General features: G+C 41.5%; 1 protein-coding gene across 1 annotated transcript; it reads right to left on the bottom strand.

Annotated features, from left to right (window-relative positions):
* Positions 1-42,186: 42,186 nt before the first annotated feature.
* On the bottom strand, positions 42,187-128,709 carry JPH2 (junctophilin 2). Its single transcript, XM_060772175.2, has 6 exons — positions 127,731-128,709; positions 112,963-113,746; positions 59,737-59,855; positions 48,457-49,331; positions 46,717-46,814; positions 42,187-45,577 (listed from the first exon to the last, which is right to left on the bottom strand). Exons 1-5 carry the CDS (start codon positions 128,107-128,109, stop codon positions 46,734-46,736), a joined length of 2,238 nt encoding a protein of 745 aa, XP_060628158.2. The 5' UTR covers positions 128,110-128,709; the 3' UTR covers positions 42,187-45,577; positions 46,717-46,733.
* Positions 128,710-129,180: the final 471 nt, after the last annotated feature.

Genomic DNA, 129,180 nt, shown 5'->3' with positions numbered 1-129,180 from the left:
TTAGCAGGGACTATGACATCATCTGCCATCCCCTTTGGACTCCTTTGAACCATTGCAATTTAGCTACAATTGTCACAACAATTCGAGTGGAAATAGATTTTTTCTAGCAATGATATATTATTGTGAGCTGATAGTGTAGAAATCCAAAGTATTTTTGGATGGCTTTAGATCTGTTCCTAGTAGCAATGAAAACTTCTAGAAAATGTTTTGGAACAACACAACTACCCACACCTTTGCAATCTCTGTGGGGTGTGTTGCCAAACAAACTGTCCTGTTGAGTGCCTGAGGTTCACATTTGCCATTACACCACTGCTGATGGTAACACCATTTCTGTGTAAGGAAAGAATCATGTCTCAACAGTAAGCACACTGAATAAGTCTGGGGTGGGTGACTTCTGTTTTCTCTTACTGTTAACCAAATGATGGCCCAGCAGTAAAAGCAGAATTTGTAATTTTATTCGGAGGAAACAACTTGGATGAAAAAGACTGATGCCTTACAGATAACAGATGGCTTTTTAGAGAAAGAATCATAAGAATTAAAATATACTTGAACAAAGAAAAACACATCTTTTCTCCCAGGAGTTTTCTTAGGCATGCATTTGAGGGAAGAATTTTGAATGAGTCAGAGAAGAAAAACAGTACAAAAATTATTATCTGCAATTCCCATTTATATAGGGACATCTGTCATGGTTCAGGATGTTTGGGAAGGATTTGTGTTAGTGCCATTTGCAGGACTTGTTTTCTATTTCCCTCAAATATTGGAGAAAGCAAAGGAAGTCATCAGTACGGGAACAAAAAGAGAAAGAGAAATCCACAACCAAGTGTAGACAACTTTTGTCTTCGTCCACATATATCAATGGTCCATAACTATCCTCATCCATCACCCCTGGCTATACTGGCTGGGACTAAGAGGAGTTGGAATTCAACAATACCTAGAAGTTCATAGGTTGATAAATCAGGTATGATTCTGGGGGAAGTTCCACATAGGACTTTAACCTGTGCAACTGAGTTTCTTAAGTTCAATTGCACCCAGGTTGAAGTCCAGACACCTCCCTTCAACACCTGTGCTTTCCTGGAGGGCTGGCATCCAGATGCTCAGAGCACCCAGACACAAAATAAATTATTTATTATTTATTTATTTATTTATTAGATGCACTTATTGACCGCCATTCTCAGCCCTTACGGGCGACTCATGGCGGTGTACAGTACACATAAAAAGACATAAAAAGACAGTTACAGAGGCCAGTATCAACAACATATGACTATACAACAAATACAAACTACATAAAAATCCGATTCGTCTCTTAGTAGAATCATAGCCAGTCTCATTTTCCTTGTACCATTCCAGTTCTCATTACCGTAATGTTGTTGCTTAGCACTTAATTAAATGCCCTCTCGAACAGCCAGGTCTTAAGGCTTTTTCGAAAGGACATGAGGGAGGGCGCCTGTCTGATGTGTGCCGGGAGAGTGTGCCACAGCCGGGGGGCCACCACCGAGAAGGCCCTCTCCCTCGTCCCCGCCAGCCGTGCCTGTGATGCAGGCGGGATCGAGAGAAGGGCCTCCCCAGACGATCTCAAGGTCCTCGTGGGCTCGTAGGCCAAGATGCGGTCAGAAAGGTATTTTGGGCCGGAACCGTTTAGGGCTTTGTAGGCCAAGACCAGCACCTTAAATTGGGTCCGGTAGCAAATCGGCAGCCAGTGGAGCTGGGACAACAAGGGCGTTGTGTGCTCCCTGCTACCCGCTCCAGTTAGTAACATGGCTGCCGCACGCTGGACCAGCTGAAGCTTCCGGGCCGTCTTCAAGGGCAGCCCCACGTAGAGAGCGTTGCAGTAATCCAGGCGGGATGTGACAAGAGCGTGTACCACCATGGCCAAGTCAGACTTCCCGAGATACGGGCGCAGCTGGCGCACGAGCCTAAGCTGTGCAAATGCTCCCCTGGTCACCGCTGAAACCTGGGGATCCAGGCTCAACGATGAGTCCAGGGTCACACCCAGACTGCGAACCTGCGCCTTCAAGGGGAGTGCGACCCCGTCCAGCACAGGCTGTAACCCTATATCCCGTTCGGCCTTGCGACTGACCAGGAGTACCTCTGTCTTGTCTGGATTTAGTTTCAGTTTGTTCGCCCTCATCCAGACCGTTACAGCGGCCAGGCACCGGTTCAGGACCTCGACAGCCTCCTTAGTAGCAGGTGGGAAGGAGTGACAGAGTTGGACATCATCTGCGTACAGATGACACCGCACCCCGAAACTCCGGATGATCTCACCCAGCGGCTTCATGTAGATGTTAAACAGCATGGGGGACAGTATGGAACCCTGTGGCACCCCACAAGTCAAAGGTTGTGGTGCGGAACAGGAGTCCCCCAATGACACCTTCTGGGTGCGACCCTCCAGAAATGACCGAAGCCACCGCAAAGCAATGCCTCCAAGACCCATTTCTGCAAGGCGCCCCAGAAGGATACCGTGGTCGACGGTATCGAAGGCCGCTGAGAGGTCCAGGAGCACCAACAGGGACACACTCCCCCTGTCTAGCTCCCGGCGCAGATCATCCACTAAGGCGACCAAGACCGTCTCGGTACCATGCCCCGGTCTGAAGCCAGACTGTGCCGGATCCAGATAATCCGTGTCTCTCAAGAATACCTGGAGTTGTGAGGCCACCACGCTTTCCATGACTTTGCCCAAAAAGGGGAGATTGGAAACAGGCCGAAAGTTGTCCAATTTAGTGGGGTCCAGTGATGGCTTCTTCAACAGCGGCTTTATAATAGCCTGTTTTAGGCTCGCTGGAATCTTGCCTTCCCGAAGGGAGGCATTCACCACCACTGTTACCCACTCGGCCAATCCCCCTCTGGCCTCTCTCAGAAGCCAGGATGGGCAGGGGTCTAGGATGGACGTGGTGGGCCTCATTCCTCCAAGTATCTTGTCCACATCCTCGGGTTTCACAAACTGAAAAGAATCCAACAAAATAGGACAAGCAGGTGCTCTCGTTACATCCACAGAGTCTGCATCTAACGCGGCGTCCAGCCCAGAACGGATCAAGGCGACTTTGTCTGCGAAGAACCGAGCAAATGCTTCACAGCGCGCGACCGAATTGTCAGGGCTCCCACCTGCAGAGGCGGGAGTTAAAAGACCTCTGACAATCCGAAACAGCTCCGCCGGACGGTTCTTTGCAGACGCAATAGTGGCCGCAAAGAAAGTTTTCTTTGCGGTCTTTATTGCCGCGGCATATGCCCTAAGAAAGGACACAAACCGTGCTCGGTTTGACTCGCTCGGTTCCGAACGCCACACGCTCTCTAGTTCCCTCTTCCTTCGCTTCATAGCTGCCAGCTCCTCAGTAAACCAAGGGGCTGGTTTAGCTCGGCTACTTGAGAGGGGACGTTCCGGAGCAATCATGTCAATAGCCCTGGTCATCTCCCCATTCCAGAGAGCCACCAAGGCTTCGACATGGTCACCTACCGAGGTGGCGGGAAAATCCCCAAGAGCCGTCAGGAAGCCATTCGGATCCATCAGTCTCCTGGGGCGGACCATCTTAATGGGTCCTCCACCTTTGCAGAGGTTAGGGGGCGCAGTGAGCCTAAATCTGATCAGGAAGTGGTCGGTCCATGGCAACGGAGAGATGGACAACTCCTCCACACCGCCACCCTGTTCCCATCCCTGACAGAAAACCAAATCCAATGTGTGTCCAGCACAGTGGGTGGGGCCAGATATTTGTTGGGACAGCCCCATGGTTGCCATGGCAGACATGAAGTCCTGAGCCGCGCCTGTGAGGGTCGTCTCGGCATGGACGTTGAAGTCTCCCAGCACAAGAAGCCGTTGAGACTTCAATGCCAGGCTCGAGACCACCCCCGCTAGCTCAGGTAGGGAGACTGTAGTGCAGCGAGGTGGACGGTACACTACTAGAATCCCTATACTGTCCCGGTCACCCACCCTCAGGTAGACGCTTTAGAAATTTGCGGTCTGCGGGATGGGGCACCTGGTCAGATGGATGGAGTCCCTATAGACCACTGCGACCCCGCCTCCCCGCCCTCCGGATCTAGGTTGGTGCTGCACGGAGAAACCCGGAGGACAAAGCTGGGTCAGATTTACTCCTCCAGCTTCATCCAACCAGGTCTCCGTGATGCACGCCAGATCTGCCCGTTCGTCCAGGATTAAGTCCTGGATCCAGGTCGTTTTTCCATTGACAGATCTGGCGTTCAACAGCACCACCTTCAGACCGGAGGGTCCGCTCACCTGGTTACACCAATTTACCTTAGGAGACCGATTTGGAACTTTGATTATAGATAAGTGGTCCGAATTTGGCCGAATTTGAGGTCTCCTTTTCCCGCATCTCCTCCTTCCCACCACGACCTCTATGGGGGGCCCTCGGCTAGTGGAACACCTCCCCTCCTCCATGCCGCTATTTCTGGCTAGGGTCTTAATCACACTTTCACCAGCTGTTTGGGATGTTGGCGTTTTATCTTGCCAATTGTGCTGGCCTTCTTCATCCCCCCTCCTCCCCTCATTGTTTCCCACAGGTTCCAGCCCACTACCTCCCCTGCCCCTTCCACCAGATAATAGTGACAGAGACAGTAAGCATAGGAGGGTGGGGGACCACATGGATGGAAATGGACACTTCGGTAGATGAAGGGTACCGGAGGCAAGCGTTAGCCGCGAAATAGGATGGTCCTTGAATACTAGAGTCTTAAAGTGCAAAGTGCAAGGTAAATTCCGCGGCTACTGAGTAATTCTTAAGGTGCAAGGTTTTTAAAGTGCAACAGGATATTAAAGTGCAACAGCCTCAACAGAAAATATTTGGCCCTCTATACTACTAAAGTGCGGCAGGAGGAGTTGGGAGGGGTGAAGTGCCACAGTTGGTAAAGTGCAAACAGTTGGCTACGGAACAGGCGCCACTAAGCGCTATATTATGGTCTTATTACCACATTAGCAGCAGAGGTAGGACGGATTATACCGTGCAATGTTTGCAAAATATACACAGTGGTCAGGAGACTGGCAGTTAGTAAAGTGCTATGATTCAGACGTAAATAGCTGACGTTTGATGTAAATTAGCGGATGGACCTCCGGAGGTGGTCGACACGGTGGCAGTCAGCTCAGATGGGGGGGGCTGCCGCTTGGCCGGTGGTGAGGGCCAGATGGAAGGCAGTAGGGCCCGGGCAGAATAGGCAAAAGGTGGAAAGCCTAGTTGGCCCAGCGGCCGAGGGAGACAAACAAGTCCAGATGGTTAGGCTGTGGCCCAGCAGCTTGCTCCGATGGAAAAGCTTCTCTTCCTCCCCCAGGGAGGCAGGAGGGAAGGGGCAGCACGGAGGAGCCTTGCAGCTTGGTGGACGCCGCGGCTGGATCTCGTTCCCTTCTCTTCCTCCCCCAGAGAGGCAAGAGGGAGGGGCAGCACGGAGGAGCCCCGCAGCTCGGTGGACGCCGCTGCTGGGTCTCGTTCCCTTCTCTTCCTCCCCCAGAGAGGCAAGAGGGAGGGGCAGCACGGAGGAGCCTTGCAGCTTGGTGGACGCCGCTGCTGGGTCTCGTTCCCCCCTCCTCCTCCCCCAGAGAGGCAAGAGGGAGGGGCAGCACGGAGGAGCCCCGCAGCTCGGTGGACGCCGCTGCTGGGTCTCGTTCCCTTCTCTTCCTCCCCCAGAGAGGCAAGAGGGAGGGGCAGCACGGAGGAGCCCCGCAGCTCGGTGGACGCCGCTGCTGGGTCTCGTTCCCTTTTCTTCCTCCCCCAGAGAGGCAAGAGGGAGGGGCAGCACGGAGGAGCCCCGCAGCTCGGTGGACGCCGCTGCTGGGTCTCGTTCCCTTCTCTTCCTCCCCCAGAGAGACAAAATAAACCCCCACAGAAAAGACTTTAAAAAAGAAAATAACTTACCCAGCTGCCATTCCCCCTTTTCGGAAGCTGTCCTAGTGTTTCGAGATGAGGCGCCAGGAGAAGGGGAGCCCAGGAGTGGTTTTCCTCCTCACCCTTTCTCCTGGTGCATCATTTCTATGCACCAGGATAGCTCAGGAGAAGGGGAAATGGAGGCCAGGTAAGTTATGTTCTTTTAGAGACTTTCCTGGGAGTTTTGGGGAGAGGGTGGGGCTGTCTCGGGTTTGTTGGGCTCCAGCAGCCCAAGAAACTCCAGACAGCTGTGTGGATGGAAACTGGAAGTCGCATGGCTCGATCCCCGGTTCTCATCTACACAGTGCCCACAGGTGGAAAGATCCAGATCTTCTGAAATGCCCGGGTATTTCCAGCTTCCAAATTACTTCAGCACAAAGCAAGGTTTTCCTTGCTTTATGCTGAAGTAATTCGTTTTTACCTGAGGCATTTTTGGATGTCCCAGGGGAAAACACGGTAGGACACACACTTTAGTTGCTGTCTGATGTGCCCTGATTCACCATATAATAATAATGCAAATTCATTTTCAGTCATTGGCTTAATGACTGGATTAATTTTCTTCTAGATGTTGCTCTGTAAACTCAACGTTCTTTACAATTCGGCTATTTTTGCTGGACTTCCAGGCCAACAACATCTGAAAGGCTCCTCATATATACATTAGTTAGACAAAACAGCATCAATTATTATATTTATTCATATAATTCAACTCCTCCCCCAACCTCCACTTGTAATTGCTGTGAAACCAGTGGATATAGGAGCCTAAAGTTCTGAGCCATCATTCTAGTATTATAGAAATGAGGCACATTTCAAATGGGTATATGGTCATGACTCAATGCATATCTCCTGGCTCAAGCATGGCAATCCTTCACATCTACTGCTGACCCAATTGCCATTCCTTCACTCAGTCCCACTCTCCTTTATTCATCGAACCACAGAGTTTTAGAATTTGAAGAGGCCACAGGGGAAATTTGGTGCCACTCCCTGCCATGCAGAAATATACAATTAGAGCATTCCTAAAATATGTCCACCCAACCTCTTTTTATAGGCATGTTTTGTTTTTCGACTTCCAAAGATGGAGAGTCCACTATGCTTCAAGACAATCTAGTCCATTGTTTGTTTGTTTTAAAGTAATTTTTATTAGGTTTTTATAAAGTGATACAGCGTAGAGAGAGAAAGAGAAAAAAGGGAAAAAAGAAGAAGAGGAAAAAAAACTGCAGAAGTTCCCTCCACCCCTACTCCCTTCGTGCCCGTGGTTTGACTTCCCAACGTCCTCTGAGCATATCGTAGAGAAGAGAGGAGGGTGGATTCCTCTATTCTTATTTCCAACTTTTGTTATTTCTTCCATCTTTTTCCCAGCATAGTCTCTGTCATAGGCCTTCCTTATGTGCTGGTCCAGTGTATCAGTAATGGAAAACCTCTTTTTGTAATAAAGTCCTTGAGTCCTGACCAGTGACAATCTAGTCCATTGTTAAACTGCTTTTATGGTGAACAACAACAACAACTTCCTAATCTTTATGTGGAATCTCTTTTCCTATAATTTGAATCAATTGGTATTCTGGTCTCTGGAGCAGCAGCAAACATGCTTGCTCCGTTTTCTACGTAGCATCCATTCCAATATTTAGAATAGCTACAATATCACCGCTTAGTCTTCTCTAGACTAAATATCTACAGTTTCTTAAATCATTCCTCATAAGTCTTGGTTTCCAGATCTTTGACCATCTTGATGCCTGTCCTATGTGTCTGGTTTTTGCTAGTGGAGCAGATTGTTTTAAAAAGGAATTAAACTGGTTTGACCTCAATAGACAAAAATATCACACTATTTGAAAAGGGCTAGAAAATGTGCATTTTCAGTCAATAGGTTGGGAGAATAACAGTTCAGAGATACATATCCTGTATTTTCACAAACACATACACCAAATTGTAAGGAATGAACAGACCTGCTCATATGAGAGTGAGGGCATTCCTGCTTTAGCTCAAGCCAAGAGAATGACAGCATGATGAACAATTTCTATTCAAAAGGCAAGACATGGAGTCAAGTTAACTGCATCAAACATCATTCATGCATACTTCTAGCATGATAGCTACTATGATGAAGGAGCATTAGCATCACATGAAAGATAAACTACATTTTTCTTATAAGAATCTCATAAGAGACAGGAAAGCTTTCTAAAGAATCTAAACTGCCATATAATGCAGTTTCTGAATGCCGATTAACTGCATTGAACTGGATGAAATCTGCATTCTGAAACTGCATTATCTGTGGGTGTAGATCTAGCCTAAGCTATGCTATTACAGGAAAAGGACAAAGTTAGTTTGACAATATGTTCATGGGAATATGTTCTTTGACTTTGTGTGGATATGTGAAACCAAAGATAATAGTGAACCCTTTTGAAACGAAGGACTTCTGGCCCAAGAATGCCATAGTCATGCCGAGGAGCCTAGAAAATGCCAAAGTATGACATATTTTGTCAGATGCATATGAATCAAACCATGGATGTTGATCCCATATATATATGGGGGGGGGGGGGTCATGCTGTACTTTTGGAGCAGTGAAAGTAAAAAAAGGAGGTGGAAAGAAGAGGTGGAGTGAGCACTAAAAATATCAATCTAAGAGAGGTTAGATGGATAAGGCATGAGAGAGTTTTAGATCATTGAAACACTCAACCTTTTCACTGATGCTATCTCTAAGACACATTTAAGCTTTTAAACACCAAGAATTTCCAACAGATTAAACATCCAGCTCTGCCTTCAGTACAGAGAGATATGAGGTGTGTGTATGTGTGTGTCTATAGTAGGGAGCAGAGACCACTTCGAAGGTCAAATGCACAGCAGGTGTACATCAAACAGGCTGGAAATCTGCACTACACAGAGGTAAGTTTGAGAAATAGATGTCATTCTGTATTGAGCAAAAAAGCAAACCAGAAACAGCTCTTTAAATAAGACAATATGTAGAGAATACCAAACCCATTTCATTTTTTAAAAAAATGTTGCATATTCAAATCTAGGGGATGCTCCTTTTCTTATGACAACTGATGGTTGTCTGGGGAAGCAAAAGGAGGGGTTAGTGGTGTGTAAAGAATTCAGTTTCCCAAGCTTTTTGTGGGTTTTGTATAGCCTGCAATTGCCAAATTCTCCTGATGATCCTCACTTTGATTAATAGTTGTGGATACATCTGAAAATTTACAAATGAGTGTAAGGCACTCACATGTTTTTGTGGAGCCTTTGTGCCGGCAGGAATCCGGTGAGCATGGTGAGCTCCTGTCTGTCAGCACAAGTATGGAGCAAATAGATTAGGGGGTCCTTGCATAACAAAAAAAAAATCAATATGTATGCAACTTCCCTCACCCTCTCTCTGTTTGTTTGTTTTTTTCAACAACCATTTGAATAACTAAGTCTGAACTAGCAGTCTACTACATTTTGAAACACATAACCTTCTCATCCTTAACATTGCTCCAGGCTGAACCTGAGGACCCAACATTTTTATTTTTCAATTTAAAATTAGTTGGGTTTTTTTTAAAAAAATCCCTATGCAGTTTAGTTCAATGCCAAATTCATTGTTTGAGTCTTTTTCACTATTTTCCCTCAGTCTCCAGCCTTTTGTCTCATATTTTCCTCCCCTTGCTCTGTATTTTAACACTCAAGTGACATAATTCTTCTGCCTTTTCAGTCTGGTAAAGCCTTCTGTGTATGTGCTCATTTTGTAGCAATGTTTTATTCATGCCAAAACCTTTCCCTTTTTTACTGTTATAAAGACAGTTGAGTATTTCAGATGGGGGGGGGGGGAGGGAGTCCAACATAGCATACATTAACGTTAATAGGAAAACCCCAGCCTTGCTGAGCAGGTGTTAAGTTATTTTGAGCATTTTAAGAGAAAAAAATCAGTGTGCTCTGTGAGGCTTGATTTCTTAACTCTTATAAACATCAGGGTGTTGTGTGGTTTCCTAGGCTATATGGCTGTGTGTTAGCAGCATTTTCTCCTGACATTTTACTTGCATCTGTGGCTGGCAGCTTCAGATCCTATGAGATGGCAGCCATAGATGCAGGTGAAATGTCAAAAGAAACCAGCCAGGCTTTGAAGCTGCAAGGTCATTCAATGCTAATCAAGGTGGCCAATTGCATCACTCACACTTGCCTCTGGCAGACAAGAGTTCTTTCTCCCACCCTGGATATCCCATAGATATATAAACCTCACTTGCCTAGTTTCCACCTGACCTCACAACCTTTGAGGATGCCTGCCATAGATGGGGGTGAAATGTCAGGAGAGAATACTTCTGGAACATGGCCATACAGCCCAGAAAACTCACAGCAATCCAGTGATTCTGGCCATGAAAGCCTTCGACAGCATAAAATCCTATATTTTTGTAAGCTTTATTTATATGACAGCAGCATAAGACAGGGATCAAATAAAACAATGAGTGGGCAACGTTTCAAATTTACCAGGTTTTATCGTTTATTTTCCATTTAAAGCTAAAGTAAAGGAACTAGGCACCTTCCTTGTGCATTTAAAAATGTTCGATACTTACATTTAAAAATCTGGGTCAAGAATCTATCTTACACTCTATATTTCATAACTTGCATGTTTGTAGTGATGCTGAAGAAATGTAATGAAGCCCAGTTGGCATATTGCAATAGTGTTTATCTGAACATCAGCAAGAGTGCACTAATATGCACTGGGCACTTCTGATGTGATTGGGCCTTTCTGATAACCATTGGGCCCTTCTGATGTGCATAGGGTAATTCATGTTATGCTCCCTCCCTTTCTATCAGGGGGCCAGATGAGCATTGGAGCATCGCTACCAATTTCGCATCAGGACATGGAACAGCGGCCATTCCACTGGCTATCATTAAACAATGGAGACCCACAAATAGTAATGGCACAGATACCATTGGGTGAATATAATAATAATAATAATAAGAAGAAGAAGAAGAAGAAGAAGAAGAAGAAGAAGAATGTTATTAATGTGTTGTCGAAGACTTTCATGGCCGGAATCACTGGGTTGCAGTGAGTTTTCCGGGCTGTATGGCCATGTTCCAGAAGCATTATCTCCTGACATTTTGCCCACATCTATAGCAGGCATCCTCAGAGGTTGTGAAGTCCTTTGTGAGGCTGTGAGGTTGTGAAGTTATTTGTTACCCGCCTCTCCTCATAGCTCGAGGGGGTATAACATAATTAAAACACAGATAAAACATCAAACCATTAAAATATGTATATTGAAAGGACAAAGTTAAAGCCTGAATGTTCATCAGATTTAAAGCCACTGCTCCCCTGACTTGACAGAAAAGGAAACTATGAAACTGTTAAATCCACACACAAATATACATGGTCATTTACAAAGGCTAAGTACCAAGCAGAATGCAAGCCATTATATTTAAAACGTGAAGGTTAAAAGGGGACATGATTGCCATGTTTAATTGCTTGAAAATATGTCATATAGAAGATGGGGGAAGCTTGTTTTCTACTATTCCGGAGAAGAAGAGGAAGAAGAAGAGGAGGAGGAGGAGGAAGAGGAAGAGGAAGAGGAAGAGGAAGGTAAAGGTTTCCCCTAGTTGTGTCTAACTGGGAGGTGGTGTTCATCTCTATTTCTAAGCCAAAGAACCTCCAAGATCATGTGGCTGGCATGACTGCATGGAGCGCCATTACCTTCCTGCCAAAGTGGCACCTATTGATCTACTCACATTTGCATGTTTTCAAACTGCTAGGGTGGCAGAGGCTGGGGCTAACAGCAGGAGCTCATGCCGCTCCCCGGATTCGAACCACCGACCTTTTGGTCAGCAAGTTCAGCAGCTCATAGGTTTAACCCACGGTGCCATCAGATGCTCCCTTACAAGCTAATCCTTATTATCTGCCTCTCCTGATGTCTCAAGGTGGGGTACAACATCATCAAAAACATATGAACATAAAATATATACGGAGGTTGAGAAAGGACAGGATATAAAAATCCTAAATAAATAAATAAATAAATAATATACAATAAATTACATTGATAAAACACAAAAATATAAAAAAAACTCGCACCAAACAAAGATACAAAACTGACATATAGTAGCAACTGAAAGTGTATCAAAACTTATGATTGAAAGTTAACTGGGTAGGTCTGCTAGAAGAGATGGGGCTTCAATTTCTTTTTAAATTCCAAAAACTCGCTTAGCTGTGGGATCTCTTCCAGCCGGTCATGCCACAGTTTAAGGCATAAAACAATGGATTCAAACTTTGGAAAAAAAGATATTCATTCTAAATTGCGCTGGTACGGCTGTACCAGGAGCTCCAACTTATTTTCCTTTCTATTGAGTGTTCGCATGTATTCCAAAGTTCCATGCATTTTGCAATAAGGTGGCTTCCCTTGGTTTGCAATAATATGGCCAATGACCCATCAATTATCATTATGTTCTTTAGTTCTGCCCCTTTTTCTGGGTTAAGGAGGGGAAAAGGGGACCTCTAGTTCAGTTCACACAGAGAAGCCTTTCGTACAGGACGTGAATCAGTTCCACCTGTAGAAAGCTTCATTTTTTACAGCTTTGCTGGGGGGATCCAGTCCCACAACTCTACAGAGAACTACAGCATAGCTTTTGTTGGGGAATTTAGTTCCACAACTCTACAGCCAGCTCTTTGCTGGAGAAATACAGCTCCATGGTTTTACAGCCAGTCTTCGCTGGGAATGGAAAGCCTTCTTTCCTCTTGGAAATCTACTAAAGGACTCTATTTGGTAAGGACCACTTGCGGCAGCCATAAAGCAATTTGGACCGGGTGTAGGGGCCCACACCAGCAGAGCTTAAGTCAGATTGTCCAGGGAGGGGTCAAGGATTTCCCTTGTAGAAGGAAGAAACAGTTTATGAAGAAAATTGCCTGTCCCTCGTGGACAAGATTTAAGCAAGCCACCAGTTGAGTCAAAGCCTTGAAGTATTTGTTTCATTTATTGATGATTTAAGCAACAATAAAAACTTTGTTGAACTTTCTAAGTCTTTAAAATAACTTTGTATGGGTAAATCCGAAAGGCCACTCAGCCGAGGCACCCCCGGTGTCCTGCTGGTAATATAGAAAATACGTCCTGTCTACAGACTCTTTCACAGGCCCAGCGTGTGACAGCACATAAATATTTGGAATAACTTTTTGTTTGATAGTGGATACACTGCCTCAGGGTGTGGTGAAGTCTCCATCTCTGGAAGTTTTACAGAGACTCTGTGGGGAGTGCTTTGATCATGTATTCTTGCATGGTAGAATGGGATTAGACTGGCTGGCCTTTGTGATCTCTTCGAACTCTATGATTTCATGTGCTTTCAGAAACCTGATTAGGAAGTAGTTCTCAAAGTTCAGAAAAACCTTGTAACAAATATTGAATATTCATTGCTAAATTCTAGAAACTGAAAATATGGGAGACCCTGTATAAAGGAATTAGAGGGATATCTCAGGCAGGGTGGACACCACGATCACACCTCTGCCCTTAGATATATTAGCGTGGAACTAAAGGCTGAGCCTAAGTGACCGAAGCACTTGGTAAAAATAGCTGCCGCCACCTCAGAATTGCCGGCCTGAGGAACCTAAAGGGTGTGATTGTATTTTAAATTGAAGGATGTTTGAGCTCTTGAACTTCAATGGCTGACTGGAGATTAAAAGATGTGTTGAGAGAATGATTTTAGGGGGAAACGAATGGATTGAGGCGAACACCAGTTGAAAGTAAACTAATAAAGAGTTTATTTTAACTTGAGAATAACAACAACTCGTTGGAATGAGTGGTACAAAATCTTGATGCAGTTGCAGTAACTTGGTTGCTTAAACACACACAGTTCTCCTGACAGAATAACTTTTATATCTGAGAATCTCTTTAAACCACTGTTCTACTATTAGACACAGTATTCCCTGGGATACAGACCCAAGACAAAATGGCAATAAGGTATCTGTGAAACCTTTACAAGGCTCACTAAGGCACAACCCTCCTTTACTAGTTCTTCTAACTCAGTAAAGCTCTGGCTTCCTGCCTTCCCCTTATTCCAAAACCTTAGAGATTCTCTAAAAGTTCTCTCATTTCTGTCAGTTCCCTGCTCTAAAAATCCAACTCTCTCTGTCTAACTCCCAGACTCTTCTCCTCCTGTCAGATGAGACAGCTCCCTTTCCCTCCATCCAGCTGACTCCATCCCTGATTGTTACACCCAATCAGGAGTCAGCCTGACTCCTCCTCCTTCTCTGTACAACAGCCAGGAGGCCAAACACTGCTATGCAGGCTTCGGCCTAGCCGACTAAAAGGTAGTTTTATTACACCCTGCTATCCAAATGCCCTTGTTTAAGTAAAATGACAGAGGAGTTGACTGACAAATTGAAATAAAAGAATGCACAAAAAAGTATAGGCTTACTACAAAAACTTCAATTCATGAGTATACTAAAGCTATTAAATATAAGAAGAATTAGGGAAGGCAAACACTTGCAGTACACTGACAAACAAGAAGTTTCTTTTTCTAGCATGTCAGACCTCTCGTCATAAGTTTTTCTCATTGTACCCTTGGGCGACAGCTGCAGATTTAATAACTCTTTACAGTCTGAAATGTTATGTAATGATATCATTGAAAGTAGGCTATAAATCAAGCCTGCATCTCATTTTCAAAGACGGTTTGCTCTTCAAGGCATCAAATCATAAAGCTGTATCTCAGTGCTTCTAACGATACATAGTCTGCAGAAAAGATGTGGATGGTGCAATTCTATACCTTTTTTAAAAAATTTGAAGTAATCCCCCAAAAGCCGAATAAGAGAACAAGGGAACATAAAGGACCTGAGAGAGATTTCTGAAATCCTTACTAACTTATGAATGTAGGAATGACATGAAAACATGAGGCTCATATTGAAACTTTTTTTGGATGTGTGATTTTAATTGTTCTTGTTTGCTTGCTTGTTTTAGAATGTTGATGTTATATACAAAGCAACTTTGGATGCAAAAAAAGAGAGAAACAGGAAAATAGTGTAAATTGCCTTGGGAATTCAGAACACTCATTTGAAGTTGTGTTTGAGGAGACTAACACTGAATTATTTTCATTTTACCTATGACTGTGATTTGTATTTTCATTTACTTTGAATGTATTTGTAGGTAGTACAATAACTTTATCAAAAAAGAAGATTACAGCCTAATGTTTTTAATAAACTGAGAGCCAAAAAGAAGTGTTTGAGCTAGCAAGCAGTGCATGCTTATACTCACCATTAGCTGGTTTGCATGTTACTCTATAGCAGCGTTTCTCAACCTTGGGGTCAGGACCCCTCAAAGGGGGGGGGGGTGCAAGAGGGTGTCAGAGGGGTCACCAAAGACCATCAGAAAACACAGTATTTTCTGTTGGTCATGGGGGTTCTGTGTGGGAAGTTTGGCCCAATTCTATTCTTGGTGGGGTTCAGAATGCTCTTTAATTGTAAGTTAACTATAAATCCCAGCAACTACAACTTCCAAATGTCAAGGTCTATTTCCCCCAAACTATATTAGTGTTTACATTTGGGTATATTGAGTATTCGTGCCAAGTTTGGTCCATCATTGTTTGAGTTCACAGAGCTCTCTGGATGTAGGTGAACTACAACTCCAAAATTCTTCCAGTATTTTCTGTTGGTCATGGGAATTTGCTGTGCCAAGATTGGTTCAATTCCATCACTGGAGGAGTTCAGAATTTTCTTTGATTGTAGATTAGCTATAAATCGCAGCAACCACAACTCCCAAAGGACAAAAATCAATCCCCTCCCCCAACCCTACCAGTACTCAAATTTGGGCATGTCAGGTATTTGTACTAAATTTGATCCAGTGAATAAAAATACATCCTGCATATCAGATATTTACATCATAATTCATAACAGTAGCAAAATTATAGTTATGAAGTAGCAACAAAAATATTGTTATGGTTGGGGGTCACCAAAACATGAGGAACTGTGTCAAGGGGGGTAGCAGTATTAGAAAGCTTGGGAACCACTGCTCTATAGTTAGGTACAGTATGTGTTTATGATCTCTTCTTGCTTGTTGAATGTTTTTCCACAGCCACCATTCCTACATCATTCCAACCTTTAGCCATTTTTATTCTCTTCTCTCTCTCTGTCTCCTCCATTAGACCATATGGTTTATTACAAACAAGAAACTTGCAAATCAAGTTATATGTTTTACACAATAGGTTTGTTTTTCTTTCTGTGCTAAATCTTGTGGGAGTATGCATGGGGTTGGTAGTTGTTCAGCCTCTGGCTGTTCAATTTGATTAATCTGCATTAGAGATACAACAGAAGATCTACTCCGTATGTATGCAGCACAAAGCCCTATTCTTTCCCCTTTCTTCCACCCACAACATTGCTTCACTCTCCACGAATTAGTTCAGAGTGGAAATCAGTGGGCAAGGTAAATTATTGCACACTTATCAAAGATTTGAAGGAGTAGAAACCGGCTGTGAAGCACTTTTTGTCTACCAGACCCCCTGCCACCATTATATTACTGTAATTAGTCAATAACTGTTTGCTTATTTTGAAGTTCCTGTTCTGAAAGATCTCCTGGAGCTTCTCAGTCAGGTCATACATCTTGTCACCTTTCACTTCCAGGTTGGAGCACTTAAAATTATTTCTCAGCATATATATTCCAATTAAAATTGCTGGCTGCTTCAAAAAATATGTTTAACCAAAGGGCTTTTCAAGTTTTTCTCCAACAAAATGACTCTAATTAAAGCAATGAGGCAATTAAACATATTGTTGCTTTGATGGTTCAAAGTTACTCAGTTAGTGGGAAGTTTAAAAGTTATATTTTGGGGTCACTTTCCTTATGAAGTGGAAATACAAGAATCGTAGAATCACAGAGTTGGAAGAGACCTCATGGGCCATCCAGTCTAACACCTTGCCAAGAAGCAGAAAATTTCAAAGAGTGCAGTTCATGTTAAAAATCAGAACTTGGAAGTGTTACATTTTGGATATCAACTCTCAAACTCCTTGGTCATTCCTGGAGGTTCTAGAAGCAGTTGTTCAATAAAGTCATATTCCCAAGTGATGAGGAGTATGAAAGCAGTATATATTCCACAAGCAGATAAATTAGTATACAAAGCAGAAAGTGAGCAACATTCAGCCCACCACAAAACCATGTCACAAAGCCTAGCTGAGGAAATAAAGCAAACTTTGGGGTTTATTGCAAAAGGCAAGAAAACTCTAATTAAGCAGTTGGCTGTTCCTATTGCATGATGACATGCATCACCTACCTTGGTGTGATGAGTCCATTCTGATTTTGTGATGGCATGACTGTAACAAGTTTATTGAAGTATAGAAGAAGCTTAATGGTTTCAATGTTTCTTAACTCCTAGAGGCACATTTCTTTGGTGGTTACATTTATAACATTTCATAAAACAACTCTTAAGAGGACTGTTCCTTCCACTAGACAAGTTTTAAACTTATTTTCCTTCAAAATGTGTTTCTTTCCTTAACAGATCACTTCAGATACTAGCTTCCTTGTGTTATTTCTGTTGCAGTAAAGATGCTTACTGGGTTTCTCTCCCCCACGTTTTGCTCATACACTAATCTAAAAAAGTCAGCTTGACCTATCTAAACCTCACAGGCTAAAAGCTTAAACCTTCCTGGTTCTCAACACGGTAGAACCAGCCTTTCCCTGTAGTTCTCTAACTACAGACTGCTTCCATGATTCTCAACACTGTAGAACCAGCTTTTCCTGCAGTTCTCAGACTACAGACTGTTTCCCTGATTCTCAACACTATAAAACCAGCCTTTCCTGCAGTTCTCAGACTACAGACTGACTGTTTTAAAATGGCTGCCCTGCCAAGTGGCAGTTGGCTCCTCCCCTTTTCCATGGCAACCCAGCTCAGAGTGAGCTGAGCTGGCTACCATCCCCCCAGTTATGTTATTTTAAATAAATACCCATTTTAAATACCTATCTATAATTATACATAACTGTTGGTTAAAATTCACACTTCACCACATCTGCAGTCATTTCCCAGTAATCAGGCATGTCAGGAACAGGCAGCTGGAGAGACCCCTTGATGTCATGGCACATCTACTTGTCTCTATGCATCTTGTGAATGAGAGATTGACTTCACAATGCACCAAATTGTAGGACCCCTCAATTTTTTTAGCTGAGATACCATCAAATTGAAAAAACAGATTTGTGAAATCATATTTGATCATTAATCACAGTGAACATGAACCCCCAATAGTTATAAGGCTGTAAAGTCCAACATAGGAACTTGTAACTGCCAAACAGAATGACCGCTCATAATATTGCCATATATAATGTTTATCAATGCAAAATAAAGTGTGTCAATATTATTATTATTATTATTATTATTATTATTATTATTATTATTTACACTATTTCTATCCTGTCCATATCTGCCCAAAGGCGACACAATAGCATTTAATTGTCCAGTATTTTGTAGCATGGACAAAAAGCATAAAGAATAGCACTAAGATAATGTAAATTTTAAGCCACAATCCAAGTCTATGAGTTTCCTCTATTTTGAGAAAAAAAAGAATAAGAAATGCCAAAGCCACATAGATAATGCATTTCAACAACTTAGTCAGGATCAAACAGGACATTTTTAATTTTCTTGATCTTCTTTTTTTAAAAAAAAAAAAGCTAGGGGGGCATTTCAGACCATGAGTAATGCAGCCAAGCTTCCTGTGCACTTGATTATAAAGGTAAATAGGACAGGGAAGGGGCAGGAACTGTCTGGGACTTGTATTGGAACAAACCCCAACTGCAGTGCAACTGAGGGTGTGGCATCCTTGGTGAAGAAACTGATACCATCAGTTATTTAAAAGAAATGTTTATCTCAAGTGGACAGCGCTGGGGGATTTGCTACACTTCTCAGCCTCAGAAATAGATCAGATTATTAGGACAGCTGCTCGCCCAGCAGTGCACTCCTCTTACCAAATGCCTCCTCCTGCATTCCAGCCTACAGCAGGACCCTTTTATAGGAACTGATTTGTCAGCTCCACACATTTGGAAGGGGGTTTACTTCATGCCTCTCACATATATACATAAATGTATGTCCCCTTGAGTTCACGGAGCACAGAGACACAATTACATAAATAGCAACTAGGAGGAATCTGGGGTTCACTGGAGCTGCATGTCCCACGGAGAGCTGTCTTTTCATTGCACTGTTTTGTGTTCTATTTAATCAAAGTTGGGAAAGCAAAGTTGGAGAGCCTTATTGAGTGAATGCAAATGTTTCCTCTTCCATTAGTCCCTTCAGTGCACTACTTTAAAAACAACACTATGGAGATAGATTAGAAGATTGCATCAGGCTTCTTTTTTAAAAAAAAGTAAAACATGAAGGACAGAGAAGATATCTTCAGCACTACAGTCTTACCGGCAATGTTATACGCATTCAAAATGTGGGCAACAACAAAGTTAGAGGAGGAAAAACTGGTGGTGACTCAGAGAGCAATGGAAAGATGTATGTGTGGCATGACAATAAGATATAAAGTCAGCAATAAAGAGCTGCACCAAAAAACTGGGGTATGTAACATGGTCAATGAAATCCGTGAGACAAAAATAAGATGGGCAGGGCATATAGTACAAAAAAATACAACCGATGGACATGTCGACTCATGAACTGGATATACCAAGACACCACAAGTGGCCCTTGGGCTGACCTAGCACTTGATGGGACAAACCCATGGTTAAGATATTCAGCCAGAAATGGGGGAAATAAGCACAGGATCATATATTTTTGCAAACGGTAGATTTGTGTGAAGCCCAAAGGAGTGGATCGATGACAAATTAGATAGGATAGAATACATGATTAGCTAACTAAGGTTCAGCTTTAGAGAATTATATATAGGGCATAACCCGGGGAGAAGGCAAATTTCTTCTAACATCAACATCATCCTTAAATACAAAGGACCTCAACACATTGACGTCCTTGATGAGGGGGACAGCGGGGCAAATCATGGAGAAGCAGAGCGAATCTGTTGCCCAGCACCCCATATTGCCCGCATAACCCACTTGCCCACCACACACTTGAAAGAGTGCCTTTCTGGCATGTGCATGCACTCTCCAATTATTTCCTATCTGAACACGAGTAATCTCCCATGTTCAGATTTCCCCCTCTTACTATACTTCGCTGACACAGCTGGCATGGAGCCTTGAGACCAAAACTGTAGAAAATGTGGAATGATGTACAGTGGGCCCTTAGTACCTGTTGGTTTTGATTTCAAGATCTTCTCCCTCCTCATTAATATCAAAATGCATGGATGCTCTGGTTCCATTATATAAAGTGGCATAGAAAAATGATATCCCTTATAAAATATTTTCAAGCTGTGGATAGTTGAATCCATGAATACAGAATCCTTGGATATGGAAGGCTGACTCTATTGACCTATTGCACTCAGGAAGTGGGTGCTTTCCATTGGCACAGAGGTTTCAATATAATCTGATTTAAATAGTTATTCCAAGTGGGCAAGATTAAGTTTAATGTTTACTTACATATAGCTTGTAGAAGCCTAGCACTGTTTCTGAGGGGCCAAGGTTTGGTGCAGCTAGAGCATTGGCACACCATGGGTAAAGCAGTTGTCATGCTAAGCCTTTCATGAAACCTACATAAGGACGATCTATGGTGTCATCTGTCTCCTTGACCCAGTATCCACTCCTAAAGCAGTATCCTTTTCTTTTTTGCAATGTTCAAATTGCTCTTCCTTTAGTCCACTTTTATGAGTTACAAGAATCGAATCCTCTTTGTTTATATGTGTCTTTGAGTCTCCTGTAAACTTGTAATGCTTTAGTAATTTCTGTGATTTAATGCCAGAATAGCTTCACTTTCCATGTCCCACGCAGGGCTCTATTGATGAATCCATCTATATATTTATGTTCAGAAAGAGAGATAGATTGATATATTGGTCTGCTGCATTCCATGGCAAAACCAAAGAGATAAAAACGGGATATAACTAAGTATAATAATAACAATAACAATAATAATAACAATAATGATAATAATAATAATAATAATAATTTGTAATATATAATACAGTAAGATTTCTTTTGAGAGGAGTTGAAAAGCAAAAAAGGGATTAAAGTTTTCTAGTAGGCTTTTGAAACACTTTAATCCGCTGCTGTGAAGCTCAAAAAAATCTGATCAAAAGCACTAAAAGATATTTGCTCTGTGGGATAACTGCATCCATACTTCTTCAAAACAAGTAAGTGAATCAATGTTTAAAGTATTGAATTTGTGAAACAACTGTGTGTAGTTTATATTTAGATTTAATTTTGGCACCCAAACCTACAATTCAAAGCAGTTATTGCTGGCCTGTGTAAGGCCCCTTCTACACTGCCCTATATCCCAGGATCTGACACCAGATTATTTGTTTTGAACTGGATTATTTTTATTTATTTATTTACTTACTTACTTTGCTTATGTACCGCTGTTCTCAGCCCGAAGGCGACTCACAGCAGTTTACACACAATAAAAACAGCAATAATTCAATGCACATATAACAATTGACCACTTAATACATTATCCACTTAATAAACAACAAGCAATTACACTAAACCATTATTACAATAACCAGCCCAATCATCTCATCTTCAAAGCGTAGTCCAGGTTCGTCGTCCATTGTTCCATTCCTATGTTCAATTACCAATATTGCACTAGATTACTCAAACGCCTGCACAAACATCCAGGTCTTCAACTTTTTTCGGAATGCCATGAGAGATGGTGCCAGCCTAATGTCCATGAGAGATGGTGCCAGCCTAATGTCCGATTATAGAAGGCTACACTACCAGATAATCTGGGATCAGATCTTGGGATATAGGGCAGTGTAGATCCAGCCTAAGAGACACTTTCCAGATTCTGTCCAAAACAGAGAGTGTTTCTAATAAATCTCACCTACAACATGTTTCTGAAGGCAATTAAACTAAATGGACTGCACTGCAAGGCTATTGTTGGCTTGGAACAGTTTCTCCTCATGTAGATGTTCAATGTATTGTCAAAGGCTTTCATGTCTGAAATCACTGGGTTGTTGTGAGTTTTCCCAGCTATATGGCCATGTTCCAGAAGCATTCTCTTCTGCTGTTTCACCCACAGCTATGGCAGGCATCCTCAGAGGTTGTGAGGTCTGTTGAAAACTAGGAAATACAGCATATTATTTATTGGGGCTTGATGAGAACCTTTTGCTTCCAAAAGGGCTCCGCAACTGAAAAAAAATTGAGAACCCCTGAGCTAGCATAACACCCAGTTGTATTAGCTTTAAATCTGCAAGAGGATTCAAGCCTTAGTAATAATAAGTGGATGATATAAATACTAAATAAAGAGGTTATAGGCCCCCATATAGGCCCCCATCATCCATTTTTCTCTTACAGAAAAAAATAGAAACTTGCCTCTTTCCCAAGCACATCATTAGTGAATGCTGGCTTTGCATGATTGCATTGTATAATTAAGATCTTTAATTAATATCTTCACAGGAATGATCAGTATCTTGTCCTGCTTACCCTGATCCTGCACAATTCTGAAAACTTTGCACACTCTTATTCAAGGAAAAAAAGAGGATGCACCCAACCGGGTCTCTGGTACACTATATATGAGAGCCCTAATTCTCCTGCACAGTTTGCAATTAAACTTTGTTCAAGTTTAACATGGAGCATGTTAATAGAAAACCAATAAACAAAGGAGACAGCATATTTTCATCTATTGCTATTAATCACCCAGATTTTTGATTGGTCAGATTTTGGAATGACATTTATCCTCACACCAACACTGGGTGGCAGGACACTATCAGTCAAGTAAATAAAGAACACTATTCCCCAAGTTGCCAAACTGAGAAAACTCATGAAGAAAAGGGAATCATATGGACATTTACACATGGTTGGACTTCAACCTTATCATCCTTCATTATTAGCTATACTTCCTAACTAACTAAGATTCCTGGGACGTGGCAGTTTGTCAGACTGCTTCATGAAACCCACTCCTGCTTTTGTTGTTGTTGTTCATTCGTTCAGTCGTCTCCGACTCTTCGTGACCTCATGGACCAGCCTACGCCAGAGCTCCCTGTCGGCCGTCACCACCCCCAGCTCCCTCAAGGTCAGTCCAGTCACTTCAAGGATGCCATCCATCCATCTTGCCCTTGGTCGGCCCCTCTTCCTTTTGCCTTCCACTTTCCCTGCTTTTAGGGGTGCATAAAAAGAAGAATTTTATCTGATGTTGCTTTCCCCACCATTGTCACTTGAAGATAGGGAATAAAGTAACAAAACCCCATAATATGTTTTCTCTAACTGTATCATAATATCAGGTCATAAAAGAAAGATAGGGAATGTGAGTGGTAGTTCCATTGTATCTGTAGTTTCAGGTAACTGTGTGTCTCACAAACAAAATATATTAAGACATTTGTATCCACAGAATACACCATATTTACTTGAATCTTTTGCACCATGAAATCCAATGCACACCTCATTTTTCAAAACCCTGAAACAAAAAAGGTATTTGCTGGTAAATGTAACACGTAGCAACAAAAAGTGCAATCTTTATGATTTGTTCCAAAAAGGTGTGCATTACATTTGCTATGCACTTAGAATTCCTTCTTTAAAATTAAAAATAGTGAGACAACCAAATCTTCCATCAATGGAAAGTACCACCAGAGAATCAGTTAACCCTTGATGGGAAGATGAAAAGGAAAGGAAACTGGAGGAAACTGAAAGGAGGGAAGATGGAAAGGGGGAAAAGGAGGATGAGAAGGAAGAAAGGAGAAGATGAGTAGAGGACAGAAAGAAGGTAAGAAAGGAGGAAGGAAGGAAAAGGAAGAGGTGGGAGGAAGAAGGAAGGAAAAGATGAAAAGAAAGAAAAAGAAGGAAAGAGGAAGAAAGAAAAGGATGAGAGAGGAAAAGAAAAAAGAAGGATAAGAAGGAAAGAAGGCAGTAAGGGAAGAAAAGAAAGTGAGATGGAGGGATGGAAAGAGGATAAGAAATAAATAGGAAAGAGAAAAAGGAAGAGGGAGAGATGGATGAAATGAGGAGAGGAGGGGGTGAAGAAAGAAAAGGAAGATAGAGGGAAGGATGGAAGGAAGAGGAAAAGAAGGAAATGAAGGAAAGGAAAGGAAAGGAGGGAAAGGTGAAAAGGACAAAGAAAGGTTAAAAAGGGTGGGTGGTCTCACATATGGACAAGACAGGCAACGGGAGCATGCACCAGACTCCCTGACTACTCCAAGACAACAACACCTTCACTGTCAGCAGGCACAGTTATTCTCTAATTACTTAGTCAGATGCAGTCCCAAAAGTTAACACAGGAATCAGTTCAATGGAGAATTAAAGCAATAGAATACTTCAATGTCCGTTTCCACAAGCTTAATAACAGATTGGCTCACCAAATGTCCAAAAGTGGATGAAGGACATCCAATCCCAAATAGGGAAACAAGTCGTCCAGGAATACCTGGCCACTCTAAATCAATTCAAGTCCCCAGGGCCAGATCAACTACATCCAAGTGTATTGAAGGAACTAGGAGAAGTCATTTTGGAACTACTGGCAATTATCTTTGAGAGTACTTGGAGAATAGGATAAGTCCAAGCAGATTGAAGATAGGGTCCCTTGTATCCACAGATACAACAAAACACCAAATTAGCTGACTTCTGGTTACAGCATACTATAGCATGCATTGCAGGAACCAGTGATTCCTTCAGATGTATTCTCTCTAGGAATTTCTCCAAAGTGACTCTCAGGTAACTTCTGGGGGAAGCATGCCATAGAATCCTTTGGAAGACTTAGCAAATTCCTAGAAAGACAATTTCTCCTTGGGCACAGGTATGTGAAACTGTGAATATGATTTATGGCGATTCCATAGATCTTATTTTAATTATTACTTGCATGCAAAAAAAATGAGCAACAACCAGTCTTGCTCCACTACCACCATTAGAAACACATTCACATCCCTTTAACATTGGTATCTGTATAAAACAAATGAAATAGGTTTACATACAAATGATAAAGGTGTCAAAATATCTCATCATGGCAGACCCTGTAGCATGTGTTCTTCAGACATGAAAGAACAAGAGAAACAGCTGCCTATAAAATAAATGGCAAACATACTAATTACAGGAAGTGGTAAACTAAACACTTAGAGAGATACATGCTAGCAATTACTGAGAACAGGCATCTTAAAGCTATTACCCCTAACATGATCTTGTTTTAGCCCAGGTGCTCATTTCAACTTTGTGAGGAAATGCAGGGGTCACCTTCCAGCAAGAGGGAAAGATTAATGCATGGTGTCATTCCAACCAGTTTGGACATTTCTTTCTTCACCAGACTTTCAAAGGCAGTTTAGTTCAATGCACGATGACTCAAACACTTCCCAAACTGCAGACTCAACCTGAGTCCTTTATGATAACTTACCAGGTTTTCAAATAACCTCTTAACCTCAATTTCTGGTTGCTGATAGAAGATAATATCAGACAAAACTCACAAGAGAACAAAGAACTAGTTCTGGCATGTGCTTCCTTTTAATGATACATTCTTTATTTATGAACATAGTAAGCTGCCTTATGTCCAGCTCTCAATGCTGAGTGTTCCCTTGAGACATTTTGATGATGATCAAAAGAACTCATCATCTAATGGATTTCTGTGTAGCAAAGGTAGATAGAAGAGCTTCACCTTTGTCAAAATATTTTCCCCATTTTTCTCCTTTTAGCAATTGTTGTTGAAATTGCTCTAAACCTGAAGACATTTTTAGCATCCTCATCAAAGAGTTGTTTCATCCCCTGTGAAACAAGTAGGAACTTGCAATGACCTAATGGATGTCATCTTATTCTTAGACTTCTCAAAGCTTCTTCTGGTTCTGGCATTACAGCAGAGACAATTTCCCCCCAACAAGTTGTCTCAATGTCAAGGAAAATATCATTGGCTTACTTTCCATTTGTCAGACATTAAATGTATAGGAGTAAGGCTTACACAGAAACTGACAATCCCAACTAAGGAAAGAAGAATTCAGACAAAACAATTGCTTGCACTCTCAAAACCATATTCACTCTAAAAATTCTTACTTGGATGTTATGACATGTATTTTTCACATATCAAGAAAACATGGTAGACTCATTGTTCATGATCGATAGTTTGCTGGACTCATATGTGCATTTAATACAGAGTGCCTTCAAAATCAGAAAGCTACTGATAGTCCAAGTGTTGCTCTAGGACTCCAGGCAATCAGTATCCAAATGCATTCATAGCCATGAAAAACATTGGGTGATGTAGGCAAAGTCACACTTTATCGGCATCAGAACTAATACGAACAGGTAAACTCCATGCTAGGATTGACTTAAGGGTGCTATATGTCAAAAATGACTTGAAGAGAACACAACAGCAACAACTACTTGAAACACACAAATGAACATTAACTTCTCAGAGTATATTACATGTTTGGGCTACAAATTGAAGCTTAAGCCAGATAAAATGGAAGTACTGCTGGTTTCATGTAAGATTGATCTGGGAAAAGGGTCTCAACTTGAGCTAAATGGGGTTACACTTCCCCTGAAATCTCAGGTATACCGTTTGGGGGTGATTCTGGACTCTGACTTAAACCTGGAAGCTCAGGTGATGGTGGTGACCAGGACTGAAGTTGCACAATTTAAACTGATGTGCCAGCTGCACCCATTCCTGGAGAAATCTGACTTGGCCACAGTGGTACATACACTGCTTACATCTTATTTGGACTACTGCAATGCATTTTATGTGGAACTGCCCATGAAAAGTGTTTGTAAACTTCAATTTCTTCAAAAAATGGCAGCCAGGTTACTCACCAGAGCGGACTCCTGGGAGCATGCTACTTCTCTACTGAAATAACTCCACTGGCTGCCGTTTGTAGACCCAATTCAAGGTACTGGTTTTAACCTATGACTGGTTTTAACCTATGATGCCCCACACTGCTTCGTTCCAGGCTATTTGAGACACAAGACCTACTATACAGACTGGGTACACCACTCAGATCTTGCAAGGAGACTCTCATCTCCACTCAGGCTAGAAATAATCTATGGCTCAAAATTTCTAGAGAAGGCACTTTTTCCGGAGCAGCACCAAAGCTTTGGAATGAGCTGCCGAAAGAAATCAGAGCAGATCCCTCCCTGATATCTTTCAGAAAAGGAGTGAAGACTTTTCTGTTTGGAAAATCTTTTAATTGATTTTATTAAGCTCTGGCATTTATGGATATACAGGAAGTTTTAGATGTATTTAATTGAATTTAATTTTATCACCAAAAGCTGAATGATGTGATAGAGCATCCATGTAACTTTTATGTTTTTGCTTTAATCAATGTTTTAATGAATGTTTTATGTGACTTTGCTTATTTTATTGATGTTGTGAGCTTTGGAATGAGTTGTCAGAAAAGACAGCATAGAAACTCCCAGAATGAATAAATAAATGGCTGTTTACTACTTTTACTCTTCCTCCTCCTCCTTCCACTTTTCTCCCAATAATGGGACTCAAGGTTGCTAACAATATATTTAAAATAACACAAAACAAAAGCAACATAAGAAACCAGAAAGATAGTAAATGTATGATGTAAAAACAAAATTAAACAACACATAAATCGAAGCATTAAAGTTTTAAAATATAAAAATGACTATATGCAGTAAATCAGGGCTAAAATACCCGAAAAGCAATAGATCCCATCTGAACATGATCAATACTTGAATCTTAGGTGCTGTAGACTGTATTTCAGAGGAAGGGATTGGTTTAAAAAAAACCTCTTAATATTACTTACCAAAAAAGCCTCTATATGTAATTTATGGAGTTGCTCTAAGGAGTTCTTCACACAGCTGACAATCACCGTCCAACGGGAAGGTGCGTGGGGAGCTCGTGGTGCCCCACTTGCCCTCCCTCCTCACCTAATCACACAGAGGGGATGGGACAGGGTGTATTGGAACCCCTTCCCTCCCCTCATCAGATGGCAGAAAGGGGTGGCAATGCATGTTGCCCCACCACCCTTTCCTCCATCACTTGTGGAAATGGGGAGGAAAGTGTGGATAGGTCTGTTGGAGCTGCCCAAAATACACTTTTCTCCCCATAATCATGGAGGAAGCATCTTTTGCCACTCTCCCCCAACCTTGGGAGGAAAGTGGGCAAGGCCTGCCATGTATCGTGTGATAGTGCACAGCAGGTCTCATCCTTGCTGCGAAGCAAAGTGCAAAATGGGACAAAATTGCCACCTGTGAAGAGGTGGTTAGTCCACAAGCAACTGGAAGGCACACACAGATAAAGCACATCAATTTCACACCCTGTGCAGCTCCAAGCATTAAACCTAGGATAATGAGTTATTTTATAACTCATTATTATAACAAGTAAGCAGTGTATTTTCGTCTGTTTATTATATTAGACACATTAAAGGATTACCATTCTGTACCTGTTGAGGCTGCATTACCAAGCATTCTCTCTCAACAATCTCAATTGTTTACTATTGACAGAGAACAAATGCCTTTCTTAATGCTCTTCTTTCATTGGAAAGGAGATTCTCTGCCTGGTTTTTTTTAATCAAGGCAAAGAGTTTGCTATGAATTGTTTGTAAAAAAAAAATGCTTCCACTTAAGGTTCAAGCTATTCAAAGTAGAAGAAAGACTGGGAATTGGGGCTTTCTTTTTTGCTTTGCCTCTTTGATGTAACAAATGCTTGCTTTCTTTCTTTCTTTCTTTCTTTCTTTAAATGTATTTTACCATAAGAGTAATCTGATGATCTCTACTGGGAAAGGGGACCGGTATGTGTTACTGCTCTTGAATGCAAAATCTTAGGCTATCCAGGAAGCTGCACTAGAGAAGATCACTATGTGTGGGTTGGGATTTAAAATGACAGATACACCAAGTCCTCCACATTCACTGCGTTTAGGGGTACAGAACATCTGTGAAAGTGAAAACCCATGAACTATTATTTTTTATTTGAGTGAATGCCTCTCTAGGAGTTTCTAGTTCCTCCAGCAAGACTCTATGGTCAATTGACAAAATCCTGCTAGAAAACAAAGTTGACAAAATCCTGCTAGAAAACAAAGATTTTTACAGAGGTATTCTCTCTAGAAATCTCTAGCTCTTCTTGCATGACTCTGGTCAACTTATGGAGGAAGTTGCACCTAGGGATTCCTGTACTTTCTTGGGTAAAACAACTTTTCTTTCTCTCAGTCTGCTGCACTTTTCCACTAGCAGGAGCAAGATAATTTTTATGCAGGACTCTCCTTGGGGAATGCTCATATCAATGGAAAAGATGCTGTGACCAATTCAGTAGTTTTCTAAGTCTTGTAATTTACATTTACAATGCCAGTCGTGTGCATAAATAGATAGCTAGAGAGGTGATTAAATGTTAAATATTCATCACTGCTGTGAAAACAGTGCTAGAGTCCTTAGACCCAAATCAGAAGCATTACAAGCTGATTTTATGGAGCTGGAGTAGAAGTGGATAGAAAGAACCTTCCTCAGTCCCTCTTTGGCATGCCTCAAGGACAAAACTTGAAAGAGCCCATTTCAGATTATGATTTCCAGGCTGGAATCTGGTTAGTTGTCCCAACTAGAGTAGAATCGAGTGTGAAATAGAGTGCCAATGCCTAGGTAAATCCTATTGACTTAAGGGATCTACTATGGCCAAGATTAACAATAGAATTTAGGCCATAAACTAGCCACAGGATTATGAAAGTTATCATCCTAAACAGGAATTTCCCACATTTTGCTTCAAATGTTCATCTTGTTCTTCCTGTGTGACTTGCAAAATACCCCTACCTTTCCTTGCTGCTTGGAGGAATCCCACCCCACCCCCCAAATCCTCTTTGGCTTGTCTTCGAAAATGCTATACATATAATTCTATATTTTTCCTCTTTTGTAACTTATCATTGATTTAATAAAAATGCAAACTCTGCCTGTTAAAAAAAAGTTCATTTTTTCTCTTCTCTAGCCATGAACCACCTTTGATGGGGCAGCTATGCCCTTGAAAATTTCTAGTAAAAGATCAAATCTTCTAACAGAATGTGTTCTCCATGACCACAGGGAGAAACCTTCAAAACTATTGTTAGTTAAGGAGGAGGTAATGGGCTGTGTGAGGGGAAACAAATGGAAACTGAATCTAGGTAAGAAAGAGGTGCTTGCCATTAAGGATCCTAACCTAAGATTGAAGGTTTGTCAACAAGTTCTGGATTGGACTACTATCCCCATGAAAGACTGTTCATAGCTTGGGAATGCTTCTGGATCCATCTTTCCAAATGTCTGCCCAGATAGATGTGATGGTCAGGAATGCTTTCTACGAACTTCAGCTGATATGCCAGCTGTGCCCCTTTCTAAAATTGGAGGCCCTAAAGATGGTAGTAACCTCAAGGCAGGACTTCTGCAGTGCACTTTACATAAGTTTACACAATTTCTAAACCAAGTTGAGACTTTCCAATTAGTTCAAAACATGACAGCCAGATTGGTCATGGCAAGATCTGGAACTGAGCATATTACACATATGCTAAAATCACAGGACTGGCTGTCAATTAGTTTCCTGACAAAGCAGAGGAAGTGTTGGTTCTGAAATTCAAAGCCCAACATGATTTGGATACCAATCATCTTGTTTGTTGTTTATTCATTCTGTTGCTTCCGACTCTTCATGACCTCATGGACCAGCCCATGCCAGAGCTCCCTGTTGGCTGTGGCCACCCCCAGCTCTTTCAAGGTCAAGCCAGTCACTTCAAGGATAATATCCATCCATCTTGCCCTTGGTTGGCCCCTCTTCCCTTTTCCTTCCCTTTTCCCCAGCATCATTATCTTCTCCAAGCTTTCCTGTCTTCTCATTGCAGTTTCTTTTGAATTAAGCCACTAGAAACTCAATTCCAGAAGTATTCTGTAGGAAGTGCATTGTTTCTAGCATCATTTCCATCCCATTATACTTCAAAGAGTTCTTTCATATTATTTTGCTTCTTTTTCTCAATCTCTTGCTGTGCTGCTGCTTTTCTGGGGGGGGGGGGGGGGGAGAAACAAAGCAAACACAAGGCACACAAATAGATAGGTTGCCTTAGCAACACTTTTGTTCAACACTGTCCCTTTATGGAACCCCAGATACTAAGGAGATCAACCCTATGTGAGCATGTAGAGATCATTCCTTTCTACAACAGACAACACAGCAGCTCTGACTCTCTGCCCTTTGGCATGAGTTAGCAAAAGAGTGGGTGGATTTTGTATCTAGCTCCATTAATTCAGGCACAGAGTGTGAAAAGTTAACTTTTTTGAACAGTAACCTCAGCTATATATACAAAACTATAAAATAGCAATAAAACCAAACTCATTTCAATAGGTATAAAACCAAACACAATTCAATAGAAAAGGTTGTTGGCTGCTTTAACACTAAGCCAGTGTAGCCTCGAGATCTTCAAGCAAAGGCCCTTCTCTCAGTCTGATAAGAATGCAAAATAAGAGCTACTTGATGGTTGCCACCAGGCTGTGGGTGAAGGTGATCATCTGAAATTTTTATGAGCTATCTCTGAATAGTGCAAATGGCAAAATCAAGATTTAAAGGGATCCAATACAGAAATATGAGAATGTAAGTTGAGGCAACATACATAAACAGCACCTTCCAAAACATTCAAGAGGAAAGGCAACAGTGAAACAGGATAATAATTAGAAAGTGAAGATGGATTAAGTGAAGACATTTTAAGAATCGGAAGAATAGTAGCATGTTAAAACTCAGAAGGAAATGAGCCAGTAAGAGATGGAGAAATGAATAACTTGGAGAAGAAAAGGAAGAATGGCACCAACAACAGTAATTAAGAAGTGAGAAAATAACAGGATCAAGAAATCAGGAAAAAGTATTCAAAAACATCAACATTTTAGAGACTTCACTTAACAGGATAGGATGGGAATGAGCAGAAAACATGAGAAATGGAAATTTAATATGTTAGCAATAAGGAGGGCTCCAGAGCTGCCAAATCAGAAAGGATATTTTCAATTTTAATTTTAAATAAAGTTGCAAAATCATCAACAGAGAATGATGGAGGGAGACATGGAAAAGCAGGCTTTAAAAGAGATTTAAAGGTGGGAAAGAGATACTGTGGGTAATGTACATTAGCCCAAATGAGTGAAGTATAGTACAGCCAGTCCTCCATATTCATTGGGGTTAGGTTTTGAGGCTGAAAAAACCCTAGTATCTAGTCCAATCAGACACTAAAGAGGAGAAGATTAAATCAATAACTTTAGTTTTAGAGCAAAGCCTAAAACTACACAACTCAGCCAGGTGACAGGAAAAAGAAATGTATCACCTGGCTGAGATGTGTAGTTTGGTTATATAGTCAGAACTTTTTTTGAGCATGCATAAAGCTCAGTCCTTTTGTTCTATCTTATCAGCAGGGACAAGGATTTTTTTTCAGCAGCTTGCATTCCTTCTCAGTATCTTACATTCTTCCCCCTCTTTCCCTCCTTCCTGCTGAACTCTCAGTTTTCAGCTGTTATTTTCTTCTTCTTCAAAGACCACTCAGCCCTTCTCCTTTGAAGCTAGCAAGGGAGCACTTGACCACGGACCACTTTGACCAGGGACCACTCTCCAACTTTAGTACCAAAAAGGTTATGAATCAGTTGTTGGTCAACTTTAGATTTGGATTGGTTATTTGGGGAGCTGATTCAGAAAACTGCATCTCTAGTTTCTGATACAGAACATATGCTATCCAGTAATCACCATCTGCACGGCCACAGAAAACCATATTTAATAATGTAGAGCTGATGTGGTCTATCCAATGGGTCAGGGCTGGTCAGCACAGGGAAGGAGTGGCAGGCGGTGCAAAAGGAGTGGAAATAAATAAATAAATAAATAAATAAAGAGGAAGGAGGCTCATGGACCAGATGGTCATCCTTGCAGCCCACTGTTGGTCCGTAGCCCACAGGTTGAGAACAACTGATCTAACAATTGCCTATCTACCTAAGGCTCCTGCTATGCTGCTGTTCTAACTAGCAGACTGGCAGAGTGAACTTTAAATCATCTTTCAAATTCTCAAATTCTTCCCTCCTTCCTTTTCTAACTGTTTTAAAACTTCATTTTGCTGGTAATTCTTTATTTTTTAGCTCTAGCTCCAACATAGGGGTCCCGTGAAAGTGAAAAACCACAAATAACAAAATACTATTTTTTATCTGAGACAACACCTCTGTAGGAATTTTGATATCTTCCAGCATGACACTATGGTTAACTTCCATAGCTGACAATAGAATTGCATTGAGAGAGGCCTGGAGGGGTGTTCTTTCTCAAAATCTCTAGGCCCTCCAGCATGATTTTAGGAAGCAGACCACTGATTCACACTGGAGGATCTAGAGCAGTGGCTCTCAACCTGGGGTCCCCAGATGTTTTTGGCCTTCAACTCCCAGAAATCCTAACAGCTGGTAAACGGGCTGGGATTTCTGGAAGTTGTAGGCCAAAAACATCTGGGGACCCCAGGTTGAGAACCACTGATCTAGAGATTTCTAGAGATAATATTTTAAATCACATCCTTTAGTAATCAAATCACACAAGCCAGTTGGCAACCTAAAGGCACAGACAGAGACAAACACTGTGGGCAGAATTCTCTGAGTGTCTTATCCATCTGTGGTTAGGCATTTTTGTCTGATATGCAGAACATGCATTCAGTGCAAGATCACAGAAGTGTCATGCATGCCATGCCATATCCTATGTGGGCGTGCATTTTCAGCTGATCCATAGCTGCTCCTTCTGAAATTGGTGACAGTACTCTTTTGTAATCTGATTTCACTGTATGGTTATGAAAGCTGGACAGTGAAGAAAACTGACAGAAAGAAAATCAACTCATTTAATACACAGTGTTTTGACAGATAAAGTCACCACTGATTATCACAAAGAGCAGAAGATTATATATGGTATAAAGATGTTTACAATTTAAGGAACTGTATCAAAGTTATTTCACACTTAGGTTGTAGAATACAGTGTTCTCTTGCTACTTTGCAGTTCGCTTTTCACGGACTCGCTGTTTTGCGTTTTTTAAATAAATATTAATGCAAAATATTTACATTACAATATTTACACCGTGGCAGACGGTGAGCATCTCCACCTGGTGGCCCATAGGCCTCTTAAAGGGAAGTGGGCCGGACTGTCTAGGTGCAGCGGAGAAGGCCTGCTGGTCACGAAGTGCGGCCTATTGTACTTCTGCGGCCCCGGAAATGGCTCCGTTCATTGGGTGGACTCGCAGCAGAGGCGGGTAAGGAAGTGTGAGGACTTGACCGTGTATGTGTGCTTCACCCAGTGGAAGTGGAGCACTTTCTAAAAGTTGCTGCTCAACTAAAGTGACTGAAGGATTTAGTTTATAAGGTAAAGGAAAAGGTTTTCCCCTGAATACTAAAATAATCTATTTTAAAAAATATAGTATCCCTAGTGCATTTTCACTCTTTGCGGGTAGTCCTGGAACGTAACACTCAGTGGCGATAAGTGAGGGAACACTGTAATAGCTTTTTGGCTATACAGTCTGAAATACTTATTTAGCATTATGTTTGTTTGGTCATTGACAGACTTAAGTTATTAGAATATCATGGTTAATCGACCATGGTCAATTTCAGTTGCCTGGCATGTGGACAAAATCCCCGTATGGATGGCAGGAAACAGGCACCAATGTTTCCTTGCTGGAGTATATTTGGACAATGCTGGACAGGAGCAGTGGGATTGCTTTGAGTTGATGAGATCTGTACAAGACTGTAGTGATATTTTTAGTCATGGCATGGCATTTCCAGCAGAGGGTCCCATGCTGCACGAATGACAGAGCAATGCAGGAAAATGTTCAAGATAACCTCTGTCTTTGGCAAGAACCAGCTTCTGTGCAGGAGTTGTTTTACAGTCTCTCTATACATATACACTCCACTGCAGCTGATATTTCTGGAATCGAATCTCAGGTATTAGCCATGTAATTCTATCTTTGACATATCAATTACCAGTGATCAAATGTGTCAGTGAGTGGGAGAGTCTCCTATATTCCTTCATCAGCCACTGCAGACCAAATTCTGACCCCCTCATCTCAATAACCCATTTCAGTTTGAAATCTTTGCTCCAGCTAACCATGGAAACCTGCGAGTATTTATCTTGCTGCTCATGAACTTGACTAAAGCAGCTGCTTGGTTCTGCTGTCCTTTCATCTCTGATATGCCACCTACTCAAAGTCCTTGACTAAAATGACTGCTTTGCATTCTTTCCAAGTGTCCCTCTTTGGGAAAAAAGCTCAGTGGGAGTCACCAGCTTGGTTTTGTGGTGGGTTTGTCCAGTTTCAGTTTGAATTGGACAAACTGCAAACTGGAATGCGTTTGGATGCTTTTATCATTTGCCTTTTCACCTTGAATGTTTAAGGCCTTGCTTGTTTCATCGATGAGGTAATTTAATGAGATATGATGAGCAATTGGTTTTTCAGAGCACCTGAAATGTAAGTTCCACTGACCTGATGATGAAGACTGTGGTTAGTTTTTGCCTAGTTGAAGCTCTGTAGAGCAGTGGTTCTCAACCTGGGGTCCCCAGATGTTTTTGGCCTTCAACTTCCAGAAATCCTACCAGCTGGTAAATTGGCTGGGATTTCTGGGGGTTGAAGGCCAAAAACATCTGGGGACCCCAGGTTGAGAACCACTGCTGTAGAGAGATCTGCATTGGGATGCTTTGGATTTTGGCTCTGAAGCATGGAAATCTCCAGATTTTTGCTATGAGAAGAGAGAACTGGGGTGGGGGGAGGGGCAAGGGATCACAAGTATGGTGTAAAAAGATGATTGGGACCTGGCAGGAAAAGATAACACATCTGTGAAAAAGCATAGCTAGCAGCAGTGGTCTTAGCCAGGGGTCTCCAGGCACTTGAAGGCCCTCATTAATAGATCTGTTGGAATCCATGCAGCTCATAGGCCACAGATCCACCTACCTCTGCTTCAGACCCATTCTTCCTCTAAGAAACTATGAAGTAGATAATAATGTAATTTTAATTCATTCTATAAGATCATGGTCCATTTTTTCATATTTGATATGAAAAGTGTCAAATGGATCTTGTAGCACTTTAGAGACTAAAATGAAATTGGTAGCATAAGAATTCAGAAACTAAAACCCCTTCTACACTGCCATATAATCTAAATTATCAAAGCAGATAACCCACATTATCTGCTTTGAACTGGATTATATGAGTCTACACTGCCAAATAATCCAGATCAAAGCAGATAACCTAGATTTTATATGGCAGTGTAGAAGGGGCCTTAGATGTACACATTGGAATCATCTATGAAAAATTAGTCTCTAAGGTATTACAAAATAGCTGACATTTCAGAATAACATTGCAATGTCTTTGGACTAATATAAAATAGCTTGATCTTTTTAAAAATTCAAACACAAGAGAAACTGAAAATTGTTTATTCATCTGCATCAGAGCATTTAGAGCAGGGGTCCTCAAACTTTTTAAACAGAGGGCCAGGTCACAGTCCCTCAAACTGTTGGAGGGCCGGGCTATAATTTGAAGAAAGCATGAATGAATTTCCATGTGCACTGTACATATCTTATTTGTAGTGCAAAAAAACACTTAAAAACAATACAATAATTAACATTAAGAACAATTTTAACAAATATAAACTTATTAGTATTTCAATGAGAAGTGTGGGCCTGCTTTTGGCTGATGAGATAGGATTGTTGTTGTTGTTGTTGTGTGCTTTCAAGTCGTTTCAGACTTAGGTGGACCCTGAGCAAGGGCCAAGTAAACGACCTTGGAGGGCCATATCTGGCCCTTGGGCCTTAGTTTGAGGACCCCTGATTTAGAGTTTCACCCCTATACTAAAGTCACTCCACTGGCTGCCAATTAGTTTCTATGCAAAGTACAAAGTATTGGTTTTGACCTTTAAAGCCCTACATGGTTTGGGTCCAGGTTACCCACAGGATCACCTTCTACAGTACCATCTACCCCTTTGGACACTGAGGTCCTCTGGGAGACACTGACTCCAACCAACCAGATCTCGACTGGCAACTGCCACCCAGAGGATCTTTCCATTGATCTCCCCAAGACTGTGAAATGGTCTGCTAAAAGAGTCTCGACACCTAGATCAGCTGTTGGAATTTTAAGACACAATTGAAGACCTATTTCTTTGAGCAGGCCTACCTGGTCAATTTTAATTTGTGAATTTTAATTTGCATTTCATCAGTAGATATTAATTTGTATTTTAACTCTGTATATCTTGTTCTATGTCTTTAAATAGCGTTTTATCTTTTGTTTTAATAATGTTGTATCCTGCTTTGAACTGCAGGGAGAGGCGGGCAATACATTCATTATTATTATATGAATTATATGAAGGGCTGGAGATTTAGCAGGGCCAGAGGTTTAGCACAGCTGGTAAATCATCAGCAATTATAAGATCTATCAACCGAAAGGTTGCAAGTTCAAAGCCCCGAGTTGGCGTGAGCTACCAACTGTGAGCCTAGCTCATTGTTTATCTAAGCAATTTGAAAACAGCTTTAGCTGTGATTAGAGAAATTACGTACCACTAAATAGTGTGGGAGGTGTTTTACGATGCCATAAAGAAAGAAGATCAGAAAATGCTGGACGACCAAAAGGATGGAGGAAGTCCTGACGGCTCTTCGTCATAGAGAAAAGATTAACAGCACCCCCTGGACTCAAGCCCAACCTTCCATGGAACTACCTTCTGTTCTGTCTGTCTGTGTATTTTCTATACAAAGTAGCACTGAATGTTTACTGTGTATGTGTACTGTGATCCGCTTTGAGTCCCCTTTGGGGTGAGAAGGGCGGAATATAGATAAAGTGTTGTTGTTGTTGTTGTTGTTGTTGTTGTTGTTATTTCTTTAAAAATACACTAGCTTTGAATTCTTGTGTATTCAGCCAAACTCATGGAACTGTATTAGGGTTGCCACCCCTTTCCTTTTTTAGATTCCCCTATTTTTAATAGTGGTATTTAGTGGTTGTTATGTATGTTCAAGTTGACTCCAATTTTGATGAAAATGTCCTAGGATTTTCTCGACAAGATTTATTCAGAGCTGATCTTCATCTGAATCTGAGAAAGGATGACTTGCTCAAAGTTACTATGTGAATTTCCATAGCTAAAAGGGAATTCAAATCCTGGCCAATCACAGTCTTACAGTCAAACTTTTATACCACCAGTGCTCAAACAGAGGTAAATAAGTGCATGGTCTTCTTTATGGAAGAAGCAAAAGGTAAAGGTAAAAGTTTCCCCTAACATTAAATCTAGTCATGTCCAACTCTGGTAGTTGGTGCTCATCTCCATTTTTAAGCTGAAGAGGCGGTGTTGTCTGTAGGCACCTCCTAGGTCATGTGGCCAGCATGACTGCATGGAGCACCATTACCTTCCCGCCAAAGTGGTACCAATTGATCTACTCACATTTGCATGTTTTCAAACTGCTAGGTTGGCAGAAGCTGGGCCTAACAGTGGGAGCTCATCCCTCTCCCTGGATTTCAACTTCCAACCTTTCGGTCAGCAAGTTCAGCAGTTCAGTGGTTTAATCCACTGCACTACCAGGGCACTCCTGGAAAAAGCTATACTAGTATGATTTAACCAGCAAAAATTAGAGACCATTCTGTTTCCATTTCTTTTTGAAATATTAAAAACTTTACCAAAATTAGCCAGTGGCTTCATTTTGAGGACAGAAAGACAGAAATAAGTTTTAAAAATTGAAATGGCAAACAAAAGAAAAGCTGCAAGCTTTAAGGAACTACAAGCTTCAGCAATGGCATCATGCTATGGGCCTTCTGGCCATAAATGGAATATACAGCAAAATTTCATTTCTGGGCAAAAAAGAAGATGGGATGTCTAACTTACAGAACACTAATGCCAAATCATATATAGGAACTGGCAGCCTCCCCATTCTCTTTATGATTTTACAACAGCTCAACTGAGGAACAGCCGTTCTCATGATAGCTTTGAGTGGCAACTATGTAAACAAAGCACCTTTGATCTTAAAAGGACTCCAACACATAGCATTGCTCTAAGCATTCTTTATCAACTTTTTGAGAGGTGGGGGGGGGGGGGGGTTGAAAAAGAGTGCCTAAACAGAGATCTGAAGCATTTCCATAGCACTGAACTGCCAAACTGCTTAGAGAAAAATAAAACTACAAACTGTGTCTGTTACAGCACCTGTTCCACATGCCTCCAAGTGTAATGTGCTCACATTCCCCTCCTGCTGAGGAGCAACTTCACCAGGGTAGGTAACAGGTTTTACAATATCTATGCATGGTGAATGGGAAAAGGAGATTGGAGAGGATTGCGAGGAGAATAAACCTTTTTCATTCATACATGATAGCCTAGATACAGTTTGGTGAGAGCTAAAAAAGAGTACCCTATGCTTAAATCTAGACATTTTAGTTAAAAGATCAACCCAGAAAAACCTGGGTCAACTTATCCATTGTTCAATGTAAGTACTATACATTCCCTCTTATCATAGAAGGAGCCATCCCCTTTTCTGAGTAGAGTAGTGAAAGACAAAAGCTTAGTCTGTTGAGGAAGAACCAAAAAGAAACACCAACTCCATCTTCTCTCTCCACTGTGCTGCTGCTTCTGGCTCTCAAATGACTGGGTGGTGAAATGGTGCTGCTGGCCAGGATGCCTCCCATTCTCTGCAGAATTACCCTCAACATATCCATGGGTCATATAACATTATTTTAGCCCCAGAACCTGCTGTTGACTTATATTTGAGGTTGATTTGTACATGAGTATGGTAAGTGATCCTTTATTTCATGCTACAAGTTAAATGGTAGGGGTTATCTCTGAAGGGGACAAGTCTGCCTATTGTAATGAGATGGGTTGGTTGCTCTTGTGGTGCAGGGACAATAATCTGGTTCTTAACATCAATAAGACCAAGGAGCTCATAGTGAACTACAGAAAGAATAGACCAGTGTCATGGATCTAACCTTTTGCCAGGAAGGCCGAGGCCTGGAAAGTCAGCAGCTGACATGTTCAGAGACAGGCAGGGAGCCAAGAGGCAAGAGGGAGGAGTCAGCCGACTCCTGATTGGCTAGAGCAGTCAGGGGAGGAGTTAGGTTTGAGAGGGAAAAAGGCTGTGTCTTTTTGACAAGCTGGGGAGTTGAGCTTTAAACATCGGAGAGTGAAGAAGTAGTTTAGGGAGAGGGAGCTGAGAGGAATTTAGACAGGGAGAACTTTTGAAGTGAGCCTTGGGATTAGAGCATAGGATAGGCAGTGGTTCCTGAAACACTGTACAGAGTAGGGTCAGTGAAGGAAACCCTGGTTTGCTCTGTGAGGCAGTCAGTGGGGCTGTTCTCAGGGAAACACTGTGTCAGAGTTGGTGAACAGTGTGAAACAAGGAACTCACAGGGAACAAAAGTTAAAGTCTTAAGAGAAAACTGCCTGTCTAACCAGCTAAGACTCAAGTAACAGCAATACGCTTTTGTACCACTCTTGTTAAGAGTTGATTTGTTCACCAAGATTCAATAAACCTGTTTCTAATTTTCATCTTTAAATTGGTGTCTGCCTCGGTCTGTCACAATCATTAGACTTCTGTTAGCCTGAAAACAACTCAATTTCAGTCCAGTCAGCAAGAGAAGCAGTAACCACAGAAGAACCAAGGACTTGAACAAACTTTACCAATTTCACATTCACACTTATGTTTTCCTCAGACATTAATTGAGGTGGTGGCGGCGAATCTATCAATTACATCGGCAATTAACATCGTTAACGTAGTTGGTCACTGAATAATATTACTGAGGTGGGGTAAGAGAGTCTTTCCCCCTTGTCATAGTTGTTTATCGTCATTAAAGTAGTGTCCAGCTGAACGTTAAACCCTTCACACTGGTGGGCAGTGGGTGGGATTGCTTGTCCCCTCTGCCCAAGATTACTTTGTTCCTTTATTACAACCAGAAATTCAGCCCTTGGTCATAAATGGAGATCAAGTGGGGCAGGTGGCCAGTTTTAAGTTCCTGGGTGTCACTGTGAAGGAGGATCTGACCTGGGGCATTCATACAGCAGCATTGGTGAAAAGGGCCCAGCAGAGATTGTACTACCTGAGACACTTGAAGAACCAACAACTGAATGCAAAACTGAAGTGACTTTCTACTGCTGTGCTAGAGAGAGTGTCCTAACCTACTGCATCAGCATATGGTTTGGTAACTGCATAGTGACATATAGGAAGGCATGCCAAAGGATCCCTACTACAGCACAGAGAATCACTGAGTGCCCTCTCCCCTCTTTGGAAGACATTTATACGTCCTACAGCCTTAAGAAAGCTCAGAACATTCTTAAGGATCCACCTCATCCAGCATACTCTTTTCTTGAATTATTACCATCTGGCAGATGGTACAGGGTGACAAAGCCAAGGACAAACAGACTGAGACTTTTTCCCCCTAGAGCTGTAGCTATATTGAATTCAATGGCTTCGCATTGATGTGGCATTGGGGGCTGTGTGGTGAGTTGGGAGTGTGGAGAGATGAGTGTGTTGTTTGTGATGTGTGCTGGGGGAAGTATTTAATTTCATTGTACATTGTACAATGACAATAGTTATCTATTCTATTCTAAATTCAAATATAGGTATGTGAGAAGCTATACCTTCTGTATTCTGAAAATCAGAGAAATTGGAGGAAAGGGGTGCTGAATGTGGAAGGATGCCCTAAAAAGTGGATGGAGGAACCTTACACTAAATGGACACACCTTCAAATAGAAGGTAGTTCCTTAATCATCGTCGTCATCTTTATTTATACCCCACAGCATCTCCGGGAAGGGACTCGGAGTGGCTTACAACATGAATAAATACAATGATCCAACCAGTGTATTAAATATAATATGGTGATTGGCCTACAACTAGAGAGGAAAGAATGGTAATTGCCTGTGTGGGACTATCTGCAATCTGCTATTAGAAAGACTGCTTTGAATGTTCTGTAACAAAAACAGTAAACAAAACACTCATTCAATATAGCGCAAAGGGTTTAAGCAAAGTGGCATCTGCAACTAGTATACTAATCCTGCCCCACCTCTCACCCCCACCCCCACCCCCACCCAATATGCACATTTCCAGCTTCTGAAATTTGGAGACATGATAAGGTATGAAAAGCCAAGGCTTGGAAAAATTGCCTTTTTTGGAAAACACTTTGAATCCTTCAGTGGTAACTCTAGTTGGAGGGTTCTGGGAACTTTCGTCTAACAAAATAACAATAACTTTCCCAGGCTCTGGTTACAATGTTGATTTTATATATTGTTAATTTGTGCCATAATTAGCATTTGTCTAGCATCCTGCCATGCAAAACTTCTTCAAATAAAATCTAATCAAAGTTAAACATAAAGTGCATTGGTTCCGATGGGAAATATTTCATCATATACTTAAACTGTACCACTTAACTGTGAGATTTCAAACAGTTTATGTGTTCTGGTGATTTACAACTTGGAAATTTCACCACCTTGTTAAGTTATAACCCCCCCCCCCCCCAATTTTCTTCTTAAAAATTCACAACTGGTAAGGTGGGTAAAATAAGCTTTTATTATTGCACATAATCCAGCAGAAAAACTGGTGGACATTCCTGGAGAATATTACGTAAAATGTCATACACATTTTATTTTTTAAAACTTGCAATTAAAGTGTGTTGCTGGTGGTGATACATTTGTAATTTTGTAAGACCTGGATAAAAATTAACAACAAAATACTATTTTGAAGGCATGCAAAGTTGAGGTAAACCTGTCCCTGCTCAACTTAGGAACCAAAATCCCACAAGGCTTGTGCACACATTTGCACCTGACTCACTGGCTTCCTGGGAACACAGGCGAAGGCTGAGCATCTCTTATCCAAAATGCTTGGGGCCAGAATTTATTTTGATTTCAGATTTTGGACAACCTGTATTTGCATATACATACATAATGGGATATCGTTGAGATCGGACCTAAATATAAGTATGGAATCCACTTACATTTTACTTTATACATATATTGTAGTTGGAAGGTAATTTTAAACAATATTTGTAATAACTTTGTGTATTGAACCATCTGAAAGCATCTCTTCTTGTGTAGAGAACTGTGGATTTTGGAGAATAGTTGTCCCTTCATGTTTGACTTTTGTGGGTTTGATTATTCATGGATTTGATTTAAAATGTTCTCTCTGGAAAACTCTAGGCCCTCCAGGGCAACTCTGTGGTCACCTTCCAGAGAAAGCTGACCACCATACCGTTGGGGCAGAGAGATCTAGAAATTCCTAGAGAGGTGCTCTCTCATGTAAAAAAATATATAGCAATTTCCTTATTTTATTTTATTTACTATCACTGTGGTCTTGTGAATGTGGATGGCTAACTATATTTTGAAATTCTGTATAAAGGATGCTCATCACATGCAACCAAGCACATATGAAGCTCCTCCACTTGCAAGGCCCCTTTCATTTACATTGAAGGAGGGGACAGATCACAAAGGCATGTATAGAAGTGTCCCTTCAACTGAAGTGAATGGAAAAACTCTCTCACACGGAAGTTTCTTGTGCGTACAAGAGCTTATATGGAACTCTGGATGTGAGGCATTTTGTTTGTGCATTTTGTTGCCATATTCAAACTCATCTTTGAAAGAATGAGGGTTAAATCATTACTTTTTTCAAAAACAGCAAGGAAGTCTGAGGTTCTTAGGTTTCTAAAAATAAAGGGCAGGGAATACAAAAATGCTTGGGAGCTGCACATATGATATGATCTGCTTCCACTTAACTAAAACCCTTTTAGTTACTTCCTGGAGGTAGGCTTGTGGGCTACCTATATGTAAACACGGGAGTTACGGCATGCCATAGTGACCAAATGCATGCACAAGCCTTAAGAGTTGCTCTCTTTCTCTCTCCCTTTTTTGAAGACAGAGTGACATACATAAATATATATATTATATATACATACAATACATACAGTTAAGATCCAAAGAATTGTCCAAACTGTTCATGCTAAATGAGAGTTTTGATTTGTTTGAATCACAGTTACTGTCCACATACTTAAATGACAAGCTGTATTTGAAAGTGGCACATTTCAAAAACAGTTTGTCTTCTGACAGGTTTGAAAATATATTTCTTTACAAAAAAAATTGCTCTGGCTACATGTAAGTCTTTGGGCACACCTTTGAGCCCTCTACATGCTGGTCTATGTATTTATAGATAGCACATGAAGCACATCTACTACTTTTCCCATCACATTGCAAGGAGCAAAGCACAACAAGGAGGGCACATCCAATTTGTATGAATGAAGATTGGGGGTGGGAGAAGGACTTTCTGATTGCATTCCAGAATGTGCTTCAAGTTAAATAAAGGCCACTTAGGTCTCTCAAAGAAAAGCAAATTACATACACAGTTAATAAAGCAATTGCATTGTGTACCTGGCAGGCAGAGAACCAGGAAGACAAATGAGTTTCATAAGCAAGTAACAGTCAGGGTGTTACACATATACCCAGAACAGGAGAAATATAAAAATAACCCCCCAAACCATTGCTATCACCCCATGTGTTGTAGGTGTTCTGCAAATAGTACATTTTTTTCCCTAGAGGACTGTTCCAACACAGGGTTTCTGGGCAAAAGTCACATAGTCCTCCCTCTCCACTTTACAACACAATTTGATTATATTTGTTTTCGAATAAAAAGGAAGTAGAAAGGCACAAAATAGCATCCCTCCTGTTTTCTAAAATTTATTCAATAATTAATATGTTGTAGATAATCTGATCCAAAAACACTACTCTTGAGTTTACCAACTTTGTATCTGGGGCACCACTTTTGGAAGTCTTTTGGCATTTACATCTAGAGTCTGGTGTTTAAACCAACTAATTTTCTACCTTTCAGCTTTTCATTTTTAACTAGCAACTAATGGGGAGTGTTAGTATACATTAAACTTCACAGTTGCTTTTAAATAAGGCACTTAAAAAACTTTTTGACACTGTCTCAGAAGTCCATAGCTTGTTCAAAAAGGAAATGAGAAAGATATCCAAACACATTCAGGGCTGATGTATTAGATTTCTAAGGTTCTGCGCTCACAACAAATCCTCTGTGCTTCACAATGCTCAGGAAAAAAAAGCATAAGGCATGAAGTGGATCTTACTGTGAGTCTGGCTTTGGGGTTGTAATGTCTGCAGATATCTGCAACAAGGCACTGTTTCCAAAACACTGCTTAGCTATGAAACAAGTACAAACTTCATTGCCTGATACATATGCAGGCCCCAATACAACCACTTAGGGGGAAAGTCCTTGGAAAAGATATATTTACTCTCCTGGACAGTATTGCAAAAGATCCACCTCTGGGGAATACTTATCAGACCACATTTAAGAACCCTAACAATACAATCCATGATAGAAGAATATGGGGGGTCATCTTTCCCCCTGCCCTTCTGTAGATTTACTTACATTCTAGAATGGGATATGAAGTGCTGCCTGCTTTAGAGCTTGAACTTCTAACTACAATAATATAACTGCAGGTGAAACATCCTGACTGTTCCTAACATTTGATTCATCATAACCTTGGCTTAGATGAGGAAGTTAAACCCACAGCTATAACCATTATTCTTGTTGGTTGTTAAGATTTAGAATTGTAGTGTTCTTTCACAATTTCAATAAAAATGAGTCTCCCATAAAAGCCTGGGGTATTCATTAGAGTTTGTACAATTATCGGTGGGTTCTTGTTTCTTCAAACAGCAGCACTTTATTCTCCAAAGTTATGAAACTTTAAGGCAATTCCTGTTCACAAAAACTGGGGGAAAGAGGAGGTGCTGCAAAACTCCAGACTTTCTCATGTAGACAGACGAGATCACCCATGACTGGGGAAACCACTGGGTTCTTCGAAGTCAAGTCCTTTTCTGATGGTTTTCATTAGATGTTATTATCTCCCTGGTAAGGTCTATCAGCAGAAACTTCTATGAAGATAAAAGGAAAAAGGAAAAATAGGGAGATGTTGTATTAATAACAGCCATAATGTGACAATGTTTTTCTAGAGCCAGTATGGTTCAGGGGTTTTAATGGTGGACTCTAGAGAGGCAAGGGTTTGAATCTTTGCCCCACCATGAAAGCCCACCGGATTACCTTGAGTCTAAGGCCCCTTCCAGCTGAATAAAATCCTACATTTTCTGCTTTGAACTGAGATATATGACAGTGTGAATTCAGACAATGTATTTTATTTATTTTCTGTATTTCTTTTCTGCCCTTCTCACCCCGAAGGGGACTCAGGGCAGATCACAAAACATACATATGCGGCAAACATTCAATACCATTTTATACACAACTAGACAAACAATTATACATAGATAAAAGGTATATATATATATATTGGCTTTCCCCATCTTTTGGCATCTTAGAAGGTGTTGTGCTGGGTTCTGGTCACATGGGGTGCTGTTGCTCCATTTCTCTGCCAAAGAACTACTTCCTTCCTACTTTTGTATTGAATTACTAGCATTCCTTTAATCCACTTCAAAGCTTATATTGTGGGATTTTCTGCCTTGATATACTGGGTTGTATGGCTGTGTGGAAGGGTCCTCAGAGGAACAAGTGTTACAAGAAAACCCCATTATAAATTCTTCTTAGAATCTGAAACAACTTGACGGTACTCAAAAACAAAATGCATAATATGCAGTAGAGTGATATCAGTGTCAGAGCTTGGAAAGTTTACTTATGTACTACAAATTTGAGAACTGCTCAAGCAGTATGAATGGGGAATTCTGGGAGTTTTACCTTAATATGATAACCCCTTCCCACATTTGGGATAGGCCGGTGTGTGCAGGCTAGGGGAAGGAGGCAGACTGTATTAGGATGAAGGCTTCACTGTTCCATTCAGGAAGATTAACAACTGGTGTTCCACTGTTCTTCTGGCATTTGGGATTTGACAACTGAAAAATGCTTGTTTACTAAAATTTAAACCAGGAAATAGCTACTGTGTACTGATGTGTAACTGGATCACAATAATGTCAATTTATAAAAAGCTCAACTGAGCCATTTTTCATTTTCCAAAATGTCAGAACAGTAAAGTATTACAAGTCAGAATGGGATCCATCAACCTTACCTCCTCTTAGCATCTCATCATGTCAGAAAATGCACAAACAAGATGGACAGGCCAACGTTCAATAAGATAACCATGAAGATAATGATGGTGTTAGGTCCCTAAGGGGGGAAAATACACCCACACTTAAAATTCTATTTCTTGTGATTTCAAGCAAAAACACACATTTTTTCAAAGGTCTGGTTCATCAAAATCAATAAGTCCCTAAACTAAACATTTATTTTAAAAAGGGCACCACTGATTCCTTCCAATGCTACAGGTGCCATTCCCTGATATAATGAGGCCATTCGCCATCCTCTGGACCCATCGTATAAATCCAGCTCTGCCAGGATGGGCAAAGATTGGGTTGACATTTAACGGAATGGACCAATTCAGATGTATTGTCCATGTCACCAAGTTGCAACAATTATTTATTATTAGTATCTATACATTTATATCTATCTAGTCTTTCTCCCAATAATGGAACTAGCAACATATTTTTAAAAAGCAATAAAAATTAAAAACCAGACAAAGTCAAATGTCTGGGAAGAGGCATGGAGGAGGCCTTCTCCCTTGTTTCCATCAATAAGCTTAAGAAGATGGTGGAACAGAGAAAGAAGTCCGGGAAATATGGTCCTTTAAATGCTCTGTGAAACTTTTCCCAAGAAGCCTAACTAAATTGGATTCTGGATATTTCAGCAAATATTGCTATAATAGTGGCATTGGACTCCAACTGATCAGAGTTAAAAAAAATAGGGCCAATGTAGACCTCCTCCCACATGTAATTCTCTCTACAAAAGATATGTAACTTTGGGTGAACAGAGTACAGAGACTCATTATAATGATTTTATACACACTGGTTGAAAAGGTCCTTCCCATAAAACCTAGTACCAGGGCATAATAGAAATAGCCTTTCCATCTAGTTACACTCTAGAAACAGATACTCATTGACACACCAACTTCACCTGAACATGGCCATTCCAAAGTAGAATCATATCAAATATCTAATGATTATCTTATCTCTTTCAAACATTTTGTCTGAAGTAATTCAGCCTTGCAATCCTAACTAAAGGATGGCCATCTTCTGAACAAAAAAAAATACTATCAAAGGCTTAATGTTTTCTTTAATTAATCTGGTCACACTTTTCTACATTATTTGCCTGACAATGATGTGCAATCAGAACTACTCAGTTTTCCAAATGCAACTGCACCATAAACTCCCACAAGACATTTGACTGTAGACTAATCATTATAGCTGTGCAGGCAATACACCCAAAAACTAGATTTAGCTTTAAACATAATGCTATACTATAAAGAAATATTGATGGTATAAAGCAGCTTGTCTTGCCCTATTTCTCACATGAAAAAAACCTCATTGAAGTGGCTGCAGGAAAAATAAATGAAACCTTAAGAAGATGACTATTTAGACCCACAAGGAAATCCATAATGGAAGACCATCTTACTCGTCCAACGAGGGATCGCCTAAGTAAGTAAGTAAGTAAGTAAGTTAGACCAGTGGTTCTCAACCTGGGGTCCCCAGATGTTTTGGCCTTCAACTCCCAGAAATCCTAACAGCTGGTAAACTGGCTGGGATTTCTGGGAGTTGTAGGCCAAAAACATCTGGGGACCCCAGGTTGAGAACCACTGATTTAGACTGATATACTGCCTTCCTCTTTCATCTTCCCACCAAGCTCCTCTCTTTAATTTAGACAAAGAAAGACCCCTGCCCTTCCTCCCCTTGCTATGCTGACCACACAACATCACCTCTTCATGTTCTTCCACCTCTTTTGCTGCTGCTTCTGGTGGAGGAACTTTTTTCATCACAGCTTTAGGCTCAACTTTAGCCACCACTTTAGTTTCAGTTTTTTGCTCATGTTTTCCTTCAGTTGCAGCGTCTGCTTTCTCTTCTACTTTGTGCTCAGGTGGAAGAAGCTGCCTGGGTTCATGCTTGGGTTCTGCTTTGTGTGCTTTTTTCTCTTCGTGAGCTGGTTCATGATGAGAGACAGGGGTATCTTCCCTCTTTTGTGGCTCCATTTTTTGTTCAATGGCCTTCACATCAGCCTTTGGCTCTGGGGAAACTGGCTCGACTGGCAATTTGGAGTCAGGGAATGATTCTTCCTCATAGTCTATTGGGGGAGTAACGGGGGAGGTTCTCACAGCGTAACTGTGATAACCCTTAATTAATTCAACCTCACCTCCTTGATGTATCCTCTGAAGAGGTTTGATCTCCATTTGCTCAGCAGGAGACTTTGTGTGGCCATGTCGGCTGGGACTTTGGGAAGCAAGCCTGAGGTCACTTGCTGACTTCTCCACTGGTGCTGACAGAGCATTAGAAGGAGTGTTGGGCCTACTTCCTTTGTGACTTCCTTCCTTACCGTGATCTCCATTCCAGCTCCCAGGACTAACAAAACTCTCTTTCTGGGAACCTTGTTTAACACGCTTAGCCTGAGGTGGTGTTGCAGGTGGTGAAGGAGTTCGAGCTGTACTCTCCTTGGATTTGGTGGAATCTTGCTTATCAACCTGAGGACCTTCTGGAGATGCCGGTGGATGTGGTTCTTCCATAGGCGGGGCCTCTTCTTCCAAATTCTCTTCATTCTCCATGAGTTCCTGGAACAGCCTCCTCTTCAAGTATTCAGGACCTAGGAAAGACAAGAGCTTGTGAATAATGGCAACATGCAACCGATCAACACAAAATTTCAGTGATATTAGAAAGCATAAAGGTGGAGGCCATTCATGTATCATAAAAAAGCCAGAATACATTACAATATATGGAAAACAGCAGACACATGGTTGTATAATAGAGGTGTGCCCCATACCCATTTCTGCCATTTCTTCCATTCCTTTCATTTTGGTTATTTCATCACACTACATAATGAATCCACTTTAAATCTGGTTTCTGCCTCCTGCAGGATTCTGGGGTTTGTAGTTTAGTGAGGCACTTAAAGGCTCATCCCTAAACTATATACCCCAGAATTCTGCAGGAGGCAGAAACTGGATTTTAAGTGGATTCATTCTCTAGTGTGATGAGGCCCCATGGTCACCTTCTTCCATTACACACCTCTCTACACTTTGTGCCAAGGGAAACACAAGCCACTAGAACTGGAACTCACTGCAGTACAATCCTTCTGAGAAATCCAACAGTCAGTGAAAGCACAGCAAGCAAATTGTAATCCTGGCCACATGTAAATATCATTTACAAAAAGATTACATAGACTTGAGTTAATTAAGCAGTCTGAAGAAAGCCATGTGCCAATTCAACATCATTCTACACTGTTTGTCCTAGATTTTATCAGGGCCAGCCCTACAATTTTGGGAGAGTGATGCAACAGGTTGGGTGTGAATGTGAGTGTATGTGTGCCAAGACACAGCAACAGTGTTAGTTATTACTATTTCATTTTTATTGCAGTGATAATAGACAGACTTTGTAGATCATGTGGGACTGTTTGTCTCGTATATCAGAATAATACTCAGTCTTGGCCTTTGGACACCCAGTAGAGACAAATGAATGTGTATAATTTAATAAGTGATCCATGTGATTCCCACTCATCTCAATGTCTCTTGTCAGTTGCTGCAGATTTGTTTTCTATATTTTGAAGTGTAGGAATTTTTGTTCTTTTTAATGCAACAGTTTTTGGTGGTGAGCGGTAGAATACACATTGGACTGAGATTTGTCTTTGGAGTAAGGAGAGCTGTCATATGTGTGCCGAATACACTAATAAGGTCACCACCTGGGAAACTAAGATCTTGTGAAAAGCAATGGAACGGTTGACCTATCTTCTTTAAAGAAGGTGACTTCTAGATTCAGGTTTCACTCATCTAACTGGGTTGTGTCATCGTTGCCTAGCACCCCTGCTTGGGTCTACATTATTGTTTACATGCTAGTCCAGTGGGGAGGACAAATTAGGTAGCAGGTCCCTGTTTGCTTTCTAGCTCATTCAAAATCTAGGTAACCAGATTGAATTGCTTATTAGAGATTTGTGGACAAAAGAGAAGAGGCAGGAAGTGTCTAGTTCATGTTCAGGTATATTTTCTGAATTATAGTGAAATATAAGTTTAACTTTTTACTAAAATTATGGATTTAAAAGTCAAATGTGTAATAAAATAATATTCTGTGTCCAGGTAATCCAAAATTCTGTACTGAGAAAATATGAGTTTCGAAGCCTGCACAAACTACAATGAATACATGGCAGTTATAGGAAGCAGGCAAAAAGTTTCTGTTTTAATCCAGTTTTTTAAAGATAGATTTTGTAATGTTACCAGAAATGTTTTTGCTGGGCACTAGTGACAAAGGCTGGGGTTAAAATTGCTGGAAGAAACATTAACAACCTTAGATATGCAGATGATACCACTTTGATGGCCGAAAGCGAGGAGGAGCTGAGGAGCCTTCTAATCAATGTGAAAGAAAAAAGTGCAAAAGCTGGGTTGCAGTTAAACATAAAAAAACCAAGATTCTGACAACCAGACTGATTGATAACTGTCAAATAGAGGGAGAAAAGGTGGAGGCAGTGACAGACTTTGTTTTTTAGGTGCAGAGATTACTGCAGACGCAGACTGCAGCCAGGAAATCAGAAGACGCTTCCTTCTTGGGAGGAGAGCAATGACCAATCTCGATACAATCGTGAAGAATAGAGACATCACACTGGCAATGAAGATCCGCATAGTTAAAGCGAAGGAAGATGGATGCTTTTGAACTGTGGTGTTGAAGGAAAATTCTGAGAGTGCCTTGGACCGCAAGAAGATCCAACCAGTCCATACTTCAGGAAATAAAGCCCGACTGCTCATTGGAGGGAAGGATATTAGAGTCAAAGATGAAGTACTTTGACCATATAATGAGAAGACAGGAAAGCTTAGAGAAGACAATGATGCTGGGGAAAATGGAAGGAAAAAGGAAGAGGGGCCGGCCAAGGGCAAGATGAATGGATGGAAGTGACTGGCTTGACTCTGAAGGAGCTGGGGGTGGTGATGGCTGACAGGGAGCTCTGGTGTGGGCTGGTCCATGAGGTCACAAAGAGTCGGAAGTGACTGTACAAAAAAACAACAACAGTGATAAAGAACTGGGGAGTAAATATGGATCATTTCTTTGTTACAAGACGACAGCATCAAGAAGATTGTTCAAGCCTGGAAACAGATTGAATCATCAATGATGGCAAAATGAATTGTTAAGATTGTTGAGAATTGGCAAATTGCCAAATTAACACAGATTCTTTTTAACCATGTCAGAAGCGACTTGAGAACATACTGCAAGTTGCTTCTGGTGTAAGAGAATTGGCCGTCTACAGAGGCATTGCCCAGGGGACTCCCAGATGTATTACCGTCCTGCTAGAAGACTTCTCTCATGTCCCCGCAAGCTAGAGCTGACAGATGGGAGCTCTCTCTGTTTCATGGATTCGAACCTGTAACCTTCTGGTCAGCAACCCAACCTTAAAGTTAGCAGTATAACCGGCCACGGCTCAAATTACCATGGATTCTAAAGCTAATCAAAGACATTTTGAAGTACTGGAACCTATAGAATGTGCAGATATGTGTGTGTGTGTTTATGTTGAACTAATGTAATTTGCCAATTAAACTGTCACTTTTTAAAGAATCCATGGAATTTATAAAGAATGACATCAGTGGGTGTCACTGTCATGCATTTAATTACTTCTCCTCAAAAATATTCTTTCTGCAGCAGCCTCCCTCTGGCTACTTCGATTTTTTAAAATTACAACTTTGACAATTTTACTGGTGGCTGGGAAGAGTGAATATTATAGCACAATGCATCTGGAAACTGCCAGGTTGGAAAAGGCTGTGCAACACCTTGGGATTTAGCAAGCTGTTGAATTAGGTTTTTTGTCATTGATCCGCATCTCTCTCCCCCATTTTGCCCCACTCACTCTTCAAAAAACACAAACTGTTTCCTTGAGAAGGAGGTGAATAAAGAATGATGTCTTAATTCTAGTTAGAAGATACTGATTCAGAGCAAGCGTAGTGAGCACAGGATAGAAAAATCACTGGAGTGCAATTAAACATAAGTGGAATAATGTGTTGTTGAAGGCTTTAAGGCCAGAATCATTGGATTGCTGTGAATTTTCTGGGGTGTATGGCCATGTTTCAAAAGTATTCTCTCCTGACATTTTGCCCTCATCTATGGCAGGTCAGTTGGGTTTGTGAGGTCAGTTGGGTTTTCATGGTTTCCTCCTTTCTGTTGAAATTGTCCACATTCTTGTGGATTTCAATGGCTTCTCTGTTTAGTTTGACTTGGTAGTTCTCAAAGTGGTCCAGCATTTCTGTGTTCTCAGATAAAATGCTTTGTCCAGGTTGGTTCAATGCACAAAATATGTGGAATATTTTGTGCATTGCTGAATACCCTATACACTCATATATCAGCCTAGAAATTTTAATCAAAAAGTCAGTCTGAAGAACCTGGATCGATTTTTCCATGGATCAATCCAACTATTTTACTCTCATTTTTAAAAGGCGACATCTCCTTCTCTGAGTTCAGTGGAACCAAAAAGAAACCCGGACCCTTCTACTCTCTTTGGTGTGGAGCTCTTTCTGGCATTTTTCAATGCTTAAGCAGGTGGTGACCAGGGGCTACTGCCTCCCCTGAATATATGAGATGATGTGGCCTTTCACTTATCCACAAATTATACCAAAATTCATAATTTGGACTCCATTCCTATTGTTGACTTATATATGATACATAGAGCAGCTGTCCTTTACATCCTAACTAAGAATCAAGAAGCATGGCGTGCAAAGATCAGTCTTAGACAGTGATTTTTTACATTCAGGAGTACCTTGAATTTGGAATTGAATTAGGATTATGTATTGGGGGGGGGGGGAGTTGGGGTGGAAAAGCAACACACAAACCAAAGCGGAAGACTGGCAAAGAATTCCTGCATTGAGATGGAAAAATATCTTTCCTTTCCAAGAGGCAAAAATCTAATATGAGTCTACTTGGAACTAAGTTTCATTGGTCTCAATGTACTACATTCCCTTCTTGCGCTTCTTGCAGGACAGTGAGTAAGTGGGTTGACAGTGGGAAGAACCAGGAAGTATTGCTGCTATATCCTGAAAATGTGGTTGTTATGTGGTAGTGGGGGAGGGCACTACTTTATTACAAATGTGGGAGACCAAAACAAAGTAGTGATTATGCAAATGACCAGAAAACACACAGCAAGATAAAGCAACTCCAGGTGGATCAAACCAAATTGCTCGGTCTTGTATTTCTAGAAAAATGCCTGGTGTTCATGGAAGTAGTTACGCATATACTGAAATCCTTGTAATCATTTTGACTGAAAGACTCAGAAGAACATTGATCAAATCCATGCTGCGTTTGCATTTACTTTTAATGACAGCTGCAGGAAGTGTAATTGTGTTCTGCCTCCAAAAGCACATTTGAGAGAACATTTGCAAATCTGTATCCAATAATAACAAATTCAAACATTTAAAATTCAAAGGAGCAACATGCAGTACATCTGGGAATAAAAAGTCACACCTCTTTATGCCTGGGGGATTGGCTAGGGTTTGCTATACTGACTATGCCAAGCTGTTTCCACTGACTAATCTGCAAGGATAATTTTAACTAATGAATGAATTTGAGAAACTAATAAGCTCTCCTCCAGATGCTCCAGGAATGAAAAAGGCCAGCGTCCATCAAGCACTTTAGAGGCTGTGAATCTCGGCCATGTGACATGGCCTGTAATCCTGAAAGATTCTGCTGAAGCAGAGCGGAATAACTTCTGGCAGACAGATATATCTGGCATAGACTGTTGGTGTGAGGAGAGGCCACTAAGTGCAAATAGGTCCAGTTAAGAAAATTAATGGCTGAAATGTTTATTGGATTTTACCACCCCAAGTTCCAGGTGTATCAATGGCTTGATCAGATCGCATGTCTGAAAGTTCCTCCACAAGGAGACAAGGATAAGCAAAGTTATTATGCACAGACCTCTGCCCCACATACCCTAAAGCTGTGGTTCCCAACTTTTTTTTGAACAGAGACCACTTTGACTAGGGACCACTCTCCAACATTAGTACCAAAAGGATAACGAATCGGTTTTTGGTCAACTTCAGATTTGGTTTGGTTATTTGGGGTGCTGATTCAGGAAATTGTATTGGATAGACCACATCAGCTCTAGTTTCTGATACAAAACATATGCCATCCAGTAGTCACTATCTGCTCACCCACAGAAAACCATATTTAATAAGACTCAGCACTATAAGACGGTTTTGCAAAACCAGTCGCTCTCATTGCAATGGTGTAGTAACGGTGAGGCCGCAGACCATATTTTAGCTCTTGTGGACCACTTGTGGCCTATGGACCACAGGTTGGGAACCACTGCCTTAAAGGCACCAGATCCCACCTGACCTTGAAAGCTAAGCAGGGTCAGCTCTGATTAGTACTTGGATGGGAGACTACCAAGGAATAACAGGAGGACAGAACTGGCAAAACCACCTCTGACTATTCCTTGCCAAAAGAAACCCTATGAAATTCAGTGAACAGTAAGGCAGCAGGTGATGTGAAGGTATAAACAGCACATTTGAGACAGAAAATGGAAATACACTTCCATCTGAGGAATTTATTGCTACAGGTCCTAGTGATGAACCCTAACATCTCTGGTTAGAAAGATGGATGTGTGGATAACAGAGCTATCCAGACTTTCAACAGTCAAATGCAAACTTAATATTTTCAATATCATTTATTGGAGGGTACAAAATTAAGATTAAAATTTGACTTTGTATGCTGACATACAGGGAACTTTAGTCTGATCCAAAAGAGTTTCTCAACGTATATTCCTATGTTCATTAACCTCTCAGGACCAGCCCTACCACAATACATAGAAATACAGTAGAATATGAATGTCATGAAAGGGCAGTACATTTTGCTAATGGTTTAATCTGTTACTGTTGTATTTTCACTAGTAGGGAATATGGCAAGGGGAGAGAAGTACTTATGGGTCTTTCAAACTCATGTGCCAAAATAACTGGCTTGGAGTATTATTCACCTTGACTTTGGTGTATGTACAAGTGTGTTATATGATGTTTCACCTCAAGTAGCAGGCCTTCTTAGGTCAGCCACGATGTCTCTGATATTGATGAAAAGAAGTGAGGTTGCATTAGGTTTATTTGGAGAGTTAGAGACCTTTCATAGCTATACCAAGGCAAGTCAGGTCCAACTTAGGAACAGGGTGCTCATGGGGTAAAAAAATAAAAGCAAAAATAAAATGCAGACAAGAATTTATCACGTTTCACTGAGATGTATGCTAAGGATTACACATAGGTGCACAGCTGCCATTTTAGCAATATGAGAAGCAGTCTTAAAGCTGGATTCCTATCCTATTCATTTTTATTAAGCATACACCCACTTGAATGGAACATACTCACATGGAAACATGCATATGATCAGGCTGCAAATCTTAAGCTTGCAAATCTATTTTTTCCTCCTGACAAATCAATGGTATGGCTTGGATGTGTTCTATATAATCTATATACCAAAGGAGGTCAGGAAGAGGAGAAGGCTAAAGCATTTATTTTAGCCAGCCGACCTGCCTGAAGGCTCCTGTCAATCATAAAAAGACCCATTCAGGGCCATTTATTTCTGGCTGCAAGTCTGCTATTTGGAAGCTACTTCACCAGTTGCTCAGACTCCTCAAAATAGCACTCAGCAGACTGGCCATTCGTAATCTTTTGCCTCTTGTGACATCTTCCTCTGAATAAACCACTCAGACACAATCAATAGACTTGAGATCTGTGCACCACTACAGGTATTTTCTTTTCACCTCTTCCAATTTCTATGAAATTATCTTGTCTCAGAGGCTGAAAAGAAAATAGAGCCATTTTCTCATAAATGTTTTCCATCTGATTAATCAACTTTTAGGCTAAACTATATACCATATTGTATACATAGCATACAAGTTTAGAAAGCCCATTTCCTCCTCTCTTAAAGGTAAAGGTAAAAGTTTTCCCGACATTAAGTCTAGTTGTGTCCAACTCTGGAGGTTGGTGCTCATCTCCATGTCTAAGCTGAAGAGCTGGCATTGTCCATAAAAACCTCCAAGGCCTTGTGACTGGCATGACTGCATGGAGTGAGGTTACCTTCTCGCAGAAATGGTACCTATTGATGTACTCATATTTGCATGTTTTCAAACTGCTAGGTTGGCAGAAGCTGGGGCTAATATTGGGAGCTCACCCCACTCCCCGGATTTGAACTGCTGACCTTTAGGTCAGCAAGTTCAGCAGCTCAGTTGTTTAAGCCACTACACCATCTCATGTCTTACATGTTAGTAAATGCATGCAACCCCAACAGAGATGCCTGAGTTTGGACTCAGTTGTTATTTCAAATTTCAAACACCCCATCTGCATTGGAGATGGGGGGGGGGGCTTTGCTGATACCAATGGGAGGGGAGTTTTATTGTTGCTTTAAATGCCTACCCCCATTTAGCAGCTTTGAATCTCCTTTGAGAGGGGAAAGTGGGATGATGACGATAATGATGATGAACTGTGTCAAGAGTTTTAAGCATCTTTACTACCACCAGCATGATGAAATTCTGACTGGATCACGCATTTTCCCCACCTTTAATTGCATGCCTATATTTAGTACAGAGTTGATTAGTCTATTAATTAAATCTAGTAAAGATATTGTGGGCTGTTGGGTATGATTTGGTATCAGTGAAAGCAGCAGTTGCTACACAGTGGAGCAAACACTGACATTGAAACAAAACTTGATAACTACTTTCTTTTGTACATGAAGTTGCTTCAAGGCAGATAGAAATAGACTGTTCCTGTCTGCTTTGTACAGAATAGAGAAACACTGATCCCAGAAGACAGCAAGAATATTTAGGCTGCATGTTTGGAAGAATTTGATATTTATAGGAATGATGGAACAGATGGGTAGGTTTCTTACTATTGCTCCTAGATTTCAGGGCCTGATCCCTCTTCAAGGTAAGAGGGAAATTATTCAGGGTTAGCTTGCTTGAAATGAAAACATTACTTTAACTGCATCATTCCAAACCCTGCAATACTAGGCTGTTTCACTGCAGCTGTTGTAGAGTCTCCAGGCCACTCTCCCTTCCATCAAACTGCAACTGGGCCCAGAACCTGTAAGAGTCGGTCAGTCCAGGCAAATACTGAGCAGCCTCAGTATCTCCTGCTACAGGAGTCATTAAATATGGTATAAGTAAATTGACCTTTGTTAGAAAAAAACATAGTAGGGACATCTTTATTCTTCAACTCTATTTAGAAACTTGATTTCTCTCTCTCTTTCTTTTCTTATCACTTCTGCAAGTCTTAGCTAAGCTCCTCTCATCCCCTTCAACTGGTATGCTTTCTCCTACCTTTGACTGTTGCCTGCACTCATCTTTTCTCTCATTCATTTCTTCCAAATTTTGTGTTGCCTAATCCCTCTTTTCAGTCTTCTCCTCCTCAATTCATGGTGAAATGCTCACATCTCCTCTTTCCTCTTCTCTCTTCACAACGTGTGCTACACGGGGCTGCCTCTAAAATGTGTTTGGAAACTTCTAATCCAAAGAGCAGTAGCCAGATTGCTAACTGGAGCTGGCTACAGGACACACACAACACACCTCCTGGTATAAACCTGCCTGGGTCCTGAGATCTTCAGGAGAGGCCCTTCTATCGGTCCCACCTCTATCTCAAGCTCAATTGGTGGGAATGAGAGAGAGGGCCTTCTCGGTAGCTGCCTTTTGAGTCTGGAACTCCCTGCGGGAAGCCAGTATGACCCTCTCCTTGCAGTCCTTCTGGTGGCAGGTCATAACCTTTTTATTCAGTCAAGCTTTTAAGATGAACGTTTTTAAGACTAAGCCAGGTGGGTGCTGTGTTTTATGTCACTTAATGGATTTGTTTAGATACTTTTATTGGTTCTAACAATATATATATTATATTTATTTGTTTGATTCAATTGCAATGTCTACATGTGTAAGGTTTTAATTCTCACATTGTTATTGTTTTTAGTGTCAGCTGCTTTGCGTCTCCTTTTGGCAAAAGAAAGCAGGGTGTAAACATATATAACAACAACAAGCAGCGAAATGTTTTCCTTTATCTCTCTTTCTCATTTCCTGATTTAACTTCCCTTCCTTTTCATCCTTTGCTTTTCAATTTAATCCTTTTTCTTCTACTACATTCTCAGCCTAGAAGCCCCACAGCTTAGGTCTCAGATTTATATTGCTGGAACTTTAAAAAAGTAATTTAAGCAGTTTCTTTGTTTTTACTATAAAAAGACAGAATCTTATGGTTAGAAAGGTCATTAGATCAGTGGTGGGCAACTGTGGTCCTTGAGTTATAGGCGTTATTTATTCTGTTTTAGGCTTTTGTTGTTGTTTTGCTTATTACTCTCACAATTTTGAACCAGAGTAGCCAACTGTGAAAATTGCAACCTGAAAATACTTGGAGGGTCATGGTTGAGCACCCCTGGATGACATGACATATAAAGGTCACTGCTTTACTAGACACCCAACACTAGAGTGTCTTTGACAATGAGTGCTCCAGGTTAGAGCTTGGAAGTATCTAGTTACATACAACTTAAGCAATGTGAAAGCTTTTAGCTTTCAGCTGTGAGAAAGGTCACATTCAAAAAGAAAACATATAATGTCTCATTCTTCTAAAATGGAAAGTCTATTAATGCTACTATAGCAGCATATGTACATATGACATGATTGCTACACTGGCAAGTAATATTTTTAATTTGGCTATACATATCATATTTGCAGTCCTTTGACTTTTAAAATGTCTTGGACTTCAATTCTCAGAAGCCAAAGTCAGTATGATAAATGATAAGAGATTATGGGAACTGGAGCCCAAAATCTCTGGAGAGCCAAAGGTTCCTCAACCTTATGTTAATAATAATTATTTATCCACTCGTCCTGTTGGTATGTTTGTGAGTAGGGTGCAGGGTGATCCTTTCCATGTATCCACTTGGGAAATGCTTTGGTTTTCATGCAGCATTTTCCCATGAAGGCAGAAAAGGAAATTTTAAAAGACACATTAATGCTCTCTTTCTTCCCTCTTTCCCCTTGCTTCATCTAATCTTAGCGAAGAGCTCGCATTTCCTACCTGGTTGGTAGAAGTCTGGAGATAGTTCCCTGGCCATCGACCTGGCTAAAGTGGATTCGCTATTCGCTGCCAATGCTGCTTGTTCGGCACCTTCTGACTTGGCTTTGGCGTGGGCAGTCCTGCGGAGAGAATACCACACTGAATTTAAGTATTTCCAGAAGATACTAAGACAGAAGTGGGGAGACCTGGGTCCAGATCTGGCTCTTTTGGAGTCTTCAGAAAACCACTTTCCTCTCCCCACAATGCCAGCATCTGATGCTTTCCCTTTATATTGAATATTTGCATTCCATGTCCATAGACTTGACCAAGGACGTCACAGTTGCTCTGAGTCTGAAAGACCTGAGCAGGGCTGTTGATGATAGGATGACTTGGAGGTCTCACACATTCATACGTTTGCTAGAAGTCAAAGGTGACTGAATGACAGTTAACAGCAAATTTGTTCCATTGTAACAGTGTAAAATGCTCCTCTGAAGGCCTAGTTACTGCAATTAAAACCATTTAAGTTAAAATATGTTGGTACTTTTTGTTCTATCCGTTTGCATTTGGCCACAAGCATCACAGGAATGCAGTCTTTGAGAATCTAATCTCAGCCTGAAACAGGTTCCTCACCTTTATACTAAAGACTTCCTTGGACTGAATTCCTAAACAATCTGATCCAAAATGGCCCTCCTCACCTCTCCATAAGTAAATGTAAAGGTTTCCCCTTGGCATTAAGTCTAGTTGCATCTGACTCTGGGGAGTGGTACTTATCTCCATTTCTAAGCCAAAGAGCTGGAATTGTCCGTAGACACCTCCAAGGTCATGTGGCCAGCATGACTGCATGGAGCATCATTAAAACCCTCCATGGTTTTATGATAAAAACCAATTATAGTGTTCGTTGTTCACTAACGATCAAACATTTGTTTCCAATACCTAAGATACTAATCTGGCATGTTTCAAAAGCAGTTGACAATTTAATCCCCAAAAGATTTATGCCAGAATGACAACTATCCATAGGGATGGTAGAAATCTTCATTTTGGTGATACTAGTAAGAACTAAGCAAATTTGCATCTCTGAGGGGGGAAAAACCTCAAAACAGAGCATGATTATCTTTCAATTTCTTCATCTTTTACAATGCAGTTTTTCCATCAAAACATGTGTTGAAATGTATCCATTACAAACATATTCTGAAGAAAATGCATACTTTAGAGAAAATAGCACACAGGAAGATACATATTAGGGGAAGGTGCTTACAAAGAATTGTGCATTCAGGAATGCTGCAGACACAAAATGAGTATGAATTTTCACCCAAAAGAATATGTCTTGAAATCTTCATAAAGACATTCAGAAAAGGGTTACAAAGAGATGCAAAAAATGGAACGTTACAGAAAGAAAAAGAAATAGCTTTGTTTATTCCAATATAAAAAAATGTTTGCGGACAACAGTCTGGAGAATTACAACTCCCTAGCACTTTACCTCTACAATTACTAATATTTTCTATTTGTATTGAACATTCACCACTGAAATAACCACGTTTATTTTAGTACTGAAACAGAAAATAAAAATCTTCTCTGTGTTGCCTTTGGTTTAATAAAGAATGTTCTATTATTATAGGCTGATAAACCATCAGCACCTAGTGAATTGGTCCTTCCCATCTCTGCACAATAAATGTGTCTGCTTCCTTTTTCATGTTTTTCCAATGTGGTTTGAATGTTAAATTAAGAGTTTGAATCCTGACTTTTAAATTTACATTCTAATTTAGTCAGTTAGTGCAATGAAAAACAGTAGCCGGGTTCTTACATTTGACTCTTGCACCATCGGACTCAAGAGCCAACAAGATGTAGTGGCTTGAGCATAGGTCTATGACTCTGGAGAGGTGCATCTGTGCTGTAGAATACATGCAATCTGACACCAATTTAACTGCCATTGCTATGGCATCATCTCATTTCTAAGCCGAAGAGCTGGCATTGTCCGTAGACACCTCCAAGATCAATATAACGTTTTTCTGCCAAAAAGTGCTCGTGCCCCACCAAACTACAACTCTCATGATTCTATAGCTTAAGTCAAGGTAAAGGTTTCCATATTAATTCTAGTCATGTCCAACTCTGGGGGAGGGGGTAACACTCATCTCCATTTCTAAGCTGAAGAGCCGGCGTTGTCTATAGATGCCTCCAAGGTCACGTGGCTGGCATGACTACATGGAATGCCATTAGCTTCCCACCATGTTTTCAAACTGCTTATTTGGCAGAAGTTGGGGCTAACAGCGGGAGCTCACCCCGCACCCTGGAATCAAACCATTGGCCTTTTAGTCAGCAAGTTCAGCAGCTCAGTGGTTTAACCCACTGCACCACTGGGGGTTCCTTTAAAGTGGTGTTAAACTGCATTAATTCTAGTGTAGATACATCCCAAGGCTAGAATCTCCTAGCTGACTTTCTGCACGTCACATACTCTTAAGTCTCAGGAAAAAAGGAAAATACAATCCCTCACAAAACAAGTCTTACCAAGAAAACTTTTCAGATCACCATGAGTCAGAAATGACTTGAGGGCATTCAACAACAAAATAATTTTGTAGGGAGATCACATTTCCTCTGCCTTTGACATACACTGCAATAAATATATTACTCCTGGCTGTGAATTGCAGACAGATCTGTAATCTCACCACAATGAACCGGGGACGTTGAAGGGGAGACTCATGAGTGATGTATACGAATAACAACAAGTTGTGCTGTAAAAGCCTTGGGCCAGAATACAAGCATCTTCCACAGTTCTCCCTGTAGCAAGGTAAATGTCAGCAAATTAATGGCACAAGTTTTAGAAAAAAAACTCTATTAAATTATACTGGAGACCTGTTTAATCCCAGGACCCACAGTGATGTCCAATGAGAAACCCACAAGCTGCCTATGCTGACAGTTGTGTTCTTCCATTGTTGTTCTCTGGCAACTGATCCGGAGTTTTGGAGTTCAATGCCATCTGTACGCAGATGACGTCCAACTCTATCACTCATTTCCACCAGATGCTAAGGAGGCTGTCCAAGTCCTGAACCGGTGCCTGGCCGCTGTGACGGTCTGGATGAGGGTGAGCAAATTGAGGTTGAATCCAGACAAGACAGAGGTCCTTCTGGTCAATTGCAAGGCTGAACAGGGTATAGGGTCACAACCTGTGCTGGGTGGGGTTAAACTCCCCTTGAAGGTGCAGGTTCGCAGCTTGGGGATCCTCCTGGACTCATCACTGAGCCTGGAATCCCAGGTTGGAGTGGTGGCCAGGGGAGCTTTCACACAACTAAAACTTGTGTGCCAGCTACGCCCATACCTTGGGACTCAGACTTGGCCATGGTAGTCCATGCTCTCGTTTAATCTAGGATAGACTACTGCAACACACTCTACGTGGGGTTGCCTTTGAAGACTGCTCGGAAGCTTCAAATAGTCCAACGAGAGACAGCCAGGTTAATAATTGGGGCGGCATACAGGGAGAATACAACTCCCATGTTACGGCAGCTCCACTGGCTGCCAGTTTGCTACCGGGGACAATTCTAAGTGCTGGCTTTGGCCTATAAAGCCCTAAATGGCCCCGGACCAAATTACCTGTCCGAAATCATCTCTCCCTATGAACCATCATGGAGATTAAGATCCTCCGGGGAGGCCCTGCTTTCCATCCCGCCATTGTCACAGGCATGATTGGTAGGGACGAGAGACAGGGCCTTCTCGGTGATTGCTCCCCGACTATGGAACTCCCTTCCTGGTGAGATCAGGTCGGCCCCCTCTCTCCTGTCCTTTAGAAGGATGGTAAAAACTTGGCTGTGGGACCAAGCTTTCGGGACAGGGCAATAAAGCAGCAATAGGAAAGATTACCAGGCCAATTAGACTTGATGTGGATGACTAGGATGGTTTTAAATGGTGTTTGTTAATATTTTGATAAATGTTTTTAATTTTTATGTATGTATATAATAATTTGTGTTCTGGCATTGAATGTTTGCCGTATATATGCTGTGCTCCGCCCTGACTCCCCTTCGGGATGAGAAGGGCGGAATACAAATGTTTTAAACAAACAAACAAACAAACAAACAAACAAATAAAATACACTGCTTTTGAACCCTGGGGCAACTATCATGTGATCACCGATAACCTATCACCCATTAATTCATAGAATCATAAAATCAAGGAGTTGGAAGAGACCTCATGGGCCATCCAGTCCAACCCCCTGCCAAGAAGCAGGAAAATCACATTCAAAGCACCTTCGACAGATGGCCACCCAGCCTCTGCTTAAATGTTTCCAAAGAAGGAGCCTCCTCCACACTCCGGGGCAGAGAGTTCCACTGCTGAACGGTTTTCACAGTCAGGAAGTTCTTCCTAATGTTCAGATGGAATCTCTTTTCTTGTAGTTTGAAGCCATTGTTCCATGTCCTAGTCTCCAGGGCAGCAAAAAACAAGCTTGCTCCCTCCTCCGTATGACTTCCCTTCACATATTTATACATGGCCATCTGTCTCCTCTCAGCCTTCTCTTCTTCAGGCTAAACATGCCCAGCTCTTTAAGCTGTCCCTCATAGGGCTTGTTCTCCAGACCCTTGATCATTTTAGTCACCCTCCTCTGGATACATTCCAGCTTGTCAACATCTCCCTTCAATTGTAGGTCCCAGAATTGGACACAATATTCCAGGTGTGGTCTGACCAAGGTCGCATAGAAGGGTAGCATGACTTTCCCAGATCTAGACACTATACTCCTATTGATTTTATTATTATTATTATTAATAATAATAATAATAATAATAATGGGTTGTTGTAGGTTTTTTCGGGCTATATGGCCATGGTCTAGAGGCATTCTCTCCTGACGTTTCACCTGCATCTATGGCAAGCATCCTAAGAGGTAGAGCCTTCGACAATACAATAATAATAATAATAATAATAATAATAATAATAATAATAATACTTTATTTGTATTCCGTCCTATCTCTCCTTTAAAGCCATCCAAGCCAAGAGTCTTCACCAGATCTCCAGGAGACAAGTTTTATAAGTTATCTGCTCCACATAAAGAAGCAAGATCTCTGAAGCAATGAAATGCCAACCGTTGAAGGAAACATTTTAAGAATCTCATGCTGGTCACTTAACGTGTACACAGCACTCTGATCCCAGAAATGTTATTTAGATAAAAACACTCTGGTTTTTGACGCATGAATCCCACTACACTTCATCTTGCTGAGGACTGAAAGCATAATTGTTCCTCTGAACCTACTGAGGGACATCACTATGCCTTTGAGAAGAGTTCTGTGAGGCAATATTTTCTTTTTGGCATCCTGTGTCCTGGTAAAAAGCACTCCAGCTCCTCAAGCACTGCGAGGCACTTGGCTGAGGAGGTAGATATCTGCACTTTTAAGCCCTGACAGTTCACAGAAGGCCCCCAAGAAACTGTAAACAGACAGAGCATCTCCTTTTTTGGTAGTGTATAATCAGCATGATTAATTCCACTGTAATCTGTGGGAGACCCTGTGACATATTTATGTCTTTTTATGCCTGAAGAATTGGAGTTGGCTTCACAGTGTCCAGGATTTGGAGTGCAAGGTAGAAAGAAGTATTTACCCTGAAGTTGGTGAAAGCTTTAACCCTCCAGTGGTTAGCTTGTGATGTAGTCCAACCATTTATTATACTTTGCACAGCATGATAAATTCAACTGAAACTTCTGCAATTGATGGAAAGTTGTCAGCAGCCTTACATTTTTGCTATATATTGCTTGAAGGAAAATATTGCCTCGTTCATAAGAGGGAAAATTTTCATGTTTTTATCATCCAACCCCTGAAAAGTGAACAAAAGAGAGGAAACCTTCTACAGCACTCCTATATATTGCATTAAACTGATTGGTCCTGTTGAAAATATTAGCCGAAAACTTATTGTTAGTCCCAAGTGGAATAAATTCATTGATTCAATGACTGAGTCTGCTGTGCTTGCTGTGAAGGGGCAATAAAGATCTCCAGCCTGCTCCCAGGACTCCTTGTGAGTAGCCAGCAGCCCAGGCCTCCTCCAGTGGGGTGTGACTCAGCAATCTGCAAGGAGGCCTCTACATCTATAAAGCTGAGTCCACAGGCCTGCCAGGGACTGAGTCTGCTGTGCTTGCTGTGAAGGGGCAATAAAGATCTCCAGCCTGCTCCCAGGACTCCTTGTGAGTAGCCAGCAGCCCAGGCCTCCTCCAGTGGGGTGTGACTCAGCAATCTGCAAGGAGGCCTCTACATCGCCCACTAGACCGCAGACATCGCCAGCAAGGCCGCACCTGCCACCAGGCCGGACCATTGCCGTCACCGCAGCTGCTGCGGCCGCTATCACCACCAGCTTGCTGCTTATCTGCGGCCGCCATCGCCCAGCCGAAACCACCACAGCCGCCATCGCTGGGAGCCGCATAGGCCACACCACCGCCTAGACCATCTGAACGGCCGTCCCACTCTGCCATCTGGACGCAGCGACGAGACTGCGGAGGGTCTGACTGTCCCTGTGCGGACCCCTGGGTAGACATTTTGTGCCGACCTTTTTGTGTAGACCTTATATTGTGTAGACCTTATATTGTGTTGGCCTTCTCTGTGTAGACCTCAGTGCAGACCTTTTGGGTAGACCTCTGTGTAGACCTTTAGCGCTGGCCTTGTGTAGACCTTGGGCCAGCCCTCTCTGTGTTAGTACAGAGTGTGTAATTACTGTAATTACTGTAATCGACCAACAGTGCTGTCCCACTGCCGAGTTGCCACCCCCGGAAGCCCCCATCCGCTTCATTCCAACCGTCTAGAGACTCCATCTGGGTCACAACAGCTTTGAGCTAACTTGCCATCTCTCAGCCCCATAGGAGGGTGATTATATACCATCAGCTTGCACATTCCTGGGCTTATATCGGTTGATAATGTGATATAAATAATAAATATAGCACTTTACGTAAGAAAGCACTTTAAGGCGCCTGCCTTGCCGCCAACTGCACTAGCACTTTCGCCCCTTCCCTGTCCCTCCGTGCCGCATTTTAGCTACTGTAGCTACCGTCCAATCAATATAGGGCACTTATTGCACTTTAGACCTAGCACTTTACTTGTGCACTTTATGAACTATTCGATTGGTGTGGCCGGAACATCGAACACCACCTGTATAGCTGTTATCCATGTGGTCCCCCATCCCCCTTTGTGTACTATCCTTGTTACTATTGTATAGTGTAAGGGACAAGAGAGGAGGTGGGTTGGACCCTGTAAATAAAAATGAGGTGGGGAGGGGGGTAGAGGGGAAGAAAGGATATGGCCAAGGACCGAAAAATCAAACAACGAACAAAGCAGAAAGCAAGATCTTGTCTTTAGATTGCGGCATGGAGGGGGAGAGGTGTTCCATTAGCCGAGGGGCCCCCATAGAGGTCGTGGTGGGAAGGAGGAGATGCGGGAAAAGGAGACCTCGAATTCGGCCTAATTCGGACCGCTTATCCACATTAACAACCCCCAACCGGTCTCCTAAGGTAAATTGGTGTAACCAGGTGAGCGGGCCCTCCGGTTTGAAGGTGGTGTTGTTGAACGCCAGATCTGTCAACGGAAAAACGACCTGGATCCAGGATTTAATCCTGGAGGAGCGGGCAGATCTGGCGTGCATCACGGAGACCTGGCTGGATGAAGCGGGGGGCGTAAATCTCTCCCAGCTTTGTCCTCCAGGTTTCTCCGTGCAACACCAACCAAGAGCCGGAGGACGGGGAAACGGGGTCGCAGTGGTCTATAGAGATTCCATCCATCTGACCAGGAGTCCCATCCCGCAGACCACAAATTTCGAATGCGTCCACCTGAGGGTGGGTGACCGGGACAGAATAGGGATTCTTGTAGTGTACCGTCCACCTCGCTGCACTACAGTCTCCCTGCCTGAGCTAGCGGGGGTGGTCTCGAGCCTGGTGGTGGAGTCCCAACGGCTTCTTGTGCTGGGGGACTTCAACATCCATGCCGAGGCAACCCTCACAGGAGCGGCTCAGGACTTCATGTCTGCCATGGCAACCATGGGGCTGTCCCAACAAATAGCTGGCCCCACCCACTGTGCTGGACACACATTGGACTTGGTCTTCTGCCAGGGATGGGAGCAAGGTGGCGGTGTGGAGGAGCTGTCTATCTCTCCGTTGCCATGGACCGACCACTTCCTGACCACTTCCTGATCAGATTTAGGCTCACTGCGCCCCCTAACCTCCGCAAAGGTGGAGGACCCATTAAGATGGTCCGCCCCAGGAGGCTTATGGATCCGAACGGATTCCTGATGGCTCTTGGGGAGTTCCCCGCTACCTCGGTAGGTGACCATGTCGAGGCCTTGGTCGCTCTCTGGAATGGGGAGATGACCAGGGCAATTGACAGGATCGCTCCGGAACGTCCCCTCTCAAGTAACCGAGCTAAACCAGCTCCTTGGTTCACTGAGGAGCTGGCAGCGATGAAGCGAAGGAAGAGGGAACTAGAGAGCGTGTGGCGCTCGGACCCAAGCGAGCCAAATCGAGCACGGTTTGTGTCCTTTCTAAGGGCATATGCCGCGGCAATAAAAGCCGCAAAGAAAACTTTCTTTGCGGCCACTATTGCGTCTGCAAAAAACCGTCCGGCAGAGTTGTTTCGGATTGTCAGAGGTCTTTTAACTCCCCCTACCTCAGGTGGGAGCCCTGACAACTCGGCCACGCGCTGTGAGGCATTTGCTCGGTTCTTCGCAGACAAAGTCGCTTTGATCCGTTCTGGGCTGGACGCCACATTAAATGCAGTCTCGGTGGATGTGACACAAGCACCTGCTTGTCCTATTTTGATGGATTCTTTTCAGTTTGTGAAACCCGAGGATGTGGACAAGATACTTGGAGGAATGAGGCCTACCACGTCCATCCTAGACCCCTGCCCATCCTGGCTTCTGAAAGAGGCCAGAGGGGGATTGGCTGAGTGGGTAACGGTGGTGGTTAATGCCTCCCTTCGGGAAGGCACGATTCCAGCGAGCCTAAAACAGGCTATTATAAAGCCGCTGTTGAAGAAACCATCACTGGACCCCACCAAATTTGACAACTTTCGGCCTGTTTCCAATCTTCCCTTCTTGGGCAAAGTCATGGAAAGCGTGGTGGCCTCACAACTCCAGGTATTCTTGAGAGACACGGATTATCTGGATCCGGCACAGTCTGGCTTCAGACCGGGACATGGTACCGAGACGGTCTTGGTCGCCTTAGTGGATGATCTCCGCCGGGAGCTAGACAGGGGGAGTGTGTCCCTGTTGGTGCTCCTGGACCTCTCAGCGGCCTTCGATACCGTCGACCACGGTATTCTTCTGGGACGCCTTGCAGAGATGGGCCTTGGAGGCACCGCTTTGCGGTGGCTCCAGTCATTTCTGGAGGGTCGTACCCAGAAGGTGTTATTGGGGGACTCCTGTTCAACACCACAGCCGTTGACCTGTGGTGTTCCTCAGGGCTCCATACTGTCCCCCATGCTGTTTAACATCTACATGAAGCCGCTGGGCGAGATCATCCGGAGTTTCGGGGTGCGGTGTCATCTGTACGCAGATGACATCCAACTCTGTCACTCCTTTCCACCTGCTACTAAGGAGGCTGTCGAAGTCCTGAACCGGTGCCTGGCCGCTGTGACGGTCTGGATGAGGGCGAACAAACTGAAATTAAATCCAGACAAGACAGAGGTACTCCTGGTCAGTCGCAAGGCCGAACAGGGTATAGGGTTACAGCCCGTGCTGGACGGGGTCGCACTCCCCTTGAAGGCACAGGTTCGCAGCTTGGGTGTGACCCTGGACTCATCACTGAGCCTGGATCCCCAGGTTTCGGCGGTGACCAGGGGAGCATTTGCACAGCTTCGGCTCGTGCGCCAGCTGCGCCCGTACCTTGGGAAGTCTGACTTGGCCACAGTGGTACACGCTTTGGTCACATCCCGCCTCGACTACTGCAACACTCTCTACGTGGGGCTGCCCTTGAAGACGGCCCGGAAGCTCCAGCTAGTCCAGCGTGCGGCAGCCATGTTGTTAACCGGAGCGGGACGCAGGGAGCACACAACGCCCTTGCTGTCCCAGCTCCACTGGCTGCCGATTAGCTACCGGGCCCAATTTAAGGTGCTGGTGTTATCCTACAAAGCCCTAAACGGTTCCGGCCCAAAATACCTTGAGAACCGCATCTCGGCCTATGAGCCCACGAGGACCTTAAGATCATCCGGGGAGGCCCTTCTCTCGGTCCCGCCTGCCTCACAGGCACGCCTGGCGGGGACAAGAGAGCGGGCCTTCTCGGTGGTGGCCCCCCGGCTGTGGAACTCCCTCCCTGCTGAAATCAGACAGGCGCCTTCCCTCATGGCCTTCCGCAAGGGCCTGAAAACCTGGCTCTTTGAGAAGGCCTTCAACTAAGTGCTATGTTTTTGGAATGACCACCGGAATGGACCATGTCTACGAGATTGATTATGACCCTAAACAAGACGAAGCGGATTTTTAGTTAAGTAGCTGTGTATTAGTAAGACGTGTGTTGTGGTCCTGATTTATTGTAACCTGTTGTCCTTTGTGTTCTATGTTCTGTACACCGCCACGAGTCGCCTTCGGGCTTGAGAGTGGCGGTTAACAAGTGCAAATAATAAATAATAAAATAAATAGTTACCTATTTACTGACTCACTATTTAGCTATTGATCCTGAACTGGAATTAACCAATAGGAGTCAAATGAAGACCTCAATTGACCCTGTGAATTTTAGAACATATCTGTAGCTCTTTTTAAAATCATATGCAAAGATGCATTTTTGTAAGTACAATATGACCCCCATATCCACAGGGGATCTATTCCACAACCTCCTGCAAGGATACCTGAAATCATGGGTAACAGGGAACCGTGTATTTTGACTATACTTGGACTGAAAGCATACCACAGAAAGACAATGGAGAACCTAGAGAGGTCTATGGTAAGTAAAAACATGGATATTGAATGTGTGGATAGTGGGTTGTAGTGTAGATTCAAAGTAGGGATGCAAAGCAGGAATGCAAAGAACATTCACACATTTTATCATCCTGAGTTAGAAAGGGCACATCTGTACATTGGAGAACACATTGGGGCGAGGGGGGCGGGCGAGGTGTTCTTGTTGTTTTTTTTGTACTTTTGCAGACTTCACATAAACATGGCCAAAAATTCCCTCCTACTTGCAAAGGGCACTTGCAACTGGATGAGGGCCCTTCCACACAGCCATATAAACCAGAATATCAGGGCAGATAATCCACAATATCTGATTTGAACTAGGTTATCTGAGTCTACTTTGCGATATAACCCAGTTCAAAGCAGATAATGTAGGATTTTATATAACTGTATGGAAGGGGCCTGAGATACCAAAAGAATGCTAGTCACCATCTATCAAAAACACTGGCTCTAAGACTTCATATCGATACCAATATCCATGGATGCTGAAGTCCCATTATGTACAATGATATGGGTAAAATGGTGTCCTTTACATAAAATCCAAAAATATGATTATTATTTTTTTAGATTTATGTTTAAAGGAGAGAGGTATTTTCAATCCCTAGTTTCAATGTGTGAATGCAGAGAACTGACTGTACATAACAGGGTTGAGCTTGTCAATATAAGAATGTCCTGTTTTTTTCTTGGGAGCTGTAAGGTAGAGCTTACAAGCCTGCTAGAGAGGTCTTCCATTAAAGTTGTGTGTAATGCCACAATTAGCCTTCATATTCACAGATTCTGTATCCACAGATCCAATATCCATAAACAGTAAAGTAAAGGTTTTCCCTTGACATTAAGTCTAGTTGAATCTGACTCTGGTCGGTGGTACTCATTTCTAAGCCAGAGAGCCGGCATTGTCCGTAGAGCGCCGTTACCTTCTTGCCAGAGCAGTACATATTGATCTACTCACATTTGCATGTTTTTGAACTGCTAGGTTGGCAGAAGCTGGGGCTGACAATGGGAGCTCACCTCGTCCTGTGGATTCAAACCGCTGACCTTCTGGTCAGCAAGTTCCGCAGCTTAGTGGTTTAATCCACCATGGCCCCTTATACGTAGCTTGAAAATATTTTTGAAAACTATAAACAAGATGCAAACCTCGATTTTTCCATTTTATATCAGGAGACCATTTTACTATGCTATAGTACAGTGGTTCTCAACCTGGGGTCCCCAGATGTTTTTGGCCTACAAATCCCAGAAATCCTAACAGCTGGTAAACTGGCTGGGATTTCTGGGAGTTGTAGGCCAAAAACATCTGGGGACCCAAGGTTGAGAACCACTGCTATAGTAGAATAGGTTTTGTTTGTCATGCAGTATCATACCAAGGGCTCACCGTACTACACATGTCACACTTGCTCCATATTTATACACATCATTCCAAAAACTCCCTCATTCACACATATCTTCCCTACATCAGCAGTCCTCATTCACAATTCATTTAGCTTCAACCCAGCCCCTAGTTGCAGCTTTGGATGGAACAGTTTCCTTTTCACTACAGCTCATCTGTTTCCCATTCAGTAGTGTTGCGGTCAGGCAGTGGCATGCTGTCGGAAGGTGTGATCTAAACATCTCTTCACAAATTTTGCGAAGTCTTTTACGTGAAGTCATTTCTCTTCTCTCTCTCTCTTTCCTCCATAAGATCTATGACTACATACAAGTAATTTTGGGCAGGTCACAAAACTGGTTGCTGTTTAGTCTCTGCTTTCTTAATTTCCTTACTTTGCTTGTGAAATCCAGTATAGTACATCCTCCATTTTCATGGGAGTGGGGCCCAAGAACTCCACAAAAGTGGAGAAACAAGTAAAGCCTGCTACTTTTTCAAAAATATAAGAGAATACTTCCCAAGATATGTCTAAGTCTTCTAATGTTATTCTATGGTCAAAATTTGGCCACATAATCACATTAGAGGATCTAGATATGCTTAGAGAAGTGTTCTAACAAGGATTTCTAGATTCTCCAATGTGAGTCTATGTTCAACCACTGGTGAAAGCTGATGACAGCATCACATTGGAGGACCGAGGCATGCATAGGACATTCAATGGTCCAACAGAATTTTCATGGTTTCTTCCTTTTAACAAAATATGAACAAAATCTGGCTACCAGTATTTTAAAAAGCTCAATTATAACAGTAAATAAAGAACAACACACAAACACAGGGGAACTCCAGACAAGAAACAGTCAGGGACCGGTAATCATCTCTCAACAAAGGATTCCCCCAGACAGTAACAAGCCACACCTAAAAACTGTCAGGCCATCAAATGCTAATCAAGGTGGCCAATTGAAACATTCTCACCTACCTCCAACAGACAAGAGTTCTTTCTCCCACCCTAGATATTTCATAGATATATAAACCCAATTTTCCTAGTTTCCAGCAGACCTCACAACCTCTGAAGATGCCTGCCACTGATGTAGGCAAAACATCAGGAGAGAATGCTTCTAGAACATGGTCATACAACCTGAAAAACCTACAACAACCCAGTGATTCCGGCCATTAAAGCCTTCAAAAATACATCAGGAGAGAATGCTTCTGGAACACGGCCATGCAGCCGAGAAAACACACAGCAACCCAGTACCACATATAGGGTATTACCTGATTCACATTTCTATGGAATAAGTTCCAGTCTTCCATGGAAGGGAATAGAACAGCTGAATAGGCACACAAAGGATAAGCTATGTGAGTTTTTGGGGAAACAGATATGACACCAATTTTAAAAAATAGTCTTATCAAGCAAATTACTGGGGGAAGGAAGGGTATTTAACGTATCCGCAAACGGCTACTTATGCTGGGAGCACAGATCAAGGATTAAACATTGTATGCTTTGGTTAATATGAAAAAGCACTTTGAACCATTTTGAAATGTTGTGTGTGGGTGTGCATATATGTGTGCATGCACGTTTAATTTCTCAGGTGATCTGGTCCTCTATCTGTGTTCTGTCTATAATTGGTCATCATGTGACTACCCTTGCATTGTTAAGGCACTTCTCTGTCCAACCATCCCTAAAACAGTTTATAACCATTTAAAATCACAGTAGCAGCCAGTACAATCAACCACCACAATCCTATTGATGACACACACTCATGTTAGCTGAGGTTACAGAGGTGAGTGGACCTATTCACACTATGCAATATAGCTTTATAATTCCACTTTGACTACTATCCTATAGAATCCCAGGGGTATTTAGGGGTATTTAGAATTTGAGCCAATGTAGTAGTTGAGCATTGGACTACAACTAGAGATCAAGGATCAATTCCCCACTGAGTCATGGAAACCCACTGGGTGACCATGGGAAGTCACACACTCTTAGCCCCAGAAAACTCTGTGATAGGTTTGCCTTAGGGGTGCCTTATGAAATGGGTTGAAAGCACAATCCAACAACGTTTAGGGTTCACATCCAGAGAATTCCAGTACTTCCTCAAAGTGAATATATGAATTGACTTTGCAGGAAATTAACTAAGCTGATAACAAAGGGGGAAAGTGGGAGCAGAAGAAACTAGGACATTTAAAAATTATCTGAAAATGTGGTATGACTGAATATTAGGATTCTACATGCCAAATTGGGGCAGTTGGAGGGTATTGAACAAGATCAATGTTCTTCTCATAGTTACAGAAAGGTAGCTCAATACTACCTGGGCACTTCTTGTCTTTCACCAATCAGTAAATGGCCAATGCATTATGCTCCAGTGGCAAGATGGTGGTAGACATCAAACTTTGTTGGTTGGGTATTACACTCTGTTGGAGTTGTCAGTTCAGGATTGTCCTAGATTCTGATGTTTCTGGACAAATGACGGCATGCTGGAAAAAGCAGACCACCAGCATTAAAGCAACACTCCTATGCCATCAACTCTGCTGGAATGACCACACTGTCCGAATGCCTAATCACCGTCTCCTAAAGCAGTTACTATACTCCCAATTCAAGAATGGAAAATGGACGGTAGGCAGACAGGAAAAGAGATTTGAAGATGGACTTAAGGCTAACCTTAAAAACTGTGGCATAGACACCGAGAACTGGGAAACCTTGGGCCCGGAGCGATCTATTTAGAACTCAGCTGTGACCAGCAGTGCTGTGAAATTCAAAGAGGCACAAATGGAGGATGAAAGGGAGAAATGTGCCAAGAGGAAAGCGTATCAAGCCAACCCTGACTGGGACTGCCTTCCACCTGGAAACTGATGCCCTCACTGTGGAAGAACATGCAGATCAAGAATAGGGCTCCACAGTCATGTACGTACCCACCGCCAAGACACTACACTTGCCATCATACTCAGACAACGAGGGATCCCCTAAGTAAGTTAGTTAGTTTCTGGACTAAAACCTAAAACCAAGGGACAACCTTTGGTGATGTCTTTAAGGGTTATGCACTATGTACCAGTTTTTCACAACTTGTCATGCAAACGAACATGTGTGTGGGGGAGTGGGTTGTAGCACCAATAAGTGCCTACCACTATGTATCAGAAGTATCATATCTGGAATGGGAAAGGAGGGATAAGCAATGAAAGGTAAAAACGCAAAATGTCACTACATTGCATACAGGCGTAAGCTTTCAATCCATCTCCCCAGTTAAGGGTAGATGATACACTTCACAGCAAATCAAAGGATGTGCTCCACGAAGGCTGAAAGATCCAAGCAGATGATTTTTTTTCACTCATTTAGTGAAAATAAAACTTGGTGCTCTGTGATCTAATTTCTCGACAAATATTGAACATCTATTTACCTGGCCATTGATTCCTTTTCTGTTTTTCCCTTATAGACCTTGGCAAGTCTTTACCAGATGACATTTTGAGTCCCCCCACAATTAAAAATCTTCCTCTTGTTCCTCTGTCATTTAATAAGGAGCCAGCCTCAAGGTTCTTAAGAGTGAACATCTTAAAGGAATACTGCCTAAGGATCAAGGACTTAATACCTAGTAGTGCTCAGATAATTAACACTAGATCAAATGCCCCAATTTAGCTGAGACATGCATCTTTAACATAATTAGACTAAACATAAATCAAACCCTACAAGGACAGCAATATCTTCTTGGCATGGATTCCCATGGCTACTTAGATCATTAACTACAGGCAAGCTGGAATGACAAATGCCTCTTCAGAGCGGCCCGCCTTTGGAGGACATCTGACTGAGCATTTTGGAGCTGAAAAAGGAGTTTACAACTTGGCAGATTTTGTTAAGTTTCAGACTCTCCAAAGGAGGATTTGAAATTACTTTTGAAGAAAAAGGTCAACCTGGGTGGCCAGATGATGGATGCTTCCATTATGGAAGAAGTAAATGGGAGTCAACAACACTTCTACTTTAAGGATTCCTCAACCTTTTGGGGCTGATGAGCTTCAACACATTCAAAATGATGTAATGTTACTTCTGGATCTAGACACTATACTCCTATTGATGCAGGCCAAAATCCCATTAGTTTTTTTTCCTGCCACATCACATTGTTCGCTCATGTTTAACTTGTTGTCCATGAGGACTCCAAGATCTTTTTCACACGTACTGTTGTCGAGCCATGCATCCCCCATTCTGTATCTTTGCATTTCATTTTTTTCTGCCTAAGTGGAGTATCTTGCATTTGTCCCTGTTGAACTTCATTTTGTTAGTTTTGACCCATCTCTCTAATCTATTAAGATTGTTTTGAATTCTGCTCCTGTCTTCTGGAGTATTGACTATCCCTCCCAATTTGGAGTCATCTGAAAACTTGATGATCCTGCCTTCTAACCCTTCATCTAAGTGATTAATAAAGATGTTGAACAGGACCAGTCCCAGGATGCAACCCTGAGGAACTCCACTTATCACTTCTTTCCAGGATGCAGAGGAAGCATTGGTGAGCACCCTTTCGGTTTGTTCACTTAACCAATTACTGATACACCTAACTGTGGTTTTGCCTAGCCCACATTTGACTAGGTTGTTTGCCAAAAGATCATGGGGGATGTTGTCGAAGGCCTTACTGAAATCCAGATACTCTACATTCACAGAGTTCCTTGAATCTACCCAGCTTGTAACTCTATCGAAAAAAGAGATCAGATTAGTTTTAGAGTATTTTGCAATTGCCCCCAAAATTTGTATTTTGAGCAAAATGCATTATTTTAAAATGTATTCGCAAAATGGCCCCAAAATGTGAAAACTCATTGAAAAACCCTTGTAGTCTCACACACAGAGAAGAAAACTTTTGTATTACAGGAGTGAGGTTTACCTCACTCCTGTGATACATGCCAACACCTGTCTCCCTTAGACTGCTTATGGGCTCTTCTGCATCATGTTTTATTAGGCTGTAAATGAGATTTGGATTAACAGGGAGTTCTGTAAATATTATTTGGACATCATTTAACTGCTACACACAGTGAACAAATGCACAACTCACCTTGTAGCCAAACCTAGTAGAAAAAGCCCATAAACATTGGATTATTTTCCTTACTATTGTGCCCCTGGGGAAAAGTTTGTCTTGTAACGGAGCTAGGCTTCAGAGGTACTTGGAAATAGAAAAATTGTTTTTGGGTGCCCATGAAATACACTGCAAAGCCCAGAATAAGCCAATGCCTAGTTCTTAGTTTTGGTTGCTGTATCACAAATGGAGTTAACAGAAGGACCAACAGAAGTTTGCCATTGGCAAACAGATAGATGCAGTTGAAAAGTCCTGGTACAAAGAATATGAAAGTCCAATGCATATTTATGATCTGGAATCACATATTTCCAATGCTAAATGCCTTCCTTAGTTTAATAATCAGAAGACAAATATACATGGAAAGTAGGCAATGCCTTATTTTAAAGTTAGATTTTGGTCAATGTAATCTTTATCACTTCTATTTCACACACTTACTTTGAGCTTAGAAAGTTACTTTAAAAAGTAATTATAGCTACAAAACCCCAAAGTACTTACCATAGTTATCAATTACAGTTTTCAGACAGTTGCTCATCTCAAAGGTAAATTTACTTCACTTACTTTTTTAAAAAAAACATGAAAGTTACACATTCCTGCTAACACCTCCCAACAAAGGAGCCCCCTAGGCAGCAACCAGCCAGGCTTTGAAGATGCAAAGCCATTCAATGCTAATCAAGGTGGCCAGTTGCAACATTCACACTTGCCTCAAACAGACAAGAATTCTTTCTCCCACCCTGGGCATTCCACATATATATAAACCCCAACAGACCTCATAACCTCAGAGGATGCCTGCCATAGATGTAGGCGAAACGTCAGGAGAGAATGCTTTTGGAACATGGCCATACAGCCTGGAATACTCACAGCAACCCAGTGATTCTGGCCATGTAAGCCTTCAACAACACATTCTTCCAAAAACTGTAATGCATAAGAAAAGAGCAGCTGTGGAATGAAATGTTACCTCTCTCATTGCCTTAAAACCTCCCTAAAGTATTTCTGTTCTTTCCCCGTGGCAATTAGTTTTCTTAAAAGCTTCCAATGGTCTGAAGAAGGTGAAATCAAGGAGCTGAGAATGCAAAGGGGAGAAAAGAGGAGAAGGAGGGACGGACTCAGGCAGCATAATGAGGCAAGAGAGAAAAGGCAGAAGATGCAAAGAGAGCAGACCTGACTGATGTGGGAGTGAATAAGAGCATATATGTCTGCATGAGAAAAACTGAGAAACAGGTGACTCCTTTCATGCTCACTTTTTGTTCTTAGTCCACCCAGTGCAGATACAACAAATGCAATCGTGAAAGAGAGAGAAAAGCTTGATAGTAAGAGAAAACAATGTTGTACTAGAGAGGGGGAGTGGGGAGAGACAGTTTCCTCTATTGCCATAATGGAAATGCTGCCCAAGGAATTAATTCCCATGATGAAAATAGCAGTTTTCCTATCAAGTGAACATATTAACATTCCTCCACAGGAAACAGAGCAAATATATATATGTCTGGCAACAGACTTGTACTGTTTACACACAGTCATCATGTTTTCTCTGAACCAACTATCTCTAACAATTTAAAAACCCAAATCGAAGCAGAATGATGCCAAAGACTAATACTAATTTCTTTTCCACCACAATTTGCATTCAGATTTCTGTAGGGAAATGTGACTATGCATAAGTGGATTTTATTAAGACAACATTAGTTTCTGCTTTGCTGCCTCTGGGGGAAGGTTTTGAATATTAAATTCATTTGCTTAGCGCTCGGAGTTCATTAGTTGCAACATCACTCTTCATTCCATAGCTAACACAATATAGCACTGACCAAGCATGATTCTGTTTCGTCAGCATAGTTTGGGCTTTAACCAATTTAGATAGTAAATTCCTCACATCATGGTCATTGTTTATTATTCCCTGGAACCAGAGACACCTAACCAAACACTTTCAGGTCTCACTCCCAAACCATAGCAAACCAGCAGAGAGAAACAGTCCACACTATTCTTGTGATGTCACTTTTTCCTGGAACTTGCTTGGACATTCTTTTGATCTGGTGCTAACATCAGAACAGCTCAAGTCCAAGGACATTTCTACACACACTTGAATTCCTGAATGGCATCCCAGAATGGTTTATGGAGGGGCAAATGCTTCATACTTCTACTTTGTGGCATATTTTGGAAAGACAAGGTGACTTCTTGGAAACATCTACACTATCATACTCATACACACACACACACACACACATTTTGCCCTAAAATAATTATTTTCAAAGTATGTGTTGCAAAGAATCTGGACATTTTTAGAAGCTTATCAGACATCCCTCAATAAGAAGATAAGTAACAGGCAAGCCATTTTGTCCCACTATTTTATCTTCTCCAGCAATTTGCAAAGGTTGTGAGAGGACACCAGGTACATTCTAGGGTGCATTGCTGATTTCTATTGGTCAGGTACCTGCAGAGTCAAATAGTAATTGCCTGGCATGAAATGAAAATGCGCCCTACAATGTTATGCAGCATGAATTAGGCTTCCTCTATAAACAGAGAATGATGTAAAAAGTACAGTAACTCAGTTAATTGCTTCTTGTTGTTTATTCATTCCGTTGCTTCCAATTCTTTGTGACCTCATGGACCAGCCCACACCAGAGCTCTCTTTCAGCCATTGCCACCCCCAGTCCCTTCAAAGTCAAGCCAGTCACTTCAAGGATAACATCCATTCATCTTACCCTTGGTCAAACCCTCTTCTGTTTACCTTCGATTTTCCCCAGCATCATTATCTTCTCTAAGCTTTCCTGCCTTCTCATTATGTGACCAACGTACTTCATCTTTGCCTTTAATATCTTTCCCTCCAATGAGCAGTTGGGCATTATTTCCTAGAGTATGGGCTGGTTAGATCTTCTTGCGGTCCAAGGCGCTCCCAGAATTTTCCTCCAACACCACAGTTCAAAAGTGTTCATCTACCTTCACTCAATTAATAAAGCCTCTTAAAAAGAGGTTCCTTTCTATGCTCACCCAGCCCACACCTTTCCTTCTAATTCTTCATCTAGATGGACTTTCTTGGCAGGATAAGTATTGGGAGGATGGTGAAAGAGGACTAGAGTAACACAGAGTTGGGTTATCAGGATGCAATGTGTCTGCAGTAAACAATACAACAAAGCTTGAGCTGGGAAAAATTGAATTCTGCTCTAACTTACCCTATTGTGTCTACCTACAACAGGCAAGGTAAATAGCAGATGCGCTAGCATCTCTTAATGATCACAAATGAACAGCAAAACAGAGAAAATAGGGAAATAGACAAGTCCATTTCATCAGCTCACATGAAAACTAGCATATTAAAAAAAGCATAGCTACGTACATTTGGCCACCAAAATAGAAATCATAAGAAAAGTGGAGAGAAAAAATCAAAATCCTAGGTGTATTTTGGATGAATCTTTCAAGTGATATCAAGAAGGTGGTAGGCTTACTTGACCTTGTTGTTTCATTTCACTTGTGTACACTGTTTATTTTGGATTAAAATATTGCTAAAACTTCTTTTGTGGTGGGGAAATCTATCCTTCTTCCCATATTATTTCTACCAAATTTTCTGTTAAAAAAGTAGTGCACAGGAATATATCTACTTCATCATCAACTAAGAAAGTCTGAAAAAAGAATGCTAGCAGAAACTCTTTTCTGTCAAAAAATTGACACTCTGTCAGCTAAGAATGGTCAGGGTTTGCTGAGCTCTAATGAAGTCGGTACTGCCTTAGCCTTCATGATTACTTGGTGAAATTTTGAAATACTGAAACGTTATCCTGAGCCAGAAATAGCTCAAGGCCACTTGCATCCTCCCCTGAAGGATGCTTCCAAGTGCACAGGGCAGAAATGATCTGCAGCTGTCTTTATCAAGATAACTAGCTAACCAGAATCATTATAGGACCCTTTTCAAAACACACCTACAACCTCCCATTTAATATAACAGGGCTTATGTTCTTTAGTTGTAGAGTACATGCCCTTGATGCAAATGGTCCCTCGTTAAATCTGTGGTGTCTTCAGGTTGAAATAGGACTTATTTCCCTTGGAAACCTCCAGTTAGTGTACAACGCTAAGCCTGATAAACCAGTGGTCTGACTGGACAGAAAAGGGACAGATTATCTTCTAGCATTATGATACTACAAACTCCTCTCAGGGTAAGTGTTCCTTATCACACAGTAACAGCCAGCAACTTGCTTCTGCATACAAATTGCTCCGTGAGACTGCTTTAGAAGGTATTTATTTATTTATTTACTACACTTTTATCCCGCTCTTTTCAGCCCAAAGGCAACTCAGGGAAGCATACAGACTAGCAACATTAGATGCCGAACACACATAAATACATAATTTAAAACAAATTAAATCACATAATAAAATTCATAATAAAACAGTTTAAAAATATAAAAATTAATGACTTCCGGTTAAAATCCATGACCATTTGCATTGTTAAGCCATTCCATATTCGTTCACAATACTGAGTTATCTGGTTACAATGAGGTGCCTTCTAAAAGCTTGCTCTAAGAGCCAGCATTTCACTTTTTTCCTAAAGGTCAGGAGGGAGGGGCTGATCTAATCTCCCCAGGAAGGGAGTTCCACAGCCAAGGGGCCACCACTGAAAAGGCCCTGTCTCGCGTCCCCGCCAAATGCGCCTGTGAGGCAGGCAGGACTGAGAGCAGGGCTTCCCTGGATGATCTTAAATTCCTGGAAGGTTCATACGGGGAAGATAGGTTCAGATAGGTAAGTTGGGCCAGAACCATTTAGGGCTTTATAGGCTAAAGCCAGCACTTTGAATTGTGCCCGGTACATATGATTGTACTGTCTTATTGCAAACTGTCTAGCACAATGCTTGCAAGGAAGGCATTCAAATGCAGAAGGTTCTCATGGGCTTCCAATATTTGCATATAATCATTGTCCCAGTCTCTGGTAGAACTTAGCTTATGTCTGTGGGTGCATCTACACTGTAGAAGTAACACAGTTTGATACCACTTTAATGGTCATGGACCAATGCTATAGAATCATGGGATTTGTCATTTGCTGAGGCACTAGCACTCTACGGCAAAGAAGGCGAAAGCCAAACTATAACTTCTATTGTGCACTGTGAACCCAATCTACATGCTCAGAAAAAACGGTACAGTATTCCCAGAGCTTTACATTTTTAGATTGGAGGTGGATGGTAATACAATTGCTATGTCAAAATTCCTTACTTGTGCCTACATTAGAAACGTTCAAATTGTTTATAACTGATTTCAACAAAGGAGACGATTTGAAGAGGCCAAAGCGTCAAATGTGCAACTTCCCAACTGCCTTCCAAAGTGCTACGCTCCCAAGATTACTCTTCCAAATCCTTTTTCTAATCATATACATCTGCTTTTTATAAGTGGAAACTGCACCTAAGGCTCTGCAATCTCCACAAGACCGTGCAAAGGAAGAATTAAGCCGAGCAACTATATACAATCTCTTGAGATATTAAGATATGTAGGTTACAGAGCATAAACAATTCAGGAAATGTAGTTCCCCAATCTGGGTTAATTCATTAGCTACCATTTAAGGCATGGAAAAGTGAATCACCCAGGATCTAGGTTTTTCCAAATTAAACTTCCAAGAAATATGGAAAAAATATTTTGGTCTAAAATTATTTAGCCACTCGTGTTCCCTCTATTTTATTAGTTTTAATTTATTTATGCAATGCTTTTGACACGCAATAAATAAAACATAAAGCCTATAAAAACTAACAATATAACATTATGCTAATTGAATACAACCATGTTTCATTTTTTTTAAAGTCAAAAAGCGTGCATTTTAGTGCTATTTAAAAGTTGTAACTGCATTCAAAAATAGGCAAGAATATAATAGCACCCACTACAGTGATTTTAAGGGAATTTCTGCTGGGATTCAAATGGCCTGACCTACAGAAACTTTATGAAGAGAACTTAATATGATATACCACAGATAACGAAGTTACTCCTGAACTGTGAAACGTCACTTGCATTTTCATTTATAGACAACAACAGACGAACCCTGTTTGGACAATGTGTGGCTGGAACCATATATCTGGAATCATAGAATCAAAGAATCAAAGAGTTGGAAGAGGCCTCATGGGCCATCCAGTCCAACCCCCTGCCAAGAAGCAGGAATATTGCATTCAAATCACCCCTGACAGATGGTCATCCAGCCTCTGTTTAAAAGCTTCCAAAGAAGGAGCCTCCACCACACTCCGGGGCAGAGAGTTCCACTGCTGAACGGCTCTCACAGTCAGGAAGTTCTTCCTAATGTTCAGATGGAATCTCCTTTCTTGTAGTTTGAAGCCATTGTTTTGCGTCCTAGTCTCCAGGGAAGCAGAAAACAAGCTTGCTCCCTCCTCCATGTGGCTTCCTCTCACATATTTATACATGGCTATCATATCTCCTCTCAGCCTTCTCTTCTTCAGGCTAAACATGCCCAGCTCCTTAAGCCGCTCCTCATAGGGCTTGTTCTCCAGACCCTTGATCATTTTAGTCGCCCTCCTCTGGACACATTCCAGCTTGTCAATATTGAATTACAGAACAGGAGAATAATACATTTTCCTACAAGGTGTATTAATCCAAAACCATTTGTTCATGCTAAATAACAGAGGGCTAATCCAGATTAATCTAACCTAGGGAAAGACATATGTTATAAAAATATTTTTTTTATTTTCAGTTTATCACATTTTTTATGTTATCCCTATTATGTTGCTGTGTACCTAAAATCATTTCTGATTTATGCTGACTAAGGCAAACCTGTCATGGGATGTTCATGGGATGTTCACAGGAAGTTTGCCTTTGCCTTCTTCCCAGGCTGAGAGAGCGTGACTTCTCCAAGGACAACCAGCCAATTTCTGTGGTTGAGCAGGGATTAAAACTTTGGTCTTCCAGTGTTCTAGTCCAACACTCAAACGACTGTACCTTACTAGTTTTCATGTTCAATGTACCTGTATTAAAATAACCCTTTAAATTATGGGTTCTCAAACTGTGCTCCGTGGAGCTCTTGTGGCTCCACGAATGATAGTGAGGGACTCCGCAGCACCATGCTGCTTCCCACCGCCTCCTCTATCCTCCTCCTTAGAAATGCAGGGAAATTAAAATTTGAGCTGTGGGAAACAGCAGCAGCATCCACCCTTTCTCCCTCACCTACCTCGCTGCCCAGACTCTTTTTCTCACTGCCCAGACCCCACTCTGACTGGATAACCATCTGTTGGGAGGTACTTTGTGTTTTTCCTGCATGGCAGAAGGGGGTTGGACTGGATGGACTCTGGGGTTTTTGTTGTTTTTGTGTTGTTGTTGTTTATTTGTTCAGTCACTTCTGACTCTTTATGATCTCATAGACCAACCCATGCCTATTATTATTATTATTATTATTATTATTACAAAAGCTGTGTGGCCATCTGTCGAGGTGCTTTGATTTTGCTTTCCCTACATCGCAGAAGGGAGTTGGACGGGATGGCCTTCCACTGAAATAGTTTATGTTGGTTAAAATTGCTTTTCATTTTAAATACAGTATTGTTCTTTCTTTCTTTCTTTCTTTCTTTCTTTCTTTCTTTCTTTCTTTTTGCACTGTGTGAATTAATTTACATCAGGGGTCCTCAAACTTCTTAAACATAGAGCCCCGCAAACTGTTGGAGGGCTGGATTATAATTTGAAAAAAGCATGAATGAATTCCTATGCACACTGCACATCTTATTTGTAGTGCAAAAAAAAAACAGCTTAAAAACAATAAAATGAAGAACAATTTTAACAAATATAAACCTATTAGTATTTCAGTGGGAAGTGTGGGCCTGCTTTTGGCTGATGAGATAGGATTGTTGTTGTCTGTTTTCAAGTCGTTTCAGACTTAGGTTGACCCTGAGCGAAGGTCGGGTAAATGGCCTTGGTGGGCCACATTCGGCCCTCAGGCTTTAGTTTGAGGACCCCTGGTTTACACAAACACTCTCCATCCATCTGCTACTGGCCCAGCCCATGCCTAATATATAGACACACACACAAACGCACACTTCTTGGGGCTCCACAAGAAACCTTTGCTTCTATAAATAAGAAAAAAGTTTAAGATTCCCTGCTTTAAATCATACCTTTCCACACTTGATCAAATTTAGACAGCAAAATAAGAGCATAACAATGCTCATTTTTACCATACATACAGTAATAGCAGCATGGGAGCTGAAGAGAACTTCTCTTTGATAGGATGTCACAAAGGAAAACGGGAAGGAAAGACACAATTGTGCACAAACGGTACTGCGAAATTGCAAAACTTGTTCTGTCTTCTTCACAAAGTTAAAGCCATCAGCATTTGTCTGTACCAGGGCAGCACAAGTTACTGGTAAGGCACATTTTTTCATCCATTATCATAGATGTTAAAAAACGAAAACCCAGCTCAGTTGAGAATCGAGAGATCCTCTTTTGTTCCAAAGCCAGCAGCAAAAGAAGAATAAAAGAAAGCTCTGGCTGCTCATGTCTGAGTGACAGAAATCTTTGTGTCCTAAGAACAATCTTAGTTTCATTGTGTCCTATGAAGAATCTTCTAAAATGTAGACTTTACTCTTAAAATACAATGAGTATTTCTGTTAGGCATAGGAACATTTCATCTGAATCTACATAGAACAAATAATGTTCCTTCATCTCCATGCCAGTTTTGTTGGGACACACCATGTTCTTCTCCTTCTGATTTGTAAAGATTTATCTTCAATGATTGAAGTCTTAAAGGTGATTTAAAGGTAACTACACTTTATTCCACCCCTGTCATAGAATTGTAGAATCATATTTAGAAGTGACCATAAGAACCATCCAGTTCAACCCCCTTACCGTGCAGGAACACACAATCAAAGCACCCTTGACAGATAGCCATCCAGCCTCCAGAGTAGGAGGAAGGGAGAAGAGGGTTTTAAATGTGTGGTTTCTTCTCGACACCCGATTGTTTCCTTCACGGAAGGATAGCTCCCTTGTTTATATCAGCATCCACTGTTGTCTTTCTTTCCTTTCCATTCATTTTTTTCTCCTGATTTTAATATGTTTTTAATTTTATTGGGATTTGTCATTGCTCTCAAACAAAGAAGTAAACGTCTTGTGATTTCCTGGTTGCAGTCAGTGTCTGCAGTAATTTTTGCACCTAGAAATACAAAGCCTGTCACTGACTCCACGCTTTCTCCCTCTATTTGCCAGTTATCAATCAGCCTGGTTGCCATAATCTTGTTTTTTAATGTTTAACTGCAACCCAGCTCTTGAACTTTTTTCTTTCTGTTAGTGAACTGAAAAACGTGGTCTACGTTCCTTAAGGTTCAATGGATTTCTTTTTGTATGGACAAATGGCTAGGAAATGGTAGGATATTTTGTTGCTTGAAAGGAGAGCCTTGGAGAGAATGAGTCATCCACCTACCCCTCCCAACGAAAGGTGGAAACTGATCCCTGTGCATGAAAAGAAATTCTATCTGGGAAAAGGAAGAGTCAGGCAGAGAGCAAAAGCAATCTGGGGTTGCTGGATGCTCCCCACTGGAGATCTGGCATTTCTGTGACATAGCCCTGCCTTTTCTAACCAAATTCCCTCCAGATGTCTTGGACTTTGGTAGACATCTAGTACATATGAATTGACATCAAAATATGGAAGGCTAATGGAAATTGTTGCCTTCACCTACACTTGTAAATACCCTCACTCAAAAAAAACTTCCCAGAAAAATGCCACATTTCCCCAGTGATCTCTCTCTCTCTGAAGGAAGCCAAACACTGGCTGAAGAACTGAAAATTATGTCATTGTGTATGAAGTCAAGGGAATAGTTATAGTATCAGCATGTGTTTACTATCTGAATGCCAATTGAGAAGAAAAGTAGCAATATTTTCCTGGTGCTGGGAGGCCCAGAATATCCCCAACACACCTCAAGGTGTGAACATCCTGTGCAATATTAAATTACAGAGGGTAGAAGTGAAGATAATTCCAAATTTACTTTCTCTACAGAGCAAACCATTCAGAATCTCTATTCACCTAGAAGAAAACACTGTGAATCTGAAAAAAGAATTCTAATCCATCATTCTTCACTCATTTTGCAGACTCTTTTTGCTGAGGGTCAGTGACTTTAAGGTCAGCCATCAAATCAATAGCATGCTCTAATTCTTCCTAGTTCGTTTTTTCTCCTCATTTCCAGTAGAAAGAGCAACTGCCTGCCAACATGAGATTCTTCTCCTGTCACACAAACAGGACACATTTCCCCTTCTCTAGGCAGCCCCTCCTACCAGTGGAAGTGAAAGGAAAGGACTTGGGTGACTTGGCAAATTGTCTTATCATTGGCACAAGCCATCATGTAGCTGCAGTTTCAACTGTTGTCATAGTAAAGGAAATAGTGAGAAACAGTGGTCAGATATGATCCTATTACAGAACCACTGAATAGTATCCTGAAAGGCTCCTACTGAGAGAATTGAATATCAGAGAAATAATCCTACACTAACTATTCTCAAAAAAACAAGTAATTTTAGACATATTCTTACCATTGCAAGAAAGTGTAGTTTCTAAAGACTATTCACAATTCACTAATTAAGACTATTTTCAGTTTTATATTTAATTATGTGTAAAATCGGCCTATAGTTATTTAATACACAAAGTTCCCCCCAGCATTTTTTGCATAACAAGTGAGGTTTTCTGTGCATAATATTAACTGAGCAGAAACTCTTTAGCTGGGAATGTATTCTTCACAAAATGTTCACATGATTTTTGGCTCAGAAGCCAGCATTTTTATACTGGAAACCAAACTTTCTGGACAGAAAATGCTATTTCTACATGGAAAATTATTTTCTAGATGCACGCAAATACTTTTTTCTGCATAGAAAATGCTGAATTCCGAGCAAAAGGCTGCAAATTGTATATAAAACAGATTCCAAATTGCCAATATGCTTATCATGCCAGGGTTAAATCATTTCTCAAATATTTATTTCCACTTCCTGTGAGTAGAGAAGGTGTTGTGTTTCTAAGGAGTAGAACACTTCCAACTAAGTCTTGAGTCCTATTGCTTTTTTGTATGTAAAAATAAAGATTTTCAGAAGGTTTCTCCCTACTGAAATCAAGAGGTTGCCTGCATTTTTCATTATTTTTTTTTTCATTTTGAGACATTTTCCCCAATATATGTATATGTAAGATATATGTAAAATTTCTGGATTGGATAGAGTTGTTGCAATATACCTAGTTATCTTGCTTGGAACATGGTTTTTATGCCCTAGTATTTCATATGTCGCTTAGTGTGCTTTTCATAGTGATGCTGTGTTATTGGTTGGTCTTCAATTTCTGAATAGCTTGTAGGTTTACACTATGTTGTAGCGCATTCATTTTGCAAAATTTATGCATGATTTCTACATATTATTTATAGTACAATACCCATACCTGAATGACTGGTAGCTCCATTTTCACCTATCTGCACCTGAAAAAGCATACCCTGTCTAGGACTTTTCTAAGTCCTCCATGGGAACTCTGTGTAGCTTCTGACAGAAGTCTGTCACATCAATAGGGTTCACTATTATCCATGGTTCCATTTGCATTGTAAGTTCAAGAATGTATTCCTCCATGGATACAGAGATCATACTGTATGTGATTTATTCCTTGGAAGTTTTATCCGATCAGTTAAGGAGTTCATAACACTTTCACAAAACTATTATGTGGGGGAGGGTGTATTTGCTTCCAAACCAGCGTGAAACTGGCTTGAATGTGTTAATCCTCAGAGTCCCCTAAAAACTAAGCTGCTGGAGCCTGGAAGGAGTCAGAGGAATAAGCAGTTCAGAGACTGAGTTTTAGTTGCACAGTTGGTGAAATATCATCTCACCAGCAGCTGGAAGGAAATAAAATCCTCCTTCTCTAAATCTTTGTATGTGATACTCACCCTCCACAACCCAAAGGCAATATTATATCTCCGTGGTATAACAGTGTACAGAAACATCACTGTAACACGTACACCTCCAGCTCAGTTAAACCTGTTTCCGATTCAGGGTTATTCAGCCTTACATGTATACACTCTCTTGTTAGATATAGATTAAAAAAACAACATGCAAAGAGATTCAGACTACATGCATGCAAAGACAACTTGCAGAGAAGGGATCATGTACTCCATCCATCTGTGTCTCAGAGTTTGGAGAAGTTACCATTTTGTATTACATTGAATAGAATCTCATAGCCAAAGAAACCATGCGGTCTAGGAGTTTTAGTCCCTAATATTAACTTTGCTAAGCCCGGTTTTGCATCTGGTACAGAAGTCAAGCAGCTTGCCAGACTATTTAAAGGAAATTACCCTCCAGTATGTCCCAGCAAAGAGTTAAGCAGGCATATATTATCCAATAGTCTTTAGTTTTAAAACAAAACATCACAAGAAATAGTACTATCATCATCAAAATAATTGTACGGGCCCAAGGCTATGACAAAAAAACACCACATGCACACAATAGTGCCCTCAGAGTAACTGGCACCAAAGATGCTAAACAGAAACCATAATCATGCTCCCACAAAGAGCAAAAACAATGCAAAAGTTCATTTTGGGAGAGGGTCCGGTTATCCCTTAGAGACCTTGAAACTGCCAGGCCATTAAATGCTAATCAAGGTGGCCAATTGCAATATTCACACTTGCCCCAAACAAACAAGAGTTCTTTCTCCCACTCTGGACATTCCACAGATATTTAAACCCCATTTTCATACTTTCTAACAGACCTCACAACTTCTGAGGATGCCTGCCGTAGATGCTGGCGAAACGTCAGGAGATAATGCTTCTGGAACATGGCCATACAGCCCAGAAAACTCAAAACAACCACACATATTATTACATGGGAGAACATCCATAGAACATAAATCATTTGTTGTTCATTCAAACATACGCTGACTTATTTCAACTAACAGCCTTAATCAATGGCCAATATTTCCTCCAAACAAAAATCTGTAGTGTTAGCTTTAAAAAAATCTACCTAGTCATAATAATATTTGAAGTATATATGCTAAAAAAACTTTAGGACCAAGACTAGAATATAGATTTGTACAAAGTAAAATACTTCTACACTCCCCACAGCTTAATATCAACACTCAGAGATTCCATTTATATAGTATAACCTCCATTCTAACCTCCATGCCTCATCTGTCATTAATAATGGCATACTGAGTCAAAGCTACAATCCAATGTGAATTTATAGACAATGACCTCTTAAAGTTTAGAGGAAAAACAAAAACTGGATTTGGGAACTCCTTTTTACAAGAGACAAAAACATGTACACTGACATGTGCTTTTTACTGTCCTCTCTGCTCATTGCCCCTGTACTTTCTTTTGCTGCAATCCAATGCAGATTATCCAGGGAACGAGGTCCACTGAACTTATTTCTGAGTAGACAAAAAATTGCACTCTTAAAGAACTTCCAAGGTTCCACAAGCCATGTAAAATGTAAAATGAATCCACACCATGTTCTATGGATGTTCAAGCAAATAGGAATGATATTCAAATTTTTGAAATTTTTTTGCAGGTGTGGTATACTCATCTGCAAAGGCAAGATGGTGTTATGGTTAGAGTGCTAGGCTTAGTTTGTGAAGATCTACTTGACATGATGTTTTCCATTTGGTGATACAATGGGATTGATTCATTATATGCTTCAATGAACCTCTTGAAGGATGGGTTTTACTAAAAGTATATATTAATATATATGTAGAATAATCACAGGATGTCTTAAACCTACACCTGTTGATAAACTCTACAAGCTAGCTGGCACTGCCCCCCTAATGTGTGATGGGAAGTTGCTGCTAAATGTGAGAGAAATAAGGTTGAACACTGTGAAAGCCATCCACTGCATGGCTATCAGCCTCCTCCCAGTAGAAAAGCTTTATGAGTACCACCACCCCTCTCAATGTTCTCCGAGCAAGAGTATCCCTCTGGACAGCTAAACCAGGAAATCCCAATTAGATGGCCCCCAATGAGGGTCTTCCTCTAGGGTCAAACCAAGAATGGGCAACTTGGAAGTCCCTGAACAGACTCAGAAGTGGTGTGGGCAGATCAAAAGACAACCTGGCAAAATGGCACTACCTACAAGCATCCTCCACCTTGTGCAACTGTGGAGCAGAACAAACAACTCCGCACCTGTATGCTTGTCCACAATGTCCTGCCTCATGTACAGAGGAAGAATTGTTGGAGGCTACAGACAATGGGGTTGTTGTTGTTGTCCGTTTTTGGTCAAAAAATATTTAGCCGCTTGTGCTCCTCCTATTTTTATCAGTTTTATACTAATTTATGCAATGCTTTTGATACAAAATAAAAAATAAACCTTCCTATTAGGAATTGTGGGAGTTGAAGTCCAAAACACCTGGAGGGCCAGAGTTTGCCAATGCTGATCTATAGTCACCTTCCAAGAAGTTCACCACAGAATTGTACTGGACAGTCTGGGGAATTTATTAAGAATCAAACCCACAAAAGTTAAACTTGTAAATGTAGAGGGCTGACTGTAGCTCAACTAATGATAAATATTACAAACATTCATGGCTTTTTGCTGCCTTTCCATTTCATGTAAAACTTATTTTGTTGGGGAGGGCTAAACAAAGGATTCAAATAAGACAAATTATCATTATAGAGACAGAGAAAAGCAGAGCAAGCTGGCTACACATTCTGGCCATTAAGTACTGCTTGTGCTGTCCCACAGCCAGATCAGCTGACCTTTGCTGAGAAAATGACATTCACATCCATTCAGAAATACAACAAACTGCAAAGAAAAATCAGATCAAGAGGTTAGCTTCCACACAGTTCCTGCCAAGAGAAACCATGTAAGTGTACTACTTCCAGTGAGAAATTTAATGTAGCATCAGGACGTTTGCTCTTTATTTTTCTTGTTCAATGGCTGAACTTCCAGGCATCTTCCACTGGGGGTGGGGAAGACGTCTGTCTGAAATTCAGAGCAACCTTTGTCAGTGTCGGCAAGACTGAGCTACATGATTTAAGGCAGCTTTTATTATTCGTCCTCAGCAGAGTTTGGAAATATTACTTCTCTGGAGAACAATTTCCAGTTTGGAATGTGCAACCCTATCCCCCCCCCCCTCTCAATTTATTGTTCCAAAATGCTGTTAGGAATTGTGGGAGTTGGAGTCCAAAACACCTGGAGGGCCGGTTTGCCCATGCCTGCTCTAAAGTGTAACATTTAAATAGATAAACTATAGTTAACCTAACGAATAAATATGAAACCATTAACCAATTAAATACTCCTGCCTCTCTGTTTTTCAGAAAATTCTTGCAGCTTGGAGGTATTTTGTCAGGTTTTATTTTATACTTGGGATCTATAAGAATGTTGATAAACATCTCATAGAATGTCAGAAGCTAAATCCATGGCTGGAGAGGTCTTATCTCAATATATGGAAGCCAGGGCTCATTCATCCAATAGTAAGGAAAGCTGTGTGCCGTTTTGCTCCGTTTCATTTCTTCTGGCAGCACTTTCAACAGACTCTGGCCAGACATGTAGCCGAGGGGGGGGGGCTTGAGGGGCTTCAGCGCCCCCCCCCCCCCCAAATTCTCATGGTGCATTATTTAAACTGTTATGTTTATTCATATCACCATACTCAATATATCCCATATGCATGGGGGCATTGGGGTAACGATACAAAAGGTTTGCTAGGGTAGACTCTCTTTCTCTCAGACTAAGCCCCCCCCCCGAAACAAACTCAGCCCCCCCCCCCCCGAATCGAAATCCTGGCTACGGGCCTGGCACTGGCAGATGACTGTCACCTTCTTACCTAAACCTTTTGACTGGAAATGCCACAGCCATGGACTGAACATGAGACTTTGAACACAGAGAACATGTATTTTGCAACTAAGCTATAGACTTTCCCCTGCCATAATGTTGTTATAGTTCAGCCTGTGATTGTGTCTGATGTCAATGGGGGTGATGGTTTTCCTGGGCCTGAGCTTTCAAGTCTTGGCCTTTCTGAAAGGCCTGAGGTTTCACATCTTGAAAATGAATGGAGTGCTTCTCCTGTAGATTTTGATGGTCAAATTCCTGAAAGGCACCCACATCAGCCTTTCTCTGGGGAACTGTCTTTTGAGGATGAATTGTCAGGTGTAGAAGTTAATGAGACAGAAGATAGAAGATAGAAGGCAAGACTTTTGTAAACTAAGAGGGATATCCCAAGCTTGCCGAAAGTCAGCCTGTTTATTAGAAAAGAAAGAAAAGAGATCCTGGTTGTAAAGGTAAACAGAATGTTTTCTTCTCACTTCATAAGACAGGAAAAGCTTTATATGAGATGGTAAAAGTATTTTAGATCAGTCTGAGCAATGTTGGAGTATCATGAACATCTTGTTTCCAAGGGGATTTCTAGTTTCATTTTTCAAGTTTTGCCAGGTTCCTGTTCTGTGATTGGATTTCAATGCTGCCTTGTTTCTTTGGATTTTGCATCCTTGGATCTTGTACTTTTATCTTTGCACCTTGAAGTTCATGGACTATCTATTATCTTTGGACTATACTGTTTTGAACTCTACTGTTTTTACCATTTTTATTGCTTTGCTTACATATATCCTTCAATAAACCGCTTGCTGATTTTACTGAACTTGTGTAGTGATTAAGTAGAGATGTGTTCCTGCTCTGGAATACAACAAATGTCAAGAATAAGTCTGTATCTGTGCATGCAATTACTGTTTGTCAAGTTGTCTGGCTGTCAGGTTATCCAGTTTGGAATGTGTGTGTGTGTGCATATGCCAAAATATCTATTTTTCTGCATAGTGATGTACTCAGCGCTTACATTTGATTCATCTCTATGGCCAGAAGGAGAATGCTAACGGATCATCCAAAGCTGGTTTTGACACCAATATGAATCAATAAACCAAATGCACTAAATGACTAATATAATACTGACATGAACTTAATTATATACAAGGAAAGTCTATTTATCAGATAAATACGGTTATTTCAGATAAACATTCAGAAAGTGTCCAGCACATTTAAAACAATGTATCACAATACATTATGCAATAAAGGACTGAACACTATAAAATGCAAGTTCTACTTAACAAACCAGAAAGTAGGAAAATAGTTTCCATGGCAACTCAACCTGCTGTTTATAAAAGGATGAATCCATATTTTTATAATATAATCCTAATTACTGATTTCTGTAGGAAATGTGGATTTGCTGAACTGCATGTTTACTTCTAGCTTCAAAGGAGAGGAGTTTATTGCCATGGCACTTTAGCCTAAATTATCCTGCTTGATATATCATTTTGTTTATTGCATTTTGAATTTCCAAATAAGGTGATCACTTTGTACGATTCAACTCGAAAGTGGTAAAACGTTATAAGTCAGGAATGGGAAACATATATCCCCCAGATGTTCCTGCCCTGCACCTCTCATCAATTGTCGTCAGGATAGCCAATAGGTAAGGATGTTGAGATGCAATCCAACATCTGATGGCCAAGCATTCCCCAGTCCACAAACACCATATTCGTCCAAGCAACTCTGGAAAAGTTACTCCGAAAATCTCTTAGCCAGCATAATAAAAAAAAAACATTTCAAAGTTCCAATGAATTATAAAAACTACAAGCCCATGCTCCTCCTGTATATGAATTAGACAGGTCCCTGATGTTGCAGAAACCTTGGAAACAGTTGGAAAGCTGCAGGGGTGGGGGACCGATTAAGATGGTCCACCCCAGGAGGTTTACGGATCTGGATGGATTCCTGATCATTCTTGGGGATTCAATGAGGCCCCATACACTGCCATATAATCCAGTTTCTGAATCTAGACGATCTGCTTTGAATTGGATTATATGGCAGTGTAGACTCATATAATCCAGTTCAAAGCAGATAATTTGGATTCAGATACTGGATTATATGGCAGTATAGATCCACCCTGAAGTTATACTCTAGACAATCTTATTGTAGTTGCTTGCCTCTGTCTAATGTATGGGGCACCCATATGGCAGCGTATAGTTAAGAGGGTCCAGCAGAGACTATACTATCTGAGACTTCTAAGTAACCAGCAACTGAATGCAAAACTGCTGGTGACTTTCTACCGCTGTTCTATAGAAAGTGCCCTAACCTACTGCATCTGCGCATGGTTTGGTAACTGCACAGTGGCAGATAAGAAGGTGCTTCAATGAGTCACTACTTCTACACAGAGAATCATTTGTTGTCCTCTCCCCTCTTTGGAAGAACTTTAAAGGTCCCACGGTCTTAAGAAAGCTCAGAGCATTCTTAGGGATCCATCTCACCTAGCACATTCTTTTTCTTCTTTTTTTTTTTGAATTATTGCCATCTGACAGATGGTACAGGGTGACAAAGGCAAGAACAGACTGAGAGACAGTTTTTTTTTCTCTAGAGCTGTAACTATATTGAACTCCATGGCTTCACATTGATGTGGCATTGGAGGCTGTGCAGTGGGGTGGGAGTGTGGAGGGATGGGTGTGTTGTTTGTGATGTGTGCTGGGAAAAGCATTTAATTTCATTGTACAATGTACAATTACAGTAAAGTTATCTATTGTATTCTAACTATGTTATCACACTGGGGTTTTGACAAGGGCAATCCCGTTCTTCTGCTTCTTGCAGAATTCTGGGAAATGTAGTTTGGGAAGGCAAGGACCTCTGTAGCAGAGTATTCAAAAGATCACACCCCAAACTACATTTCTCAGAATTCTGCAGGTGGAAGAAGAACGGGTCCGCCTGCGTTAAAGCCTCAGTTTGATAATGTGGCAAAATAAGCAAAGTAAACAGCAGCAATCTCCAGTATGTTCAAGAAGCATAGTCTGGCCACCAATGTGTAAGTCATAAGGAAAGTGGAATCTGGCAAAAGAAAAAGTTAACCCTGGATACAGTTTGGAAGAAATTTTCAATTGCTGTCTAAAAAGTTCAAAACACTTTTGCTCACTTAGGAAAGATTTACTTGGTCTGCTTATTTGACTTTGCATTTGTATGTTGTTAGTCTTGGATAAAATGATCAGCCCCCCCCCCCCCCCCGTCTTATATATTTATTTTAGTAGCTACTACTAAAACAATACTTCAACCATTACTCACTCATAATAAAATAAGAATTACAGTTGCACCATGGCAAGTCTTTGCTGATTCTATTATAGAGTTCCAAGCTCTCATTCACAGCACAGCTTGATTTTGGTTCACTATGCTATATAAAATGCAGAAGTCTGATTTGTTTAATTTAAAATGTCTACCCCATCTAGACAACAAAATTGGCCTTCAAACTAAAAAAACAAAACTTCAGCATAGAAACAATTTAAAAATCTGGCCAATTAATTACAATTAAAAGCAACTGAAACAGTTCAATATTCATTAACTCGTGTAATCAGAGAAAGATGCTAAACAGAAAGGCTAGACAGAAATCAGTCAATGAACAGCAGCGGAAACTACTTGTAAATGTCACTGCAAAATTGCCAAAAGCCAAATTCTGATTATGTCTAATGTGCTTTGGCTTGAAAAAAGAAAAAGAAAAGAGGATGTATATATGTTTACAATCTACCAGAACTTTCTGCAACCTGGAACCCTATTGAGAAGTTGGTCTACAATTCACTGTTTTTCAAAGTGTTGGCACTGTCATTGGGGGCTGTAGCTCAATGCACGTGGAGCGCATCACGGTTAAGGAAGGCTGTAGTAAAGCATAAGCCCCTGCCAACACATCCCTACCAGCACCCTCAGAGAAATACTGTATCTGCTTTTTAAGTAGGATGTGAAGTGAAGGGTTCCAGGTAAATACCAGTCTTTACTAGTGTCGAATAGGACATCGAATCTAAGGTGCACCTCAAATTTCTAATCTCTGGAACCAAAAAGAATATTTTCTGCTGAATGTCATATGCAGAGGCAAAAAGTGCACTCTTTGTAATTTGGTCAAAAAAAGTCTGCATGATAGTGGCTGCCTGCTTATAATTCCTTCTTTAAATGCAAAAGTGTTAGAATACCAATGCTTTCAGCAATGGAAAGGAAGACTTAGAGGAGCATGTATGCTGCAGAATGAATCCACTTTAACTGCACTGGCTCAACCCTATGGGGTCAAGGCATCTATAGTCTGGTATCATGGGGGCTGCTAAAGCACGTTGATACCTCGCCACACTATAAATCCCAGCATTGTATAGCATTGTGCTATGGAAATTAAATTAGAGATGATATCCCTCAAATAGGAGTTCCCGGTGCTCCTGAAGTAGCTTCCCCTTTTGCTTTGACTCAGCATTAAGATTACCATATTATGTGAACTAATGTGCACCCTAATTTTGGAAAACAGGTGAGTATTACATAGCCAAAAATGAAAGATTTGATGGTGCATTAGAATCACACATATAAACCTACCTGTGTCCCTCCATCAGGCCGAAGCTGATGGAGGGGAATGGCTTCCCGACTGGCCTCATTCATGGAACCTTCAAAGCTGCCACCACTACCCCTCAGTTTGGGGGGTCTTGTGAATAAGGACTTTGTTGGAAAGCTGCCACCCATTAGGACCAGGCTGGCGAGTTCACTAGATTCAGCCTGATGGAGGGGCACGACTTCTGCCCCTTGTCTGTTGGCCATTTTGAGGTGAGCAGCAGAATCAACAGGCAAGGGGCAGCTGTGCATTACATTCAACATTTTTTTTTGTAATGTGCACCTTAAAATTTGAGGTGAGCATTACAATCAATGGCGCGTTATATTCCAGTAAATACAGTTGTTCACAAAAATTATCCAATATTACTTTTACTAACTTGTGGTCATCAAGACAGTACAATATTAAAAAGCAAGGCTGGGTAAATGCATATACAAGGTTATGAACCATATAGGACCTTAAAATCATCTGGGGAGGTCCTGCTCTCATTACTGCCTTCGCCACAAGTACGTTTGGCGGAGACGAGAGACCGGGCCTTCTCAGTGGTGGCCCCTCGGCTGTGGAATGCCCTCCCTATATATATTAGATCGGCTATCTCCCTTTTAACATTCTGGAAAAAAATCAGGATGTGGCTTTTTGAACAAGCATTTCCAAATGCAGAGCAACTGACATAGAAAAATGGAACGACGACAATGAGACAGGGCAACATTTTTAACAAGGAGACATGATGAACTTATATTTTATTTTTATGTTTAATTTTTATTATATGTTATGTTTTTAATTGTATTTATGATATTGTAAGCATTGAATTTTACCCTGTTAACTGCCTTGAGTCGCCTACGGGCTGAGAAAGGCGGTATACAAATACAGCAAATACAGCAAATAAATAAATAAATAAATAAATAAGGTTAGGAAATAATCAAGGGAATCATTCTCTCATTGGAAGTCTGTTGGGCAGAAACTACACTCCAAGAGAGAATAAAGCCAGTGGAAGACAGAAGGGAGGCATAAAGTTTCAAAAGAAATCCAGATTACTAAAAAGCCAGGGACCGTCTAAAGACAATTCAGGGTGAGTTTGGATTTATTATTATTGTTATTATTATTTTGCTTGTATGGACTTGCTAAGGACTTCCTTGTTCTGTGCTTGTCTTGGCTTTGACAACTTAGCTGAACAGCTGGACTTTGCTTTTAGTTCTTTTCTGCCACCTGCCTACAGCTCTGTTTTTATTGCATACTAATAAAGAAGAGTGGAAAGCTATGGAAAAACTTAATATGCTTCACTTCCAGAATTAATGTTGTAATTTTGACAAGTTAAATCTGAATTAAGAAAAAATGCAATGCATAGCTTCTTTTTTCATGTCAGGAGCGACTTGAAAAACTGCGCAAGTTGCTTCTGATGTGAGAGAATTGGCCATCTGCAAGGACATTGCCCAGGATGTTTAGATGTTTTACCATCCTTGTGGGAGGCGCATGGAAACCCACTCCTCCTAGAAAACCAGACTGAGCTGAATAACAAAGACGCAGAGATGATTTGGTGCATATTCCGCCATGCATATGGCATCTGTTTCTGTCTACAGTACTTAGCTTGAGCTGTGGTTTTCTGCATGCAACTCCCCAAATCAAGATTACTATGGATGAGCCCAGAGAAGGCATCAAAAGTCTAATGCACATTCCATGCATGTCATATCATCACTGGCCCAGAATAAAAATCTGGTGCAGACAAATCCTTAGAAGCATTTCTTCTGCTGCTTAATCTCTCCGCTAGCAAAAAATAATCCTTTCAAAAGCTGCATATGTCAGAGATGAAAGGGACTGTTGGGTGAGGGAGTGGTTGGTTAGAACCTGAATGATCAGCACTCTGGCCGCAAATCAATTCTAGCTGAGCCCAGCTGCCTTGGGTGTGGTAGGAATTCTCATCTGCATCAAAATATACTCAGTGGGACCTGGATGACCATCATAGCAAAGATGGCAATGTGCATTCACCTTACTCGTCTGTGCAGAAGTGGGCTTCCAGATGCATACCTCTCGTGATGGAATGGGTTAGATATTCAAGGCAGTTTTCTCTTTCCTAGTGCCCTGCAGATGAGTTTATCAGTGACATCCAGAAGGCATGAGGTTGGAGAAGGGTAGTAGAAGTAGTGTCGTAACATACAACCAAATACAATAAAATGCATTTCCGCTTCAGGAAGACTCAGGATGAAGCTACACTTTAAAACTAATGCAGTTTGGCACCACTTTAACTGCAATTACTCAGTGTTATGGATTCATTGGGATTTGTAGTTTGTTGAGGTAACAACATTCTTTGGCAGAGAAGGCAAAAGACTTCGTAAAACTGTAAACTTCCCATTATCCCATAGCATTCAGCTATGGCAATTATAGTGGTGCCAAACTGCATTGATTTTATAGTGTAAATACAGTTCTTAGATTCTCCACACATTATCCAGCATATTTGAACAGATACCACTGATATGCACAACTTATCCTGGGTGCAATATTCAGGGGGTTTTTTTTGGGGGGGGGGTCAGATTTGCAGTATTAGAATAGAGGCCCCGGTGACACAGTGGGTTAAATCCCTGTGCCGGCAGGACTGAAGACTGACAGGTTGCAGGAACAAATCCGGGAAGAGGCAGATGAGCTCCCTCTATTAGCTCCAGCTCCTCATGTGGGGACATGAGAGAAGCCTCCCACAAGGATGATAACAACATCAAAAATCATCCGGGCGTCCCCTGTGCAATGTCCTTGCAGATGGCCAATTCTCTCACACCAGAAGCAACTTGCAGTTTCTCAAGTCACTCCTGACACAACAACAAAAAAGTATTAGAATAGAAAATAAAAGGAACAGAGAGAAAAATGAAGAGCAATTGGAAAGTGGAGATGAAGTGGAAAGACACCAAAGTGCCACTATTCAGACAGGAATCTGAGCATCATTTCATTTCTAATTTTTCAACCATTTGTCTTTAGTAAAAGCAAAATCCCAGCACTTCCTATCTAATGAAATTTTTGTTTTCTGGGGGAAGCCCACAAGACAACCTCAGTGTCTCTTCAAGATGTTGTGTCATGCAATCCTATGAGCATTGTGCTGACTAATACGTAACCCATTACTTCAATACTGGAAGCACTCAGCTGGGATCTAGGTAAACAGTTCATGCTTTAGAGGATAAGAGATTTGCTTCACAGTGGTTGTATTCTCTTGCTGTTCTGATAAACCATTGCTATGCATTCCCTTATTTAGTCAGAGTCTTATCTGCTGACGTGAGTGCTTTCAATATGTCATTTACACCCTACCCCAACTGTGTCCCCCAAGGAGACTCTCATTCCTGCCTATGTAATGTAGATGTGAAATGCTGAGCACACTGGACATATAAGTTAACATTGCTTAAGAGCGTGATTGGCTTAGAAGTGCCAGGAAACTGATATGGAGGGTGCAGCTTAAGTCTCAGCAGACAAGGCCCCTGTCATGCTAAGGGCAGGCTCGGTGTCCTCCTTGGAAGCAAGAAACACAGGCTCCCCAGAAAATACAGCTATTTCTTTATTTATTTCATATCAAAAGCATTGCATAAATTAGTATAAAATTGATAAAAATAGAAGAAGCTCAGGCGGCTAAATATCTTTTGACCAAAAACGGGCAACGGCAATGGCATTGTCTGCAGCCTCCAACAATTCTTCCTCTGTACATGAGGCAGGGCATAGTGGACAAGCATACAGATGCGGAATTGTCTGTTCTGCTCCACAGTCACACAAGGTGGAGGATTATTGTAGGTAGTACCATTTTGCCAGGTTTGTCTTTTGATCTGCCCACTCCACTTCTGAGTCTGTTCAGGGACTTCCAAGTTGCCCATTCTTGATTTGCCCCTGGATAAAGACACTCGTGGGGGGCCATCTAGTTGGGATTTCCTGGTTTGGCTGCCCAGAGGGATACCCTTGTTGTTGCTGGGGGGACGCAAAGAAGAGTGGTAGTTCTCATAAAGCTTTTCCTTGATTTTAGTCTACTGGGAGGAGGCTGGTAGCCATGCAGTGGATGGCTTTCACAGTGTTCAACCTTATTTCTCTCACATTTAGCAGCAACTTCCCATCACACATCGAGGGGGCAATGCCAGCTAGCTTGTAGAGTCTATCAACAGGTGTAGATTTAAGACATAAAACATGATACAGCTATGATTTAAACCTAGTGTTTTGGAAACAAATAACTGAAACAAACAGAAAGCAAATACAAAAACAAGCTGGCCAAAAGTCAAGTCTCTAAGGACCTGTGTTGGTTTGTGGGGGGGGGGGGGGGAGTTTAAAGAGCAAGACTCTACACAGCTATTCAAAATCAATTGAAAGTTTCAGTCTTTTTCTCTTCTTTCTTTCCTTCAGGATGTTTATTTTGAAGTGAAAAGTATGCATACAAATACTATATTGTGGTTGTATGGATCATTTGTAGCATTCCCTGTATTTAAGTGATACTTTGTGTTGATAAACTGTGGAAAGGAACTAAACAGTAACTAAAACCATATTTATTTACCCACCATTCATCATACTATTAGTTTTTTTTATTTTGTGTCCAAAGCATTGTGTAAATAAATAAGTATAAAACTGATAAAATAAAGGGAGCACAAGCAGCTAAATAGTTTTAGATCAAAAACGGGCAACAGTGACTGTAACTTTAAACATCTGGGAATGAGGCAGGGCATTGTGGGAAGCATACAGATGCTGAGTTGTTTGTTTGCACAAGGTGGAGAATTCTTCCAGGTAGCGACATTTTGCCAAGTTGTCTTTTAATCTGCCAACTTCTGAGTCTGTTCAGGGAATTTCAAGTTGCCCATTCTTGGTTTGCCCCTGGAGGAAGACCCTCGTAGGGGGCATCCAGTTGTAATTTCCTGATTTTGCTGTCTACAGGGATATTCTTGCTGTTGCTGGAGGAACATTTAGATGAGCAGTGGTTCTCATGAAACTTTTTCTTGATTTGAGTCTATTGGGAGGAGGCTTAGCCATACAGTCAGGGGCGACTCAACCATTACGCAAAGTAAGCACTTGCAGTATAGTTGATTTTGCCCAGGGGCGCTCTTGAGGAGCTCTTGGGGGAAAATAGACCTTGACATATGCAAGTTGTAGTTCCTGGGATGTATAGTTCACCTATAATCAAAGAGCATTCTGAACTCCACCAATGATGGAATTGAACCAAATATGGTACACAGAACTCCCATGATGAACAGAAAATATATATCAGTGATTGGTTTTGGGTTTTTTTTGGGGGGGGGAGGCAAAATACTGTTTGCTTACCGTTGAAAATTACCTAGGGCCACCTCTGCATACAGTGGGTGGCTTTCACAGTGTTTGACATTATTTCTCTTGCAATTGGCAACAACTTTGGCCAGTAGCTGGCCACTTGGAGTGCTTTGGATGTTGCTGTAAGAAGGTCCTCCATTGTGCATGTGGCAGGGCTCAAACTGCATTGTAGTGGACTCCATCCACTTTGTAGCCCCATTTCTTAAGGTTGCCTCTGCATCTTGTGGTGCCAGAGCACAGTCTGTTCAGCACCTTCCAAGTCACCCAGTCTTCTATGTGCCCAGGAGTGAGTCATTCGGTATCAGCCATGGATTGAGGTTCCAGGTTTTAGCCTGCCACTTTTGGACTCTCACTTACTGAGGTATTCCCACAAGTATCTCTGTAGATCTTAGAAAGCTATTTTTTGATTTAAGGCATTGGTGTGATGGCTAATATCCAAACGGGATGGGCCAGAGATGTCACTGCCTTGGTCCTTTCATTTTTGGCTGCTATTTCTCGGTGGTTGTAAGGTGGTGCAATACCGGCTAAACAGTATAATTTCTACACACATACACACACACACACACACACACACATACATACATACATTTGGTAAGTTCAAGGGAATATTTTACTCATCCACTCAGAAATTGCTGTCACTTCCACCATTGCTTGCCACCAAAATCCAATGATACAGAAAAAGAAACTCATACTTCTATGTTAAAATAAGATGCACATGAAGCAAACATCTTGTTCAAACTATGAACAAACTATCACCAAACCATGAACAGTTTGGTGATACAGTCACCAAACTGTATCAGAGCATGGCAATATAAAGATGCCCAGAAGAAGATGTGCCCATCAGATCATGAGTTGCACATCCTGGTTAGAAAACAACACATCACAGATACAATAAATTATATGACCAGTTTCTCTCTTTCTCTCTGCCAAATACATACATTAAAATAAGCAGGGACAGCTTAGCTCATTCTGATCCGTTAGACTGATGGGAGATACAACTTGTCCCTCTTCTTAATGTGAAATCTGCCTTCTGCATCTTTGTTCCAGTTCATGCACGCCTGAACCAATCTCTGTTTTTAGACTGCAAGCAAAATCTTTTTTCCCCTTCTTTTAAGCTAGTGATACAATGAGAATGTTTACTTCTTGTCCTGTTTTTTTTTAAATTGATTCATGCATTTGATAATGAATAATTTATCATCTAAATGCCTCAGGATGTCTGTTTGTTGTTATTTTGGAAATACAGCCAAGCAGTTTAAGGTAATATTTTCAAAATGTTTAGGTCAATCCAGTAACCAAGCATTTGGCAACCTCTAAATAACAGGTCTCTGAATGCAGAGTTATCACAGGAGAGAGACAAAAAGGCAGGAACTTAGTATGGAGACTGCAAACCTTCTTTCTGAAGCAGCTGCATTTGGACAGCAGACAAGGAAGAAGAAAATGACTCTACCCATCTATTTCCCCTTGCTCAAAAGTTTCCTTAATAGGAAATTATGTCCAAGCAGTGCTAAAGGAGAGTTGAAGTCCCCCCACCCCTGGGAATGCATTCCAATCTCTGAACTAAACTGCCACAGAGTTCCCCCTTTCACTGGATGTGTAAATACTGTATAATAAAAGTAGCTTTTTATAAGCTAGCTGGTGTTCATCGAGCAGCTCAGCAGCTGCAAACCATTATTTATAGCCTTGCGGTGCTTTGCGTGTAGAAGAACTCACAAGTCCAGAATCTGCAATATTAAGAGTATGCCTTCTGCTAATCCCACATACGTGCCTGTCTCTGAATTTTGTTTTATTTTACTTTACTTCACTTCATTCTTACACTGAGCCTTGTTTGAGTGCTGGACAAGGAACTTCAGAAGTCCGGAGATCAAATCCACATTCAGGTGACTTTGTGCAAGTCTTATACTTTAACCTGAAGAGGAAGGCAATGGTAAACCTCCTCTGAATAAATCTTGCCCAGAAAATCCCATAAATGGGCTGCCATAAATCAGAGTTAGACTGGAGACGCACAGTAACCGAAGCAACAGCAACAACCTTCCTTTATTATACCCTAATTTTAAAAATCAGGGCAAAATCACATGTGAAGAAAGTTAGTGGTCCCAAGCACAATTTTTTTCTGCTCATGCTCATCTACTGTGACAAATCAGTGACTTAGTCCACACTGGCACAGCTCACTTGCTTAACTAAACCAATTATTACTTTCTTAATTACCAGTCCAGCAGAAATCTTGGTTTTGCAAACACTTCATATAATTTCTTTTAATTTGCTGCTTCTGCTGCCATTGCTGCAGTCGGTGCTACTCTATCATATTAAGTTAATTTACAGTTTCCATAATTAACCGAGAATAAAAAATTATTCGAGAATAAAATGCAATCATTTTATAAAGGGTTTAAGTTAGGGTATAATTAATTAATATTTACTCCTGAATGGACTATAATTGATAGAATAATATTTAATTCATTAAAAGAAATTAATCTTTTCAAATAGGAATCAGTTAATTCATAGTGCAATTGGCACCCCCGGTGGCATGATGGGTTAAATCCTTGTGCTGCCAGTTCGAATCTGGGGAGAGCGTGGATGAGCTCCCTCTGTCACCTCCAGCTCCCCATGAGGGGACATAAGAGAAACCTCCCACAAGGATGGTAAAACATCAAAACATGCCGGTGTCCCTTGAGCAATGTCCTTGCAGATGGCCAATTCTCTTACACCAGAAGCAACTTGTGGTTTCTCAAAGTGCTTGTGACACGGAAAAAAAATAGTTTAATTGAAGGAATTCTATATCTTCACATTAAACAAAAAGCACAGTGACATAAATATTTTTAGAGGTTCCTATATATATATATATATATATATATATATTCATTCATTCATTCATTCATTGGTGGCTATTTCTGCCAATTTTATCTATTAAAATTCTAGTGATCACACATTTACTGTTAATCTCTGTCCCTTTGGGTGAATGTAAAGCAAGCAGCTGGTCATCTGGAAAATATGTCCCAAGTTCTACACTTCTAACATGTAAACATTGTTTAATGTAACATATATGGACAGAAATTCCAAAAATGCTACCACTGGAGCTAATGTATTGCTGTAGTGTTAACTTGCCTGCTAGTTCAGCTTTTTAATTTAAGAAAATAAATAAATTAGTTCACTAAATTAATCATATCACAGTTGAAAATCTGTTAAGCTTCATTTAAAAAAAACACACATCTCAAAATCCTGTTTCCCATATCAAATTGAAATGACCTGATACATTAATAATTACTTTACTTGTTAATGTATCTGACTTTTAACAATTTAAAAACAGCATTAAATTATTATTGAAAATATAATAACTTGTGCATTTAAAAGTCAATTTTAACTACAGTGGAACCTCTGTTTAAGAGAGTCTCAACTTAAGAGCATTTTGAGTTAAGAGACATCGCTTGGCCCAGGTTTTACTTTGACATACGAGCAGTGTTTTGAGTTTAGTAGTGCTTGTATATGAGGGGGTGCTAGCACAATATTACAGGGCTTTAGGGCTTCAAGGGAGCAGCCTCCATGCCTCATGCCTCAGTGCTCTTGTCCGCTTTGAGAGATTGCTGCCTAATTTGCTCATGTCTGTTTTGAGGAACTTTGGTTTGGTTGATTTTATGTAATTTTTATTCCTGGTATGTTTGGCTTTATGAAGACAGAGAGGGAAAGGGAGCAAGAGAGGGAGAGAGGCTGGAATGAGTACAGTATGAAGAAAACAATGCTTCTGCATCTTCATTTTGTGCTTCTTTGCCACAACTTTGTACTTCTGTTATTTTAAAGTTGATCATTCTTTTTATTGTTCTGTGTGAATGTGCATTTATACATTATTTGTTATTCATGTAGTGCATTTTTTAATTTAAAAACACATAACAAAAATGGGAGGAGGGTTTGAGGGGGCGGAACAGATTAATAACATTTCAATGGGCAAATTCGCTTTGAGTTAAGAGCATTTTGAGTTAAGAAATCGGTCATGGGCAAAAATAAACTCTTAAGTCAAGGCATAACTGTTATTGTTTCCAAGTTCTGAGAAAACTAGCTATTATAGGAAGAAAATGGGCAAAACACTACAAGAACAGGATGGTTTGTTCTAATCTGTACATTAAGTACTCCATTGCTTGCTTCAGCTGAACATCAGAAGAAACTTGATGAAGATAAGAACAATAGCAATATCTAGGGACCTAAGGTTGAGATCCATGGATCCTAGGACTCTTTCACACTGCACAATTATAACTCTATGAGTTCACTTTAACTGCCATGGCAAAAATCTTTGGAATCCAGGGTTTGTATCCACATGATGCACTTGAGCTCTTTAATTCTAAATGTGCCTCCTTCAAATGCAAAACCTAAGATTCCACAGATAGAACTATGACAGTTGAAGCAGAATCATAGTGTAACAATTGTGTAACATGAAATGGTGCTGCGTATTTTGTTCCATTGATGAACTCTGCCTACCCTCCAACATTGGGCATTCCATAGCTTGAGAACCACTGGCCTAGAATTGATGTTGGCTCCCTCTTGCTGCAACTCTTGAGATCCAAGCTAAAGTAATTCCTTGCTCGTGCTTCACAGGAATATTGAGCTTTGTTGATAGGAAAATGTGTTTGATTACCTCTTCTGTAGCAAGATCTATTACTGTGAAGATCTGTTGGCGGCCAGTGAATACCTTGCCAAAATTCTGCTAATGAAGTCATGCTCTTCTTAGTATTGCCGCTGTTGCTGTATTTGTTCTATGTCTGATGTTCAGACCAGAGCTTAGAGAGTTGTTTTAAAATATAAATTAGACACAATTCCATAAAAGTGGGGAAACTGCAATTTAAAAAAAAAATACCTAGAGGAACACATCTCTGGCAATCTCTAGATCCACTGGTTTTTGGTTTTTTTTTGTCTTGTCAGGAGCGACTTGAGAAACTGCAAATCACTTCTGGTGTGAGAGAATTGGCCGCCTGCAAGGACGTTGCCCAGGGGACGCCTGGATGATTTCATGTTTTTTTATCATCCTTGTGGGAGGCTTCTCTCATGTCCCCGCATGAGGAGCTGGAGCTGGAGGGAGCTCATCCGCCTCTCCCTGGATTCGAAACTGTGACCTGTCGGTCTTCAGTCCTGCCGGCACAGGGGTTTAACCCACTGCGCCACCTGGGGCTCCAGGTCCATTGGTGCGATCACAGAATTGTGCTGGAGAACTGAGTGAATCCAATGGAGGCCATGTTAATCAAATATACAAAAGTAGAGGACCAACTGTATATCTACACTCCAGTTATCACTTCAATATACCCTCAAGTTTATTTAAGTCAATATAAAATACAGAATTAATCATATAATTTTAATTATTTTGTGTTATGGACCTACTCTTCATGATTTGCTAAAAAAAAAAATGTGTAACCCCCCCCCCCCCACACACACACACAGGTGTTTTTTTTTCTGACTATGGGACTGCTTCCAACTTTCCCAATATGGCAAGGATAATCCTGATTAAGCCTCTGTGGTTCTACTTTTTTAGATGCTTTTGAAACATCTTCATTTCTTTTGCATTCTCATCCTATCTGCCTTCAGCTTACTTCAGTTTCTGCAAATTGAATTCAAATGGCAAAACTAATTCACACTCAATAAACTCAGAAGGGCACAGAAGAGAGGGTGGAATCTTGCCCTTCCCAGTAGATTCGGGTAAAAGCAAACTGCTGCAGCCTGGAATTTTAGAAGGAATTTTTAGAAAAGCAATGTCACCTCAGGTTAGCAATTGGACATGAGATCACCAATGAATACCAGGTGGTTTTTTTTCATGTCAGGAGCAACTTGAGAAATTGCAAGTCATTTCTGGTGTGAGAGAATTCACTGTCTGCAAGGATGTTACCTGGTAGATGCCAGGATGTGTTACCATCCTGTGGGAGGCTTCTCTCATGTCCCAGCATGAGAAGCTGGAGCTGACAGATGGGACTCACCCCGCTGTCTGGATTTGAATCACCGACCTTTTGGTCAGCAGTCTTGATGGCGCAAGGGTTTAACCAATTGCACCTATATTACAGAGGAACGAGCTGGCAAAACCACCTCTGAGTGTTCCTTGCCTGAGAAAACCACACAAAAAAATCCCTGTGATTGCCATAAATTGACAGATGGACGATCTGTAAGATCAGACAAAATAAATAAATAAATGAATACAATCTATTGAAGGAGAACCTGTGAAGATATTCCTGTTATTCAACTTGGTTATAATGGGAACTTATTTTTTTTAATTGTAAAATACAACAGTTAGGTACATTATGCAAACAGCATTAACACAGCAGACATCTAAGCACTTTCCAGTCACTGGTTGCTTCATGAATAATGTGAACTACAGATAAAAAAATTAATGAGGCAAAAAATTCTAAATAAGTCTAAGTGATATGATCACTCTCTATAGGTACTAAAGTTGTTAGTATAGAAGCGTGACTGACTTCTGTCTTGGGGCTTCAAATACCTAAATATGTAATTTCATTACAGTGAAGTACTGAAAGCAAGTAAACATTAGTTAAGGAAATGGTACATTCAAAAGCCTGTAATTCAAAATAATGTAAACAGCCATCTTACAAAAGTCAGTGGATATACTGAGATAAAATCATACATTTGCTATCAACTAGAAATGTAACAGCACAGTCAAGTAAATATTTCATTGGTCATATTTCTAAAAAGCCTCTTCCAATCTTTCTTTTTAAATCCAGGCACCTTTCAAGCACATCTCTGCATTTTGTTTCGTCAAAGAAAAGGTATTTATTCACAATTTTTATAGATATTATTTATTTATTTATTTATTTATTATTATTTATTTATTTTTTGCATTTATTGACCGCCCCTCTCAGCCCGAGGGCGACTCGGGGCGGTGAACAGCAACAAAAAAGGACAGTGTACAATAAATCTAGACAATACAAACCAGACAATACAACATGACATATACTTATACTAAAAATCCGCTTCGTCAGGTCCTGGGGTCATAGCCAATTTCATAATCCTAGTCCATTCCAGTGTCGTTCAAGATATTCTCAGTTGAAGGCCTGCTCGAAGAGCCATGTTTTCAGGCCCCTACGAAAGGCCAACAAGGAGGGCGCCTGTCTAACTTCAACAGGGAGGGTGTTCCACAGCCGGGGGGCCACCACCGAGAAGGCCCGCTCTCTCGTCCCCGCCAGGCGTGCCTGTGAGGCAGGCGGGACCGAGAGAAGGGCCTTCCCGGATGATCTCAAGGCCCTCGTGGGCTCATAGGCCGAGATGCGGTCTGCAAGGTATTTTGGGCCGGAACCGTTTAGGGCTTTGTAGGATAGTACCAGCACCTTAAATTGGGCCCGGTAGCGGATCGGCAGCCAGTGGAGCTGGGACAGCAGGGGCGTTGTATGCTCTCTGCGTCCTGCTCCCGTTAACACCATGGCTGCCGCGCGTTGGACTAGCTGAAGCTTCCGGGCCGTCTTCAAGGGCAGCCCCACGTAGAGAGCGTTGCAGTAGTCGAGGCGGGATGTGACCAAAGCATGTACCACCGTGGCCAAGTCAGACTTCCCAAGATACGGGCGCAGCTGGCGCACGAGCCTAAGCTGTGCAAATGCTCCCCTGGTCACCGCTGAAACCTGAGGCTCCAGGCTCAGCGCTGAGTCCAGGGTCACACCCAAGCTAGTAACCATTCCAGATTGAGAAGGCTGGATCTCTGGAATACACCCAGTTTGATGCTGATAATTAAAAAAAGAATGCACCTTCCTATGCTGGTTATGCAGTCCATGTATCACCTGCCTGTAGAAAGAGACAATCAACAAATATGATGTCCTGCAGGCTATAATTCAGTGGAAAACACTGGGGGGGAAAGACCTCTAGGTATGCCTTTTCTAAAAAGACTATGAAATATATGTCATTGCCAGGAAACTGGCAAGTCTGAGAGGTTGAGGACCACGAGAACAACCTTGGGGGCCACCAACAAGGCTATACTTTGTTTCCCCGTGGCCAAATGAGAAAGCTGGCCTTGAATCCAAAAATTCCAAAGCATACCCTGTACCACTGGGCAACAGCACTGGTATTGACTCCATCATGGCTTCCCCCCTGCCCTATCACATGGGGAGGCCTTTTTTTTTTCTTTTTTTCTTTTTTTGGGCAGGCTCGATCCATTTTTCCCTATGGAAAAATGGGGAGCCTGCCATTATTCATCACCACCATTTTTTCTGCAGTGGGCGTGTTCAACTTCTGCCACAGAGCCAGCCCGGAAGTAGTTATCTGGGGTGTGATGACAGCCATCAGGTTCCATGGCTGAAGTCGTAAACTCCCGTCACCAGCGCCAAAAAAGAGGTCCTAAGGCAGATAATGTGTTGACATGAAGTCACGGTAAATAAAGATGAATCACTTCATACTGAACAAGCACTAATGTATTTTGACGATCAACTTTATCTTTCAAAAGGTTTGCTCTGCATGAGGGATAGGAAAAGTATCTCCAGTTAAGACAGGACTGAAATTTGATTGATCCATCACCTTTGACTATGCTATGACTAAGAATTATGGACATTGCAGCCCCACAACATCTGAATAGCCACACATTTCATGGATTTATCCATTGATTTATGCATATTTACATTTTAACATAATCATTAGCATCTTTAGACTTTATCACATGAGCCATGCAAAATGTCCCACTTTGCCACTGAACAGAGGGGCAGTGAGGTATATCTGTTGCCTCGCACACCGCTCCCTCATGGTGACACTTTTCCCATCACATGTGGGAAGCATCACCTGAGTGGTGAGGATCTATGCTAGCTCAATTGGAGGCAGCACAACATGGGCAGGCCCCCATATTGGGAGGGAAGTGTTGTATGACACTTCCACTCCAGTTGTGGGCGGGGCCTTCGCCAGAAGTCTAGCAATGTCATGGGATGGGAAGGATGCCCATCCATTGCTGGACTGGCGAAGCATCCTAGGACACTACCCAAACACCATCTGATGAGGTCCTGTATCTCTAATTGTGTTTTAAAAACTATTGGAATATAAACTCCATGCAACCTTAAGCTCTTAAACATTTCAACTTAATTGTTTTTTGCTTGATTTTGGACACAACTTTGTTTGTTGCCTTATCTGCATACAATGCTGATGCCATTATAGTGGCACGACATCCAGCAGTCAACTTAAAATGCACAAATACAGTATTTTTTTGGTCACAGAAATGTGCTGGATCCATGAAAACCTGATTACTGGATTATGCATTGCCTTCCCATCCTTCATTTAAGGCTTGGAAAGCTATTGCTGATCAGCCATGACAAAACTGGGCCAGAATGGACCATAAAAAGGCGCCTTCATATGTTCACATTTGGCTAATTTTCCCATATGCCACATGGGTGATTTCCAAAAGCTATTGCCCATTGTAAACAAATACTTCTTTATTAACCTATTGACAGCTATATCATTTGTAAGCAATAATTTAAAAACCATGGCGCCTTCTGAATTCTCCATTATCTTTCTGATGGTCTCCATCCATCCTTGTGTATAACAGTTTTGTCAGAACATATTAGATCACAAAACTATTCAGCCACAAAGATGTATCACCTGGATGCAATTATTCTGTTTCTGGGTATTTTGAATTTAATGTGTCAAAAACCAAGGTTTGTTTTAATGTCTCTCTTGCCCAGAGCTTGAACTAAATTTGGTCCCTGTGGCCTGTAACTGTGTTTAACATTCTATCTGTTGTCCTTAGGTGCAGAACTTGAAAACTAATACATTGATTTATGCATTGCCCAGATTGTTACTAGCTATTACAGTAAAAAAAATAAAAATTGAGATTGATAAGAAAATAGTATAAAGCTTGAAAAATCCATTCCAAATGCTTCTAAAAATTGTATTTAAAACAACATTTTGAACATAATCAGAAAACATTACTTACAGGTGGTGATGTGCCTATCCCTAAAATTACTTTTGAATACTAGTTTTATTTTATCCTGATTACTGTACTTGCAACGTGTTAAAAATGCATGTTATTTGTAGCCTGTTACTTCAAAGCCATATGCATATGCATAGGTAAAGGTTTTCCCCTGACATTAAGTTCAGTTGTGTCCCACACGGGGAGCTGGTGCTCATCTCCATTTCTAAACTGAAGAGCCGGCGTTGTCTGTAGACAGCTCCAAGGTCATGTGGCCAGCATGACTGCATGGAGTACCATTACCTTTCCGCCAGAGTGGTACCTATTGATCTACTCATATTTACATGTTTTCCAACTGCTAGGTTGGCAGAAGCTAGGGCTAACAGCGGGAGTTCACGCTGCTCGCCAGATTCGAACCTTCAACCTTTTGATCAGCAAGTTCAGCAGCTCAGTGGTTTAAACCACTGCACCACCAGAAGCACACACATACTTCGATATTATGCATTGAAACATTGATTCATTTAAACATGAAATATGGAATAGTGGTTTCTGCTTCACAGCCACACAATAAGCAACAATCCCCAGGTTCTTACCTAGAAGCTGCAATTTCAGATTTCTGTCTGGCAATGGCCGCTGCCCTCTGAGCCCCTTCCACGCTCCGGTCCACTTTCTGCCTTATCTTGGCACTTTTCAGAGGTATCACCCGCTTCTTCATGCCTTTGATCAGGACATTCATTCGGTATTTCCCTTCTTCCTTCTTACCATCAGGCAATGTGGTGCAACCATATCCATGCCGTACGTTATCTAGCCATTCGCCCTCATACTTCAGCCCACTCGACCGCTCGCTAACACCAAACCCCGAGCGCTTGTCATTCTTCCACTCGCCCATGTAGGACTCTGTAGTGGTGGCATCAATATCGGCATCAAATGGTGCAAAGTCCTCTCCCTCTGCTCCTTCTCCCAGGCTGGCAGTGGAAGTAGCATCACTACCAGCGGAGCTCATGCCACTCTCACTCTTGAGGAAGCTGAGTCGACTCCTCTGGCTGGTCAAGGAAGTCTTGGAGTCAGCTTTCTTCAGCTTCCCAAACAAGGAACTCCGACGGAAGAGACCTCCCTTCTTCAGCTTGGCAGCATCCACATCCGCGTACAAGCTGAGTGCAAAACCTCCCCGTGTGATAGTCGGTGTCATGGGAAGATTTTCCAGGTTGGCAGTTGGGGAGTCATGTTGCAGCAGGGTGCCATTGCTGTGCTCACTACGGAGAGAAGTGAGGGAGGTCCTTAGAGGGTTGCGGACAACAGCCGCAATGCCATACGGGACACTCTGGCGGACGCCATAACCATGCCGCATGCCATTGGTGAACTGACCTTGGTAAGTACCTAGAATAAAAAGTAAGAAGTAAGTTACATCCATGGCATTGTTCTCACTGATAATGTATACTACGACACCCTTATCCATGAATTTGATGTTCATGGTTGAATTTGATGTTCATACCCACACTGCAAAAACTTTCTCCCTGAAAGTTTTGTGAGTCTCTCTAGGTCCTCTAATGCAAAGGTTCATAAACCTTAAACTTGATAAAATTTTATGTCATCCCTGGTACAAAAAATATATATAATAGGCATAAAGATCCAACACCAATTCAAAATAATTCAACGTTTACAAGGCTTGCTAAACAGGCTGATTTTCTCTTTTGTGGAGTATATCTGAAGCAGAGTCAACTGTAAACAATGCATGTTATTGCCATGGGTGGAATTCAGAAACCTTTTACCTTTGTCTGTTGTCTAAAGGCATCAAATAGTTGCCATTTGTAAAGCTGCCTTGACTCGCCTTCGGGGTAGAGAAAGGTGGGATATAAATAGAGTAAATAAATAAATAAATTTCTTATACCTGGGGTCTCTGGGCTGAGGTGAACCCTCCACTCAAGGCAGCATCAATGGTAGATGAATGCTCAAGGGTTATATAGTGTATCAGCAAACAAAGAAAATCAAACTGCATAAGCACAGAGTTATAAGGTAGAAACTGCCCTCCTGAGTTGCTCACTCATTTTAAAGGGAATCGCTTCCAACATCCCTCTCAAAAGCAATCTCGTATTTTTCCAAGAAGAGCTTTCAGAACACAAGGATTGTCTCTAATAAATAATGACACTTCCTCCATATCATAATTTAATGAATGTAGGCAGACATAAAGGGGCCATACACTTGAGGAGAATTTCCAGGATTTTTGCATAGAGTAAAATCTCTGCAACCACAGAACCAAAATCCAAAATTCCACCTACCCAGGGAAAAAATGATCTCTTTAGGAAGCTGCTAGGTCCGACAGGATTTCTATAGTTTACTCACATAGAAGTTTCCATTGAGTTGTGTTGGAGAATACGTCTCTAGAAATCTTTAGGTCTTCCAGCAGAACTCTATGGTGTGCTGGGTCAGAAGTGAGGTACATCAATGACATTCAGTTGTATGGGGACTGTTGTAACTGCAATCTAGCCAGGAACTCATGCCTCTTGGATATGGGGGTCTTATTATAACTATGTGTGTGTTCAGGGAGCTACAATCCCAAAAAGAAACTTTATAAGCTTTGTATACAATATCCAACAAATATCTATTGTTTAAAACAGAAAAAGGTGCATTTGCATAGTAGTGTTATAGGCCATGCTGGATGGGGGACATTGGTAATTGTAGTCTGAACTTTGGATGATCTTGGAGATAGTCTAAAAAGATTGACTGGGTGATTAAAGGCCAATTACTTTTTCTGTGAGGATGAGAGTACAATGTACACTAATCTTGATAGCACAGGAGGAAAGGGAGGAGATAAATATAACAGCAAAATAAACAATAAATATATGAATCCTACAAATCTGTTTCTAATCCCCTTTTAAAGAGACCTAAGCCAGTGACTTGAGGCAATGAATTCCTAAAGTTAAATCAGCACCTGTGAAAAGTACTTCCTTCTGTCAGTTCTGTCTCCTGTGACTCTTTGTCCATATTTTTATTTTTATGTTATTGTTGCAGCTGGCAGTAAATGAGCACAAGCCAAGAGCTACAGCCCAGAAACTGGTAAGATCTCAGAAGACGCTCGAGCTGAATTTTAGCCCTTATAAGCATGCTATAATACAGCCACAACCCTGGCAGAATTGGTAAATATGTCAGTATCCAACTTGAGTGTCAACGTGTTTCAGCAATGGACACTACAGCTCTTTTCCACTTGACTGCTCTAAGACTTGAGCCAGCTGAAGTATAGACACTTGAATAATTCTTAAAGCAATCATCACTGTTGTTTGGAACCTACAATGGGAAAATAGCCTATTGTGGGTTCCAAACACTATTTTTACACAGTTTTGCAAAAGTGTAAAAATATTTAGTGAAAAGAATTAACTTAAGGGGGAGACTGAAAAAACTCAGGGCAGTTCCACAGAACACTATAATGCAAGTCCAATCAGCTTTTAAAAATCTGATTGGACTTGCATTAAAATCTGCACATGTCCCAGAAAGCTCATACTTTTCTGGGGCTGGTATCCAGATGCCCTACTGACACTGGGGCATAACCCCCCCCCCCCCCCCGGAAAAGCCTTTAAAAAGAAAAATAACTTATCAGACTGTCATTCCCCCTAATGTGCCAGCAAAAGGGGGACAGGAGCTATCCTCCCCGCTTCTCCTGGTGCTCCATTTCTATGTGCCAGGAGAGCTCCAGAGAAGTGGAAATGGTGGCCAAATAAGTTATTTTCCATTTTTAAGGCATTTCAGGGGGTGGGGTGGGGAGGGCATTAGAACCCTCTTGAATATTCCAATCTCATGAAGTCTGGAAAGTGTGAGAGGATTGTGTGGACAGCAGACACTGCCCACATCCAGACACTCCCCACAGTTGGAAAGACCTGGGCCTTTCCAGCTGACAAATTACTTCGGAACAAAGAAGGTTTCCCTGCTTTGTTCTAAAAGCAATAGTTTTTACATGGGGCAACATTTGGACACCCCATGTAAAAATCCAGGAGGGTGTGCATTTTCTGCTCTATCTGGATGTGCCCTCAGTGGCCATAGGATGTTTACTATGCCAGGAAGAGGAATGTGAGGAGAGGGGATGAAATGGAATAACCTGGAAACTGCTATTTCTGGTTGTTTTATAGACAGCCAGAGAACTGAGTATTTTTCACTGTAATATTTTTGTTGCAAGTCCCTCTTGCATTTGTAATGCAAAAAGCTTTGAATGTAATAGCTTTTGCCAAGCAATGTATTATCTGATTGTCCCAATTTTTCAGAGATTAATCCTCTGCAGTTCCACTTTTTCAGAAACTTTTGAAATATCCCATTTCTCTCTCTTCTTTCCACCTTTTTTACTTTGTTTCTAATTTACCTCCATGAGTTCAAACTGACAGGCCATCCATACTGTAGAATAAATGTAGTTTGACATTACTCACTGCTATGGCTCAATGGTATAGAATCCCATGTCTTGGAATCTGATGAGGCACCAGCTTTCGCTGGCAGAGAAGGCTCAAGACCTTGTAAGACTACAACTCCCGGGAATCTACAGCACTTTTTTTTTGGTAATGTCAGGAGTGACTTGAGAAACTGCAAGTTGCTTCTGATGTGAGAGAATTGGCCGTCTGTAAGAACGTTGCCCAGGGGACGCCTGGATGATTTGATGTTTTAATCATCCTTGTAAAAGGCTTCTCTCATGTCCCCGCATGAGGAGCCGGAGCTGATAGAGGGAGCTCATCCGCCTCTCCCCGGATTCGAACCTGTGACCTGTCGGTCTTCAGTCCTGCCGACACAGGGGTTTAACCCACAGTGCCACCGGGAGCTCCATATCTATAGCACTGACCTCTGGCAATTAAAGTGTTGACACACTGCATTAATTCTACAGTGTAGATACATCCACTGTTCAAAATGCAAAAGTAGTTTGTGTTCAGTTCACTCAGCAGAGAGGAAAGGAAGGAATAGAATCTTGTCCTTTCTTGTATACACCTTTTGACCTGCCATGACTCATTCTATATAAGTAAAAATGTAATGTTCGTTTGTGGGATTAACATAACACAAAACCACTGGTCAAACTGACACCAAATTTGGGCACAATACATCTACCAGGCCAACAAGTGACCATCACTCATAAAAAACACTGAAAAACACTGTAGAAGAGACTTAAAAACCCAAAAAATAAAAAATACATTACAATGCATGCACAAAACCACATATACGCAAATATATACACATGTACACAGACTGGGCCACAGCAATGTGTGGAAGGGGACGGCTAGTGCTATATAATCCTGGAACTTTTAATTTGGTGAAGCACCAGCACTCTTTGGCAGAGCGGGTTAAAGACCTTAAAGAACTAGAACTTCCTTGATTCCACAGCATTGAGCCATGACAGTCCTTATGGTGTCAATCTGCATTCATTCTATGGTGTACAAACAGCCTACAGCAAAAGCAGTCTTTTCTAGCTTGTGTTCATCCCTCATTCATAAAGTTTGCCATCTTGACCACATCTTGATTTTGCTTGGCAAGTAAAGTTCTCTTTCATCTGTGAAATGTTGTAGGGCATGCAAAAATCGCCTGAACTCTCCTCCTGGAGAAACGGATTATTTCCCACCAATTAACCTAGAATATAAATTTATTTTATCAGAGTTTCTCACTCAATTGTCTTCCTTTTGTTGATATAGTTCCCACAGTAACTAACAAATCATTCAAGGAAGCCCTGCTTCTAGACTTTACTACTACAAAAACACCCCAAATTAATAAACGACTAACTCACTGTGCACATACTCTGCAAAAAAATACTTTATTCAGTTAAAGCATTTTAGGATTAAATAGAGAAAGAGTGATATTTATTGCTACTATAAAAGCATTAGCTCCCCTAAGGGTTTGGTTTCTCATAGGCAAATAGCCAATTGTACACGGGGGACTTTTACAGGCTTTGTTCTCCACGGCTTGTGAGTGATCTCTATCATGTTCCTAAATGCACAATAATCCTTAGGGATGCTAAAAAGCCAAAGATCAAGAAAGAAACCAGAAAGAAACATTTTTAAAAACCATAATAGTCATCTTAAGATAAACATAGGCTCTATAAAAAGGGACTGGGCTGCATTGAGAAAGGCTACTGATCTTGTATGCAGAAGATCCCAAGCTTAATCACTTGTATCTCTAATTAAAAGCATCAGTACTGAGAAAGGCCTTTGCCTGTGAAATGAAAGAGAAGCCAGTAGGAGAGATGAAGGGATCCCAGATGCTTTAGCTTCCTTGGCAACATCTTACTTAATACTAGTGAAGAGTACAGGCAACCATCCAAATTTGCAATGATTCTGGCCACAGGTCCTTAGTGGAATAGACAAATCACAAATTTAAAATGCTATTTTTAATTTGCAGGAACACCTCTCTGTGAAGCACTAGGTCCTTCAGCATGACTGTGGTCCACTTCTATTGGAAGCTTACCATAGAAGTATACTGGAGGGCTTAGAGATTAGTACATTCTAATCAAATCCATAAAAAATCAAATCCTCAAAAATCACACTTGCAAATGTGGACTTTATTTAAACTTCTCAGGCTGAGAGTTCCACTACCTCTCCAAACACTAAACTCCAGGATACCATATAGCAGTGGTTCTCAACCTTCCTAATGCCGCAACTACTTAATACAGTTCCTCATGTTGTGGTGATCCCCAAACATAACATTATTTTCATTGCTACTTCATAACTGTAATTTTGCTACTATTATGAATCATAATGTAAATATCTGATATGCAGGATGTATTTTCATTCACGGAATGAAATTTGGCAAAAATACCCAATACGCCCAAATTTGAATACTTGTGGGGTGGGGGGGGGGGGGATATTTTGTCATTTGGGAGTTGTAGTTGATGGGATTTATAGTCAACCTACAATCAAAGATCATTCTGAACTCCTTCAATTATGAACTGTATCAAGCTTGGCATTGGCCTTAAGTTTTGGAGTTGTAGTTCACCTACATCCAGAGAGCGCTGTGGACTCAAACTTGGCATGAGTATTCAATGTGCCGAAAAGTGGACACTGGTGAAGTTTGGGGAAAATAGACCTTAATATTTGGGAGTTGTTATTGCTGAGGTGTATAGTTCACCCACAATCAAAGAGCATTCTGAACCCCATCAACTATAGAATTTGGCCAAACTTCCCACACAGAACTCCCATGACCAACAGAAAATACTGTGTTTTCTGATGGTCTTTGGCAACCCCTCTAACATTCCCTCGCGAACCCCTGCCCCCAGGGGTCCCAACCCTCAGGCTGAGAGACACTGCCATATAGGGTGTTGCCATGGTAATTAAGCCAGAATCATGAAACTATAACTGTACAGTGCAAAAGGACCCCAGACAATGAAAAATTGGATTAAATCAGCTTTTTACAGTGATTTTTGTAATAATCTTTAACAAAGTAGAACATGTGGGAAAGAAAAAAAAAACCCCTCACAATTTTCTCTGTCTTCAAAGCAATGCTCTGATTAAGTTAAAAAGGAATAAGTCATTAGCATTGTGGTGTAAAGGACTTGTAGGACAAGAGATTTCAATAAGATCAGAAATATATTTGCTCATAATAACATTATTATTTCTCACTCACCCTCTCTCCCCAAGGGGACTCAGGGTGGTTAAACTAAATATTTTTTTTAAAAGATCCAATTACTTGACAGGTATTTTAGACTAAAAAGCTCACAGAACTTATGGATTGCTGGAGGTTTGGACTGGATTTTTTAAAGAAGGAAATTGGCAGGAGACAACTGGCTTGTTTGAGCCTTAAACAATTTATAGTGTTCTGAAGCAAGGTTAGGGTTGGAGGAGTCAGGAGGTTACACAGAGAGATTTAAGAAGGATGAGAAGGGAAAGGAAACACTCCTGCAACTTTCCCATAGTTCTAAATTGGGCTAAATAACTCACATTTAGAACTGTTTGTCAAGTTAAGGCTGTGATCATATTTGCTGTAGTTATGTGCCTCCAAGTCACTTCTGTTTAATGAGAACCCTAAGGCAAACTTATCACAGGGTTTTCAGGGGCTGAGAATAATTGAACCACCCAAGGTCACCAACAGGGATTTTGATGTGCAGAATCATATGACCTCATCATACGAGCGAATGTGCCCATCATATGCCACTTGCTCTCCTCTTTTACCACAGAACCCATTACACACCGTATATCTACTTCTGGCGGGGCTCTGTGGCAAAAGGGGAGGCAAGTGGCATATGCCGCCGGCACAGTGACATGGCAGGCTTCTGATGTTCCCTTTGCAACAATGGGAGAAAGCTAGGCAGTGGAGACTTCCCCCCATGGGATGGGGCCAGCAGTAAGTAGGGCGATGTGGGGCATGGAATGATGGGTTCTCCATGCCTACCTATGAGACACTGATTTGCCCAACGTCACCCTGTGAGTTTTCATGGCCAAGTAGTGATTTGAAGTCTGGTGTCCAAAATCTTAGCCCAATGTTTCAAACCATTACATCAGGGCTGTAGTCAAGGTAGGTGAATTAGGGGTTCAAACCACCCCCTCTGAAATTTTTCAAGTTAAAAGAAACTGGTTTACTCAGGAATTTTAACTGGTTAACCCAGGCATGGGCAAACAGCCGGCAGCTGTTAGGAATTGTGGGAGTTGAAGTCCAAAACACCTGGAGGGCTGACGTTTGCTCATACTTGGATTAACTAAATCGCTATGCTAAGACTATAAGAAGAAAAAATTAAACAAGTCCCTCCAAAACTGCAAGCACTATCTCAAGCATATTTTGACAATTTATTCATACTGTCATGACTTGCAGCAAGCTATATAAATAAAAATGTAATGTTTGTTTGTGGAATTAACATAATTCAAAAATCACTAGACAAATTGACATGAAATTTGGGCACGACACCCTTAACAGACCAACAAGTGACCATCACTCATAAATTTCTCCCAGAAAATAGCAGAAAGGACTTAAAAACCCAAAAAAGCTAAATGATGATACAGCACATGTGTGAAAACGACAACTCTCAGCATCCCCTAAGACCAGGCCCTTTAGAGGAGAAGGATGCTCCAAATGCACTGCTTCCAAGCTGCAAGCTTGCTTCTCCTTGGATTTCTTTGAGAGCATCCCAATCTGTACATATTTCCTATTTCCTATTCCTGGACTACCACCGCCAGCAATCCTCCATATAGATAAGATATATAGAATATATATAGAGAGAGAGATAGTAGGTAGATAGATCAATCAGGAGGATCACCCCCTCATTTTTTTTCTGGCTACGGTCCTGATTACAATCACACAGTCTCAGATTAAAGTTAAAAAAAAGTTTATTTGGGAAATGTCTTCACATCCCCAAGTTGCACACCTGGCCAAATACCACCTCAGAATTCATGCTCCAGGCTGGCTGGAGTTCTAAACAAGAGCAAAACTACTGGGGGCTAGGGATAATCTGATATCTGTGCATGTAGATTACTTTGCAATGAATGCATTCAGGGTTGGATAACTGTATAGTTAAACAATTTAAAGTGATCTAAACATGTTTGCAGACATGAACAAGTATGAAAAATATTTCATACTTGGATTCCTACTAGGTGAAAAAAAAACTTTTTCAGCCATGGTCTGTAGCAATATCAATCCATCACTGTAAAATTCTCTTCCATCCAAAGACATCAAATGATTGCCAACTGTCAGTGACTTTAGGAAGAGTGAAAGCTCTCCATTAGATGCACTACAACCTTTTTCTCTGAAACAAAACGTCATTCCCATGAGAACTGAGTCAGAATAGAAGCAGAGATCGCCAGAAGTGAAATATTTAACTATCAACTTCATGAATCATTTTGTCATTAGGAAATTCCCAAGTGGATCAATTATCTCAGAGAAGCATCCCAGAATGTAAGAGGAAGGCAAGAGAGGGGGCAGCGGAAGTGAAAGGAGAAGCACAAAAAGAAACAACAGAAAGGATGGCAAATGTATAATCCCAAAGGCCACACGCTTGATGTCAGGAAATACACACAAGAGAGGAAGAGGATTTAATTAGGGATCAGTAAAGAAGCCACACATCCTATACTGACTCAAACCATTGATTTACTTAAGTTTAGCACCTTCAGGGTTTGAGGCTTGTTTTGAATTTTCATAGCTCTACTGGAAAACATATAAATTGAACTGAGGGCCTTTCATATTCAGTTTAGAAACAACAGATTCTTTGCAGGTGGAAGGGGAGACTGCCCCTCCAGCTGTTGTTGCACTACAACTCCCATCATCTCTGAGCACTAGCCATGATGTCTGGGGCTGACAGGTTCTGTAGTCCGACAAATTCTGTTGAATCATAGATTTTGTATGCTCCCAAAGTAAAGAAAGAAATGAAGAAAATGGGAGAAACAAATTCTGCGCACAAGTCTAATTATCCTAGGAATTCTCTCCACACTGGAGGTATCTGGTTAGTTTAGGGAGCCTAACATGGGGTATGTACAGAGGTCTGTCATTCAACAGCAAGTAAATGATGGAAGATTCAGGAAGAAGAGCTCAGTAGTTGCTACAGATTTTCTCTCAGCATTTGCTGCCAGAAGAAGTCATCCTGCTCTGCCTAATAGAAAATCAAGTTTCCAACAGAGAGGTCTGGAAAAGTTTTAGTTATTACGGTATTAAGTCAACATGCTTAGCTAGGTACTTCCTCAATCCCTTTCTACCATCCATAGCTTGAAAATATCCCTCGCTGCAAAAATCCCCAAAGCAAATTTTGATTTTTGCCACTTTATAAAAGGGACACAATTTTATTAGCCATTTTAAATAATAAAACTTGAACAACTCTTGATTTTGGTGTCCAAAGGAACTATATCCCACTCAAGGGTATGGTACTATACACTCCGTTGCATATTCCCTGTTTCTCTTATTGAAGGACCTGGTATGAGCTATAAACACCTGCAAAACCTCATTACTCAGTCTGCCCAGCATGGGTTTTAACACTCACTGAAACCACTAATCACTGTGGAAATTTGTAGGAGGAAATTCAAGGGCCTTTGGAATCAACAGTCTCATATGGAATCAGAAAGGTACTTGTAGAGTCAAAATTATAAGTGTGTCCAGATGGCAGACACTTAAGCAACAAATATGCATTCCCAGCTTTCTTGCAAAGTCAATTTTAGTTTATTATTTTATGCACTGCAAGCCATGTAATTAGGAAGAAGACATTTCTTCTCTAACTCACTGGTCAAGAGCAGAAAGGGGCATATTGGATTGTGTAAGTATTTAAAAAATACACAATCCAATATGTGATTGAAATAGTAATGCTCTACACCAAACATCTTCATAAATGGCTTCAGGCAAATATGATCGTAACTATGCAACAGCTGCTGTCATTTCAGCAGCTGCCAAAGGTGTTGCACAGATTTCAATGACTTTTGCAGGTGGATTTACTTTCGAATTTCTCATTTGCACGTCAGACACAAATTACTAGTACAATTTTGGTAATATGCATGCAACCATGTCCTGAAGTCAGAGTCAGAAAGTCTTGCAGCAGCTCAACTCAAAAAACTAGCTCTGAATGCCAAAAATATCTGCATTAGAGTGTGTTTCTGAGCATTTGTAAAGTATATTTAAGTTTGTCCATAACCCGTACAACCTCAGATATCTTGAGAGTCAGCATGGTGCAATAGTTTGTATTGGACTATGACTTTGAAGAACATGCTTCAAGTCCCCACACAGACATGGAAACTCATTAGGTGACTCTGGACACAATCTCAACCTCAGATGAAGGCCATGACAAACTGCATTTGAACAAATCCTGCCAAGAAAACCTAGGGTTTTCATAAATCAGAAATGACTTGAAGGCACACCACCACTACTATACATAACGAAAAACTGGCATTACAGGCCTAAAAGTGAATCTCTCATCAAAATGTGGATTTGTTACTATTTCCCTCATTTTACTTGGGTTAGTGCAGTTGTGTTCTCTCACAGTTCCAATGCCCTCACTTGAAACCGCAGGCGGCAACTGCGCAGTCCTACAGATATTGCTAGCCACACAACTACCAGCAGTCTTAGCAACACAGCCAATGGTAAGGAATGCTGGAAGTTGTAGTCCAATATCATGTGAAAAGCCAAATAATCCCCACCTCTGCTCCCAATTAAAGTAGTTTCTGTCTGCATTTGGACTTTAAAATAAGTGTTATTCCATTTGTATATCATGAATGTAAAGAACATCAATCAGTTTATATGAGCAGAATCTGGTGCCTAAATAACCTTTTTCTGAGTTTTGTTCTTTCCCCTATTTCACAAAAAGCCTTTCAATTATTATTGATTATGATTGATGTCCTTTAACTGCTTTTGGGGCAGTTTCAAAAGTTTCTAATAATCAGCTGTCTGTTCTGGAGCATGTCAGTCATACCTGCTGCCCTACAGATACTTCCAGAAAGGGTTTTATAGTGGAATCACCCAATTTTATTTGTGATCGTTCACAATGTCATCTTCCACTAGACTGCTCCCAGTACCCCTTGCCAAAAGTAGAGCACCTGTATTTTCTCGCTTCTTCCTTCTTCCCCCACCCCATTCCATCAAAATTCAATTAAGGATGACAAATAAGAATAGCGGCATGATGTCTTTTGGCTAGGAAGACTGGCGAAGTTTAGAAGCATGTAAGCTGGTACCAAGCGTCCTTGAAATCCCAGGATCCACTCCTCCTGGTATTTCGGAGGAGGGCTACTTCGAGGGCACTTGCCTCCCCTTCCATGCCCTGATTGCTCTTCTTGGCTATACAGAGGATACGACAGCAGGAGGGAAGGGACTCTGGGACTTGCTGTTCTTAAAGGATCATGTCATATCGAGTGGCATATCCAAACGGCAAGTTCTAAAATTTCCTGTGCAAGCACATACTGCTTCTTTCCAGAGCTGGAAGCTCATTGCTCTGAAAGTTACTTGTTCTGCTCCACCATTGCTTCTGACCAGTTCTAGCAAATCTTGCAAAATACAGGTGCTCCATATGAAGACAGAGAAATAATACCTCATGCACATGATCTGAAGATGAACCTCAATCATTTCTTCATGGTTACTGTTATGGAGCCTAAATATTTGGGCAGAAATCTTGTAGAAAGCACAGGTTGAACATAGATTATCCAAAAATCTGAAACCTAAAGACTCCAATATTATTAATGTGGGTGGCTGAGAAATACACACCTTCACTTTCTGGAGATTCAATGTACATAAACTTTGCTTCATGCACAAAATTATTTAAAATATTGTATAAAATTACTGTCAGGCTTTGTACATAAGGTGTACATGAAATGCACATGAATTTTGCATTTAGCTTAGTTTCCATTGCCAAGATATCTCAGCATGTTATATATGTATATGAAAACAAAAATCCAAAACCTTTCTGATCCCAAGCATTTTGGATAAAGGATACACAACCTGTACAACATATCTCTGAAGAATGTATTGTCGAAGGCTTTCATGGCCGGAATCACTGGGTTGTTGTAGGTGTTTTGGGCTGTATGGCCATGTTCTAGAAGCATTCTCTCCTGACGTTTTGCCTGCATCTATGGCAGGGATCCTCAGGGATTGTGAGATCTGTAGAGAATGCTTCTAGAACATGGCCATACAGCCCAAAAACCTACAACAACCCAGTATCTTTGAAGAGCCCAGAGTAAGTTCCTTGCAGCCTATAATTCTCCCTTCAATTCACATAAATCCAAATTGGAAAACTCACAAGCAGGGCATGACCACAAGAGCCCTGCTCTTCCAAATATTCCCCAGCAACAGGTATTGAGAAAGACACCACCATTTATACTGGTGGTAACATATAACCGTCATGATCAGCAATCACCTGATGCATGCTATAGAATGATTACACATCTGATAAGTATGTGACCAACCATCCTCCGCTGCAGAAGAATGTAACATTGATGTCATTATGACATCAGCATCTGAACTTTATCAGGAGTGGAACTGGCCCTGGGTAATCTGACACAACACCCTGTTAAAATGAGAACTGAGAATGGTTCATTCAGCATTTATATTATCTATACAATGTCAAATGTGTGCAAACTTTAAGCATTTAGATATGCACACACCTACACATTGGGAGGTAGCAATAAATTCTGAAGTGTAAACACTCATCTGATCATTGCCATACCCAAATCCCCCAGGAGAGTCCAATTATGAAGGTAGCTGTGTTGATTCAACACATTCGTTCTAACAAATAATTTTCATCCCTATAAGAAGCAGGCTTTTTGTAAAGCTTATGAACCTCGATAGAGTTTTTAAGATCAAGTCATGTCAAAACATGTTGCATTAGAAAATTCCTTTGTGTCCCAAACTATTGTGAGAGTTGCAAGTCAGCTCTAAAGGAGCGAGGAAATCAAAGGTGGGTGACCAACAAAGTCACTGTCCCTGCTAATCAAATTGTCATAGTGTTTTGATCCTTTGAAACTACTTGTCTCCATGGTGTATTTACTAATTAAGTTTTCTGATGGGGCAGACCTGAAATTTCCTTTCCCAATGTGCAGACTATAATTGTACTATTTTTTTTATCATGTCTGAAGTGACTTGAGAAACTGCAAGTCACTTCTGGTGTGACAGAATCAGGCATCTGCAGAAACATTACCCAGGGGATGCCCAGATGTATTATCCTGTGGGAGGCTTCTGTCATGTCACCGCATGGGAAGCTAGGGCTGACAGACAGGAGCTCCTATTAGGAGCTGCAGTGGCTGAATTGGTTAAACCTTTGTGTCAGCTGAACTTCTGACCTGAAGGTGAGCAGTTCAAATCTGCAAGATGGGGTGAGCTCCCATCTGTCAGCCCCAGTTTCCCATGCAGGGACATGAGAAAAGCCTCCAATTCTCTCACACCAGAAGTAACTTACAGTTTCTCAAATAGCTTCTGACACGATAAAAAAAGTGGTACTATTTTTGTGCCCATTGGCACAATGTTTTCTTTCCGATACTTGTCTGTGGACCATTACTTTGAGTACTACTGATTAACATTTCTCTCCAAGGCCTTTATTTTACCTGCTTGGTATCAACTGCCCTGAGATGACAACTGAATTATTTTCCTTATGATGACCTGCATCCCTCAGAGTCTAGGTCACACATTGAGATTCCCTGGTGCTCTGGACATCCACCCGAGAGACCCTGGTATTGCAATAGGTTAAACCCTTGTGCCGGCAAGATTGATGACCGAAAGGTCGGCAGTTCAAATCCAGGGAGCAGGTGAGCTTCTGTCTGTCAGCTCCAGCTTCCCATGTGGTGACATGAGAGAAGCCTCTCACAGGATAGTGAAACATTCGGGCATCCCCTGGGCAACATCCTTGCAGACGGCCAATTCTCTCACACCAGAAGCAACTTGCAGTTTCTCAAGTCGCTCCTGACATGAGAAAACAAAAACAGAAAACTAGCACCCAGTTGCTTTCTTGCCACACCAACCTTACCTCCATCCGCGTAGGTTTCTGTACCATAACCGTCCTGTAGTCCATTGTTCCAGGTGCCTTCATACTTTGCTCCACTGCTGACGTTCTGCCTTATCCCATACCTTCCCTTAAAGCCATGTGTCCATTCGCCTTTGTAAAGCCACCGTCCTTTGGTCTCGATCCCTAAGCCATGCCTCTTGCCTTGAGACCAGTAGCCTTCGTAGGTGTTGCCACTGGGCCAGGTGTAGACGCCCACCACTTCAAAGCCATAGTTCCAAGAGCCGGAGTATTCACCTTGACCTTTGGGCCCAGTGCAGATGCCATGTCCGTGGGCTTTGCCCCCTTCCCAGCCCCCACAATACGCCCCTCCATCATCAAAATCAAATCTTCCACCACTCATGGTGCCAGCCAAAGCAGACTGGCCAGCAACTTCCACTATCTTCTTTCCCTTTTCTCTTTTTCCTTCTCTTTTCCTCCCTCTGCTCTTCACCCCTTGTGTCCTACTTAGCCAAAGTGGCTCTCCATTAGTGGAAGGATGGCATGCAGAATGCCCGGCTGCATAGCCAACCTTGGCTTTGGGTCAAGTGCCTTCTTCTCCAAGGAAAGAGGCTGCAATGAGGAGGGGAGATTGACCCCAAGGACAAAGAAGCACTCTGAGAAACTAGATATTCCACACTTACAGGCAGCCTTGCTTGGAGCTACCCAAGTTTAGGAAACAAGGAAGGAAAACTTTTAAAGTGGGCCAGGGAGATTGAGATGGGACTGGCAGTGCAAGGGCATGTTCTTCTCTCACTTGCCAGGCGCTCACCTGCCCTTCTCTGCAAGGAGAGCTGAAGTTCTTCAGGGCAGGAAGGCTGTGACCTCAAGCAACCTACATGGCCCTCTCTCCCTCCTTCCCTGCCTGCCCCAAATACCCTCTTGGAGCGGCTCCTGGGCCAAACCAGCCCCAGAAAGGACTCCCTGATCTCTCTCCCTTTCTCTCTGCTTCCCACCCAGCCCCTGCCCTCCCTTGCTACCCACCCGCCCAGCCAACGCGCTTCAGATGCGCCCCAGACAGGCTTCGTGGTGCAGACGAGGCCAGCAGCCTCCCCTTCGAGGGTCCCAGGGGGTCTGGGCGCCCCCGGCTGCTCCCTGCTTCTTCCCTCCTCCTCCTCCTCCTCCTCCTCCCTCTGCTCCGGCAGCAAGAAAAAGGTCAACGCTGCCCTAACAAGGCCATCCGATCCCTGGAGCTGCTGCTCCTGCTGCTGCTCCTAAAATAAACCCCCCAAGGCCGGCCCCTTTCCCAAACCCTTTTATGGGCGGCGGAGAGGCGCCCACCCCAACGCGCCTTCGGGTCGGGGAAGAGGAGGAGGACGCCGAGGAGGAGGAGGAGGGAGGAAGAAAGGGTCCGGCTTAAAATAGCACCTTGAGACGCTCTGGAAAGCAAGGGGCAGGGTGAGCAGAGGAGTTGCCTGCCAAGGCGTTGGCACCG

Source organism: Anolis sagrei, chromosome 4, assembly GCF_037176765.1.
Source record: "Anolis sagrei isolate rAnoSag1 chromosome 4, rAnoSag1.mat, whole genome shotgun sequence".
Lineage (NCBI taxonomy): Eukaryota > Metazoa > Chordata > Lepidosauria > Squamata > Dactyloidae > Anolis > Anolis sagrei.
The sequence above is the reverse complement of the archived record's forward strand: the minus strand, read 5'-3'. Positions and strand labels throughout refer to the sequence as shown.

Excerpts from the sequence above, each read along its gene's own strand:
- JPH2 (XM_060772175.2), bottom strand. The coding sequence starts at position 128,109 with ATGAGTGGTGGAAGATTTGATTTTGATGATGGAGGGGCGTATTGTGGG. Across the intron at positions 49,332-59,736 it reads TCCAGACTTCTACCAACCAG|GTCCTGAATACTTGAAGAGG; the intron begins GTAGGAAATGCG and ends TGTCTTTCCTAG. Across the intron at positions 46,815-48,456 it reads AGGTGGAAGAACATGAAGAG|GGACCTAACACCATCATTAT; the intron begins GTGATGTTGTGT and ends TTCCCCCCTTAG.